Source organism: Cyrtonyx montezumae, unplaced genomic scaffold (assembly GCF_038088225.1).
Source record: "Cyrtonyx montezumae isolate F1298 unplaced genomic scaffold, pur_monq_1.0 scaffold_3, whole genome shotgun sequence".
NCBI classification, from domain to species: Eukaryota; Metazoa; Chordata; class Aves; order Galliformes; family Odontophoridae; genus Cyrtonyx; species Cyrtonyx montezumae.
In genome coordinates, this window is record NW_027072034.1 from 140,634,749 (window position 1) to 140,778,927 (window position 144,179).

General features: G+C 38.1%; 2 protein-coding genes across 4 annotated transcripts in view; both read right to left on the reverse strand.

The window, feature by feature from the left end:
* The window catches only part of GPR37 (G protein-coupled receptor 37), an 11,817-nt gene extending 3,452 nt beyond the window's left edge, over positions 1-8,365 (reverse strand). The window contains exon 1 of the mRNA XM_065741519.1: positions 7,745-8,365. Coding sequence (XP_065597591.1) covers positions 7,745-8,365 — 621 coding nt within the window. The remainder of the gene's footprint in view (positions 1-7,744) is intronic.
* Positions 8,366-46,413: 38,048 nt separating this feature from the next.
* On the reverse strand, positions 46,414-105,071 carry POT1 (protection of telomeres 1). 3 transcript variants are annotated; one of them, XM_065743522.1, is made up of 21 exons: positions 105,022-105,071; positions 99,365-99,496; positions 95,488-95,560; positions 93,813-93,898; positions 89,807-89,917; positions 89,057-89,101; positions 87,873-87,987; positions 80,795-80,925; positions 75,314-75,604; positions 72,208-72,363; positions 63,759-63,922; positions 63,132-63,220; positions 62,070-62,114; positions 61,489-61,645; positions 57,210-57,415; positions 54,228-54,363; positions 51,932-52,026; positions 51,400-51,491; positions 49,090-49,195; positions 47,968-48,105; positions 46,414-47,811 (listed from the first exon to the last, which is right to left on the reverse strand). In XM_065743522.1, the coding sequence occupies exons 2-20, from the start codon at positions 99,485-99,487 to the stop codon at positions 47,996-47,998; spliced, it is 2,331 nt and encodes a 776-aa protein (XP_065599594.1). In that variant the 5' UTR covers positions 99,488-99,496; positions 105,022-105,071; the 3' UTR covers positions 46,414-47,811; positions 47,968-47,995. The 3 variants fall into 3 exon arrangements, with proteins under 3 accessions (XP_065599594.1, XP_065599592.1, XP_065599591.1); XM_065743520.1 differs by lacking the exon at positions 105,022-105,071 and adding an exon at positions 100,035-100,099 and having other exon boundaries at positions 46,414-46,824; XM_065743519.1 differs by lacking the exon at positions 105,022-105,071 and adding an exon at positions 100,035-100,099.
* Between the last annotated feature and the right edge of the window lie 39,108 nt (positions 105,072-144,179).

Genomic DNA, 144,179 nt, shown 5'->3' on the forward strand with positions numbered 1-144,179 from the left:
CAACTTGGAGGCTTAAAACAGAGAAATAGAGCAAGAGAAAACATCTAGGAACAGTGGAAGTCAGCTTTGAAAATTCTCCTGTGGATTCACTGATCAAACAGGATTAAAACAAACAAACAAACAAAAAAACTAGTGCATCTGTGGAAAAGGCAATGCTTTCCTGTTTTCTGTAGACTAATGGAGTTAGAGATGACATAGGAAAGTCTATGAAAAACAGCCAAACAAAAAAGCACTCCCAAGCAGATGAACAGGCATTCGCTCCAGCTGACTTGTTGAAAGGCAGTGCAGCAACAGGGCTCTAATTACTTACCCCCCTTCATTCACTCTGTGTTGCAGAGTACAAATAATATCCAGCAAAATCAATGGCTGCTGCTTTCCACCTACGTGGACAAGAATCAGAGCACACACTCTACATGTTCATACAGTTTCAGTTTATGGGTGGTTATTCATAGCAGTCATACTAAAATTAGGTATAAGCTGAAAATATGAAAGAAGTCACAGAAGTCTCCCATTTTTATCAGAAACTTTGCCCTGAAATAATCGCAGAATAATGGTGATGAGGACAAACTAAAAAAACAAATTAACAGATCCTGAAATAGTGTAAAGCTGCATGGCATTTAATGGTGCTCGTCTTGTAACAGATGAGTGTCTGGTACACAGTTGCAGCCTTAATTCCAACAACTTGGCAGGAAATGAAGCAAGGCAAGGTTGAGTAGAGCTCAGCAGCTTTGGATGATTGCATAGTTGTGAGGTATTTCCATACAGTCCCTAACAAGATTTTCTTTCAACATTTGGGGTGACATCAGTTTTCATTCTTCTCTTACTAGGTGATATCAAAAAGGTACCCAGATATATAACCTTGTATCTGCTCTGAGGAAGTGGGTGGGAAATAAGCTCAACCAAGCCTGGCAAAGGACAGCTATGTAAGGAAATACCAGCCACAGCACACACAAAAAAGAAGGCACTGTTGTTACAAGAGAGTCTCTCAATATTGTGGCTCCTTTGAAAGCACTGACAGGGATGTTACTGGGCACAGCGGTGCTCCTTTGAGGCACTACATAGACCTTCAGTCATTAGCTCATCAGCTGTTAGTCAACTGTGTCAAAGCTCATTTGGGGAACTGAGGCCACATAGAGCAACAGTAAACTCATGAAATGCTCAGTGTAATTGCATCAGTTCTCTCTGTTCCTCCAATGATCCCCTTTCGTGAGCTTTAACAATTACCAAAATGTTCCCAGGCCTTCCCTGGCCTGTCCTACTTCTTCTCCTGGCTGTGGTCCCACAGCATTTGGCCCCAGCCTGCAGAAGCAGAGCCTCAGCTACCCAGGGGAGCAGCACAAGTTTTGTAGGGTGTGCAATGCCAGTGTGAACAAGACTCTGAATTTTCTCTCATTAATACCTGTTTGACAAAATAAAGGTAACAAAAACAAAAACAAGATCAGAAAAGGTAACTTGAGTGAAAAAGTTGAAGAATCAATTCTGTGAGTTAATAAATAAAAAAAAAGTCAGTCAGTCTAGCAAGATGAAGTCCAAGACATATTGCTGTTACGGACAAATAACTATGTGTAGAGATACAAAAGCTGCTTTAGCTGAAGGACAATTAACGGAATGGAAATCAACTAACCATGAGCAACTCAAGGAAACGAGAAAGACCATGAATCAACCAAAGCATGATGTTGTGGAGCGTGCCTTCTGATGGAGAACTGAGAGGAAACAGGTCTGAGTTTTATGGAGCTACACAGTTATAGCCAGAGAGTTATGAGAAATGGCTGCTTTTACCAGCTGAAAACAGATTTTCTTTGTTACAAGGTAGAATGAGTACCCAAACATTTCCCCAATGGAAATAGAAAAGTTAAACTGCAGAAAAGTTTGACAACCATGACTAGCTCAGCTGTTTCTCAACTCTCGGTGTCGCTACCTTAAACTTTCTACCCATTCCTGTCATATCACCTAAACAACTTTGTTCTTTTTATGGCTGGTTCTACATCCTAACCAAATGTCTTTGCTTTAGAGTACGTTAATGCAGTATACCATGATGACTGTTAGAAAGTTATCAGTTTTGCCTAAGATAAATAAACAAAGCACTGACAATATTTTTCTTGTACTACTCTACATTTGCATTAGAGAGTCCAGTACAAAGACTGGACTACCACAAAAAAAGCAAGAAACAGGAAACTGCTATCACGGAGGTGCTCCACACATAGAGAATGAGTATAATATGGCTGTTTCCTTTCCAGTACCTTTAGCATTCGTATCAGGAGGGTACAGAGCACTTACGCTTTGTGTGTTTCTTACCCTTCTAAGTATCCTAAGAGTAATATTCAGAATTAATTTCCATGAGCAATTCTTGAATTCTGTTGGAAATAAAAGCCAAGCAGATTGTCAGGGCACTGGAAATAGCTAATAGAATATACCATATGCTTATCCAGAGGGCTGGAAAAAAAAAAAATCGCAAAACATTTTTTGTCCATTTTCCTATTTGAAATCTATTCTGCTACCGTACAAGTAAATTAAATTTACTTTTTATATTATTATTTTAAGAAAGAAAAGAGCACTGTTCTCCACTGAGGATCACATTCTCATCTCTCTACACAAGGGACTCCTGTGCTAACTCCTAATATTAACAACACGAAGCTACTGATAAATATCTGCCTCTCCTGTGCAGTAAAAATCTGGTCATATGGAGAAATGACAGCCCTATGCTCATCCTACAGTCAATGGTGCTGGGATAGCAGATGCTGTTTTTTTTCCTCTCCACACATACTTAACTTAAATATTACTGACCTAATTTCAAACCTAGTCTGACACAAATTCATCTCCAAGCTGAAACACCACATGCAAAATTTAAGACAAAAGCAAAATTTTATGGACAATTTATGACTCCCTAAGGACAGGGTTTGTAGAGGAGAGAAAGGCTGACATAACAGCAGCTATCACCATGCTGCTAATGCCTAAGGGGCACAGACATGCTAGCACTTCTGTCTCAAAAAAATATTTATTGTGTGATAAGTGCTGAAGGTATTCTGCTCAGTAAAAGATATATGCATCCATTGCTCTGGAAAATCCTCAACATGAAGCTTCAAAACTGCAAATTTCTATGTGAATCTTCATCTGTGACCCAGAGGACTTTCTGGAGGTTCAGGAGGCTGTCTCCAAGTAAGTCAAAGAAGAGGAGACAAAAAGATACAGAACAACAAATGACTCAGACCAGACAGATTAATACATAGCTTTTAAAAACTTCCACTACAAATCAGAAACTTAAAATTGGGATCTCTTCTGACAGCTTTGGAACAGGCAACGAATGGCTTTTTCCTTGGTGCTGCTCATTCACCACTAGCAAATAAAAGAAAGAGGAAAAAACCTTACCTCAAAATTGCCCTCGAAGGATAGGTTCCAGGGAAGAAAAAAAAAAGACTAACTCATATTCCAGAGCAAATCAATGCTTACACTTTCAACTAAGAATACTAGTAGTGATAGCTTTTCTGGAATGGAAGTTACCCACTGGAAACCAGAGAAGCCACAAATTGATTGCCAGAACTTCACAAGGCTATAAAATGCTTTTGCAAACCCTTATTCCAGACTCTTCCCCTGTCCTAAATCCTTACACCTCTGTAAGTAGTTTGTCTCAGTCTGACAACACAGAGTGTGATGTCTGCTTCCAACTCCTGCCCTCCAACTCAAGTTCCTCACACAACCTCTGAGAGCAAAACACAAACAACTTGGGAAAGCTTCTTTTTAAAACTCAAAAGACAGTTTCTAGGCCTGGTTGACACAATCCATTTGTCATCTTGGCAAGCTGCTTTTGGCTTTAGGAAACTTACTTAACCTCTCCACTACTGGGTTCCAGAATTAAAATAAAAAATAAAAATGCTGCTTCGCAGGACTGATACACTGAATAGATGTGAAATGTACAGAAGCACAGTAAAACTATTTTGTCTACATTCACATTTCAGGCTTAATTCAGAGTCAAGAAAAATGTAAAGCATTAATCTGTATGTAGGTAAAAAGAAACTACATTCCAAACTCCTGGTTTTTTTTTCTACTTCTGTTGCTGAAATGACTGAATGTGCTAAAACAAGAAGCAGCAAAGGGTTGCAGATTGGCAGATCTTCTGGAAGGGGAATTAGCCAAAGTCACTGCTTTTGTACCATTGCTTACCCTCTATCTCCTGATCCTGAGTAATAGTGATCAAAGCATACAGAAGACAACTTCCACGTAAGCACTGTGCAGGCAAACACTTCAGACATGACTACACAAAGCTAGACTTCTAAATACCAGCAGAGAAGTCACAGCACGTGAAGAACAGCATAGAGAATTAAAATTGTAAAGGAAAAACACACCTCCACACATCCTTGTGAATAGAGTAGTTGCCACAATTTAGAATCATACAATCATTAAAATCGGAAAAAAACACTAAGACCAACTAGTCCAATTGTCAACCCATCACCACTGTGCCCACTAAACTGTGGGCATCAATGCCTTTTCTTGAACACCTCCAGGGACAGTGACTCCCTGGGCAGCCTGTGTTAATAACTCCACACTCTTTCAGAGAACAGTACTTTCCTAATATCCAACCTGAACCTCCCCTGGTGCAACTTAAGGCCATTACTTCTCATCCTACCCACAGTTAACTGAGAGGAGAGGCTGAACCCTACCTCACCGCAACTTTCTTTCGAGTACTTGTAGAGAGCAACAAGGTCTCCTCCAGGATAAACAATTCCACAATATTTGTGTTCCTGACCTTTCACCAGCTTCACTGCCCTTCTTTGGGCACCCATTTTTATAACTCCCTTCTCAGTTAGCACTTTCAAATTTACTCTACCAGAACAGCATCACCACCGGAACCTAGCAAAGTTCTTGGTGGAGATAAATTCATCTAATTCAACCATCTTCATTGACTAAAGACCCACTAAATCGCTCAAGTTCCTCCTTGGCCATGTTTACATTATTCCTTATGCAAGTAGATTCAGGACACAGTTTTAAAGAATAGTTACAAGTGACTAAATTATGATAAAATATGTGGCTTAAATGTATTTGCTCACAGCAATTCTTTATTAAGCATGGGAAAACTGCCTTTAAAAGTAAATGCTGGTTACATTTCCACTACTGGAAGCTCAACATTTACCTATTCAAATGTTCTTGAAGGTACTGTAAAACATTTTCCCTAGAGTTTGTGCATATGTGTTATCACTGGCAACAGATGTTTTGTTGAAATTCTGTACGATACCCATTTTACAGCACAAATAAAAGAACAATTGGCCACAGGAGGCTAAACACTCAAGAAGAACACTCAAGGTTCCTCATTTACTTGAAATTTCTGAGCACAATACAAAGGAGCCTTATGTTAAAGTGCAGTTATTACCACACTACTTCCTCTAGAAAATCAGCTGTCCCTCACCGCCCAGTTCTGCACAGTTGTGAGAGTATGGGTTCATACAAGAGAGTTCAGCTCAACGAGGCTCCTTGGTGCTTGAAAATGGAGATGTGATGTGTCTGAAGCTACAGCTCTGGGTGAGACTCGTAGGTCCCTGAGCATATGAGAGGTGACATACACAAAAAAAAAAAGGGTGCAGAGAATGAAACAGAGACACTAAAAAGAACAAAACAATGGGTTCGTTTACAAAAAAACACTGACAACAGCTTAAAATTTGTCCACATCCAGGACAACTCTAGGTCTTGAAAGCTCCCCTGAAGGCAACTGCCTACAGTTTTCTTCTCAAGAAGCTGAGAATTCATTCCCCTCTCATTTCACAAGAATGGGATGAGCCTGTCCAGGTGTGCTACACTGGGGAAGGCAGTGTCTGTCATCTGGCTGCACAATGGCACTGCGCATGGAGCTGTGGCCACTCAGGGAACAGATCTGCTCCACAACTGCAGTGTTCCCAGCAGTGTCAGCATTGATGGTAATGCCTGTGAGGTTGGAACTGCACTCAGAAAGTGGCAGATGTTGGCTCTATTTCCCACCTCTCTCTCTGCAAGGTCAAATCATAGAATCATAGAAATAGTTTAGTTGGAAGGGACCTTTAAAGGTCATCTAGTCCAACTCCCCTGTAACAAGAAAGGTTTTCTTCTACTTACTGTCAGGGTGATGGAAGTACTTTCAGAGGTGTATTATACTTAATGACTAATGAACAAAATATGTACAATCCTGGGAGTGATGAAGCACCTCAAGGCTCTCTCTGTTCAGTTGCGTTCCTCAGATACAAATTAATTAAATTTCTTCTGGAAAGAGGAGAATGCTGCACTTTTAGATCTCAATGATGACCAAGCCTCGGACAGGCACCATAGGGCTAGTCCATCATCAGTGGATGGCTGACAGTTCTTGAACAAAAGTTCAACTGTAGGCATCTAAGGAACTTGAAAGTGAAAACTAAGATGTAATTAGAGAATAAAGAGGGGTTAGCAGCTGTCGAATGCTTTCAGGATTACAGCTACATTTGACAGCTACATTTCAGCTCAGGTAATCCAGGGAGGAAGATGTAAAATCCAAAGCATGTCTATATCAGCCAGCCCTAATGCTATTCTTTATGCAGACAGTAGCAACATGAAAATAAAACATTTGTTTGAGCAATTTGAGAAAATTACATTTCGTTCTTATCCATTTCAGTTACCAATAACTTCATTATAATACAAAGCTTTGTGCATTTTTCTTTTAAACATGAAGTGGCAAACTCCGTTGCCCAAATCCAGGCAGCATAAGGAACTAACTTTGAAAAACAGCGTGGCCACACAAATCATCCAATTATGGACATATTTAAAAGTCTATGATAAAGAATCATTTGTATTTTGTATCTGAAGGCAGCAAAACAGGTGAAGAAGCGTGAAGGGTCAGGAGGGGCAAGTGCTGAAATACTGAACTTACACTGCTACTCCAAATAACATGGTTACACTTTAACTGAAGCAGTAACTACTCATCTACTGGATAATACAGCAGCCCAAGAAGTGATATCTGAACACTCAGAAGCTCCTTCTCAAAGCTCCTATCAACATTCTCAAGAAATACACATTTCTTCCTTCACTTTCTCCCAAACACAGGTCAGTGTAGAGTACTCTGAGCTTTCCAGACCACGGCAGCAGTACAATACTGGCCTCAGTTCCTCCGAGTACAGTACAGCTCCACCCTTTGCCCAGTACCACAAGTAGTAGAGTGCATCACACAGAGCAGAAGTGATGGCTGTGTAGCGGCTGCAGACTGAATACTTAAAAATATCAGAAGGCAGCTGTACTGACATACTGTGGAAACTAATATTCTACGTATTAATAACAAGGCTATTCTTTTTCTCCTTTTTTTCACACCCTTATCATCGCATTCTTATTACAAGTGAATCAACAGTTACTTCCTCAGCTTCCAGTTAGAATAACGCTGAGCAGAAGGATTTGGGGAAGGAGCAAAGGCAGCATTCCGGGCTCCCACTCCACCTCTCCCCTCGGCTCCACACACGAATCCAACCTTCCTGCAACCTATCCCGAGTCACTCCCTGAATCATTTCACTCAACGTTTTCACTCTAAAAAGAAAAGAAAAGAAAAACAACTCGCAAGCAAACGCCGGGAGCACTCCTCGCCTTTTCAGCACCACGAGGAGCGATGAAAGTTTGTCAGAAGTCGCACGAGGGGATGCGCTCAGCCGGAGGTTCGGGGATCCCGGCGCTGCCGCCGGGGTGGACCGCGGGGCGTCCCCAGGAGCCCGGGACCCCGCGCCGCAACATGAGGGCTCCTCGGGCCCCCTCCCCCCCCCGCCGTTACCTCGATGTACGGGACGATTTTGCAGGAGAAGTCCTCTAGGAGCCACTTCTTGGTGAGCTCCTGAAAGATGACCAGCGGCAGGCAGAAGAAGACGATGAGGAAGTCCCAGAAGGCCAGGTTGGCCAGCAGGGAGTTGGAGATGCTCCGCATGTAGTAGTTGTGGCAAACGATGCACATCACTGCCATGTTGCCCATGATGCCGATGCCGAAGATCACCACGGAGAGGCACATGACGGCGTAGGCGCCGTACGATTCCTCTGTCAGCGGGTAGAAGGGGTTCCGGAGCCGGGCTCGTCGCCCCGTGCCGTTGCCGCGGCCCCCGGCGGAGCTCTCGCCGCGGGCAGAGCCGTTCAGCGGCAGCCACCGGGGGCCGCTCCCCGCCGCCGCCCCGGCTCCGCGCTCGCTGCTCCGCGCCCGCCGCCGCCCGGGCTCCGCGCCGGCCCCGCGCTCGGGCACAGCGGCGGCGTCGCGGCGGTCCGTGGGGGCGAGCGGGGTCGGCGCCGGGCGGGAGCGCCGCGGAGGCTCCGGCAGCGCGGAGCCGGCGGCGGGGAGCAGAGCGCAGGCGGCCCAGGCGCCCAGCACCGGGCAAAGCAGGGCGAAGGGAGCGCGGAGAAGCCGCATGACCGAGAGGCGGCGGGGCTCAGCCGCTGCCCTCCGGCTCGGCGGGGTTGGCGGCGGGGGGCATGCCCGCGCGCGGAGCTGAACGGAGCGGAGCTTCTCGCCGCCTGCCGGGGCAGAGCCCGAAAGTTATCCCGCCGCCTCCGCCGCGCAGAGTTAATGTAGCGCGTGCGGAGTCGGGAGGACCCCTCACTCCCCCCGGCGCTCCGCCCTTCCGCGTGCCGCCTATTTACATCCTCCTGCGGACAGCACGGCTCGGTCCCGCGGGATCGCTACCCCCTACCCGGGTGACCGCGGACACCGGCTCCTCCCGGTGTAGAACAGGTTGCCGCGCGGCGTGTTTGCAGCGCTTTGCCAAACTCCGGCCGGCGGCGAACACCGCGCCCGGGGTGGGCGGGACCGAGCGCTGCGGGATGCTCCGCAACCCCCCGGCTTCAGCGAGAGCGCGGCCGGGCGGGAGCTGCGGGATGTTGGGCTGCGGTCCGCTCCCTGCTCGGTCCGCTCCGTGCTCGGTCCGGCTCTGCCCAGCCCGGCTCGGTGCAGTGGCGGCCGGGGGCGCGCCGGGGAGGCGGGCGAGCAGCGCGGCGGCCCCGCAGTGCGCAAGCGCCGCCCGGCGGTGCGGAGGGACCGCTCCAGCTCCGGCCGTGGTCGGGCTGGGTGCTGGCAATGTGGTACCGAAAGCATCGCTCTTACGGCTACACAGCGCCAGAGGCATCCCCCGATGATGCCGGCGCCCGCGGAGGCTGTTCCGTGTTTCTTTCTTTTTCTTTTTTTTTTCCCCTTTCTGTGCATTTTTTTTAACGTTTTTGTTTATTGCCTTCGTTCGGCGTGATAAACTTTATAGCTCTTCTTTCTTGCTTCTCTCATTTTTATGTAATTCAAGCGATTTTTTAGCCTGACAATGTTGGATACACCACTCATTTCCCTGTAAGTAGCCTGAAAGGTTTCCAACCCTAGCTCCCATCCGTAAGAGTCTCTGTGCAGCTTCTTCTTACCACCTTTAAAAGTTTTACAGTCTTCCTACGAAGTACTTTGAGAGGTATTCTTGTTCTTGAGATGAAGCCATTGCGTGCAGAGAAAGGTAAGTAGCTAGAGCTCTGCTTCATGGCTGTGCATCTAACAGAGCTGTGGGCTCGTCTTGTGGGCAAGTGTAGCAACCCCAAGCACAAGAAGTGTGCTTGCCGGTGGTGGCTTTTTGTCTTAATGGCCAACAAAGGAAAAATGTCAGTGATAGAAAATACGTGCTGCACACACAGAGCCAACCTGCCAGATGCAATCAGGGACATAGTGCTGCTGCTTTGTCTCGGCAGGGCAAGGGCAAGCTCTAGTGTGCAAAGGCTTCTTTGTATGGATTGCTTCTTATAGTTTGTTTCACAGAATCATTAGAGCTGGAAGAGATCCTTAAAGGTCATCTAGTCCAACTCCCCTGCAACGAACAGGGATACCTACAGCTAGATCAATTTGCTCAGAGTATCCTCCAGCCTGACCTTGAGTGTCTCCAAGTATGGAGTTTCCACTACATCTCTGGGCAATGTGCTCCAGTGCCTGACCACCCTTATTAAAAAACTCTATCCTTATATCTAGTCTAAATCTCCCCTGTTTTAGTTTGAAACCATTCCCCCTGTCCTATCATAACAGACCCTGCTGAAGAGTCCGTCCCCTTCTTTCTTACAGCCCCTCTATAAGTACGGAAGCTTACCTTGTCCTCCAAGGTGATGCTCCAGGTGGTGTCTTACCAGCACAGAGCGGAGGGACAGGATCACCTCCCTTGACCAGCTGGCTACTCTGCTTTTGATGCACCCCAGGATCCAGTTGGTTTTCTATGCTGGACAAACACAAGCACACCCAACTGACAGAAGGGAAGCATTGTGTCAAGGCACCCACTGGGCTAACTTTGCCTTCAACAGAGGGTGAAGTGCCTGGGATCAGGTATTGCACAGAACGTCCAACAAATACGGTGCAAATGAGTGCTGAAGGTGCACCAGAACACTGCCTACCCCAAAAGGATGAAAAAATTGACCTCTGAGTGGCTGAAAGGAGTGAATCCTGTCCTACTCAAGCCAAGGAGTGGAGTAGTGCCTTTCCATGGCAGTCAAACAGAAAACTCTTAGGACCCAGGTGCCATGCTGCTCCTGACACCATTCTCACACGTGGAGTTGGAAGAATGTAACTGTGAGCAGCCTGAAATGCTTCTAAGCGTGCAGAAACAGGTGTAATAAATTTGGCACTGCTGCACTGAATGCTCCTTAATATAAGTTATGTTTATTCCTCCTTAGCAATGTGTCATCTCATGGAGTTAAATGGCCAAGCTAATAAGTAATATTTTTTATCTAACATAAGTGTCTTTAAGTAGAAAAATAGCAGGAAAAAAAATGAGAGAATGGTAAATACATTTTACCTTTTTTTTTTTTTCCCATTTGATTCTTTGGAGCTCAGCTGGCTTATAAAAGGAGTTAATGATGCTAATGAGCTTACATTTACTGCGTCTTTCTTCCTGAAGAGCCCCAAAGGGCATTACAAACAGATATGATAAATTCACTGCTAGTTCTTAAAGGATATTGAGGAGTATTGCTTCTGGCTTTGTATGGAGGAGCAGACAGCAGTCAGCACATGCAGTGCCCTTCTGCGTACTGCTGTGCATCCTGAAGAAGAAGGTTAAGCAGAGCTCGGTTTATGTCAGTGATCCTTTAATGGTGAGATAAGAAGTGAGACCTGCATCCATTTTCCAGTGTCAGCAGTCTGCCTCCTTATAACAGAGACAATTGATTTCTGAACACAAAAAGGTCCCATAAATTATTGTTCTCTGCCTACAGTTTTGTCACATTTTTCTTATTCCAGTAACTATTTGGATTGTTACAAAGGACAGCATTGGCCAAAAACAAAACAAAATAAATAAACAAACTGTGTTTTGTAGCTTGTGGCCATACAGCCCTGCTTGGAGAGGCTTGTCTTATTTTTATGGAGTGATGAAAGAGCTCTTCTGTGCTTCTGCCTTGCTGAAACCTTTATGTAAAGGGGCATCAGAGGAATGATATTCCCCAGAGGTTTCCTATCTCATTGGGTCACAGTTCTGTGTGGATTTAGGACTGGCAGACGGCCTCTACACCTCACTATGATGACTTAATTCTGCTGTCTGCGAAGGGTCCCCCTTGGCTGCCCTTACAGAGTTACTTTGCTGTTAGGATGGTCCCCTGTTTACTGCTGTTGCCCTGTTGGGTGCTGAAAGTCAGCATCCGAAGGTTTGGCTTTCCCAGCTTCTTTCATCTCAAGCATTTGATTACAAATTTGCCACAATCTGCGTAATTTCTGTTGGCTTGTTTTCTTATCTTTGTTTTCGTTTGTTTGTTTTGCATATGTCTTCAGTCCTTCAGATCAGTTAGCAATTTCCTACAGTGAGATATTCCTTCAGGACAAAGCTCTGCTCTGTCATGTTGCGATGCTGCCTCTGGTTCTGTCAGCTCTCACAGCTCAGTGTGCAGTGCTGCTGAAGGAGCTGTGGTGCTGCGACAGCCTTCCCACCAATCCATGCATCAGTCTGGAAACAGCCTTGTGAGCCAGCAGCAGACAATTAGATTCATAACACGTTGAAGAAAACAGCAACATTTTATCTTATTTTATTTTCTGTTAGATGGAGAACTGAAAACTACGATTTGAGATGTTATTGCTTCCAAAGTTTGTTATAGGGAAACCAATAAATGTGTTCCTACATTAAAAGGAAAAAAAAAAAAGCGAGATTTCAGAAGTTTCCAACTATATATTCTTCTTGTTGGTTTTCTATGACATTTAAACTACGATAAAGAAATATATGCTTTCAGTGCTTCAATGTGAATTCTTGTTTGACATCTCCAATACTCATTAACACAGTATGTGATACTTGTGGCACTCCCAGCCTGAGCATGCTGTGGTACAGCACAGGAAGGGGTGAGTGCTGCCTTTTTTTAGCTCTCCTCAGGGCTGCTATGCAACAGTTCATCAATGAAGAAGGAAAAGAGCAAATAATTCCTGTTCTTGTTTGGTTTTAAACTACAGTGTGCTTGGCTGCCTCACACTACGCTCTTTCAATATTTAGGCAAATTCAAAATTTAGGACAAATTTTCTCCTTGCATTCAATAAACTGATCCGTTGACACCATACTCTTACAGCTTACTGAGTTTTCATGTGTATCACCTGATCAGAAAAAAAACTGAGTTCAGAGAGAATGTTATTTCTGCAATCCAGTATTATTTCAGACAGACTCAAATCCTCCGGTCAATGGAAAACATTTATTGTTGAACATGGTTGCTTATATGGCTGCACCAGACTTGGTAAATAAATGTTAGAAAGACTGAAGTTGAAATTCGAAAAGGAAATCAAAGTTTGATGATAAAAGTGGGATTTTTCTTGTAATTACTGTTGTGATTCTGCATTTATTGAGGTCCATTAGGAAAGCTTATGATGGCTCTTGAGTATAGATTGCTATTTCTGTCTAGCTTCACATTTAAAATTATAATACTCTCCCTTTTAACCTTTCTCTTCCTCTAAAGCTTGAGTTCTGCCTTAAAAGGTAAGCATTGGATGCTCACATAGACCTAAGTGATTCGCTTTTAAGCTTATCCATTTTTTGAAACATAATTACCAGCAAACCTTCTGTTATTATTAGCAATAAAAAGACAAGAGATCTATATCACATGGAAAACTAAAATGTGATTGATACTTGCATTACTGCTTTTCTGTCCTGTTTTATTCAAAAGGCAGAACAATATATAGAATATCTAGCAACATTGATTGTTGGAGGCAGAAGAAGTCAATAGTTTTTTAAAGGTGAATTACTAGGAGAATAGGTTACATTTATATAGCATGAGTCTGGGAGAAAGGAGTATTTATTATTAGTGAGCATCTTTGAGAGACCATGGACAAAGCCAGAGAGGGCAAAACCACAGTTCGTGCCCATCCACATAAAATCTTTCTATTTCAGAGTCTCATATTTGGCATCATCCCTGTTATCTGTTATAGTCTTCACAAATTTCTGTGTAGAAAGTATTCAAAGAGATAAAAGGTCTCAGTAATCGACTTGCTGGAGGTAAAATATAAAGACTTTTTTTTATTATTATTATTTGCCTGAAGTTCAAATTCAGGAAAGGAATAAAAACTTTCTCATTTAAGAGTTTATTCAAGATTTTAATTACTGTCATCAAGAAATGCAAAGGGCAATGAATGTCTTACGAATGCATGTTAAATCTTTGCAGACTTTTCAAATGCTAGCTGACATCAGCTTGCAATGTCACCGGTTTTCTACTACAATATTCACCATAATGAAATTCTTTTTATCATTGCCATTTCAGAAAATTCTTAGATGTTTTATGCTTGTTTTGCTGCATGATTTATACAAAATATTTTTTTTTCCTATTCTTTCTGATCTTTTTACTTTCCTCTTATAGAAAAATAGCCATGATGCTCCTCACACTCTTTGTTTCCACGTTTGAATATTTCACCTCATTTTTATTGGCCCATAAACCCTGAAAACCACAAACTGGTGTTCAGGGCTCCAAGTTGCTCTGCATTTGTGATGCAGATAATTGTCAGGAACTTTGCTCCAGTCACTGCTTGCTCTATTTTATTATTTAATTGAAATCTAAAGTTCAAAGGAAATTAAAAGTCCTGAACAATATGGACTTCTATGAATTGAAATGAATTAAGAATGAATTTGCTATGTGGGAAGCCCTAGCAAATGTTTCAGAGCTTATATGGGGAATTCAGTGGAAGAATGAAAGCTCCATCACTTCCAGTGCTGGGAAACTCCAAGTAATGGCAGTAGTTCATGGGTCCAAAAGGTTTTGGAGGCACTGTTATACTTGGGGTGGTCCTGAGTGCCTAGTTTCTCTTCCTCACCACATGAATCCCAGCCCAGATGGAAACAGCAGTGGTAACCTTTTGCAGTTCCCCATGAGGTAAAGAAGAGATGGCATGTTGTTATCAAGAGTTGGGTATCATTTTCTACATTTGATTCTCAGTCTTTTTTCTTGTCTCAGCTTGGTAGAGGCAGTTGAATGACATCTCAGTTGTTGGCTTTTAACAGCCAGTACAGCTCTAAAGCAAAATGAAGACAATGAGGGAAAGATGGAGTCAAGGCAGCTTTCAGAAAAAAAAAGAAAAAGAAAAAAAAGGTCATCAGTGGGGAAGCAGTAATTCTCTGGAAAGAATATGAGAAAAGAAGGACAGCCTAAGGAACAGAACGATGTGAGAGAACCTCCAGAGGAGGTGTAAGTGCAGCCTCTCACCTTTAGGGTAGAGAGGAGAAAATCTGTTGCTAGTCTGTTATCTTCCAGTGTTATGGCCTCCTTCACCTCACACCATGTGTGACCCTTGGGCTTATTCTCTAGTTTGAAATGCCAAAATGTATTTGCTTGTAAACACTTAAAACCTTGTGTTGGCTCCATGTGCTGAGGATTTTCTTCCTCCCTGATCTGCATGAAACTCCTGAACGTGTTGCCCGAACATACATTCACTTTTGTGTCTAATGAAGTGCACTCCAAACCCTCATACATATGCTGCTCTTCATTCCTATTGCTAACTCTGGGTCACTGCTTTGGCCATATGAGATATTTGTTTTTCTGCAGTGGTCTGTTCTTTCACAAATGAAGTAGCCTTATTCTCACTCTATTTATTTATTTATTTAAGTTAAACCCTTGTTTGTTATTTTCTGTCTGGCTTTCCATTCAGTTTAGAGTTTCTCCAACTGTAATTTCATCTGCAGAGCTCGTTTACATGCTATTTACCTTTCCTTCCAGCTTATTAATGAAGTTGTTACAACACGAAACAACTTTATACATTGCAGTAGATCCACTGCACACCTCCCAGCAGCACAGTGCAACCCACTGCCCTTTGTCATAAGCCTGACTTTGTGATCCTTCAACCTGTTTTCAATTTACATGACAGTGCTTATGTCCAAAGCAATTTGAATTCATTTTGGGAGATTTAGTGAGACTGTATTAAATCCTTTATTAAAATCATGCTGTGTATCCTTCATCCAGGATTTCTGCAGTTCTATCAAAAAAGCAATCACGTTTCCTTGGCACGATATGTTCCTTATGAACCCATGCTGTTTACTGTTTATAGTTCCATTTTCCTTAGAATGTTTAGTAAAGTATTTTGCTGGCTTTTTTCTCCTTATTTTCCCCTCAGCACTTGTTCCGTTCTTTCTCACTACGGTGTATGCTTGGAATTAGATTCCTTGTTTAATAAGACACTCTTCTTTCCTTTGTTGATGTTTGAGGCTATACTTGCTATGCTATGTAACTCTTCAGAAATAATTTTCAAGAGCTTTGTATTTTCAGTGTGCACTCAGGGATGCTTTTAATTTGGACTATTTGGCTGGATGCTGCTGTTTTCTTTATTTCTGCACTATGAATAGCAAATTTCTACTATTTACTTTCTATCAACCTTCTGTTTTCAGTAAGGACAAATAAGTAAATGTATGTGGAAATTATGAGTTTTGCTTGCCTCTCCCATACCAAAGTAGCCCTACTTTCAGACAATGTTTACATTTGTTTTATGTGTTTTACACTATCCCCTTAGGTATCATAAACTTCTTCTAGGCTTTATTCTGGAAGCTGTTGAGCATTTTGACCTCAGTCTAACAAAACATACAAGAATGTATTTACTTTTAATCACCAAAGTCATCAGCTTTCTTTGGAAATCTTCATAGATGCAGGTTAAGCACAAGATTTTATGCTTTGCTCTTGCTCATACAAATCCTCTTCTACAGTTCATCTTCTCCCTGAATACTAGACCACTCTGAATATTTTGTTTGCTTTCTTCTTTATAAGTAAATATATTGCCTTGGGGAGAAGAGTAATTTAGAAATCTATGATATTTCAGACACGTTCTCCCTTTCATATCCTCTTTCTTCTAAGTTACCCTCAGATCCAGATTGTATTAAACTTGGTGAGAATACTCCCAATCAGTGCAATTAATTTAGATTGGTCCCTTAGCTGTCAAATTTCATATCTTAAATCATGGTCCTCCTTTCTATTCCTTTCTCTTTCTCTCTCTCTCACTTTTCCTCCTCTCTCTCTTGTTTTATATCCCACAGTAGATTGATAGCTTCTGAAGTTTTCCAATTATTCCTACTACAGAGCTACTAACTGCATCTCAGCAGCTGGAGTGTTACTTGCAGTGCATTTTCATGTTACACCCTTATGAGGGACATACTATTACCTCTTTTAGAGGTAGCTTGATTTTCTTGATTTTCTATATTTGCACAATTTTCTGCATTAGTATCACAGGCTAGAATTTTTTTCTTCCTTAGCACTGATGGAATTTGTCACCATTTCTTGATAAGGACACAGTATGATGTCTCTGGTAGTGTCAGAAGGTCACTGAGGAGCAGAGGTAGTCAGGGATGCCAGCTCTTCTGTCATTGCTTTTATGATTCATAGATGTCCTGGGCCACACAAGGCTTCTGAGAGTGCTGGCAAGTGCTGCTTGTGGTTATGTTACATTAGGCTACGCTTTTTTTCCTACCTAAATTGCATCAGCACTACTTCTACACCTGAGCCTGCTGCATGAGCTGGTATATTCTTTCCTTAAAATTGTCTGTGAATACCCTACATTAAGCACATGCCATCATTATCAGGATTTCTCTGTCAAATGATGTATGATCAGAAGGTACTTGTTAGCTGTATCCATTAATAGCTAGCAGATACTTTTTACAAGACACATATCACATGTATCTTCACACTCAGAGTGCTGTTGTTCCCTGCATCACAAAAGCCTTCTCTGGAGCTGTGGTAAATGACCACTACAGTGTCCAGATCTTTGGCTGCAGCTGTTCTTTGCTAATTAGGCCAGAGGAGACACAGGGGTGGAGTAAAAGCAAATTATCTTTTAACTACCTTTATTCTAAAGCTTTTAAACACAGCTTTTTGGGTCAGGGCTGCTTACAGAAGCATGCTGTGAAGTGAGGTCTGCAGCCTTTTCCTCCCGAGGGACTCACAGAGCCTTCCTCCATGGCATTTGTCAAGCAACAGTTTTCTTAATACAGGAAAATCTCACTTGTTTTATCTGCCTTTTAATATGTGCTTCATAGCACAAAAAGGATCAGGAGGAGAAAAAGACCAAGAATCTGGTTTGGTGGCTATAAAGAGCTATTTAAACGCATTATTGACCTCCCAAAGAACTTAATTCCGTGGAACTATGAAGAACAGAGGAAGCTATTCCTTGCAGAAGGAGCATATATTACCGGGTTGTTTAAAATTGCTTTAAAAATAATAAACCGAAGTCCATCAGATAACCTAGAATCCCTTTTTATATGACTATGAATGGAAAGAAAGCTAATGACATTTTTTCTTCTCTCTGGTTTTACTTACAGGATGTAAGTTGAGAATTATTTTAATTTAATTTATGAAACAAATGTGATCTGTTTTGATAGGCTCATTTTTTGCTCCTAGCAGCCACTGTCAAACTGTATTTCATGCGGGTGTTGTCAATAAGGGTGAGGGAGAGCTGGCTGGCTGCAGAGGGAAACGTGTGTGTGCATACGTGCATCATATAGCTTCACTGTGAGCAAAGATTTCTGCCATGTCCCCTCCAATGCCTCAACAGCAATGGTTTCTGTGAAGAGCTTTAAGATCAAACGTAATGAATGTTTTAGCCAGGAAAAGGCTGAGCGGTGATGTTTGTGAGGATCCTGATGTTATGCTGGCAGGGAAGGCGCCAGCTTGTTAGCGGTGGGGTTCCTGCCTTCGTTGAGGGCTTTGGATTAATGACTTCAGACAGACAGATGTGAGTCTCAGGCCGTGCGTGGGGGAAGGGCTTTCTCCTCAGAGGGCCCCGCAGTGCTCCTGGTGATGGAGCAGTGCAAAGGAAGGCTGGCATGGCAAAACGAAGGGCAGAAAATAAATACTGCAGATACTTGGTGTGGGGAAGTAATGCATGGCAGCTAGTTTGAGTCCATCCAACACTGTACTTTCTTTACATTCGCTGTGTAAATCTTAAGCTAAAATAAGTCCAACGCATGGCTGTTAATGGAGATGAGTTTCCCATGAGTCAGTGCTTCAGGAGAACTGATTTCTTTGGGGTAGAACATTTTATCACAAAACACCAGATCTGTCATAGCAGATCTGTCAAGATTATCCCCTGCACACCAGCTTTCCTGCTATGCTATCAAAAATAAATAATATCAAGTATAATCTAAACATCTTCATCAAGCACTTACAAATTAGGGGATTCCCTTCAGGGGACAAGTCGCAGTATGTGCATTTTATCATAAAATATTCACATATTCTGTGGCATCTGCATAGTACAAGGGAGTATAATATTAAACAACATTTGGAATGCAACCGTGCACATAGAAGAGCAAACAGAAATGTTACACAGTATTTCATACTGTGGTTATAAAATTATTATGGGAATATAAAAACTCATAATACTAATCCTGAAATATAGTTATAGACTTTTTGGGGGGTACGGATTGCGTATTCCAATTTAAGATCCATTACATTTGTATAATAATGCATATTGTAAATACACATATGCAAATGTGCTGTTTCACACAAGCACATGCTATGCCATAGATGATTTGCTAAGGTGCATTTATCACACTATTTTGAGTTGTGTATTGGTATTAAAACTGAGAAAGCAGAGGTATATTTTCACTCTAAATTCATAACTCTTTGAATGGATAAACTGGAACAACGTGATGGAGAAGGAATTTTATTCTGGAAGACTGTCAGAATTAAGCTCTCTGGGTGACTTCATATTCAAAGGCGAACTTTGAACAGTGGGTGGTGTATGAGCACAGAGGCACACCGACATAGAGCTCAGTGAGTAGTTCTTAAATATAGCCCAAGTAAAGCCCGGTGAAAGATTTAGAAATAATAAGCAGCAGAAGCAAAAAAAAAAAAAAAAAAAAATTGCTGGGTGGACATAATGTGTCACAATAGCCCATCACATTGAGATAATGTACAGCTGCAATGACGTCAGCTGCCCTACCATGAGTCCTGTGACAGGGCCTTAGAATAATGCAACTGAACAAAAATAATAAAAAAGACTCCATTAGCACACACAGCATGATGACTGGGGACTTTTGAGCATCCCCTTGAGGCAGATGACCTCTGTTGAGAGCAAGGACCTTCTCAGGTTTTGGGGACAGATGGCTGCTGATTCATTCAGATAGTAATATCTTTCAAAATTTCCCTAAAAGCAAGCCCCTCATCTACAAGTCCATAAAAGCACAGCTCTCTGCATCAGTGTAATGGTGGTATTCTGTGCCGTGTTTAGTAATCATAGAATCATAGAATCATAGGGGTTGGAAGGGATCTCTAGGGATCATGGAGTCCAACCCCCTGCCAAAGCAGCTCCCTAGCCCAGGTTGCACAGGTAGGCGTCCAGGTGGGTCTGGAACGTCTCCAGAGAAGGAGACTCCACCACCTCTCTGTGCAGCTGTGCCACTGCTCCGGCACTGCACTGTGAAGAAGTTCCCACACACATTTTTATGGAACTTGCTATGCATCAGTTTGTGGCCAATTCCCCTCATCCTATCTCCACACACTGCTGAGAAGAGTTCAGCCTCATCCCTTTGCCTCCCACTCCTTAGATATTTATAGATGTGGATAAGACGCCCCCTGAGTTCTCTTTTCTCAAGGCAGAACAGACTCAGGTCTCTCAGCCTTTTCTCACAAGTGAGGTGATCCATGTCCTTTATCATCTTTGTAGCCCTCTGCTGGACTCTTTCCAGGAGATCTCTGTCTTTTTTGTACCAAGGAGCCCAGAACTGGACACAATAATCCAGGTGAGGCCTCACCAGGGCAGAGTAGAGGGGAAGGATCACTTCCCGTGACCTCCTGGCCATGATCTTTTTATTGCACCCCAGGATCCCATTGGCCTTCTTGGCCACGAGGGCACACTGCTGGCTCATGGCCAATCTGTCATCCACCAGGACACCCAGGTCTGTCTCCTCAGAGCTCCTCTCCAGCAGGTCACCTCCCAACCAGTACCAGTGCATGCAGTTATTCCTTCCTAAAAGAAACTCTGCCCTTGCTCTTGTTAAACCTCATCTGGTTCATTTCTGCCCAGCTCTTCAGCCTTTCCAGGTCTAGCTGAATGGCAGCAAAGCATTCTGGTGTGTCAGCCATTCCTCTCAGCTTTGTATCATCAGCAAGCTTGCTGAGGGTGGACTCTATCCCCTCATCAAAGTCACTGATGAAGATGTTGAACAGATCACACTCAATGATCTCAACAGATCTCACTAATGATCTCACTAAGAGACTTTGTATTTACAGCATGGGAAATGGGAAAGGAAGAAAGCCCTAAAAGTACCAAATTTCAAATACTTTTACTCTGACACACAATAACCCAGCAAAGCCAGTTATCCTCCCCTGTTCCTACACAGCTAGAAGTAGAAGAATGTTCTTCTGGGTAAGGCCTCGAGAGATACAGGCTCTGAGAGACCTCTTTGAATGCAGCCTAAAGGAAATGCTTTAGCTGGCCATTCTTTAGCACCCATTATTGACAAAAGAGGATCACTCTTTCTGGTTTTATTGACTTGGTATTTCTAAGCTCTTAGGGCTGTGACTGATTTGCAGCAAAGCACCTATAAAGTGTCAAACACACTATGTCCACATGCTGGACAGGCCTGTGTGCACTGCCAAAATGCGAGTTAGACTACTGGAGAACAGCTTTAGGAACATCAGCAATTTCCTTCAGTTGCTAAAACAAAATATTACTGGTTAGAAATACTGTTTATTTTGAAAATAAAATGAAAGCAAAATTAAACATTTATAGGGACAGCACAGGTTGAAGCATCTATAATCAATGCTGCCTTTAACTGTCATTTTGTAGTTTTTCATTTTCCTAGAAATTGACCAACTGGGATTAATTGCAGCAGGCTGAATTTTTAGGCTGTTTTCTTAGAAAATGTCTGGGCAGAGTATTAAGCAAACAATCTCTTGCTTTGATCATTTTGAAGTGCTGACACCTGTTTCCTTTGGAAGCTTTCTTGCAGAAGCTTGAAATTCATTGAAGAAAAGCAAAGAAAGAGACCCTTTCTGTTGTTTCCCTGCAATTCTATTTCGCCTACTCTGTGTTTTATCTCTGCAGGATGCCTGGCGAACATCCTGTTTTCACTGCAGATGCTCCAGCACTCTCACCAAGCCATACATACGCCAGCATCACTGTTTGTGCTTTGAACCTTGAGTGAACATCACCAGGAGAGTACAAGAGTTCAGCAGGGAAAGAAGAAGACATGGTACTGAACAGAAGAAGACAGGAGAGAGGATGAAATTGAGGGAATGATGACTAATGAGTCAGGAGCAGAGGGACACTGGGTGGAAGAGTGGTATCTGACAGAAGAAAGAAGAGGTGGAGAAGGCATGGATGGGTAACTGGAGGCAGGGATGAGACTGCGCAAAATCTCTAGAATCAGGAGCAGGGCTCAGGAATCCTGAATCTTGGCAGCCTTTTGCTGTCCAAAAAGTTGATCTTAAACATCCTGAAAGCACTGCAGAAAATAATGGCTTTCTACCACTGCCCACCCTTCAAGGCCAGAGAACTGTGTCAGGGGTGCTGCTGTTTCCAGTCAACGCTCTTTCAGGGGAACTCACCCTCTAAGCATTTTAGTCTCAGAAATAAGTGAAGTTACAAGTTACATGCTCAGAAGATATCTGAATGAAGGCTACTTGCCCACTCAACCACCTACAGCCTATGCATTATCGAGCTCCTTAATGCACTTAGAGAGCAGGGAGCAAAGCTAGCCTGGTTGCCGTGTCAGCAGTATTCCACATTTCATGAACTTTCCAACTTTGGACACTGTACGAAGTTGTTGCATGCTTAAATGTGCATTTCCAGAATTAACTACCAACCTAAATGATGACTGCCCATCCCTGGTTTTATCCAGCCATATGTTGCACCAATCCATGTCTGTAGGTTGTTTCTGGAGCTCTGAGGAAGCATCTTGACCTTTCTAAAAAAGGTCTCACTTAGGACATGAGGCTAATTTATAGCACTCACGCAGATTTGCTTTTGTGAAAATTCTGATCAGGAAACGCTGGGATCGTATGTTTTCAGGATTGCTCAAATCAGACTTGCTCAACTCATTTTTCTTCTGCTTTCCAGACTTTCTCTGTGAGACAGAGCATGCAGAACAGGAATCCCAAGGGAGCTGGAGAGAGAGAGTTTCGAGCAATGAAGGCGACAAGACTGAACAAAAGCCACCTGTCACAGTGAACAAGAAAAATTGTTACAACATGCACAGTATGGCACTGCACAAATGCGGAGTGCTGAATGGCCACATATTCAGGAGGAAGTTGGGGTGGTGTAATTCGTCGCTTGTACTCTCAGACAGGCAAATTACCAGATAATGGCAAAGAGGTGGGGTCAGTTTGTCATTTCTCAGTCCACAGTCATGCAGTTAAAGGAGCTGGGACACCAAGCACAGAGTCCTATGTAAAACTTACACTGAGCTACAGAGGACAAAGAGGAACTCCTAAGCCTTATCCCATCCCTGTGCCTCATGGTACTGCATCCTCCTTCCCCGGTCAGGCCTCAGAAAAAAGGCCCAGTTATTTACATTTAAAATGTTCACACAGAATATGCTGCATTCAGAAATGTTTCAGCCAAAAATACCAGTTGCAGCACTGTACAGACAGAATTTTTTCAGCTGTGAATGCTGTCTTATCACAAAATCATCGCAGAATCACAGAACTGGGGGGGATTGGAAGGGACCTCTAGAGATCATCAAGTCCAACTCCTAATCATAGAATGGTTTGGATCAGAAGAGACCTTAAAGACCATCTAGTTCCAGCTTTGGTGTTGGACCCATCAGCGTGTCAGTGGCAGAAGCCTGTTCCAGGCTTTTACTGCACAACAGGGATGAGAGGAGTGGGAAAGGTTCTTGTCTGAGCACTTCTGGCCATGAGTACCTGCTGCAAGCCAATCCCAAAAGACCCCAACAGTGCTGAGGGCCCAAACATGTTCTGAACAGGCACAAGGGTGTCTATAACTAGTGACAGAACTAGAGGGAATGGCTTCAAGTTATGTCAGGGGAGGTTCAGGTTGGTTGTTAGGAAAAATTTTTTCTCTGATAGTGGTCAGGCACTGAATGGGCTGCCCAGGGTGGTGATGGAGACTGTCCCTGGATGTGTTCAAGAAATGTTTAGATGTCGTACTGAGGGACATGGTTTAGTGGGAAATATTGGAAGTAGGTATACAGTTGGTCTAGATGATCTTGGAGATCTTTTCCAATCTTGGTTATTCCATGATTTGATGATTCTATGGACCTTGAGGAACTGTGATCTCCCAGCAGGACTGTGTTTGGAGTCCACCCCTCACTCATACGCACACATTCAGGTACAGGCATGGCTGTCATGAATATTCTGCCCTCATGGGAAATTATGCTGTATGTCTGCTGGCAGCAACAGCTGAAATGTCCATCACTGAATTTAGGACAGGACTGCAAATGCATGGACTGGTAGCTCCCTAACTGTGTGCCTGCTGGACAAAGAGAATACACACCAAACACTGTGAAATATAAAATCTTGTCCCTTTTAAGTAAAATGCTTTCCTATCTTCTCCCGCTTTGCTTCTAAAGATCTTTTTCTTCTATCCCCATGATTGGCACTCATGGGAAGAGAGGCAGGAGTGTCGGCATCAAGAAGCAGCAGGGTCCTGGCAGCAGTGAGAGCTGTTTAAAAATCCTTATGCTGACATCCCCTACAGCCCTTCTCTAGAATGATTTGCAGGATAACATAATGAGGGCCTGCTGTTATTTTAGAGACTAGCTTGCTAAATGAGTGACCACCCTATCAATCTAATTCATTAGGGTGTCTGAGTGCTGCTTTTTGATATATTTCTATCCACATGTTCTAGAGTGCCCTTTATATCAGACTGACATAGACTAATAGCTTGGTAGATTATCAGAGCAAGCAGACAACAACTGAGAAAATTATTGGGCCCTATTAATATGAGCATGCTAACTATTACACTAATTGTATATTCACAAAAGAGCCAGGGGGCAGTAACACAGTACCTGCACTTCACAAAGCATTTCAGCTGATGTTATTACTGATTCAACTTGAATTCACACTTTTCAATGCACTTTTGATTTTTTACCTCTGTGATTGACAGCAAATTTCTGGAAAAAAAAACCACAAACATTTGATGATGCATCTTGGTGCCTTCTGTGCAGGGTCTGCAGTAATTTGTTATCCTAGAGAGTAATTGTTGAATTGGATGACCCGGCTCAGTCTGTCATTTCATTAACACATGCCCCCATGTTTTAAAATTTAAAGGCAATGCTGACCACACACGAATATGAATGCTGCATTGGCCCTGTGGAAATATGTCTTCTATGTTTCTGCAACTGGGACATTTTGTGTCACTCATGGTTAGCTCAGTGTGACTGAGACCCCAGGTTTTTTTTTTTTCTTGCTGGTTTCCCCTGCTGCATATTATATAATATAAAAAAGAAGTGTAGGAATGGCAGATTTTATCCTGTTACCCAAACATTTCTCATATCTTCCCATCTAGATGTTGTAAGGGAGGATTTCACAAAGCACTCTTGTCCTAAGCTGCTGTGGTGGGATACCAGTATAACATCTCTAGAGCTGAGGACTGGAGAAAGACTTTCAGAAAACCTCTAATTTATTCTCCAACAATGAAGCAGAATAAAAAACGGCTATCTCCACTAGACATTTGTGTATTTCATTTCTAAAAGTGTCCAGCAAACATCTTCCAGTCTGTCTGTTAGCAACCTCAGAAAGCACAGGATTTTTGCTTTACATTAAGATCTCCAAGGAACCTGCACTGGATAGCTTGAAGACAATGACCAAGCAAGGACCCCAGTCCTGAACCGATATAATATACCTGTAGAAAACTCTCCACCTCACTCACATCTTTTTTATGAGGCTACTGTAAGATGGAAGGAGATAACCTCTCTCTTAACAAGCAACCAAGGGTGTTCAAAGGCTGCTGGAACATGCTCCCACTTGCCCATACTCCTGCTGAAATTTTTACTTGACAGGATTGAGTATGGTTGAAAAGAGAAGTAAATTAGAAGTCTGATGTAAAATTAATATTGAAATGTGAAAGAGGGATAACATGTTCTTTTCTCTCCCTGGGATCACTGCAACGAATTCACGTGGGTTTTATAAATCTCACAACAGCTTAGTCAGGATAAAAGTGAGAGTTTTTAGCCATTTCTGCTGAGATGTACTTTTAAAAGACAAATTATGTTTCATGTGATACTTTTTCAGTTCTAAAAAAATATATTCACCTCATTTCAAGATTGATGAAGTTTGAGTACCATTAGCATAGCCATCTCTGAATATCCTCTGAGGATGCTACTGCTATTACCATTGAAAACTCAGCAATCCTAGTGTAGCAAGAATAAAAATTAAACTGATGAGCTGCAACTTAAGTATTTAACAATAAGATATCAACTGAAATCATCAAATATGCTGCAGTCTAGCAATCCATAGCTGTAACTAACGGAGAATGCAACAACAAGTATTAGAGAGATTAGCGAGAAGCACACAGTGTGAATGCTGGGGAGGGCATAATGAGCAGCAGAAGAACTGAAGCAGCAAAGATAGATAATTACTGAAGGAGCAAGAGATTTTAGTGGCTGCAGCTGACAGGTAGTAAAGCATTAGATGTCTGATCCAAACCCATTGAAGTTGATGACACTGTAGCAGTCGCAGCCAAATTTTTGGTTATGTTTTAACATATATTCTATATTCTAAGATGCTTGCCCAGAAAGATGACTGTCCTCACCCCAGAGCAGCTTCTTCCTTCTTGCAGGCAAGAATGTAGTAGTTACAGGAACAAAGAGGAACAAGGGGCTCCGGAACGGAGGGCACAGACATTCTTTATGTAATAGATTAGGGAAACAGGAAATTGAGGAAACCATGAAACAGACACCCACCTTCAGCTTCTGGCACTGAGTTGCTCAGACACCTCTCCCCTTCCTGCCTCTCCTCCTAGGGTAATGGTTCACCTGGAAGTAAACAGCCACTGACACACTCTCTGCTCCCCAGGGAAGTTTTTCACATTGGATTATCTAATCACTGAAAAGTAATCCTGAGCAGCCATGTGAAACCCTGACCTGCAGGAGACTGCTGGGAACAAGCAGCGTTTGAGCAGTCTGCTGCCTATCACCTCAGTAGCAGGAGGAAGTGCCTTTTGGGCTTTATTTGCAATAGGAATCTTAGTGTGGGTCAGAATGGAAATTTATTTGCAACAGAGCATATGAAATGCTTTAGAAGCTGAACCCAAAATGGAGTACTGCAATTCTGGCAGTACAGGAACCCCTGGAACTACTAAGCTCTGCTGAGCTCCTAGTGGAGCCCATAGCCCTGAAGGCTCCATTCTAAGAATAAAGTACTTGGTTTTGGTTTGAAGTTAGTCCAGTACTTCTTCATTCTAAATGGGCCTTTCAGAGAGCCAGAAAAACAAACAGAAAAAGGAAAAGCATCTGGCTGATCAGACACTTGGTCTGACACTTGTTGATATAATTCTTCATTGCCTCCAGGCTATGTTCCTTATTTTCACCCAGGCAGATAACTCTAAGTGAAATCCGATTCCAGCTGTTCAAATTTAGCCAACATGATTTTTTTTTTTTTAACATGGTATTTAATTATTTTTCCATCTTCTGGAATCCCCAAACTGATGTATTATTATAATTATTTATCAGAATTGCTGATACTGATTTTACTGACAAGAAGGAATAAACAAAACTTCATATCACAATGAAACACCAAGGGCCCAGATAACTGCATTGAATAGGTTGAAGCTCCTGAAGCTCCAGTTCCCCAACACCAAAGTAAAACAGGTTGTTCAAGTACATTTGTTGTAAAACTGAGTGTACTGATGCAAAATTGAAGAATAAATACTCTGCCAAGGATGGCACATAAATATAAATTTTAAAATGCAGATATTGATCATGAATCTGTCTTATAAGAATATAATAACCTCATAAGACTATAAAGCCCTTAAAATGTAAGGCTATATAAAAATTAGTTGTATATAAATAATAAATAGTATGAAAGGATGATTAACATTAGGTTCCAATAAAGAAGCAAAGGACAGCTATTTCTCAGGCCAGAAAATTCTCTCTGTGTAATAATGAGCAGAATTCTTATATTTTTCTTCAACACCAATGCGTTCACTATAGACATAAATTGATCTTAAAGAGGATTTTACAGACAATTTATACTGTAGCTGTTTTTGCAGAAAAGGAATTTGAACAGAAATAAAAAGTCTATTAACATCCATAAGTACAATTGCTCAAGAGTGAAAAAGGATAAAAAAGAGGAAGATGCCATTCAAAATGATGACATTCACTGTAAAAATTGTTCTCTCTCTGTTTTTCCATAACAACCATCAGCTGATATGAAAGAGAATTGTATTCTTTCTTACAATTATTTTGATCCACTTTGTGCCCACGTTGGCTTGTTGAGATAAATTGGTGAGATTCAGGCACTTAGATCTCTCATTTGGAAGAAAGGAGAAAGAAAAAAGAGAAAAGGTTAATTCAAAAATAAGAATTAAAACTAAGAATTTGTAAATGACATGAGCAATGCAGAGGGAAAAAAAAAAAAGAGAGAACAGGGGAGGTTACCCTCTAGCCCTGCCAGTTTCAGCAATGTCTTCCTAACCTGAAATTGCTGAGGTTTGATAAACTTGAGTTATGCTTAATTTTTTGCTTGACCTTTTGTATGAACAGGCAGGTAGGAGTCATCTACCAACATGTTACACTAATGAATACAATCTTGAGAAGGGAAGGATGGGATGGATGCTGTAAATCCTAAGTATTTAATTTATATTCCCTTGCCTCCCATCCTGAGAGTGTTCAGAGTGCTCTCATAGTGGTCAGCCAATACAACCTATCCTATTGTGATTTTCAATTTAAGGTGCAAGTGATAGACTGATGTATGTAGTTAGTGTACGGATATGTTTCTGCATGTTTTATCTGTGTGATTTAGGCTGCATATCACATCAGCTTGCAATGTTAACTGTTACGCAGCATAAACAGAACTCACATAGAAATTTGAATTGGAAACCAAATAAGAGGAGGCAGAGATAATTTCAGCTGCCAGCATCAATAATTCCATTTATTTATTTATTCTCTCTATTTATCTGTCTCCCTCTTTATTTTTAAATATAATTCTCCCATGTTATGTGCTAGTTTAAGGCCACATTTGGACAAAACAGGAAGCTATTCTTGACTCATATTCTTTTTCCCAAGGTACAACAGAGGTGGATGGACTGATGGACACATTGCTCAGCCAGCATTACCCACTTTCAGATGTGATCAGAAGGCACACCCTCTCTGCCCTGCAAGAAAGAACTGTAATTTTCCCATTCGTGCTACTGGTACTGCAGATAAAGACTATACCAACATATGGATAACTCCTTCACCACTTTGTGACTGGACCTCACCTTTTAAGGGTCTTTAGCACAAGCACCCTGTGGGGAATTCACCTTCTGACAGACCACAAGCCTGGGATGAAAATCTTTCACCCGATGCCAACGAATTTGTAGAATTTATTTTGTAGGATTTGGTAGAATTTATTCTAACGTTGGATTTCATTTGTATTGGTAGAAGAAGATCGTGGCATTATCACCATCAAATGTATGCAGATGCATTTATCTAAAAACAGACTGGAAGGCTCAGCTATATACTCCTGAAGATGAAGTAGGGATGTACAGATAGAAAGAGTGGTTGGAACATGTTGTTCAGCTGAAAATCTGCCGGAAAGAGCACTTCTGGTCATCTCAATCTGTGTTAATCTTGAAGGCAGAACAATACAGAATGTGTCTCATAGGTATCCCTAGCTTATCTGGCATGGCTGCACTTGCTGTGTAATTCTCTTTAGCACACTAAATGATTTTACACATCACATCCTAAAATATGTAGGGAATAGCTCCCTCCCCTGCAGAACAGAAGGCATTGCTGCAAGCCAGAGAGGAGCAGTCTTACACCTATTCCTTAAGTGTTTAAAGGAATAATCAGAGACCCTTTTAATTGAGCTGTAGTAACAAACAGCACCTGCTGATCTATTTGTACAGTATTTCCTCTATTTAGAGTGTGTAATTACACTCAGACATAAGGTTGTAACTTCATTTACAAATATAATAGAGCATTTAAGACGTTCAACAGAAACAGCTCATTAAGGAAATTCTCCCCTTAAGAATAAAAAATACTTTGCATCTCTTAGACTAATCTTTTCTGGTTGGAGGGCTGAGATGTTCTCCTAGTAAAAAGGAGATAAAAGAAGCATCTGTTTCACAGTCAGCATGCAGAGAGCGTAAAGGTATAAGAGTACAAAAGCTGCAAGAACTGCAGGTGCTCTGTCAGTCCACCTATCACGATATCTTGTCTCAAAATGTATTTGATGTCCAGTGCTTCAAGAATAACACAGGATTGGCATATACAGAGAAAATCTTTTCCTAAAAGTCCCACATTCTTCAAGATCAGGCCTTGATGCCTCAGAACTCATTTTGAGCAACTCGAACAGTACTTGTTTACAAGAATGAAGCACGGATTATGGACCCTCTGTTAAGAGGTATGTCCTGCAGGATTTTGTAAGGAGCAACAAAACTAATGGGCTTGCCAAAGATGAGAAAAAGTGTTTTAGAAACTATTTTCTGCTTGCATTTGCTCAACTGGTGTTTGGAAATTTCCAAGCTTCCCAGGTCCCGTGGGTGCAACAGCAATGCAAATAATAGAAATGATGTGAGAATTAATCGAAGTCCTCCTGCTCCCCTAGTGCTAAGCTTATGATATGAAGCTACAAGACACACCGTGGTGCATTTCAAATTCAAATAACATCTACAATAATAAACTTTTCTGTTTTTATCCAGTGAATTTATAAATGCATGTTAATGCACAGCTAAAGGTGCCAAGATAAACTCAGGCCAGCAGCTCAGAGGAGGTTTTTATCGAAGGTTTGATTTGTGTCATCCAGCAGATATTATTTTCTGTCCTACAAATCAAAAACATATTTCCACATTTATTTTTTCAAAGAACATCTGAAAAGGGACTGCAGCAGTTGTTATTAAGCACAGCATTAAGAGCCCATTTCTCTTCCCATGTGCACTGATTACACTTCAGTAGCCCATAGCTACATTCTGGTTCTCAGCGTGCTGCCTGGGGTTGCCAAGAACCAGCTTGTAAGCCCTTACCTAAAACCATTCTGTCTCAGCTATATTCTTCATCCAGGCTTAACCCTTCATATCAAAGCCCTTACAAGAATTAGAATTTAAATGAGAAAACTATAATCTTAAGTGTACTCCAATGATATCTATGGAAGCTTTGCCATTAGCTTCAAATAACAGCAGAATTAAGATCTGAGCAGCCAGAGCATGAAAATCTACTCACAAGAGAACCTGAGAATCAAAATGCTTCCCTTCAGGTAAAGTGAGGGTGGCAGGAGTGAGACTCTCAGATTTTAAAACTGAACCAAAAGATCACCTATGAACTGCAGTTAAAAATTAGTACGACACTATAAATTTGCCTGATCCTATCATCTTGTCAGCCCGTAGTTGTAGAAGAGATTGTTAACCTTGCTATATAATACTTACTGAAGAGTGCATTATTTCTATTTCCTCTAACATGTTTCTTTTGATAATGGAAGGGTGATGGCAAAGGAACATTTCTTAACCTTTATAAATTTTAATGCATATCCTCAAAACATCCTCCTCAGTTACACAAATGGGAATTGCATCTCCTTTATTGAAAAAAACTCCTGAGAGGCAGGATACCATCCAGAGGGAGCTAGACAGGCTTGAACAGTGGGCCCAAGAGAAGAACCTCATGGGGTTCAACAGAACAAAGTGCAAGGTCTTGCACCTGGGTCACATTAACCCCCTGACTACCAATACAAACTGGGGAATGTAGGGTTGGAGCACAGCCCTGCTGGAAATGATCTGTAAGTACTGGTGGATGGCGAGGAGGACACGAACCAGCAATGTACCCTCACAGCCCAGAAAGCCAACAGTATCCTGGGCTGCATCAAAAGAAGCGTGGCCAGCAGGGCAAGGGAGGTGATCCTGCCCCTCTACTCTGCATTGATGAGGTCTCACCTGGAGCACTGTGTCCAGATGTGGAGTCCTGAGTACAGGAGAGACACAGAGCAGAGGAGGGCCACAAAAATGATTGAGGGGGTGGAACATCTCTCCTACGAAGAGAGGATGTGAGAGCTGGGGATGTTCAGCCTGGAGAAGAGAAGGCTCTGGGGAGAGCTCAGAGCGGCCTTTCAATATCTAAAGGGGGGCTGTAAGAAGAAAGTGCACAGACTCTTTGGCATGGTCTGTTGCAGTAGAACAAGGGGAAATGGTTTCAAACTTAAAGATGGGAGATTTAGGTTGAATATAAGGAAAATGTCTTTTACAGTGAGAGTGGTGAGGCACTGGAACAGTTTACCCAGAGATGTGTTGGGCACTCCATACTTGGAATCATTCAAGGGCTGGAGGGGGCTCTGAGCAACCTGATCTGGCTGTAGGTGTCCCTGTTCATTGCAGGGTGGTTGGACTAGATGTCATTTAAAGGATGCTTCCAACTCTGAGAATTCTATGATTCTAGAACAGTTAATAAATGTCAATTTCAGATCCTCTTTCTTCATTTTCTGAAGAGAATTTTCAGAGTTTAAACACATCGTTCTCAACATATGCTTAATATAAATAACGAGTAATCCATTAGTATTAAAAAAGTAAATCCAGACATATGTTGTTTTAATAATAAGGTATTAAATAAGTCTGTCAAAAGTGAATCTTGATCATTTTCAGCAGCTGATAAATACCGTATTAAAATTATATTACAGTATTTAAATACTGTAAAATACCGAGGCTTGTTTATGTATAAAGCATACTGAGAGGCTTCTTTTTTTGCCACGTTATATGGCCCAAGAGGGCAGGAAATAGGAAATTTTTACTTTATGAAGAAATTGTCAAGACTAAATGAGCCTTCCAAAAGAATCTATAAAAAGATGGTGACAAGCTAACGGGTTTCATCTCTGTTGTTGTTTCCCTGAGTACTGGGCCCTAGGCTGAGCACAGAGCATAAAGCACTTAGGTCTCCATCTGTCACTGCTGTTATGTAACCTTTGCCAATACATTTCTTTGCTCCTTGAAGAACCTCTCCAGATGACAAAGGTAACACCAGGACTTATGATCTGGCCACAAATTATGACTGCAATAAGAGAAGTACATCTGGCAGAATTACTAACACTGAAATGTTGATACACTTTTCATTCTTCCCTTTTCTGCTTTCATCCAGCAAATATTTTAAAACACAATTACTTTTTGATGTCGGTGACACTGTATTGATGGGTTTCACAATATGTTTGTGACTGATTATGCTGTCTCAGTTTCTTACAAATGATGGACTGCCCCTTAGCTGAGGACACTATGTAAATATATATATAGCTTCCAGTGCTGCATATCTGATCTTTCAAATACACTCCTTTATCAAAGACAAAATAATGAAGATAGTTATTAACACAAGAAGCCAAATCCATCTTATAAGACAAAGGCAGGATTTATTAGGAAGATTGAAAAATGGGGAGCCATTCTAGATATTAACTGCTGAATAAGTACACTACCATCCTGTAAAACAAAAAGAATAATTATATACTTTTGCATTACAAGACCCAATAGTAAGGCATAATGGAATATGAGACATTCTAATCAACATGAGCTAAAGGAATGGTTTCTTCAGTCACCATAAATTTGTGGTGAGAATTGTGAATCTTAAACTTTTTCAGTTTTCCTCCAGATGTAACTGCAAGAGAATTTCAAGACATTTAACTGTAAAGGTCTTATAAGATATAGCCCTACTACTTCTTTCACCTTACGAAAGCTGAGGAGGAGTATAAGCAAAAGAGGAGAAGAAAAACCTCCCTTAATGCACCTCAGTGGTTTAGGGATGCCCTGTGCCAGAGTGTTCATATTTACAATTAATTAAATAGAGTCTGGAAGTAGGAACTGCTAAGCAATTAACTCTGGTCATAAATGCTACCAAGAATCAGGCACAGGCAAACTTTTGGTAAAATCCAACTTTTTGCAGAATAAATAGCAGTACACATCTGCTGATTTCAGCTACACCAGGAACGTATTGGCTACATCATTCACCAGCTGATCAGCTGTTTTGTCCCTGATCTGTTGGTTTTTTTCATTCTTAATGTCTCCACTGTGAAATCCACCTCTTACTTCATCCTGGAAAGGTGGTGTGACTAGTGGATTTTTCAGAGGAGTGAAATGCTAAGAGTTTAGCCAACATCCTAAAGGCATGATTTTGTCCACCCAGTGCCTGTGGTCTTTGGAAGAAAAAAAAAAAAGCCAAAACCAAATGGGACAGGTGCATTCCCTGGTAAATCCTGGTGGGTGACATTGCAAAAACTGAGGACCCTGTTCTGGGAACGGAAGGACCGGTGGGCTTGTATCATGACCACATACAACTAACATTCGCTGTGTTCTTAGTTGTTTTGCTGATGGCAACAACCAGAAAATCTCTAAATGTTTAAAGGAAAATGTGGTATAGATTTGCAGTCTTTACACTGGAAAGAGTTATGTGCAACATTAAGCTTAAATTGATTTTCAGTATTTGAGCACTGGCTTGGACAGTGGGCCTAATTAGTATCTGTAGTTATTTAAACAACATTTGTATTGAATGCCTGGGTTGTAAAAGCTCCTACATTTGTTTAGAATTATGTTTTGTTATGGAAATTCTTCTTTTGAGAGATGAAATTACAGAGGAACATCAAAAATCCAACAAAATTCATGTTTGTTATTTAAGCTGCAGAAGTTTTGCTATAAATCCATATACATAAAACCTTATACATAAAGGGCTTAATGTTGTCATCATCCCCTGTTAATAAACCTGGTCTCTAGTTGTCTCTTCCACTAACTTTGCCCAAAGAAGCCTATTCTATAGCCTGAGCAATATCCATCAGGAAATGCAACCCCACTCCAGTTTAAACCACTACACCTTTCTCCATTCTTTGTACAGAAGGTATTTTGGGACAGAAAAACTGCTAAGGTGGATCCTGGTAGGGTTTGGATCTCTGCTCTGTGTTCACCCAAGAAACTGGACCCCCACTATTTGGCACATATTAAAAGAATTAGTCTAATCTGGAGTGTTTGTTACCCAGCCTCGCACTCCACAGTCATGAGAAAAAAGGAAGAAGTGCATGACTGTTATATGCTCACATCCTTTCAGAGTGAAGGAACAAAATGGACATAACTAAGAGTGCATGACAGACTTCTCACCTAATTCCTATACATCTGAGTACCTCTACTTCCCATGGAGAACACACAAAACACAGGAGTGAAAGCTCCTCACAGGTATGTCACTCATTTTTGTATGTTGTTGTGGTTATATTTATTTTCACAGAGTGTCATACTTTTATATTTTTTCTCTCCACTGAACATTATGGACTTATAATAGCAAAAAAAGGGTGTAATTTCATATTCTGTGCTTTGAGTGATGTTCCTCTAATTTATAATTACTTAATTAAGGCCTGACACTGCTCGGCTATTCTTTACACTTATAGTATTTGGCCATCTGGGCTTCACTAATAAATATGCACTTTAATGGCTGTACCACTTAATAAACTTTCTGTGAGAGAAGAGGGAAATTATTCAATTCTCTCATTATGAAAATATGCTGTACCATCTAATTATTCAGAAGCAGATGCCACTCAAGTTCAGTGAAACTGTTTAATGACCTGCGTGCTTATTACTACAGGTTTGACACAATTAGAGTAAATACAGGTGGGTTTTTTTTGTAAGATTTTAGCACTCATGTTTCTCATTTTTGACACTTCCCAAAATATCCACTTCAATCTGCACGGCATTTTTTATACAACAAATATGCACTCTCTTGTCTGAAGTCAAGGTTTATGCAGGTTATTAGCAAACATATTTTTCTTATTTTGACTTCCAAATGTGCAGTTTTAATCTCACAAAGAATGCATCAAATGATTCAAATGTGAGGCAATCACCAGTGTTGTTGGTTAGAGAGAATTTCCCCAAGCAAGATCTTTGTTCAGTGATTTAGTGCTTCTCACTAGAGACAGACTGGAAGAGATATTAAGGGTACTTTTGTTTCTCAACAATTTCTTGTAATAGGCCAAGTTTTAGAATATGTGAATGAAACCATCTTCATATTCTCCCGATAAAGGACAAGCAAGACATGCAATATGCTATGCACTGATTACTAAAGTACTATTCAGCACTTCAATTTTTATAATGTGCTTCCTTCTTTCTTGTTTCTCTCATCCTCCTGACTTCTTTAATTAGCTAATTATTACTTAGCACTTATTGCTTACATAAAATTCATCATGGATTATCTCCATTATAAACTTTTGCAGTTTTTCTGCACATACTGCAGTTTGCAGTTTTCATGCACATACGTGTGAGGTGACTCTGATCCAGTGTTCTCCAACAGAAATATGAAGGTATATTGATTAGCTGTAGGTGATCCTGGCTGTGCATTTCTACAAACTTAAAACGTTAACTAAAAAACTCATTTTTTTTTCCTCCGGGGAAGATTTAGATTAGACCTGAGGAAACATTTTTCCTCTGAAAGAGTGGTCAGGCACTGGAATGGCCTGCCTAGGGAGGTGGTTGAGGCACCGTCCCTAGCGCTGTTCAAGAAGCGTTTAGATGAGGTGCTAAGGGATTTGATTTAGTAGTTGGGTAGGGATAGTGATAGGAGGATGGTTGGACTAGATGATCTTGTAGGTCCTTTCCAACCTTATGAACCTATGAACCTATAAAGAAACTTCGTGAATGCTGAGCCTGCCACAACAACGAGTATGTGGTAAGTGCTGCCATTCTGCATAACTTGACCTCCTGGAATTCACTGTCCTAGTTCTTAACCTCGGTTATAGCTGGTTAAAACAAACATTTGTAGGAATGGCCTAGGCATAGCTGGGCCTGCACGGGGGAAGGAGGGCTAGATGGCCTTTCAAAATCCTGCTCTCCACTGGATTCAAAGCAACCATCTATTTCTTATTAGCAAATAAAAAAATTTCAGATGCACAGAAAATTCCAAAATAGCTATATAAAATTAAAAAGACACGAAATGCTGTGCATGGGGGGCTTCCTGCTAAGGAGTGGGAAGCTGACACCTGAGACACCCACCTTTGGTAAAGACTCTTGTTTTCCAGACTCCATGACAGGAAGCAGATAATCTGGGAGCCCTGGAGGCCCAGAGGCTTCCACCGTTGTTATGCAGCCCTGGAGAACAGACCCTGAAAGCAGAGGCTCTTCAGCATCCACTATTTCAGCCAACTGGCAACCGTCCAGCTAGCATTGTCTGCGTCCTGGCAGAAAGGCTTGAATGGGATGAGTTTCTGCAAAATATTTGTGTTTAAATATAATTGGCATTTTCCGTTTCATTGAGCATTTTTAGCCTGCTCTTGGCACATTGTAGTCCGACTGTTTGCACTGGTTTCAACAGCCCACAACAGCACTTCTGTGAGTTTCTCTATCCCAGTGGGAATGTGGGGCTACCTGGTAGGCACTGCGCCAGCCTCTAATTGTTAGATTTATCTGGGTGCACTGGAAAACAGCCAAAGCTGCTATTTGAGCAAGGGCTTTGCCACATGGATTTTGAGGCCACAGCAATTGTTTTCAGAACTGGTGGTGAACAGTCTGAACTGGAACACCTCATCTGTACTTTCCTATATACAGAAGTCATCAACCGATGTTAGGATTCAGGCAATTTTATTTGCCTGTCCATCAGTGAAACAGCAAGCACAGTGCAAGAAGAATATTTTCCTGTGTACTACCCTTCAAAATTTAAATTCTTCCTGCTACAACCCCAATAAATTATTAAATAAATCAGTAATAAAGAAAAGCAGTTGGTAAGCAAAAGCCAAGTGAATATAAACAAGCACAGGAACTGTTCCTTCAGTCTGCAGGGAGAAAATCTGAAATAACAGTTCCGAGACATAAAAGCTATACTCATCTTAGCTATGACAAGTTAATAAGAGTAATTTATGGTCATACTCCTAATGACTTTACTGTTGATCAAATCATTCTAAAATGACAAATCATGTTGCCAAAATCTACGCAGACCACTGTGAATGGCAAGTCTTTGTGGCAGGAAGAGGAGACAAATTTGAACTCTTTCTAGGAGCTCTGGAGAGAAAATCAAAAGTATTTTTTCTCCTGTAATGACCTCTGGCTGGCTACAGATTTAATTGTCTTAATTGCTTACGACCTTAAAATAGTGCTGCTGCTAAAACAGATGGCTTTTCCCTACAACAACTCAGATCGTTCCATGCCTTCTCTCTTTTTTCCTCTCTCTGCTAAGCTTAGTTTGGAGCTACATCAGGGAGCTGATCAGCCAGATCAGGCATCCTTTTTACAACTAAAATGAAGGGGGGCTTGGGAGCTTATGATCAGGATTGACCTTTTTGGTGGCAGTATAGACTGCCTTGGGCTTAAACGATTTATGAAGTTGCATCTTTAGAAATAATTGTACCTATGCATTGCACGATAATGCCAACAGCCTTCACTGTAGAAGTTAGAGAGGGCACCAACTATTCTTAGGATCCAATGGTGACAATTCAAGGTATCAGCAGTGATGTGTGAGAACTGAGTCTTCTGCCAATTAAATAAACTTCAAAGTTACTTTCCCTTTACTTGTATAATAACCTTTATTGTTTTCCCATGATAGTTTGGTAGCTGTCACTCTACAAAGATTAACATCATATTAATTAAAGCTTTTCTCTGTGTTCACATGAAATTCTGTTGCTAAGGCCAAATGTCTAATCAGCTGGAATACTTTGAAGAAAACAGAAAACCATTACAATGAAAAACAATAGTTTTAAGTCTTCATTCATTATCTAGAAAGGGCCGTATATAGTGCATCTGATTCATGTGAGTTGTCCAACCTATTTGTAGGGTAACTGCCTTGAAATAATCACAATTATAGAAAGGATAATAATAAGGCCTGTTGAGTTTTAGGAAGCAACAAGAAGACATGTCACTATATTTCCAAAGATAAAGATGGCTATTATTCGTTAGCATTCAAAGAAGGGCTGTGTCAATCTGAACTCAAACTCCACGATTGTTGGCATAAAAATATCTTCGACTTGCTTGAAAATGAAGACCAGCACCAGATACACTGGGTAAACTTTCAAAAATTGATTCCTGCCTGATCAGAATGCACAAAAAGCACAATCAAAAAGTTGTAAAGATTCATGTTCTTAGCTTCTTTTCATACCCACACAGCATTATCCACAATACCAAGGCTATCAAGACTATGATATTGTAGACTACAATCCCAGAAGGTCCAGGATTGCCTTCAGATTATAAGGGAATCAAGATTTTTCAGGTGGTGAGTTTATAACACATTTCTCTGAGATCAGGTTAAAGTCTCAGACAAAGGTGTTCATATTATCATATTGATTTTAAAGAAGATCACAAATAGCAATGACCACCAAACCACTATTCATGATAGTCCAAGTAAGTACTGAAATTCTTGAAAACAGTAGTTGCTTGCATGAATTTGAACCAATTCTGACAGTGGCTCACTACACTATCCATGTTCAGAAATCTGGATCTTGGTCTTAAGTGCAAATGTACAATTAACTGAATCAATGAATTACGTAAACACTCAAGATTTAAATAGACATACAAACCCATCTCTTTTAGAAGACTAGCAGAAAGACCTGCCAGCGATTTATCTTTAGAAGGTGAAGTGCTGAGGTTAAATAGTGTGAACACTATTACACTACCTGACATCTGAATAGATTTAGCTCATAATAAGTTGCAAGACTAGTATAAATTCTTGTTACACCTGATCCCATACAAGAAGAAGGAATAATGCTATGAGCCCTGAATGACAGGTTCTAACAAAGTCATAGTGCAAGAACCTAGGCAGCTTTCTGGAAGACAAGCTGAACAACTCTTCAAGAAGTGCCTTTCAAAACACATTCACTTTCTCAAGTGGGAGATGAGCAGTATTTGAAACCTTGACTATGTTTCTTTAACAAAGCTAAGAAAAGAAACCAAAATCTCTTCTGTTCTGTAGACTTGAAACTGAATGATGCCCCTTCAGGGGATACGAGCATGGTGAGCTGATCTGTAGTTGCAATGTAAGTTTGTTAATTACATTATTAACTTAATAATCCTTCTTTCACATTCCTTGCTTTCGTATGCTTTATATATGTTTCATCTGATCATAAACATACACAATCTATGATAAGAACTACCTCTATATAGCTGTCTGTGAGAAGTATAGCACAAAGGATTCACAATGGGCTGTGGTCCTTGTCCTGGCTATCTCAAAAGTAATGTTTGTTAGATATTTTATATCCACATAGATGAAATAGAAAATACTTCAGATACATTTCTAACAAGAAAACATGACTATTTAGTCTGATAAGTAAATTATGAAATAAATAATTGTGTAAAGGCAATTTTTATAACTAATACTTGTTCCCCTTCAGTTCCTTTCTGTTCTGTGTCTGAAACTTACTTGATCTTCTCAGCTAATTTTGAATTACGACCATAGTGAATAAAAGTGAGTGTTTAGTTCAGATATTAGTAATTTCTTCAGGTACTGAGGGACAGTGCCTGACCACTTGTTTCTTTCATCTGTCCCACCTGAATATCAGAATTTATTGGTAAACTTCAAACTTACGTTTTTTCTCTGAAAGAGTGGTCAGGCACTGGAATGGCCTGCCTAGGGAGGTGGTTGAGGCACCGTCCCTAGCGCTGTTCAAGAAGCGTTTAGATGAGGTGCTGAGGGATTTGATTTAGTAGCTTAGTTGGTAGGGATGGTGATAGGAGGATGGTTGGACTAGATGATCTTGTAGGTCCTTTCCAACCTTATGAACCTATGAACCAAAGCATAGGCTGCAACTTTGGATTTTACATAGATGCTAAATGAAGGAGCCTATGGCAAAAGATAAAATAAATACTGTAGTTTTGCTGGATGATCATGAAGAAGAACTTCAGAAAATGTAATTGGGATTTTGTGTCTCTTTTCGCTTGATCCAACTTTCAGTCATCTCCCTTAACCAGAACACCTGTCTTTAAATTGGGTTTCCCTTTGAAAACATCTTACTACAACCTGAACAATTAGGGTAAACAAGAAAAGATTAAATATCTTTCAGATACTTGACAAAGAGATTCTCATCACAGAATGAAAGGAAGAGTCAAAGGCTTGTGCTAGGGGGTTTGTCATGAAGATCTTACTTAAACAAAAAGCACTTAGGACACAATATCTGCAAATAATGATAAATGTTAAGAGAAAGCTGTGGAAAAATTCCTAATGTCTTGCTTTACACACTTATAAGCTAAACAACATTCAGTGAATATCACTCTGGGGCCGCTATAGTACCACGAAGAGAAGAAATGTGACAATCATTTAGAGTCATAGAACCACCAAGGTTGGAAGAGATCATCCAGTCCAACTACCACCAATACTTGCTCAGTTGTTTGAAGCCCTTCCACTCACATGTTGCTTAGTAGTAGTTGGGTTAGTGGATAACAGTGACACCACTTGAAGTACAGCTGGGTGGAAGTGGCAACAGATTGTCTAATTTCTAAGGGCTTGATTTAGCTTTGAAAATATCACTTCGGTTCGGCACTGCTCAAACCAGATGGGTTATTTGCACAATTAGGACTTAAGTGTGAAGTTCTTCTCTAGATTAAAATGTCCAAGTCCTTTACTGCCAACTACAAGTTGACTTGTATGCATCTTACATATTACAGGAGAGAATGTACCTGTAAGTATTTAATACTGTTTTTCAAATAGCTGAAAAAAATGTAGAACACTGCAAATTTCTGTCCCACATAATTTCTGCTTTCAATTTGAGACATAAAGCCATCTATGGATCATGACCAAATGCAATTCTGTTTACCGAAACCATACTTCTCATTAACAGCCTGGCTCAGCTCCATCACTGAACAGACTTAAGATTTTCGAATTAACAGCTTTCTAACATTATTTATTACACTGTCAATTTTCATGCTGTTCTCTTTAAATCAGAATAACTGTGCCAGCAATAGCAAGATGTCAGTATCTTATCAGCCTAAGAGCCTGAATACTGCCAGAGGTACAGAAAGAAAATTACGTCCATCAGCCTGTTGTACTCCTGGTCACCCTAAGGACAAGTAAATAAGCTTCATAGAGTGACTGTGAGCTTGCTTCTCTGCCCACAGAGCTTAGGCAGAGTGCTGTGCCCGTGCCCAAGTGCTGGCAGAGGCTGAAGGGGCATCTGTGAGGATGGGCTGGGGCTGCCCTGTGCCAATAACAGCTGGATCCAGCCAGCTCCAATGGCCTTGTGACAGGGCATGGCTGCGCCCCACAGCCAACATGGCAGCACCCTGGAAGAAGTGTATTTAAGAAAAAGCAAAATGCCTCAGAGAGTGATAAGTGAGGTAAAAAGTGTGAGATACAGCCCTGCGAACATCAAGGCCAGAGAAGGAAAGGGAGGAGGTGCTTTGGGTTCCCCAGCAAGATGGAGTCCATGGAAATTTCCCAAAAGCACCATGGCCAGCTGAGAACCCATGCTGGATTAGACTTCTGGCAGGCACTGCAACCTGTGGGAAGGAGCCAACCCGGAGCAGGGGAAATGTATGAGGAGGAAGGAGCAGCAGGGACACCATGGTAGATATCTGCCAGCCAGCAAGGCTAACCCCCCCACAGCCAGACACAGAAACGGGCTTTATATTGTCTTTCCACTATGGCATCAGCACAGATAAAAAGATGTAGAAGTTTGGACAGATGTAGACATTGGTACTCTCAGCAAAGTTGAATAAACTTCTTTATTCCTCATGTGGTCTAAAAAAAGTCTCAGGTCCTCAATGCAGTGAGGCTGGACCATCATGAAGTTCATGCCGAGAAAATCTCACTCTCTTAATCAGATATTTAAATCTGTCATTTTCACCCACGTCTCCCCTTTCCATTAAGCAACAGCATCAGTCAAGACTTAGTACTGTTTTGAGGCGCCTTTGCATTTGCTATCAATCCTGTATCTCTATGACTTAAGCATATTTTAGATCCACCACTCCAACTACAAAAAGCTTGGCAAGTTTTGATGCTTTCTCTTTAACTGAAAAAGCAGTTATAGTATGATGAGAGGATAAAGCACTTGTTCTTTCAGGTAGGACTTTCCTTTGCTGTGGAAGACTGGAGGCACTACTCAATTCCTTGTTTGAGAGTAATTGTAAAGACAGTATGACTAAATCATAACTTTGCTGAGCTTGTCTATAGCGACAATGCTGCAAATGCATATACCCCATCCCCCTACTGTAGCCTGCCATGAAATACGGTGTCATACTGTATAGGCTTATTGAAAATATAAACACTGATTCCTTCTGTTAAAGCTCCTACTTCTCTACTGCCCTCTAAAAAAAAACAAAAAACAACAGTGACAACTGGCAACTGCTTTCCTCTACTCCTAGGCAAAGATCAGAAATCATTTTTTAACTAAGAAAACTGTTTGGTTTTTTGTTTTGTTTTGTTTTTTTAACTGAGGACAAATGTGTTTTATTACAGTACAAAACCTGAAAGTAAGCACAAATCGAAAAGGAGGAATTAAGGCTCTGTACCACCTGGCATTACACGTTACTCAAATTCATGTTTTGCAACTCTGCAGACACAGCTATTGTAAAATAGATTTTAATATACTTCTGTTATTTTGATCTTGACAACTGTTCTTCATTAGATCATGACCAACTGTTCCACTTTTTTAATATTCAACCTTCCTGAATGGATCTGAGGAAAAACAGTTGAGTTCTGTGAGTGTTCTAATTGGATTACTCCGTTGGTAAGCACTCAAAGGCTGTTCAGAGTGCACCTGTAGATGTGGGAAGGCAGCAAGCTTGCACATCAAATCATTGTACAACAGCCTTCCAGCTGCATCAATACAATAGGAAAAACTGCACGGAGGAGCTGTTAATGAACACTGGTGGCATTTCTTATCACCTGAAGTGATCAGGATGGCTTCTTAGATCCCAAAGCAGTCAGTCTCCAGGCAGTGGAGCTTCTGTGCTGACACAGTTAAGACTTCAATTCCCATAAAACACATAGCTGACATTCCAGTTGGATAGGCTAAACTGGAAAACCTATGAGGCTGGCTGCATTGGGAACCTAAAAAAACCCGACTGTCAGAAAAATGCCAAAAGAATGAAATATTTAAGGAAGACAAGTTAATTTTCAAAAACACTTTCAGTATACTGTCTCTAGTGACCTCTCTAATCTTGAGTATTTTCATTCAGCTTTATGTCATAGTGAATTTTTATTTATTTGGTTTAAGTTTCAGAACAGAATTCCCTACCAAAAACTGAATTACAAAAAGAACATATCATTGTCACATTTCCCTCTGCTTTAGTTTTCCTTGTGTCAGTTTCAGTTGGAATTGATTTCCAATTCTGATTTGCTCTCCTGCATGTGTTCTTGACAGTATCTGGTACAGCTCTATGCTTTTCTGACACATATTAGCCAATGACCTCAATACGTAAAACGAGGCTGTGAGTACCTTCACTACAGACACTAAGAAATGAGTTAAGAATTCCCTGCCCCATCACATCAGATCAGCCATCTCCTTATCCAGATTGAAAAGTAGGCCAAAGACATTCCCATTTTTTCCAGGCCTTAGAGAGAAGCTAAATGAGCTTTGAAAACTATTGCTATTTTTACAATGCTTCGGTAAGATCGCTGTGAAAAGATATATTTGCAAGGTATCATTTTGTAATGGAAAAAAAAATGACTTGATATGAACTGTTCATTTGGCTAAGTACATAAATGTATCTAGTCAGTAAAGGACGTGGTATTTTTGCAAGACTTTTTTTTTTTCTCCCATTCAATTTATAATAGAAAAACAAACAGACTTCTTTCAGGTCAAATAGAAGCAATTTCCAGGAAATGGATCCAGAGGAATCGAACTGATTTGCAAACAAGTTAGTGAATTAGTAGTCTAGCTGTTTGCATACAGGTTGGAATGAGCACTCCTCATTCTTAACTGTCCTTCAAGGTTTCAGGTGAAGCTACTGACCTTTCCCATGCTTTTTGTTTTTGCTGCTTTTTCCTGAAAGAAGAACCCAAACAGCAGCACACTGCTAATAAATGAATTCACTGACCTTTACATGAAGATCACTGCACACCTTTCTCCTTTATTTTACCACTACTTGCTCTGCTTCTGTTGTCCACCTTGACAAAACAGCATATAGTGGAAAGGCAATCAAAGCCAGTAATCTCTCCTTAAGAAAACTGTAGCATTATGAGCAGTGAGATCTTACAGACAACAGTAAATATACAAGCATGTCCGAAGGGTGACATGTCAGTATGATCTTTGACCTCTCTTTAAACTGTGGATTTATGTCAAACTCAATCACTGCTCTAACTTCCTATGGGATTTTGCACCTTTAACACGGAAATGTGACAGAAAAGTATTTTTCAAGATGAAGTATCACACTAAAGCAAGATTATGTCAGAATAATAGCATTTAACACTGCTGACTGGCACAAGCCCTCCAGTCCCCTCCCCAATTAAAAGCAATACCCCCCTAGTAATACACATCCCGAGTGGGGGACTGATCATATCTGGCATCTGAGACATTGCTTCAGAGGAACTTTGAGTTGCTTAAGGAATCATTTGTGGGCAGAAGGAAGCAAAAGACCCTACTCAAATCTGTTTGGTCAGCAGATTTCATTGTTCAGTTTTGCTGTTCTTTTAGTTAAAAATTCAAGCAGCATTTCTGATCTGTCATCATCAAAATCATATCAGAAAAAAGGAACACGTGTTATGGCACTGCTCTGAGATGACAGAAATTCTGTGGCCCATCCACACATTTGCTGCCAAACAAACAAAACCTCATTAATCATAACATAATTATGCTCTACATTTTTAAAGCAACTCGGACCTAGTGATCCTTCATCAGGTGGACATTCCACAAACCACAATACCTCCTGTGTATTTACAATGGAGGGAATTACCTGAACAGGATGTGCAGAAAACAATCTCATTAAGCCTCTCTATTATCACTACATCTTGACTTTGCTGCTGTCCTCTGAAGCCACTTTCTTCTCTCCTCCATCTTCTGTTGAATTTCCTTGGTTTTCTATCTTTACTTCTCACTGTTCAGTACACTTAGAATAATGCTTTTTTGAAACTAATGCTTGATTTCTCTTTCTCCTCCCCCGAAGAAAGTTTTCTGCAGTTGCTGTGTCCCAGTTCATGACAGTTGCACATACTTTAACAGGAATAAACTCACGGTGATGTAAAACTTCGTGGCATGAAGAGATAAGAACTCATCCCTACTAAAACAAATTCTTTTCCTTCTGTTGCGAACCTCAGCTTGTTAGCCCCAGTTCCACTGTGTTTTCAATCTCACTTCCTGCTGATCAGTAGTCAAAGGATTAGTATTAAGCAAAGCATTTCAAAGTCTTGTCTGTAAATCTCTGGATCCCATAACAGCTAAAGCTGATGAGAAAGTTCAATCACCACTGAACAGTAGGTCACCCATCAGAAATGCCTTCTTGTATCTGCAATGCATGTTATTATTGTACATGCACTGCACATTTTCTTTTGAAACTTCAAGAGGGTTTTAGACATCCAAGAGCTTATATTCAACTGACTTTTGAAAGACTTCCAATTTTAATTGTTTAAACCACCTTAAAACAAAGACTTCAGGAGCCCAATCATACCAGAATTCCTGAAAACATTATTCCCAAATACATATTGGCTTTTTTTGGCTTGCTTTTTCCTGAAAACACAAATCCTTATTTTAATTGCATTTTCACCACTTCTGTGCACTCACCTGTGTAATTGGTAGGGTGGGGGAGAAGCAGGAGTCATGTTCATTTTCGACTCTGCACTAACTCTTTTCTATACAAAGATCTTTAGTATTGTAAAAAATCTATATTTTTTTCATTACTAACTACAATTATTTCTACAAATTATATTTGGAAAGAGAATTAAATAAGTATGTTCCAATCCAACAAACTGTATAAGCATTCATTTGAAGCAAGACTACTGATAGCAGTTTTCACCATCTTATGAACTAGAAACAGAAAGTCAAATACAGAACACCTCAGTTTATGGAAAAGATTTTATCAAACATTTTAATAGCTTCAATATTCAACAGCATAGAAGTGTCAGTTTTCAGGCAGAGATCTCATACACGAGACCTAATGAAAAGACTTACTTACAAAAAACATACACTATCCATTACTGGTGTCAGTTGGTAACAAAAATTTAAAAACCAACAAAATATCTCCTTCCAATATATATCTTCACGCACTATATACAAGAAATGCTAAAAAAGATTGTCTTCAGTTTAAATCTTCACTTCTGATGTCATTTGGATCCTGACAGTGCCTAAGGTTTTATAACACACATTCAGTAACATTATAATTATTTTTTTGCTTATGCAGTTATTCACAGATTCAGGCAATGTTTCATGACCCAGTACTGCTCTTCAGTAAACAGCTAGCTCCATTTTGAAGTTCAGATTTTCCTTCAAAGGAAATACAGACTCATCACCTTTAGTGGTGGTTTCCCTTACACACTGATCAATAAAGTGCATATTCTCTGGGGTTATGGCATATAAATTCACTACAAACTTTTAGAGTATCAGAAAATTATTGGAAGACATTTGGGGAAATTTTAAATTGACCAATTGCAAAATCCACTATAACAAGCTCTGAAAAGATTAGAAAAGAAAGTGTCATCCATTATTAAAATAATTATCTGCTTAAAAGTATTGTATCTTGCTTCTGAATTCCTTTAAAAACAGCTGTCGTAGATATTATTAGATTTTTCTCTGATGGGGACGCATTTGATTTGACAGTGATTTCTACATTATCAGTGGAGAAACATGTCCTGAATTTCTCCTATGTACTTCTGAATGCAAAATAAAACCATCAAGTAATTTCTCCAGCAGTATTTTCAAGCCATGATATCACTAGATTAGTTTGGTATCTCTAAATTTAGTCATACAATCTGATTATGTAAGATAGAAAAGGCAGATCTTGGCAGTATAATCTGACAGTAAATTTATCCACATATGAGAGCCTCTGAAAACACAGACCCAGGTAATAAACTCTAGTCCCCAACTGGGTCATTTTAAGTTACTACAATTTACTGAATTTCAATATTCATTTTACAACTTTAAACTATCTTACTTTCATGACTTGACTCCAATTTTAGTGATAAGCATCATATGGCCAGATTTATAACACCATCAAAATACTTGCAGAAAACAGTTTCAAAGTTTATTGTAGAGCTTATTTTTCTCTATCACTACTGACATCATTTATTTTAATACAGAAATGAACAAAGCAGCCTAACTCTGATTGTACTTCCTGAGTAAAATTCACCAGTTTAAGGTAACCCCATTGCTGCCTTTTTGAAGGCTAGCTGGGTATTAGCTTGCTTCCTTCAGCCTGAGCTGAGCAGCCTCCAGTGAAGCTTAGCCTTCTCCAGTTGCACTCATATCACAAGGCTGTATGCAGAAATGTAGTAAATACACAAAAAAAATGATTTCCATTCACCTTAACAGAAACAAAAATGTCATACATATAGGCTGAACTAGAAAGAATGGAACATGGACTTTTTCTTACATAGTCTCTGATACAAAAAAAAAAAATTGAATTCTTACAGGATTAATTTCTGCTATTAACACATTTCTATACAACATCTTCAGCAACTGTAGTGTCAAATATTTGGTAATAAACTTGATGTTTCATTCCTGTGACATTATAGGACTTGATGAAGCATTCCAACCATGGCAAGTCATCTACAAATCAAAACCAAATTACAATTTAAAGCTCATTTCTAACTTTAATAGGAGAGAAGTAGAACTAGAGCAGGATAACTAAGATACTTAAACATATAAAATATTTAAAGGGAAGAAAAATTAATTACTCATTTGAAATTAAATTTCATAACTAGCATTCCAGTTTGTATCTCAAAATTTCATGCACCATCAGAAGTGCTGCTCAGTGACAGTCTCCCAGAAAACCTCTCAATACCACTAGTTGTACAGTACTATGGCATTTATAAAGACTTTCTAATAATCTCAATGATACTAAGACTGATGAAACTGGTCACAAAGGGAATCCCCTACACCCTTTACAATACGACCACTTTTCTAAAAGAATGACTTTGGTGTGATTGTCCTTGATACCTGTGTACTTTGTGGGAGCATGCTCCCGAGGCTGAAGCTGTGGCAGAGACAAGATACCTTGCATGGATGTGCTCTGGACACAGCTAGTTTCTGTCACAAGAAAAACACTATTTAAAAACCTGGCTGGATCTAGACTCAAGCTTTCTGCTTAATCTCTATGGGAGTTTCCTGTAGCAAGGGATGGCTTAAATTAGAACATGCCCATGCAAATGTAGAATCTCACTCCCTGCATTTGCCAGGCACCGAATTCTCTTTCAGTTTTCCCTAACGTGCTGTGACATTCAGTACGGGAATGTTCTGGTTCGCTTCCATATGAATCAAAATGACATGTTAGTGTCTACCTCTGCATGACTGTATTCACACCCCACTGCATTCCAGATGACAATTTACTGAATCAGTACTCTTTTCTTCTCCAAAGGGACTTCTACTATTAGAGAAACGTATCAAAACAAATTGATTGGAACTCCCCTCATAGATATCTGCATTTCTGACTTTTACCCATGCAAAAGTTGAATTCTAAAACTTTGCATGTATAATAACAGACCAAAAGACTCTTTCCCTTTTCATCTCCCTCTAAAACAACAGTAAGCTGACCTAATTTTCTTCCTGGAGGAGAAAGTGTATTCATGGTCATCTCCATCTTTTCCTGAAGAAAACTATTAGTTAAGATTTCGGAGGCAGGAATTTGGAAAAACTTTTCCTGGAAGAGAACAGAAGAGAGCGAGGTGTTGGAAGAAGGGTATGAAATCATTAGCAAGGATAGTTAATGAAACATATGTTAATGAATATATTTTTACTGTTCAGAAATAGGAAGAAAGTAAGCTGCTTGAAAATCTAGTGACGTGTTTTTTCAGTACTCCTTAGTATTCAGAGACTTCAGCCACCCAGAAAGCAGTGTATACTACTAGCACAACAACAATGTGGGTATGTACATATAACTAGCAAATATTTTTCATAAATCTCCATCATCAGACAATTTTAGAGTGGGAGAGGATATCCAGCCTTCCATGACATTCCTTCAACCGAAGAGAACACTTTAAGGTGCTAAAAGTCAGTTGAAAACAACAAGGCACCACTACTTGGCTTTCACACAAATTAAACTCTCTTCCTGCGAGTTTCTTTTTTTTTTTTTCTGATGGTTTTAGAAACTATGGCAAAGGGCTGATACTTCAGGATGCATTTCTGCGTGGAAGAGTAAAGTAAAAATGAAATGTAACATCACTGTCAAAACTCCTGTTTTATTATTTCCATTTCCATGTTTGTTACCTAATTTTGTGTTCCATGGGGCTAATCACTTTATAGCTTCCCAAAGTAAACTCAAATTTTTGATGGCAATTTATCATTTTTTAAAAATATAAAAATACTCAATAACCTACCCTTTGAGTAATTTTTCTATGAGATGCTTAAGTGATTGTAAGTCAGCAGATAATCCAGTGGCAAAACCGACACAGGTAACCACTTCTTCCCCTTGAGTTCCTCCGACTATACAACTTTGCACTGTTTTTCTTCAAAAATCAAATAATGAGAACAGAACTGACAACATTCCTATAAAGGTGTGACTGGAAGGTAGTGTAAAGTTGCACTTCAAAGTAGCCCAGTTTCCTCTGAGGCGATGCTGAAGTACCAAAGTTAAGGCTAGGAAGGTACTGTTTGTCCTTGAAGTTACCACCAGCAGAGACTCTAGCAGCTGTTACTTCAGAAGAAACTGTTGTTTCTTTTTCCTGCAGCTGAGCTCTAAACAGTATGTGATGAGACTCTTGCCTACTGCAAACTACAAATCTCTGGAGCTGTAAATCCAGAGATGGTTTAAAATGTTTTTCCCCACTTCCCTTCTGCATTTTAGTTTCTCCATATAAAAGGTAAAAGAACAACAGAAGGAAAAGACGACTCTTCACTAGATATAGGTACAAACACTGTGTTTAAGCAAGCCAAACAAAATGCACAAAGAATGAGAAAATGTTTTAAAGCTGAGTTCTGCTCAGAAATGAGGGGAATGTACCAAAGAAGAATTGGTAAGCAAGAAATTTATTCATCCCCATTATAATTACAGAAATAGAAGCACTGTGTTGAAATTACTCATGCTAGGGTACTCATGGAAGATGTGAGCCAGCTGAGAACAACACAGAAGGACAAGAGTGAGCTTACAAAAAGTCTGATATGGAAGTGAAAAAAACACCTTTGATACTAATAGAAACTCTTACATGGAAGAAGACTAAATTAACTGTGTTTTTACATTCTTCAGAAGGGAAACTTGTGCAGTGTGTAGTATCAGGCAAAGTATGTATTCTTCAGTGTCTCAGTGGTCTTAAGTTGCTTCAGAGGAGATTGGAGGTAGATTAATTCTAAGGTTAGCAAAGTAATTGAATTAAACTGCTTCTGGAATCAAAGACGTAATTGCATAACTATAGCTACCACCTAGAATGAGGGAAAAAAAGGTCTCCTCTAGTTCATGGTCATAGGAAACAAAAAAATAGGGAATTGCTGAATGGTCAACTTAGATTTGATTCTATCTGGAGTTAAAAAAAAGAAGTAATCACATTTTGAACTGAGAAATCACTTGCATAAATCTGAATTTCATTCACTTAGGCTGTCAATAAAAGCAAAATTTAGCTACAGGAAAGTATAAAAGTCTATGGAGAAACAAAATTATCAACAAGCTTCAGCTTTATCTGTATGCTTTGATATTCTATACTCTGATATTTCATTGAAAAATAACTAAATCTGCATCCTGAGTATCTTCAATGATGAGCAGTATCAATAACATTATAGCACTTGTGAATGGACACAATAAAATGCTGTAGGTAACAGAATTAATACTTCAATGCATACATTTGCCATTCTAGTAAGAAATAAAATTCAAATCCACATAATCTGTATAGCTTACCTTTACCTGGGGTTACTTACATAATCAAAAAGGTATGCATTTAGTGCTCCTGTTGCATCAACCAGTGTGAACTTCATAACAAAAACATACTGGAGTGGTTCGATACCTAAAACTGAAAAAAAAGATGGATCTGCTTTATACAGTGAATATGCAAGATAAATTGTAGCAACCCAAGCTGACACAATGTCTCTTTCAGTGGTAACTTACATTGAATAATTTAATTATAAACTCTTAGGTTAAAAAATAAAGGCTCTCAATGTCAAAGAGTGGCTCATATTTTGAGAGTGCACTGCAGCTTGCCTAGAAACACTTTAACAGGTGAGACTGTAAAAATGCAGGAAGATTTTAAGATCCTTGTATGTTATCCTACTAATAAACAGCTAATCTTGGCTTAAATGTTAGATTCTACCTTTTGGTAGGATCCTCCTATCCCTCTAATTCATAGAAGATGAAAGAGATCTGGTCTTAATTCAGTGATAACCAAGGCATTTTGTATACACACTTAAGAATCAAGGCACAAAATTATTTCAGGACCCTATCATGTCAGCTGACCTTGTGCTATTTCAGTTGGTTCCCACGATGGCTCTCTTTTTTCTGCTAGGGAACTTAGATTCTTGATGGTTTTTGGAGTTGAACACTGCTTGCATCTAGCATTTAAAACAAGAATAGTGAGACTAACCAAATACTGAAACATTTACACCAGAGACATTCTGCCCTGAAGGAAATAATTTAAACTTCCTTAATCAGTGGCAGCCTAAGCCTTCTACTACTTAAACAACTATTCTACTGGAAACACAAGATTTAGGCCATATCTAAACCTTTAATGTTGCTTTTGAATCATTCTTGAGAAGAAATAAATTTGGTCTGTACAACTCTACATAGCTAAGCATATATTTCACAGATCACCACTTTGTTGTTTAGCAAGGCAGACAAGATCTTATAATATAAAAGCTGGAATGAATCTGAACTAGAAGCATGCTCTAAAAGCACTACAGGGTTAGAAGAGAAATTTGGCTTTACTTATGTGCAAACATTATTAAAATTATGTTTCTTTTTTGCTGACATTTACACATTATTATAAGTTTTAAACAACGTGACATAGTAAATGCTACATGTGGAGGAAAATATTGTAGACGTTTTCAAAGATTTTTTCATTTTCCTAATGCAAAAGAAAGAACAGCTATTTTTTCCAGTTAAGCTTCTGCACTAGTATACTACAGTTAGTTAAAATAAACTACTATCTTATATTATCTTTTAGGATTACACAGAAAAACATGACATAAAAATCAATAGCCCTAATTCATTCCAAGTGATACGAAGCCAAGCTCAGTGAAGTTAATCCTCTTTATTTCAAAGTTTTGAACATTCATATATGGAAAGGTCAGAACAGTGTATGACAAATAGTTAACTGCATTCATTAGGCCCCTGTAGGAGACATTAGGGTTCATGTGTAATATGCAAGAGCTTTGCACACAGTCTTTTTTACTGCCTATAGGACTGGATCAGTGCAACACAGAGCTCTTCTTGAACTTCTGCCAAGAGGGAGGACTCAATATCTTCCACAAAGTATATTGATATAAAGGTTTTTCCAAAAACAATGCCTCATATTTTATTATGTTGGCCCCCAACATTAGAGGTGGATGTTGGTGGTATGGCTGTAGAGGTTGTACCTTCCCACCAATATTCAGATACATTTTGTTGCCAGGGGACAGATGGCAGCAGAGAGGCAGTCTGACAAATGGCATCTGACAAAGTACCACAAATGTATGAAATGAAGGTTGCATTGAATTCTTCCACGCCGAAAAAACTGCACCCATTGACATTCACTAATGCTTGCTGAAAGTTCTATGGGGACCAAACAGAGAATGTAAGCACAGTGAGGGGTTGGTGGTGACTTTCAGCAGCTGTGATGGTGGGTCACCTTCACTGCTGCAGATTTTTATGAGTGTGGCTCTTGTTCGTTGCCAGCAAAATGTATAGCTAATGGTGGTGACTATGCTGAAAAGTAGAGTCTTGTATCTGAGAATTTCTGGTATCAAATAGAGTTTGTTGTGCTCTTCATATCTGTTGTCACTGCCATGGAAACAAACAGGAGGTACCACTTTCGGAGTGACAGTTTCTCAGTTTTCTGAACTATATCCCTGCTGCATGGTACTGGGAAAACGTACTAGCTTGCACTCACTGAAAAGGAACAGAGAACTGCAAGACAGAGCAGATACCACACATAGATTCCACATCTCCGTGAACTGTGGAATTCAGACACCACTTTAAGCTTTTCCTGAAGAGATCAGTATCCACAACTTAAATGAGCAACTTAATTTGCACTGTAGTGAATCACAATAAATGGCAATAGCAAAGAAAGCTTTCCAAATACTGGGAATTAGACAGACAGTAAGACTTGGACTGAAATTTTCCTGTGGGACCTCTATTCTTATTTGTATGCAAAAAAAAAAAAAAAAACCAACATCACAAGGCTTACTATTTTAAAGCAACATATGTGTTTATGTTTTGATTTTTGTCTACCAAGACAGACCAGAAAATGTATAGAAAGCGGAGGATCAGGACATTCTGCAGCCAGAAGAGACCCATACACACATTTCTGTCTCTGAAGTTACTACCTTAACCAAAGACTACAGGCAAGACTGAAGCTGGGGTGCTGTGCACTTACAGATAACAAGATTTCTAGTGTTATTTAGCAAGATGAAATCCAAATGCAATTTATGCAATAGGATGCTTTGATATATATTCTGTATCAAAGATTCTTTGGATAAGTTATCCCTTGAGCACAGCAGTTTTACATACTGATCTCTATTACTGCAATTCTTATCAACAAATACTTTTAACCTACCCATAATATTTTACGTTTCCTTGTAAAAGAAAAGGAGCTGAAAGATCTAATAATTCAAGATCATCTTCCGTGGATTTCACAGGAATAACACATTTAAATCTTCTTGTAAGCTTCCAGATCTCTTTTAAGGTTCCACCTATTAAAAATGGAAAGTGTTTTCTTAAACCGTAATAAAAACTAAATAGAAGAACTTGAATTTCTTGGCTGATTAGATGTTCTTTTGAGGACCTCCACTAAAAAAACTGAGACATATAATAGAAAACTGACAAAAAGAAAAGATTCATTATCTTCTCCATAACACAACAAGTTCAATGAAGAATCAAAGATGGACAGGGTGGGTCAAAACAATATATGACAAGCATTTATCTGAATCTACTTTATCAAATCCTTATTGGAGACATAAGGGCTCATGTGACATACACAATATTTCTGCACAGAAATCGTTTTTTTAACCATTGGAACAATGAAGTTTTATCTAATTGGAATCATTTCCATATCACTTCTACTATGATTTTACCAGGAATTTTCTCAAACAAACAAACAAACAAAAAAGGCAATGCAAGTTATACTTTGTAGCTGCTTCTAATGGTCAAAAATCTACTAATTTTAAAACACCAGTTTATGAAGAAGCACCTATTCAACTACATCACAAATGCCACGAGGCCAGAAATGCAGAAGTAGTACATGATATGAATTTGAGTGCTACTAACTTGGGGCCAGGTTAGTAACAGCAGAAATGTAAATATATTATGACTGACGCTCTGAGATTTTTTGAATCCTGGTGACAGAAAGAGGTTATTTCAAAGTTATAAATCCTGGGATATCCTTTCTTCAATCTCAGCAGTATGGACTGTGGAACGGATTATGAAATCTTTACTCATCAAGTGGAAATGTGGTAAATGTATTAATATACAGACAAGAATATTCCAAAGGAAAGGACCAACAAAAATCACTCAGTCCAACACCTGATTGTCCTGCTTCCAACCACTCTCTGGCAATGAACCTTTTCCTAACATTCCCTTGACCCTCTGCTGACATAGCTCCATGCCATCCCCTCGGGCCCTGCCGATGTCAGAGGGCTCCCTGTGAAGAGCTGCAGCCACTGAGTTTGTACATGGATCTACGGCTGCCCCATACCAGGTGTAGAATCAGGCACGTGCTCATTAAATTTTACCCAATGACTGCTCAGCCCTCTAGTCTGTAAAAATCTCTCTTGAAGGCCTTCCTAGCCCTAAAGTCAATAGCTCCTCCTAATTTATTTGGAAATACTACTTCACTCAATAAAAATATACAACTAACTAGATGATCTAGATGAACTAGAATATCTAGATGAAGATGACCTCAACGGTCCCTTCCAACCCAAACCATTCTATGATTCTCTAATTCAATTTAATCAGTTATTTAACAACATAATAAAAAAGTGAGCTAACAAATATTTTCTACAACTAATGTTTATCACTAAATATAATCAAGACTTTATGACAAGCAATTATGGCACCAAGTTGTAAAATATTTATGGTAATTAAACAGTTAACAGTGATTTGAATCACACTGATTTCATGTAAAAATACTGAGAATATGCAAGGAATGTTAAACTGTTAACTGGAACATTTCACTCTTCAATTAATCTGCAGCAGTGGTAATTGATTTCCCTCACTCCCTTTAGAGGCCTACCTAAAAATTCTGTCCACTATCCAATTGTTTCCTCAATTCCAGTCAAATAAGTGCCAAGCTCTAGGTGAGAAGTTCTTGCTCCAACATAAAGGTTATGGGTAGGAATAGTCTTGTGTTGGACAAGATCAATTTGCTTGTGTTTAAAAAACACACAGAATCTTGGTTATATCTGCTCAGAAAATGACCATGTATTTATCCTTTAAGCATGGTCAGTATCCAGAAAAGTGTCAAGAAGATTTCTAGGGAGACTTCAAAATCTTAACCTCCAAAAACTTCAAAAATTAAAACATGTGGCTTGGAAGAAGTTCATAATCACTGTGTTTGGAAAAAAAAAAAAAAAAGAGTCCTAACACTCATTAAGCTCTAACATGAAGTACTTAAATTTACAGAGATACTTGGCTACTGGCATTTTAATATCTGAAAAAGACCACGTTGTATTATTCCGCTATTTTGTTTTCATAAAGATAAGGCTGTATTACATACAGAAAAAATGCCAGTTTCATACATGTCAGAGATGTAAATCTTCCATACGAACTAGACAAACATAAAGCAGCAGGAAATAAAAGTACATTTATTTTTAACCCTTGTGTAAAGGACCCCCTGACTCACATTTACTTACTCATTTCTATACTTGAGAACAATTAAGGACTTTATTCTGGGATCAGAATGGTACTATATGCATACATCTATTGTTCTTCTACTCAAAACATTCCTTATTTGTACTGCCAAATTGCTTTGTCTAAAGATCAGTGGCTATTTCTCTTCCCTGAGGCAAATCTGATTTAAAAACAAACAAAGAAAAACCATAACTACAGAAACATGCTATAAGATGCCTTATTTGTCTGAAACAACACTGACATCCAGAGGCTGACAAAGTTAATTGTAGGCTTCTAGGCATTCCAAACCTTTTCCTCGCAGCAGAAGCCTTCCAAATTTTTTCCATACAATAGAAGTCTTCCAAACCTTTTCCATATCAGGACAAAAACTGTTTTTAGACAACTCAACCAGAGCTGAAAAATCAGTAAGCACAGAGGGAACATAACATATTCACATTTTAATTTCAGGAATAGCTTGGAACAGACAGAAGCAAATGATCAACCTTATCAGCATCCACAAATTACCTTCTCTGGTGAGTGCACAACAGTAACAAATTTCCAGTTGAGCTTTCCTTTTTTTATACAATGCCTTAATGATCATAGTTACTTATACTGAATACAACTTCAGCATATCTTAACCCTGTTTGGTTATTTATAAACTCTGAGTGGACATTATGTCATAAGAAGTGATATATTTACATTTTAATCTTACCTTCTATCATAAGCAAGGTATTTTCAGGACGTTGAAGCATTTCATAATGCTTTACAAAATGAATAGTTATTTTCCTTTGCTTCTCATCTTGTGTAGTCCACATTACAGACTCATACCAGGACATACTCTGTAATTCTGGGTTTGGAGCAGTAGCTGCACAGCCTTGCAAAATGAAGTCAAAGGCATCTACATCTGGAACTTCTTGCCTAAAACCATTTCCAGAATTAATGAGTAAATACTAACAACAATCTACTAAAAAGAAATGCAGAACTCTAAATAAATGTTACAATGTAGTCACAAAACTTATAAGTACATAAAGGAAAAGTACCTTTGTCGTTGTATCAGTCTATGCATTCAGAGTTCTACAGCAAATTATATTATTTAAAGCCAATTCAATTCCATTTTAACAAACACTAAGTAACATAAGCACACTTATAAGCCGAGGCAGCAAAACAGCACTGCTCACACATACGCAAATCCATGGAAAAACAAATAAGAAATATAAGGGATTTAAGTTAGGCTTAAAAAAACCCACAAAAATTCATAACACTGTAGTATAACTGAAAGACCATGTAAGCTCATATAACATCCAGTTATATGAACATCCATATTCTATTCTATTTTACTTCGTGTAGCTTGAAGAAAGAATGAAAAACTGCAGTTAACTCCACATATGCACTGTAAATGGAAAATCTGTAACTGCATCAGTTTCTTTCCTGTCAAGTTAGGAGGCATCACTCATAAATTCTGTTTCACCCACAGAGATATGAGAAATTCAAAATTTATCACTATTGCCAAAAACAGGCAAAGCGACAGCAGTTGCCATAGACAGAAAAAAAATACATTAGAATGTTTTCTCCTCAGATCTGACTGAGCTGTCTTAACCGTGGCATGGACAATGACAGAAAAAGTAAAAGCTATTTCATAGAACACTGAGGGAAAGTAGATAGCAAGCTTCAGAGTAGAGTTAAAAAGAGTGTCTAACAGCAACTGCTGAAGCTTACACTGACTATTTCTCTTTCAAATCCAAGAGCATCTGCTTTCATCACTGAGTAGAGCAATTCTTGTGCATGAAACCCAAACTTTGATAATTTTCTGCTATAACTAAAATTAGCAAACAAGAAGTCTTGATGAACCTCAACTTTTACTTCAAGAAAACAGTACTGTTCACATGAAGTCTTTCGATCTCTGTTTCTGGATTACTATTTTAAATGGGAAAACAATGTACCTAATGTAATAGGTCATTACCCCTGATATACCCATTAAACTCTCCTAGTTTCTATAGTCTGTAGATTTTCTGCACAGGTAGGAATAAATGAATTTGGTTTTGAATTAAATGAAAGACAGACGTCATAATCCAATTAGTGTGGATATAAGAATATAACTAGTCCCATTTTTATCAGTAACAGAGGAAAGGAATGCAATTCCTATAAATAAAGGGCAAACCAGTGAACTGAAAGGTTGTCAATCTCACCTCAATTCCTCATAAGGTGATTGAGCAGCTAAATCTGGAAATCATTTCCAGGCATATGAAGGACAACAAAATCATTAGAGCTTGTCAGCACAGATTTACCAAGGAAAAGTCATGCTTTATGAACACAATAGGCTTGTATGATGAAATGACCAGTCTAGTAGATGAAGGGAGAACAGCAGATATTGCCTCCCTGGACTTTGGTAAGGCTTTTGATACTCTTATGCATAAAGATCCTCAGAGACAAGTCATTAATTGAGAACTGATTGTACAGCTAAGCCCAGAGGATGGTGATAAGTGGTGCAAAGGGTGCAAAATCTATCTAGAGGCCAGAAATTAGCAAAGTATGCCAGGGGTCAATATGGATTACAGTCCTGTTAACATCTTCATTAATGATCTGGATGATGGGGTACAGTGCACCCTTTGCAAAGTTGCTGATGGCTCAGAAAAGTGGCAGATATATCACAGGGTCATGCTGCCACCCAAAAGGATTTTAACAGGCTGGAAAAATGGTTTAACAGGAACATCATGATATTCAAGAAGTGCAAAGTCCTGCACTTACTCAGAAAACAACTCCATACAATGATCCAGTCTGGGGTCTAGCCAGCTGGAAAGCAGCTCTGCAGAAAAGGACTAGGGGGTCCTGGCTGAACACCAACTTGAACATGAGTCAGCATTGTGCCCTTGCCACAAAGAAGGCTAATGGTATCCCAGGCTGCATTAAGAAAAATTATCACCTGCAGGCTGAGGGAGGTGATCCCTCCCCCTCTACTCTGCACTGATGAAGCCACACCTAGAGTGCTCTGTGTACTTCTCAGCTCCCCAGTACAGGAGAGACATGGACATATTGGAGAGAGCCCAACAAAGGGACAAAAAAAAAAAAATTAAAGGATTGAAGCATCTCTCCTATAAGCATCTCTCCTCTCCTATATGAGTTGAACCTGTTTACCCTGGAGAAGGTTCAGGTGGCATCTCAACAACATACATGTATACTCAAAAAGTTGTAAATAGGACAGAGCCAGGCTCTTTACAATTGTAAAGACAGGATAAGAAGTGATGAGCATGAACTGAAACACAGGAGATTCTGTCTGAGCATCAAGAAACACTTTACTGTGTAGGTAACTGAGTAATTGAACGGGCTGCCTAGAAAGACTGTGGAATATCCTTCCTTGGATATGCTCAAAATCCACATGCACATAATCTGCATGGTCCCTTGAGCAAGGGGCTTGGAACAGATGACCTCAAAAAGTCCTTTCCTGTATCAACTATTCTGTGATTGTGTGAACATTTTGCTATTCGGAGGGAAGTCTTCAGTAAAAGTCTGAAAAACAAAAATACATCTCTCCGAAGGACTTTTCAATAGTTGTATGCACCTTACTGCATAAAACGTTAAAGGTTCAAACTCTCATTAAATTTTGTTCAGCCAAGCTCCTGCTACATATGTTAAGTATACTAAAACAGGCAAACACATTCTTTGCCACAGCAGAACACGTAAGAGGGAAGAGACATGAGCCTAAATCATATTTTCTTCCCTGACCTGTTAACTTACATATTCTTGCATATTTTCACCTAATGGATAGAGTTGAGAAAGAGAAACTAAATTTCTGGAAAATAATTGCAAGCAGTCCAATTATTGCAGCAGGATGGTAGTATGAACAAGAAATACGGTATGTGAAGTCTTGGTTTGAAGTCTGTCCTAATTCTGTGGCAAAGAGAAGGCAGTAATTTGTAGGAGTGGAAATTCAAATGGAGAATGTGAGTCAAGAATACATAAAGAGTCAAGGAAAATTGCAAGATAAGTACATAGTTCATGAGGAACAAATTCCTGTCAATTCTATAGGCTTATACAGAGTTGGCAAATACAACCAAAAAGCGACAGAAATGGTGGAGCAATGGTTAACTGTTTCCTTTTTATACTTGCTAATAAAGATCAGGTACTTGCATGCTGTGAAGATGTTGAAGCACTTTTCACATTAGCAACCAAGATAATGCAATAACATCTGACAAGGAGAAATACTGTTAAAGCAGCAAACATGGTACTTTGCACCCAGAGCACTAAGAGAAAGCCAGCAGGGACATTTTATCATCTCAGTAATTTCCATCTAATAAAACCTGATTACACAAAAAATTCCAAATGGATAGGAGAATGCTAAAATGTTGTCACCTGAAGAAGAAAATAGTTTACAGCAGTAGCTATAAAACTGTTTCCTTAAGGCTCACGCGAAGCTAAGCCAAACAAAAAAAGTGATTCAGGTGATCATGCATAACACCAAAAAGCATATTATTCAATGTTTTAATCAAAATTAGGCTACGTCAAACAAATATCCCTCATTGTTAACAGAAACTTTTAGGCGAGATTATTTAAGAAATTTGTAGCAATGAGAAACCACATCACCCAATAAAATGGGTAAAGTGAACTGATTCAAGTCAGAAAAAAGACAAAAAAGCTAAAGTGAATGGTATTGTTCTCATATTTCTGGACCAGGATAAGATATCTTCTCTGGAAGATTCACTTACTCAAAGATATTTTATTCATTAATGCAGACCACAATTTGGAGACTATCACACCTTTTTGCATATCTTATTTTAAAACTGTGTGACAGATACAAGTACTTAATGCAGTACAAAAAATGCAAAAGCACCTCACCTGACTATTTCAAAATTTCCTATTACCAGTATGTTTCAAATCTTTGCTTGGCATGAAATACATTTAAACACAGATTGTTTTACACAAAGAGGATGAAAATTCACTGAAAATACAACCTAAAACATATAGAACAATTTCTAAATTACTTTTACTACACTTACAAAGTATTGCACTTGGAACAATGAAGTTTCACAGACTGATAAAGCTTCTGGGGTTTAAAAGATCTCAGCTTTGCTCTAATGCGATACTGTTGAGGAGCTCTGCTGTTCAGAACAGTTTTCAGTACTGTGTTACTCATATCCTGATGATCTGTCAATACTGCAAAATAACAAAAAAAATATACATACCTATTAAATAACACAATTTTTGGAACATGGGGAATCATCAGCATGGGTAAGCATTTTCCCTTAATTCCCTGCTTCTTTCTCCTCAGCTAGAGCCTCAGTTTTATTAACACAACATGCTACTGCAGCCTTCAAGTAAAACTATAACAAGCTGTGGGATCATGGTGTACTTCAGGGTGTAGAAATTCAACTTACAGAAAGAACCAAATGTAAAGAAAAAATAAAAATATGCTTTATTCCTTCATAAATAAAAACAATTCATAAACTTTTAAGATTCTAATCTCATAATAGTTCTTACTGTATTAAGTAATGGACATTACTTCAACCTTTGAGATGATGTCTTAAGTCATTTTTTTTTAGCGAAAATAAAATTCACTTTGACAAAAAACTGTTCCTACCTGTAGCAGATAACTGCTGACATCTCTGTAATGGTGATTCAAGATCTGAAATAAAAAAGAAATTATTTTCTTCCTTTACCTCTTTATCATGTAGACACAAGAACAGATAGATACAAACACAAAACAAAAAGCTAAACAAAGGAGAATGGCAATCCTAAATAACATATGGAAATCATATATTAAAAAAACAAAGCATTCAGGAAACAAATATTAGATGGTAAGAGCTGTTATATTCAGGGAAAAACTAGTGCACATATTAAATAGCAACATCCATCAAAATAAACATTTTTGGACTGTATACAGTGAGTAACTGCTAACAGAAATTGTACTTATACCTCTGCAATCTTTCTGGACAAAAATATAAATATTACTCAAAAAAAAACAAAAAAGGATTGCCTAGTTCCTTCTTTGAACAGCCTCTACTATACAAATATACAGAGCAGCAAATCTGCAGACATCTCTAAATATTTTACTGATGGCTAAGTAATGCAGGATTTTAAAAGCTAGAAGTAAAAACACAGACAATATCCAACTAGCCTTCAAGTTTAATTAATGTTTAGTTATTTTACAACAAAAATATCATTTAAAAGGTAAGATTGAATCTTGAGAACTGTCCCTGTGATATTACTCTTTCATGGTGTTTCACCTTGAAACTCTGCCCTTAACACTACTTTTTCATCCGATGGCTTTAGAAAGGATCCTCAACTGCTAGCAGCTGTTTAGTGGTGCTTTCAGCATCTGTCTCTGAGGAATACTCCTTTAGAGTAAGGAAGTTATGACACTCCACTTTTCGAGCTGGTACAGTACATTTAAGGACACTGCTTGTGTTTAATAATTTATACACTCCCTCTCAGGAAAGTATATTTTGCTATATGTGAAAGGCTTCTGCTGCGAGATGGATACAGCAATGTCAGTGTCCAGTTTAATAATCCCAAAGAATCCTCTAAGCTTTGTCAAAGTAACATCACACACTTATTTTGATTAAATGCATATCTTGTCTATTTTATTCCAATATATACATAAGTAAGAAGAAAGAGCAAGTGAATTTTTAATTACTTTTACCTGTATCATTGTCAAAAGTGTCTCCTAATTCCAACGAAGACATGCTTTCCACATTCTGACTGTCTGTCAGTTCAACACACTCTAAGAATCTAAAAATAAATGGCAATGCATTTTCATAGTCTAGTGAAGACTTCCATACACAGATATAGATACGAAACTACACATATATGAAACCTGTGAATTACCAACACACAGGTAAAATGTCCTTACAAATTCTTCAGCAGAGACAAAAAATAAATAAAAAAAAAAATACAACAGCCAAATTAAGCAACAGTCTCCCTCCTGGATGTCAGTTACTTAGATTTTCTTTATGTCTCAATTCACCTCAATAATGCACACGCTCAAAATGTTCTTAAATTATTTATCTGACCACAGCTTTTATCTTCTAAAAATTGTCACTATGAAACAGTGTACTATTGTGCCCTGGATTTATTATTATAGCACTACAAAATCTTAAAAATTAGCTTTCATTTACTTATCCTCCCAAATACCTGCTCTTCATCTTAACAGTGCTAAAGGCATATTCTGTTCCAGAGTTTCCAGTTCTTACAACCATTCATAATTCTGAACTGCACAGTCATAATTCTGTTTTCCAGAATCATCAAGGAAAAAATATATAGAACTTACGTTTTTAGTTCCTCAACATCTGGGTTATTTTCTGGTAAGATTCCAATTCCTCGACCATAACAAGTGCCACCATGAAGATGAAATTCTATGTGTGATGATGCATCTTCATTTTTAGCACTTGCTTGTTTTGTATGAATACTGTAAATTCTCAGAAAACTTCCAATCTAAAACGGAAAACAAAGATTTGATAACACAAAGTTAGCTACTTTAAAAATTCATTAAAGCTCTCTCTGTTTCTGAATCACAGAATAGCTGAGGTCGATAGGGATCTCTGGACACTGTCCTGACCAACCTCACTGCTCAAAGCAGAGTTAACTTGAGCAGGTCACATGGGGCCCCATCCAACTGGATTTTGAATACTTTTAAAGATGGAGACTCCAAAAACTGTCAAGATGACCTGTGTATTTTGCTTTATCAGATAATATTAATGGTAGCAAAGGTTGCATTCAGAACCAGTGTTAAGTCCTCTTATCTGATTCTCAAACAATCTTAAGACAGATGACAGGAGGATGTATTCCTTTTCTAACAGCATGATTTGTCTCCTGTACTCACTATTCAACCTTCAAAGGACAGATGTGCTTCAATTTTCCCAGGTATGATGAACAGTCAGCAATTTACCTAGTGTCCATCATCATGCATGGCATACTGCTTAGGTATACGTACACATTTGGTTACACAGATTTATCAACCGTATCTCACTTTTACACTACAGGTAACATTTTTTGATGTCAGAACAAAATGATATGATAGAAATTCAGCAATTATGACACTGTTCCAAACTCTCTCAGATGTACTCCTCAGGTACATGAAGTGTATGCTTCCTGTTTCGCTTAGTCACTGTGTGCCCTCTGAAAGAGTTTTATCAAGTTACACAAGGGGACTAAGGCTAACTTGCACCTGTTCAGAAAGAAATTAAGGAATGACCACTGAATGCAACATTGGAACTTTGCTTTTATTTCAAAATTTCACTCCCTTTATCCCTCCCACCACCAACTCCCCCCCAAAAATCTCCAACCAATGTTCTAGAGGTAGATAATTGAGAGATCAAACTATATTGCTAATTTACCCCTGGATGTGGTATCAAGGCCTTTGAAATAAATTTTCTAGCATCCAAATAAATTTTTTAAAGCGTAACCTAAGATTCAGCCAATAGATGGCAAGTTACATTCAACAATCTGGATTTATATTCCCTGAAAGTATCTTCTAAATAGCACTATATAAATGATCAATTATTTTAAATTGACTTCCATTAGCATTAATATTACAGCAGCCAGCCTGTTAAGTCTTATTTCAGCTTCAGCTCTCACTTTAGATACACTAACAGCCAGTGACAGAGTAACTTTAACCTGCAGAAACTAAAGAAGTGTGCTTATTAGACTAGATTGGCCAGGTCTTAAAGACTACACGTAGACATACATGTGGATGGATAAAATCAGATAAGGAAGTATCTTGATTCTGGAATCCTCCTTCATATCACAGAACAGCCTATGATTACATACTGTTGGTATCAAACTGCTTGTTTAAACAATAATTACATATGAATAAGGCAGCATATTTTGAAATTCAGGCACTTGAGATCTAAAAAGTGCACCTTGCTTTAGCATGGAGTTTTAATTAAGTAGTAAGGAGCTGCTCATTTTGTTCACTCAAAGCATCATGCTCATTTCGCACAACTCATTCTTTGTATTTTCACAGCACTTAAATTACTGGTGATGGGACTGGTTCATCATCAGAGTTCCACTAACAGGCTAGAAATGATGTGCTCATGTTGTCTCCCACTCAACAGAACAAAAAAGCTTATGGTCACATAATAAAGCATGCAGCATAACATCACATCACTGACCTTTTATCAAATATTTCCTCTAAATAGATGCTTAAAAACACCACACCAAAGTAGTTTTTTTCTTCTTATCTTATGAAATAATTCACTTTTCAGTTCTCCTCCCTACTACATTACACAGAACTACATGTCTACTCTAACCTCAGTCTAGAAACTTACACATACAAGCTTTATACAGGAAAAACAGCAGTGGACATTTGAAGACATAACTGAATTGAAAGCATTTTGCAGCAACTGAATCCATATCTAGCATTATGTTCTAATAACAAAAGGGCTTTTGAGGATGACTCAGTGATGCTACTGAATATCATTTACGTCATTTTTAATTCATCCCAAAACAGAAACACTCCTTAAAGTTGTATCAATACAGCAATGTACAACAACTTAGGCAATATGCCAGAAAAATTCCCTGCATTGTTTAAGTCCCCCTTTCCTTTTTATTGTTAGTCTCAAACAGATAAAACCATGCACGCAAGAAGGCCTGCTGATATCAACACAAGTTCAACATTTAGGTGGTGGTTAGGAGACTTGCTGGGAGTGGTTTTTATTTTCTTAAGACGCTGAATTTCATTTAAGGAAGTTGAATAAACAAAAATGTAAGGGACAGACAACATAAAACTAAAACAATGACTATGACAAATGCTTTTGGATAAAGAACCTCTGGTCCTAACAGTTCTGCTTACAAAATAACCCTATGTCAGGTATTTTTTATTTCAAAAAGCAATCTAAGGGCTTCTTAAAAAATAATGCCTCCTATTTTATTATATTGGCTCACGACATCAGAGGCAGATAGTAGTGCTATGGCAGCAGAGGACAAACCTTCCTGCTAATATTCAGATACGTTTTGTTGCTATGTGACTGATGCAGCAGAGAGACAGTCTGATAAATAATGTCTGACATGGAAGTATGTGTGAAGCAAAGGTGTGTTACTGAATTCCTCCATGTGGAAGAAACTGCACACAATGCCATCCATTGATGCTTGCTGAGTACTTACAGAGACCAAAGAGTGGATGTGAGCACAGTGAGGGGTGGATGGTGAATTTCAGCAGTGGTGACAGTGGGTCACCTCTGCTGGTGCAGAGTTTATGAGCATGGTATGCAGGCTCATGATCACCACTGGTGAAAATGCACAGCTACTGGTGGTAGCTACGTTGAAAAATAGTGTTTTGAAGCTAAGTACCAGCTCTATCAAAACAGCGTTATTGTGCACTCTGTATCCTTTGTAGTTTTCATGCAAATAAATAGGAGGCAGTACTTTTGGAGTGACATACATATATATATATATATATATATATATATATATATATATATATATATATATACAAGCAGAAAAAAAGCTGTTATAATTGAAGATCTTTTTCTTTCAGAAGCGTCTTATGAAAAAAATAAGTATTTAATATTGGTAATTACATGCACAAACCTAAAACATTACTTGTGGTTAAGGAGAGACAAGAAATCAAAAACATAAAATGCTGGGATTGCCTTCTAAAATGGCATGCTGCAATTAATTCAAAAAGTAATGTTTTAGTGTAACATTTAACGTCCCCAAGATGCGTGATCGCTACAGAAATATCACTTTCTCCATACACATGTTATTAAATCACTTCTGATAGCACTGTAATTGTTATATATATTTAATATCACTCACAACTGTATTACAAAGATACATTATAATCAGCATCATCAAATACTGAAAAAGTCAGGAAGGTATAAATGCAAACACAACAGATCTGACTGTGCAAAACAGACCTGTGATTTCCATAAGTTCCATCGGGGGGCAGCATTGCTTACTCTTGACAGCAGTGAGAAACTGCTGAGTATTAGAGCTCAAACAACACTGCATTTCTGTTGTTTACTGAACGCCTGCAGATCAAGTATGCACTGTGTACTTGTCTGAGACCAAATTATAATCTAAATTAAAGCAAAATCCATGATTTACAGAGACATCACTAAAATCTAGTACAAAAGGAACTCAAATTATTTGACTTGAGAGCAGTTCTATTTATGAACTATCTGCCTACTTCATAGAAAATCTATTTCAAATGAAATTAAAACAGTAAGAAAAAAATCTGGCACCAACATAAAACACAGCAGTAGTGATACCTTATTTGCAGGACAATTCAAATATGACTACTTTAAAAATGGATATCAAAGCTAAAGAAAATTAAAAAAATAAGTCCCATGCACAGTTTCCTGTAATTACTAAACTTGAAAAAAAATCTTTTTAGCATAGCAAATTCTCAAAATTTCTTCAAAAACAAAGGGTTTCACTGACATTTAGCACTGGTGAATTCTGGAAAGGGATTTGCCATGGCAGATAAATGTTAATGTTTTGTCACAAGTGTCTAGGTCCAGATTTTGTCTTTATGCACAGGAGTCACTTAAATTAACTGTGCTAACTTTTATGGCAGATATTAAAAATGATTTCTTTGTGACCATTTTAACCTATCAGCAGTTCAATTTTAATAATTGTACACAGCTTCTTGCATTGAAAAGGAAGAACAAAGTAATTGGGTGTGGTCCTTCATATCCAAGAAATAAAAACAACCAACTTAAATCCATGAAAAGGACTGTGAAATTTCTGGAGAATATGGGTTGTTTTTTTTTTTTTTGTTATTTTCAAGTACAAAGACAGAGGGTAAAGAAAATACCTCAGACAAGTCAAAGGAATGCCACCCAGGCCTGAAAAATATGAAGCTAGATATCACAGCTAAGCACCTTTAAGTCACAGGTTAGAAATGTGACTCACTCACTAGAAAAGCAAGTTAAACTTTTTAGTCCAAAGCATCATCAAAAAAGACTTGAGATTCTATACAGCTGGAAGAGCAGCAGAAAATATTCACACTGCATCTGAACATACAGAACATCAAATAACATTATGAAACTCTGAAGATCAGAAGCTTTAGGCATGCCCATTTTTATTATGCTAACTAGAAAATATATAGTAAAACAAAATTGGCAATAGTAACCCATGAGAGGAATGCTAAGTACTATATACTACTGAATGATTGTACATGAAGGAAATCTCTTATCAGCTGTGGACGTCCAGATTGCTGTGCACTGATGGATCTCTGATGTTCGTTGTGACAGTACCACAGAATCACAGAATGGTTTGGGTTGAAGGGACCTTAGATCAGGTAGTTCCAACTCAGCTGCCATGGGCAGGGTTGCCACCCACTAGGTATCTAGTATCTAGCCAATACCACCAATGGAGAAATGCGTATCACAGATCTGATTTTTGAGTAGTATGGTAAAGTTTGCATGAATCCTGAGAACCTCTGGAAATGCAGGAATAAAAAAGACAGAACAAAGTAAGATCTACAGGGAGAAAGGGTACTCTGCAAAGCTAGCTGCAGGCTGGGGTTCCTAGAAAAATGGGAAAGACACATGCACCCAAGGTGCGCAGGAGAAATTATGGAAAAAGCAGTGAACACCATTATCTCTGCTTGGCTGTAGCTCTATTTATGTCTTTCCGTCCCAGGAAATAATCTACTTCAGAGAGATGAGATTTCTGAAAACTCTGTTTTGCTAGGGCAGCAAATGCTGAAGTCACAACTTCTATTAGCGTGAAGGGAGGCCAGCAGCAGGTGACAGAAAGTCCACTTACAGTACCAACTTTAGCATACCTTTAAAGAGACTTTAACAAATGATCGCTTTCTGACACTGTGCTCTAGGATTTACTGTCAATTGACTTAAGATATAAACCAGTTTCTCTACACTGTACACTGGTTATTTACAGCGTTCTTGTCTGAGCATGCAACTTACACATACAATTTTAATGTAGGAACAAATAATTCAGATTGATTGTGGTTTTTTTCTGCCCTTCTGCAGACTGGAAAACTACATAAAGTGTATTGTTCCTACATAAAACTTCATTTCAGAGGTGCAACTGTCACTGCAAATGGTACAACATGGGAGTGTAACCTAACAGCTCCTCAACAGTACGCAATAAAAAGGCAATTCTAAGTTACATTCAAATGCAGAAGAGATGGCTCAAAAACAGAGCACTTTTATTGTTTCTGAAACAATAAACTGGTAAAACTTAGTATGCAGTTTCTATCCAATTATTCTCGTGGTCACACTCAGAAGGTGGATGTGAATATAGTAAATTTCCACCAATAGCGTACAAAAATGATTTTAAGATCTTTGCATAACAAGACTCTGGATGAAATAAAATATTATACAGGTTAATTAAGAGTACTTTAGTTATACTTTCTTACAACATTATATTATTTTCACTAGTATTTAAAAAAACCCTTTTATTAAATTTAATTTTCTGAGGCATCTCAGCAATTCATCTTTAGATCTTTTCTGTGAAATAAAATTAACTGCGTAAATTGTAACCTGAACTCAGTAAATCTTTCTCAAGTGCAATCACTAGGGTATTATTTTTTTTTCTTCAATAATCCTACTAGGACAATCCACTAAAAAGTGGAAACAAACAAAAAAAACTCACAAAACTGGAATATCATTTAACCTCTATAATTTACCACAAGTAAAGTACCACAATGGTAGAGAAAAACAGAGACTGTGCTTCTCGGTAGGTCAAGTCAGGTTCCTGAATAGGTTTCCTTTCACATTAGGGCTACAGCTACACTACGCAATATCCAAAAGCACAGATACTTCACAGTTAAGTAAGAAACAACACATAAGACTGAAAAGAAAATTAATTGATGAAGAACTCCCATGTAGCACATAATCAATAGAAATTCCCAAATATACACAACATTCATTAAATGTGAATTAAATGTATAAAACTAAAAATTATCATTTTCCTCCTTCATTTTCATGGAATGATTTAGGTTGGAAGAGACCTTAAGGATCATCAGGCTCCAACCCCCCCTGCTGTGAGCAGAGTTGCCACCCATTAGATCAAGGCTGCTCAATGTCCCATCCAACCTGACCACGAACACCTCCAGAGATGGGGCACCCACAGCTTTTCTGGGCAGCCTGTGCCAGTGCCTCTCTTTTAGCTGAAAACCGTTCCTCCTTGTCCTGTCATGTGTAAAAAGTTGGTTTCCCTCCTGTTTATAAGCTTTCAAGTACTGAAAGGTTACAATGAGGTGACCCCACAGCCTTCTCTAAGTTAAGCAAGCCCAGCTCCTCAGTCTGTCTTCATAGGAGAGACACTCCAGCCCCCTGATCACCACTCCAGCCCTCTTCCAGACCTGCTCCAACAGCTCCATAATGTTCCTGCATAGGGAGCCCCAAGCCTAGATACAGTACTCCAGGTGAGACCCCACAAGGACACAGTGGAGGAATACACTCTCCTTTTCCTGTCTTTTTGGATCAGTGTTACCTATAGAACCCCTTATTTCTCTTGAAAATTTTCCTGGATCTGGAAAGCTTGGCTTTGCATGTCCAGATTGCATCCCTGTATTCTCTCCAGGCCACACGTCCCTAATTCTGCTGTCTGTACTTTTCCTTCTAATCTCAGGCCCCTGCTCAGTCATTTCCTACCTAGACTGCTTGATTTCTCACACTGGGGGATGGAGAACTCCTGTGCTCTCAGAAAGGTGTTGTTGAAGAGCTGCCAGCTCTGTTCTGTTCCTATATCCCTACGGACAGTTTTACAGAGGATCCCATTCAATAATTCCTTCAACAGTCACTAAATCACTCTCCTTAAGTTCAGTGTCCTGACTCAGATCTTCGCCAGGCCCATATTCCTCAAAATCATAAACTCACCCATGGCATGGTAACTGCAGCTCAGACTGCCTCCAATCATAAACTTTTAAATTATCTCTTTTGTAAAACATAATTAACATCTTTTGCTTCACTGAAAAATCAGCATTTATATATTAAGTAAATGAAAACAGTTACCAAAAGAAACTCTGGAAGATGCTCTGTAGGTAATGAATTACCTCTATAAATTTTTGTTATGAATTTTTACACAAAGGCAAGTTACTTTGCTCTGTCATTTACTTATGACTGGGCTTTATAAATCAGATTGATTTCACGTCCGCTGGTAAGTCCAGCCTAAGAAATGTCTACCATTTACTTTATTTTTTTATGGCAAACACTATCTTAAAAACTATGCTTGGGTGCAGAAGACAAGGCATACAATTAAAGATGTGTTTTTTGGCTAATTTCCTGTATTTAGAAGCAAGATGGCAGTATTGCTGAAGATCAAATGCTTAACTATGTTGTTTTCTCTACCCAAACATAATCAACATTACTGACCCACTAAATGAAGACAGCACTGCAAATTGCAGAAGTTTATAGAACAGACAAAATCTTTTATTCAGAATTACAGGCCCTTAATGGAACTGTAAGTTCAACCCTTCTTTATATCATTTATAATTAATTCTGAACCACAGAATTCATCTTCAGAATGCACTACATACAGAGTACATATGATATTACAATGTCTGAAGAGAACTGCTTAATTGGAAGAACTTATTTCAGGGCAATTTTAGGGTAATGAGGCTGTTTTACACATGTCGAAGGAGTTCTGTATTCAAATGAAAGGTATGAGAAATACAGTGAACAATAAAGAGCAACATTTGAGACAAATTAAGAGCAGAACTGCATGGATTCATTCTCTTAAGTGAGTTCTAGGAAGAAAATAGACCACAAATTGAGAATCGGAAACAATGAACTGTGCATTACCTTCAGTGATTTTGCCAGCTGTACATGGTTGTCGTAGACTAAAACGTCCACTGTTAGACTTCGCAGTTGATGAAGAAGAACTTTGTCACCTTCCAGTTCTTTTGCTTCCACAGGTACCTTCCATGTTGGGTAGGGGCATTTTGTGCCATCCCATACCTGCAATCAAAACTATTTTAATATGCTCAAAATATTAATGCATAGGAATTCATGCATATTGGTCCAACAGAAGATAAGACTGCTCATGATACCAATGAGTTATGCTCTTCAGGTGGGGTGGGAAAAGGGACAAGGAAGGGTGAATATATCAAAGGTCAATTTTTAAAGTGTTTTTACCCCTTTCTTAATGTTTAACTGCTATGAATCAAAGGACACAAAGGAAAAGATCTAAGAAGCAGCAAAGCCATGTGTACTCGCACGGAGAACAACTAATGGCTGAAATGTTCATGCCAAATCAAGAGATAAAAGGGAAAATTATTTACAGTTAAAATGACCCATAACATCAAATTAATGTTCCCAAATAAGAATGTAGTATATTCTGAAGGACTCAGATAATGAGCTTGCTCCCACAGACTGACACAAACAAACAAACAAAAAAAGCCTGTTATGAAACATTTAAAACCACCTTTGAATGAGATGCCCTTTGCTGGAATTAGCCAAGCTTTTCCAGAACTGAGCTAGAGAAACACAGACTTAGTGCTATAGGCATAAGTTATGAAATTAGATGCTTAGTTTCCTACTGTTTTTCAAATTGGCTTTACTTGGGATACATTGCTAGTTCCACACTTGTAAGATGGATCTTAAAAACTGACTGAAATAATGTGAATGTGCCCTGTCAGGTCAATGCTTAAAATGTCCTTTGCAACAGGAACTAATGGGACTGATATCAGGCCAGATTTTGGAAGAACTTCTAAGCCAGTAAGCTCTGAAAAGAACGTTCTTTGGAAAATCATGTGTTTGAGTGTGTTTTTATTTCTTTACTATTATAGACCTGCACAAGTAAGAGCACAGCTACTTCAGGAGCTTTCCAGCTTTACTCTACTGAAATTGTAGATGAAAATACAGGAGCAATGATTTTCTATTAATTTCTCTATACCTGCCAGTGCCACAGTTATGAACAGCTATCCTCATGCCTTCATTCTTTCCAACAATAATCAAACTCTGGATAAGAAACAACAAATAGTTCCATCACTAGCCATGAACAGATAGGAAATATGCAATAGTTAGTGATGATGTCTGATCACCATATTGCAAGAGGCTGAAACAGGTGAGGCACCGTGAACCCTGCTTCACTAAGTCCCTTCAGCAGAATATACTAACAGTATGACAGACCCATACATAGATAACTGATAGGTAGAAGAATAAAATAAAATAAAACTTTTAAGAAATGGATAAATGACAGCAGCACTTGTAGTGTGGAGTGTGCACTGACTTGAAAATAAAACTCTCAGAAACAGATTAAGTGCCTCTTAAAAATTCAAGCTTACCTTCATAAGACAAGCAACACAGTTTTTATGCTATGTCAGCTTAAGGAGCCATGCTTATACAGAATAATTTATTGAGTGTAATATTAAAGGATGAACAGTGCACAAAAATCACCAAAATTCATGTAAGTTACCTTAGAAGCAATTACACTAGTTACTTGAGCTCAGTGCTTAAAATTGTCATTATACTTCACTGTATTATCAACCATGAAAATAACTGTGTCATGCAAATTTACATCATTTATGTTGTTACAAAACCTCAGAAACTTACTAATACATGATATTTAATGATCAACTGATTTGAGCTTGTTATGCTTTGTTTCTTTGTTTAGTGAATAATCAACAAAATAATCAGACTTCTGTTTACAATATTTATAAAGGGCTTCTCTTGACAGCATTACCAACATTTTGTATGTAAAGAAAAGTCTTCAGCCTGTTGGAAATTAGCAAGAGAACATCAATGTTAATCTATCATTTTTTATCTTTTGGTGTATTTTAATACAAATTTAAGTACTTAATATTTTAAAGTGCTTAAAAAAAGGATATTGATAGAGGAATCAGTATGAGAGAAACCGATATAGTGCTAGGGGATTTCATTTAGACTTTACTATCCTGAGTCAACAAAGCTCTGCCCTGCCAAGTTCATCTCCTTACTATACATAATTAACAAAATGGACTTCAAAACTTAAGACACAGAAAAGAAAGTAAATAAATAATAGTTACTTAAGAGAAAGTGCTTGTGCTTCTCCTTTGAAAAGGGCCTGTGAATACTGAGCACAAACTAATGAACTACAATTAGGCCAGAAAGTTCCCAAATTTTACTGCATGTCATTTGACATTTCATAAGACATAGTTAAATGGAAATAAATAAAATGTAAGAGTTCAAAAGCATGTTATTTGATGACACTCAAGTTTTGTTTCTGCATAGCACATGAGAAAAATATTTCCTGCTTTAATAAGAGAGAAATGCAACCTGTTTCTAAAAAGATTGTATCAGCATGGCTTAATACCAAGGAATATTTTTGTTTTCAATTTTTATAACTTTGTGGCATGCTCTTCCATGCTCACAGTTTAACAATCAACTTAAAAAACTGAAAATAAACGCAGAGCTGCTTCAGAATAACATCAAACTGATGCAGAGGGAGCTAAACCAGGAAAAACAGGGAGAGCTGGTTTATATTTAGCTGTTAAACATCACTCCTTGGAAAGTATTCTCCTGCTGTGTGGCACTTTACATTCTGTACTTTCATTAAGCAATGATCCCCCAAAGTGCTTATGTGTAACTAAAAGAAGCGACACAGAACTCCAGAGTACTACATACTGAATTAGTTATATACTGTAGATCTAGAAAAATGAGTAATATTTGCTACTGAGTAGAAAACAAGGTTAAAATTCAAAACTAACACTATTTCTCAACTTTAAGAAATCTTACAACATTTAACTAGAAAAGTCTGTAGTACATACCATCCATACCAATTACACCTTAAAAAATTCTCAAAAGAAATAAAGAATTGAGATTTTTGTTTTTATTCCAATTAAGATAGTATATAATCATACATTTCCTCAATCTATATATATTAATTCACATAATAATGTAACAAATTACTTAAAGAAAATAAGTCTACCTTTAGAAGAAAAGAGGATCCATCCACTTTTGCCTTCCCTACCAGTTGACAAGTGAGATCGAAGAACAACATTGGCTTAACATTAGATAATTTTGCTTCTGGTCCAGAGACAGAAAGATTACTGGCTCCCCAAATACGTAATTCTTCTACTATTTTCTGTTCTTCATCTATGAAGGTGTACACTTTGCTAGAGGCTCGAGGAACTACTGGTGCTCCTACAGTTCCATCAAATGTCAGGGATGCAAATCCTGCACTGGTAATTCCCTGCATTTGTCCATTGTATTTCCTAATCTATAAGAAAACATGGAAAAAAATGGTTTTACTTCAGTGTAAAGAATACTTTGCTTCTGTTTTATCACGTGCAATAATAATGGATCATCAATCATTTTCATTCCCAGTGCCAGAGGAAGTCAAAAGAAAGAGAAAAAAGCATATTAATACTAACAAGTAAGCAAAGTATATAAGAAGGAAGTTCTAACATCAAAAATTATTTAAGAGGAGAGTAAAATCAGCATCAGTGCAGACTATTTTACTCATCAGTCTCAATATCTTTTTAGCAGCCAGAAATCTCAAACCTTGACTTTCAACCAGCTATTTTGAACCATTCTCTTAAAATTAAAATCAGCTAATTGAAAAAGCAGCAAGGTTTTTGAATATGTCATCTGTGAGACAAGCTAGCTTAGGATACCTAGAGACAAACAGATAAGTACTCCAGCACAAAGAAAACCCCATGATATTTTAAAATTATTACCAATTTAATAATTTATTGCTCAGAAATATGCTAGAAATATGCTGCACCTCAACTTTCTATCAGATCCACAGATTAATTTCTTTATAAAAGGCTGAAAGTTGTCAGTAATTATGTTTATATGAAAAGACGTGTCCTGAGAGTCAAACAAATTTTCAGTATTTCCTTATATTTTTTAAACAGTTTTCTCACATCAGATAAAACCATCAGTCTAAGCAAGTCTGGATAACATGGTATGTTGAGTACATTTTCTTATAATTTGATAGCGTACTCCTAGTGTACGTGTACTTTCAGATGTACTGAGAAAGAGGCAGCAATTAACTAAAGAAGCAATTCAAAGTAACATAAATAATTTACGTGCTAATATAGATTAAGCCAGTTTGAACATGCTTAAATACAACAAGAAAATGAGTTACAGAAACTGTAGACATCTTCCTGTGAAAAGTTTTCTTTTTCAAAAATGTCATATGGAAGCAGAATAAATCTTAATGAAAGTATAAATAACACAGATACCAAGATCATTAATTATAACTGACCTTCTACTATTTCTGTGAACTGCTGCACTCAAAATATGATATTTATATACTACTAATTCTGCAGTAATTGAACACAAAGGAAACAATCAACAATATATTACATATTTCATTTACCAGTTCAAAAACCATGCTGTGCACAAAAACCATATGTATCAAGAATATACAGTTAAACCAGATTAAATAATGTCTGCCTTGGTTATCATTTAAACACCAGTAAGCATTATGATGCTGTTTTAGAAGTATTCTTCAGAGAAAGTGGCACAGTGCATCTAAGAAGATTTGGATAAAATAATAAATTATTGTATTTTGGAAAAATCCCAATATATTTAAGACAGGATCAGTAATTTGATCCAGAACAACTCAAATCTGTTCAATCTGTTCAAGAAGCGTTTAGATGAGGTGCTAAAGGATTTGATTTAGTAGTTGGGTAGGGATAGTGATAGGAGGATGGTTGGACTAGATGATCTTGTAGGTCCTTTCCAACCTTATGAACCTATGAAATCAAATTTCAGAAAACGTGCAAATTTTAAGAACTCCTAATTACGGAAGAAGACTATCATTGTCTTGAGTTAATACTTCTTGATGTCATTTACTATAGGACATACATTTTTCAATGTAAAGTTCATTAAAACCTTCAAGGTATATGTTTTACAGAATTTTTGAAGGGAAAACAAAAGCAACCACAATACTGGTATTTCCAAGAAAAGTGTTGGTTTCTGGTATTAAAACAATCTCACAATCAGTTAGTAAAATTTTCAATTACTTCCATTCACAGTAAGAATTTGAAAAATAGGATACACCATCTCAGGCAACGTATTTTTAGATATCCTTTTTATCAAGAAGGATAACACCTAACTTTGCCTGAATATTTATATTTTGTCATATTTGTTCAGAACACATTAGGAGTCTGGCATCTACGTTTTCTCAAAGTTTAATCTTCACTTAGCATATTCCGTACCTAAGTTCCAGAGTTTCCTCTCTCATTATGCTTATCAACTTGAACTGGTCAGAGCTGCCTAGGAATGAAGACTGAGCATATAATTCTGCACCAGACTATCAAGTACTTTCCACAGTGCACCAGGTAGTAAGAGAAGGAACCAATGTTAATGGGACAAACTGGACTAAACTGGATGAGAGAACACACTGAGACAAGGAAATCACTAGCAAAGCACAGAGGGGAGTGCTCCTGGAAATAATGGCAGACTGGTCTAAAGACCAGGCTAGTAATATAATAGTATGTGTTCCATCTTGAAAGAGTGGTCAGGCACTGGAATGGCCTGCCTAGGGAGGTGGTTGAGGCACCATCCCTAGTGCTGTTCAAGAAGTGTTTAGATGAGGTGCTAAGGGATTTGATTTAGTAGTTCAGTGGGTAGGGATGGTGATAGGAGAATGCTTGGACAAGATGGACTTGTAGGTCCTTTCCAACCTAATTATCTATGAATCTTAAGTATTACTGGGTTTAAAGAAAGTGATGCTCAAGAACACAGATAGGACAGAACTAGGAGACGTTAAAAATGGAGTGTGATTGACTGATCCTGTTGTATTTATGAAGACAAGCTTCTTATGTTTGATATTCAGATTGCCAAGTATTACTCTACTCTTGACAAGCAGCCTTGAAACTCAATAGCAAAACACATTTTATTCTGTTGAACTGACACTGACCTACACAAATGGTATAGTCACAAGTATCATGGCTATAAAGTACTTTTACTCAAAGCAGCAACGTGTTTAGATTGTAAACCAGAACAGTCTGAAAGAGCTGATATGCATTTGACAGAATATATTTTTTTAAATTGCTGTTTCCCTCCATCTAAGTTAGAACATTAAAACTGTAAACCATAACGATTCCTAAGTGCTGGAATGACACAGTTGTTGCCTATGTAAACACAATTCAGCTCATGATGTAATTATTTTATGATACCCCACTGCTCATATTTCTACAGAATGTTTTCCTACGCTGTGCATGATATGATAAGCCAGTGATAACAAATGAGTGATGTGTAATTTAGAAGTTGTCAACTTTAAGAAGCCCATTTCATTTGTTGCACTAACTGCAACCTAGGTACAGAAGTCAAACCGTGAAAAGATAATAGTGACAATATTATGAAATAAGTCAGAGAATGAAGATTTTGATTTTTTTAATTGCAATTATTACAGGTTGTGTTGTGCTGAGGAAGTCAAGTAAGTATAGTTTATAATGAGAGGTCACTTGTTTGGTGCTCACCTTCCAAGAGTTCAACTCGAGTTACAATTACACAGGATCTGAGTAGAAGTGTGCACCCAGCACTGTATTAGACGCCAATGAATACAGTGTTTTGAAAATATGAAGTATATATACAATAATGCTGTGCATCCTGGGAAAAAAAAGTCAACAGAAAATGTCCAGTGACTCTACTAGATGTCTGAAGGAGAATGAGCTGAACAAAGATGAACGCTTTAAGTGCATTCTTGTTTATTTCAATCTCATTGCTCTCCAACCCCCAAACACTGAAACAGAAATAAAATAGCAATTCAACTTACTAGGAGCCTGGAAATAAATTCTTGTTCAAGAATCATTCAGACATAATAAGGAATATGAGAGAAAAGTCGATGAGGAAATGAACAACTCTATCATCATGGCAGGGTTTGTCTACTACTAAAAATGCAGAACACAAGCCAAAACTCAAAGTCAAGTGAAGATAAAATCATACAGATGTAGTCAGTAGCAGCTGGACGACCACTCCCTCCATTTAGCAACTTAAATAGTAAACATTAAGTCTAATATATTAAGAGCATCCACAGTGAAGAAGAAAAAAAAAGAAACAGACTTGAAATAATTCTTTCACTGACAAAAGATCAAGTGGAAATAGAAAGACCACAGGCCTAGCTTTTATGGTAGGAAGCAATAAAGATCGACACGCTGTTAGAGCACTGATTATGGCTGAAGGTCCAAATATGGTACTGGTAATTCACTAAACATAATTCATGAAACATCATCATAAGTAATCATAAAAAATGTATTTCAAGAAATATTAATAGAAATGTAATTAAAACTGGACAGTCATTCAACCCAGTTACAATTAAGGTTTTTGTTCTCTTAAACAAATAGTGAACAACTAAAATTATTCTCAACCCAGAGTAACATCTGACCAGAAAAAAATGTAACTATTTAAACTGACTCTCGATCATTTTAAGTTAGAAAGTAATTAGACAAGCTGTTAAGCTTATGCATCTGAGGGGACATGGACTGTGGACAGCTGGTAGCACTGGAGCTAGAAGCTACCTAAATCAGCTCAGATGTGATGAAAAAAGTTGTGTGAGGGGAACTTTAACTGACTTTGGAACATAACCGAAATACTGACACAGTCCTGAAGAATGATCAACCACTCGTGAAACATTTCAGATCAACCCTTAAAAATCTGTTCCTAAATCAGGTGAACAGTGAGGTTTTACCAACAGTTGAGTTGAAACACTGTTAAATTTGCATAACAGAGATGCATACATAACTTCCCTGAAAGTGGGCTTCTTAACGTGTACTTCTGATGTCTCAAAAATAATCTATTATTAACCTACTGTCCATGCAATTTTTCAGTTCTTTTAAGCACTCCCTTTTTACTTTCCCCTTTTTTGTATACACACACCAAACACGTATTTTTACTTCAAAAGCAAGAAATATGTTTTTACATCCACTGAATTTCAGAAACCAGTATGTCTGTAACACTCATCCTACAGGATTCAGAGAGAATTTAAAATTAAGCATTCGACTTTCCTATCTGAAAAAATCAATAAACTTCCAAAAGTGAAAACACATCAGGTACTGATAAGCAACACAAGCAACAAAACCTAATTATAGCTTAATTTCAGTTTAAATATACGTGAAGAAGCCCTTAAAGAAGCTTCATACTAACCAGGAACAAGTTAGCTAGCTTCTCCCTCTATTCAGATATTTCGAATATGCATGAACAAATGAGTCTCAAACTGATGATGTTATTTAGGAATTGACATAACCACCTGTAGAACATTGTTTTTTTGGTGTGCTAAGAATTTGATTTTGTTTTGGTCCACACCACAACCACAGCTCATTTTCATCTACTGACTGTTTTATCCTCTAACTCCATATGTGAATTTCAAGATATGAAGAATTAAATTCTGCCTACAGTTCTTTCACTGCAAAGAAAAGAAAACTCAAGCACGTTAAGAACAGAACAAAACACCTACCTTTACTCTATGAAATCTAACAATATCTCCGTTTTTGTAAATTTTTGGTAGAGAATCCAGATTTCCATTAAAAAGAGTGCATGTTAACTTCACATTTGATTGGTCCACAAGTGTAACAACTGAGCAATAATCTGTAAAATAGGAAAGCATTTGAAAGAATAACAGACATCATTCAAGCTATTATAGTAGACAGATGTTATAGTTGGAATGAACGATCGTATGGACAAATCATCATCTCTGTAATTTTCCCAAAGTCATTTAGATAAAGAAGCAGTACAACTGCTGTGTGGCCCACTCTGCAAATAATTAACACAAGTAACTGAAAACAAAATGTGTGATTAAGCACAGGTCTGGGAGTCAGTAATACACAAAACATTTTCCCCAGTACCTTACAGTCATGCTATTTTTTAAGCTTTCAGCAAGTTTCCTCATCAAATGAGGATGACGTGTATATACCCACATACCCAATTTTTCTTCAAAGATGTATGCTTGCACTATTGTCTGAAGATGCAATGAGTTTTATAAGTTCTAAAAGCAAATTAAAGTATGTTACTTAGCTTTAACTTTGCTCAGAATATGCAAACAAGGTATTTTCAGCAATAACAAACCATTTCCTCAATAACAAATCATTTAACAGTTTAAAAGTTTTGAAGTTGGAACCCTAAAGTCTGAACTGAAAGGAGACTGGAGATTACAAGGAGAGATGTCTAGAGTGAAGGTAAGCTTGGGAAAGGTGAAGAAAACTTTCTCCCTAAGCATTTAAATGTCTGTCTTCTTTGTTTCTCAGTATCTGAAACAGTAAGCGTTTATGTTAACTTGTAATGAATTAAACTTCCCCAGCTCTCAAAAAGTAAAAAACTCCCTATTTCCTCTGAGCTGTAATACTGTGTGGTAGTCAGCAATGATACTAAACCAGTTTGCTTGTCTGAGAACTGAACAAAGATGCTGTAAGCATCAAAACAAAGCTGACAAAAGCCCTATCATTCATTTTTTTAAGATACAAACATAAATCATTGCTAGACAGCTTTGAAAAAGAGAAAACTATCAGTCTGACAGATTAGTATAATGTAAAAACTACAGGATTGCAGTCAAAAGGGGATGACTGTCATGTAAACTCATACTGAAAAATTCCCCAAACTTGAAGACAACAGATATGTTAGACTTTAGAATATGTGCTTTTTTGTACACTTACTGTGCCTTCAAAAGGAGTACTCTAGTGTATCCAGCAAATACATCCTTAAATCTTACTATCATTTACAAGTTTAAATTCTCTAACGATCTGAATGACTGTTCAAAGAACAAAAAACAGTGAAGACTTACTACGATAAAAAATAAAACTTATTTTCCAATAAAACAAAAAGTGCAGTATTTCTATAAAATGGATACTTCGCTTCCTCTCACATATTTTCTCACACTGATCAATTCTGATTTGTTGCACTTGAAGGTTGCTAAGTATCATTCTTCTTCACACTCCCGCAAAAGACACGATGTCAAGTATTATGAATCACCTAATCCAACATTCTGTGCAAGGATAAGCAGATATGAATAAAATATAGTCAGTGGCGGATATGAAAATGCAACTATTTACTACTGCAAACCAAATCCTGATTCTTTTATTTCTTTGGGTTAAGTTTAAAAGGTCAGATGTACAGAGACAAGAGCAAAATCAGCAATAAAGAAAAAAACTTATGGTTCACTGATTTACAATTCTATGAAGATACACGATAACACATTACAGTGCACTGACTTAATTCAACAGAGAAATACAAAGTGAAATATCAAGCCCACGCCACACTAAAATTGTGGTTATTGTTTGAGGCTGTGATTATACGCCCTAGCCAGTTTCATACACATGCACCTGCCCATTTAAGGGGGGAGGGGGGAAGATAACACTTCCTCCATTTTCTGTGCAACTAGCACACCCCAAAGATCAGTATCCTTCCTATTCACAATAGTATAAAATATTGCACTTCAAACAATATGGAAAGACCTTCTACATAATACAGGCTCTCTGCTTTCATGATTATAGTCTTCCTTTCTTATGAAAGACCTCTAAACATCAATTCTGCAAAAAGCCTAATTAAATTTCTTACAGAACAAAGCATAAAAACTGATTTTCTTTTAAAGAAACCCTCAGCCAGCAAGTTCTTTCTGAAGGTGAACAAATAAAAACTCATCTGTCTTTCCTTTTTCATATGGAATGCGAAAATCACTTTCTGCTTTCCAAAGCAATAGGAGAGTTCAGTGATTGAATTCACTTTTCTGTACAAATGTTAAGTCAAGCTTTAAATAGAACTGATGAATGTAATAATTAGTGTTCAGCCAGAAGGGTGTACTGACCAGCCCTGCATCACATGCAAACACCCCTTTTACACCCTTTTCTACTTCATCTCCTCCATGTTCCGCCTACTTTGGCTTCTCCTTGCATTCCCCTCCCATGGTTTTATGGAGCTCAGCAGTTTCTGCATCCTCCCAGTCTGGGGTCCCTGATTCACAATATGATCAGCAGCAAGTATTCCTGGAAGTAGTAACTGTAGCTCGTTAGTCTGCCAATTAGTGACTGACATTTGTTTCTTGAGATTGTCTCCCAGCTAAGAAGACCTCCATCAGATAACCTTGCTGGCATAAACATTTACACATTCTCATATTCTCTCATAAATTAGTGTGACTGACCACACTTGGTTCACTGCCTCTCTTATTATCCTTACTGCTTCTCAAAAAGCCCCTGGACCAGACACCTTTCAAAAAGTAGGCTCAATAAATATAAAGCTCAGTACATTCTTATATTTTAAACTAAAGCTTTAACCTTTTAAAATGCTTTAACTTGCTTGATATACACCTCCTTATTTGGAGATACTCAAAAGTCATCCAGACACGGTCCTGGACAAGCAGCTTTAGGTGGCCCTGGTTGGGAAGACATGTTAGACAAGATAATCTTTACAGGTCCCTTCCCAACATCTGTTACAAGACGGCTGAAGATTTCTGTTAAGCATTAAAGGGAATCTTTAACAATTCAGTTAATTTCTCCAATGTAATTAAGTGCTAATTGGCTTGGAGTTTCATTACGCACAAAAAAACAAACCAAAACAACTTATAGTGTTTCTGACTGAAATCCTTAATGAAAAAAGAAGTCACAGATGTGTAAAATCTAAGCTGTTAAAAAACTTACAGATTATTACTTGCATAAAAGCCAGTTTTTTATGAACAAAATGGTTATGGAATGAGCCTCCTGGCTATTAAAAGTATAACTGAATTTTTAAGGAAGTCTGAAATAAAAGCCAGTCACCTATGGCATAACAGAATTACTTTTCCAGGAACTGAAATTGTCCTAATGTGTAAAATCATGAGAATTATACGAGGGGCAAGCTTATCATTTTATAGATCTGTAGTCTTACAGAATCAAAAAATAACAAGTGAACAGAGAAAAGGAAAGTGGGAAGAATCATTATGGCAGCAGTGTGAACGTTGCTGCAATTAAAATTGTTGCTTTCAGGCTTAACTGCTACGTTCTATGATATCTGCTTTTGGTGAAAGACAAGGACTTTAGAATTGCATTGTGTCTGCAAACACCCAAAGTTTAAACTCCGCATGTTTATGCTATTCAGTTCACAGAAGTGGTCAGCTGAAGCAACACCTCAGCACAAGCGATATAAAAATGGGCATAGTACAGTCGACTAAATGATAGAAATTTATCAGATTTATTAAGTTAGAACACTAGATTGGTTCAGCAAAGGGATTGGTCTTATAACACCAATCCATACTGATTTTTTTTTTTTTTTAAATATACTTATCCTGAGGAGGTTAACATGATATGATGGACAACAAGGAATGGACAGTTAACCTGAAAGGATGCTTGTAACATGTCAGAATTGGCATATATTAAAATAACAAAGAGAGAAGCAATGTTTGATTTAAATTGGAAATACAGAGTGAATTGTCTGCCTTATGTGTTCCCTCTACTCTTTTAGACTAGTCCTTAAAAGCTCTTCCAAAACACAATTACTTTGACCTGTTAAAGTAATTTTACAAGATGGAAGTCTTTCATTTATCTTGTTTGAAAAAGAAAACACACAATTGTGGAGTGAAACAGCTTTTATAAAAAACTTAGGAAACCAAAGACATTCATTATTATTACAAGGACCATCTAGAAGTCGGTAAAATTCCAAGTCAACATCAGTAGGCAGTTGCATTAATGATATGGAGGGTGTTAATTTCCAAGCTTTTAAGTCCAAACTTAAAATAGTCTGACATGTGAATGTACTGTCCCTGTAATTTTAACAGTCCTTGAAAAGTCAAAATTTCCACAACTGTTATAACAACTCAAGTTTGCTCTCCAGATTATAGTTTTCATTTTATAGAATGTCTTAGCCTTTGTATTCCTCCTTTGACCATTACGGAAGTCATTAGCACACTCAGAAAGACAGCATCTCTCCTGAGTACCAATATCAGAATAAAAGTACAGTTTTACTTACAGTCATGATAAAAAAAAAAACCTGCAGAAAAGCTTTCTACAACAGAATTCAGTACTTATTGATTAAATGCACTTATTTTGGTTTTATTTTGGACTTCAGCAGTTCATAACAAATATTCTTGTAAAATCAATTTTGAAGGTAGAAAGCGTTGATCAAATTATGAATCCCCTCTTGGCCAATTGCATATACATTCACAAACTTCTAAGTTTACAAAATTGACTATCCTGGATCAATAACTTCTTCCCACAAAAATGACAGAAAGGCTCCTGGTAAGGAAGTGCTTCAGAGACTTCAGTATCTTCTACTTCTTATATTGCAATACTAAAAACAGATTTTTTTTGTAGCAAACTACGACTCTCTTCCAAACTATACCAATCATGAATACTGTTAAGTGTTACTGAGAACAGTCTAAAACTAAACAGCTGAACCTGCTGAGTTACTAAATATGTATAACAAAGCAGGGGAAGCAAAACAATACATATAAACATATGAAGTGTTTGTGAACATACACATAGTACGTACATACCTATTTCCACCAGACACACAGAATCACACTGATACTGTGTATGGGAACTGCTGACTCATGACCTGAACCACTGATTGGTCACCTGAGGTGAGCACCAAGTCAGCCATGGGCCCACAGGTGAAGGTGATATACCTGTGTGATTGGAAGGGGTGGAGCCTGGCTCCACCTCTCCCAGACCCCATTTAAGGGCTGACCACTACCAGGGAAGGATCTCTTCTCGGAGATCCCTCCCATGTGGAGTCCCCTGTGAGCCTTGTCATCCTGAAGGCGAGCCATCTTCTCTTTTGTATTATTTGTATCCTATCTATATTGAACTACTTAAAATATACCATTATCTATACTATTTCGTTGTGACGTACCATCCTTGGGAGTTATTTACCCCACATACTGCCAAACTCCAAGCTAAATAATCAAACTGAAGATGTTTTAATGCAGCTTATTTGAAACATGGCAATGCATTTAAGAGGTACTCAAACATTTAGTAACAATGAGATGCATCTGGCTAAACAGATGCTTTAATGCTGGCATTTGCAAATTGTGCATCAAAGTAAATAGCTTGAGATTCCTTTCTTTCTACTTAACTTATTTTTTCATTTCTTCTCAACAACTTAAAATTAGATGATAGGAAACATTATTAAAAAAGAAATGCATATAAATTACTGTGAACATAAGAAAAAAGTATTACTCAGCTCTGGCTTCAAAAATTGTATTTTATATATATCCATTTATATCTATAACAGTTTTCATTCTGTTCTGAAAAAGAATTAAACACCTTCTCAAAACTATAGAGCTTGAAAAAAGAAATCCATGACATTTAAGAGTATTTAATCTACAAAACGATGGTAGATTTAACTCTGAATCTCCTTCCTTATAAATAGACAATCAGACAACAGATTTGTCTGAATCATTTGCAGTAACAGTGATCTATATGGTGAATATCTAATTATAGTCTCATAAAATTACAAGACTAAATTGGGTACCACTTGTTTTCAGTGGGAACTGAAAGCAAAGCTTTATCTTTAAGCTCTCATACACGTAAGGAGAAATGTATCTAAGGGAATATCCATGTAGTGAATAAAGATCCAGATGGATAAAGCACAGTGGCTCCACCATGCACTCTTCCAGCACAGACCAGCTAAAAGCTATATGATTCCATTAACACTGTCAGAGACAGAAGGTATTAGTGCAAGACTGTGACAGATCTAATGCGACTGTAGAATTTTCTGACAAGAACCATTTAATGCCCTGGCAACTCAGAGCAATCATCAAAGCATTCTGCACTTTTTCAAGCAGATACAACCCTGGATAGTGTAAAAACTGAATTATTTTTTGGGGGGGTGTAAAAATATCCAGTGAAATCAATTAGAACTGTCTTAGAGATTTTCATGACGAAGTAGGAAATGAATCACAACTGCAGCAGTAAGAAAATTCGTAGTAAGAAAAATAGTTTACAAAACACTACAGAAGAACCTTCTCAAGTCATCGTAACCCATTCTTTTTTGTTCAATTAGAAATACTTAGAAGAAAAATCATCTTCAAAATGCAAAGCAGAATTAGAATAAGCAGAAAATACTTTCCTCAGTTCTCAAATACATTCTGCTGTTTAATCAAATTCAGTGGAAATATGATCTAGCTCTGTATTTACTGAGCACCTCACAAAATGTTATCCTATTGCACAATCAGCAAGTGTCAACCTCACAAAAAGAAATAATGGTTCAGTTGTTGCATAGCTTCTACAAATAACAAAGATGGTCTTATCACCATGGTGTAACACCTACTGCCGAAATCTGGAGGAAGAACCATACACAAGAATCTTTTCCCATAAGACTTCTGTACTTTCAGGTCTTTTTCCATGCTTTGTAGTGCTGGGGTAAGCCTGATAAATATTTACTTCATTTGCTATCTGCAGCAGTCTGCCCCATCTGGCTCATGTATCCATCACTTATTTTTTTTATTCTATTGTCTTGATGTTAACTGGGTACCACAGTCAAAAGATCACCAGACTGTCATCAATTTTAGCAGAAATAATTGTTTTCTATGAAGACAGTTTTGAACTAAGAAATTTTAGAGTAGTACGTACCTGTTCCTTTGCTTATGTAAGGTGGCTTGAAGAATTTCACAATGCCATACAAATTCACTACAGTTCCATCTTTAAGACATTTCAAAGGCGTATACACATATTTTGGTGCAACAGACTAGAAAGGTATGATAAAATTAGGAGACAGAACAAAAAAATTATGCAAACTTTCACCAAGAATTGTCTTTTAATGCCATTCAGACTTAAACATGATTTTAATTTGTCTTAATAACTAAAAGTTCCCTATTCTTTTCCTAGCCTATTCAAGATTTTCTAAATTTTATTCACTCTCTCACAGGCAAAAGAGCACACGTCTTTCCATTTCTTTGGTGAAGTCTTTCTTACAACAAAATAGTCTGCCAGTAGGTGGCAAGTAAGATACAAAAGTGGAGACAGATGAATAAGAAAGTCATCACAATAATGTGATTTTTTTTTTACTGGTTGGTATTAACACATCAATCCAAACGGCCTTTCAAAATGATTTGTGGCTTTAAAATTATTACTGGTGGCATCACTGCACAGAGTAACTACTCCAGGCATCTTACTTCTCACAGTCATTGTATAAGTTTATACTGTAATAGCACACTTGTCAGAGCATTAAAAGAAATCAAGGACTATTTTCTACTATCTAAGCACAACTCTCACCTTAAGATTACAGAACACGACTCTTAAAGAACACGAGTTCTCCCAAAATGACTGAAAACTGTATTTTGCTGACTGCGTTGTTGAAAAAAATAAAAACTCTAAGACAATTAATACAGTCAAGCTGTGTTATCTTCAGTACTGAATCTTTAACCTTTTGATATATTAAATTTAATTGTTCTTTTTCTTTATCATATTTTATGCCTTTAATATACTACTTCCTGCAGAATTTTAATTTAGATAAGTAAAGGCTCGTTCCTAGCAGAAAAAGGTTAAATCACAAAGTCTGATTTTAATCAATCTCCTTCAGTAAGAAAGGTCTTAGGAAGTATGAATTAATAAAGTACAACATGCAGCCTATTTTGATATACCATGGAAATATTACTTTCTCATATTTCAATCTGTTTTCTAGGCATACTAATTGCAATAATAAAAGCTAGAAGGGGTGCATGGATGTAAAATAGGAAAGAAAAAGAATTCTATGTATTCTTATTTACATGCAGTTCATCTCATATGGTTAAAAAACATCATGAATATAAACTCACTGCAGATGTAGTTTCTGAAAAATTTGTGCTTGGCTGAGTACAAATCTAAAGAGAAAAAGTAAACATAACTGATTACAAAAATAAAGGCATTACAAATCTTCAAACAACATTTGACAGAGCTGCAGCAAGAAACACTTTTGCTACTGGAATAACCTCAAGCACCTTTGAATCAAATAAAACTTTTTTCTACTGCATTCCATTATGTGTAAGAACAGTTTAAAAAGTTCTAAGGAGCTCTCTAAAACTAACTAATGCCAAATTCCTGTACTCAACAAGTAGAAATCTTCAGAGACTGAGATAATTTGTGTCTGGCAATACCCTGGATCACTTCTATACCATATACTTTGACACAGAGTACTTCAATGACACTGTGGTCTCATTTCATCATTGACTACAAAATATTATTCCCTGCTGTGGTCTGTTCTGCACGGAGCATTATCATGAGGGATTTTCAAGCACACAACCCCCATCCAGGACTTTCAGAAACTTGGGCAGAAAGAATAACACTCATTCTTGTCCATCAGAGATAAACATAGATGTTTCTTCCAGCTACACTAATTTGACAAAATGGATGGAAACAGACATTGCATAATTGTACGTATACATAAAAATGTGCCCTGACCATTTCTACATGGTCATGCTGTAATAATCTGCATACTTCAAATTCTAATAATTTTTCTCTGCACAGTAAAATAAAATTTTAATAATGGCATTTGGAAAAAAGGTTAAAATATTTAGACACCCACTTACATAAATGGCTGATCCATTTTCTTCAGACACCTCCAGGTGGCAAGCATGTCTACCATCTTCTTTTGCTGTTGCTGATTCTGCCACCTTAAATCCAGCAACCACAAAGGTGTCCTATGGAAACAGGTGATAAACAGATGTTGTAAATAGCATTATGTTTAAAAGAGGAATTAATGTAAAATATCACTTTCAAGCCTCAATACATTCAATTAAAAAATTAATAATTACAAACATTGCCTGCAAGTTCCTCTACTCAGCAATTATACCCTTTACATTCATATTTCTAACCGATCTCACAAAACTTTTTTTTGTAATAATTGTACTAAAATTTTTGAACCATTCACTCTACTGTTACTTGGCGCCAACTTTGGCAAAGGCTAAAGGTTAAGTATCACACTGAATAAACAATAAGAATCATTACCCTTTGAATATACTCAAAACTGACTCCTGCATGAAATTAAGCTAAAAAGGTAGTCACACATCTGATTAATATGGCGAAAACATTCCCATCTTGGTAGTTGTTACTGTATTACAGTCACACTTTGAAGAGAGTTTTCTTGTAGATATTTGCAACTTAGTTGGATCAATGTCCTCCAATTTATTTCTTAGGGATACAACAGTTCAGTAAATGACTAGATTTCATGCAGCAAGAAAGATACTACAAAATTCTGCAGTGTCCGTTATGCTTCTGGCACAAGAAGCAAACCCATTTGCTGCTGCATGTTGACTTTGGTATAAAATTCCTCACGTATCACAAAGTGAAGAAGAATTATTTAAGCAGTAAAAGATTTAAGTTCCTGCAGAAGCTCACCTTTTAGTAGCAATCTTAAAAAAAAAAAAAATGAAGGAAAACACATAAACATGATAAAAAATTTATTTCTGACCAAAAGAAATACAATGCTAGGAGCTCCTTTAGTCAACTGCTTTTTTTATCAGGACAGCATAGCAGTCTTATTCCAACATGATCCACTCTTTCAAACCCACACTCATGCAAACACACTTCAGAACTCTCATATTAGACGTGGTGTCCTTTTTATCCAAGCTTCTACCAAAAGTACTTTCTGAAGTTTCTAATGGATGACTGTTGTTCATGCCTTTATTTGAATATAACATATATACATTGTAATGCTTTCTGATTAAAGCTGAGTTTTTGTCTAATATTGCATTACAAAATTTCTTTTTGCTATTTCACCAATCTGACAATGCTACTCTCAATGATATAGGGCCCAAAATCTTAAAAAAAAAAAAAAAGCTGTTAATTTAAGCAATAACAATATAATTAATTATTACAAGACATTAGAAAAAAAAAGAACCTTCAAAAAAAGCTTAGGTTTGATCAGAAAGTTTTATACACAAAAGAACTACTGCCACTATTATTTCCAACTAGTGTCATAAAATAGAATATGTATTTTGACTACAAGTTAACATGCAAGTCACCTGAGTGTAAGATGTACTTGGAGCTAAATAAACCGAGTGAAAAATAGATAGATTCATACTCTCTGCACCTGAAACACACTATTCTGCTAACATACATTAAAGTCGTTTCAATCTTTTCATACACAGACAGAAACAATATATAGAAAAACAAAGCATTAGGAAACTTAGGGTTTTTTTCAGCAAACAGACATAGCATGTATCTTTCCTTTCTCTGTTGCTGATGCTCTTCATGGTGTTCCTTCAACAGTGCAATTAACCTTCATGCATTATTCCAGTTTCAGCATTTTATTAGATTACAGGCTGCACTAGGTTCTGGGACTTGGCTGCTGAGTCAGGACTGGAGCTCTGCAGAGCTGACTTGTACTCATTTGTCAGGAGGAACTTTAGTATTACACAGACTCAAGCGTGTACATAGGTTGATAATAAACTGACAATTTTTTGTGAACAATGATAGACCACTGGTGGCTACTATCACTTGGAGGGTTGCTGTCTTAGAGTTGTTGTTTCCTATAGCATTCTCTGAGACCAATCTTTCTATCCTCTCATTGCTGCTCATGGCCTTTTATGTGTGTTTTAATCAGGACACCTTCCTCATATTTAAAAATACTGCATCCTGTTTAATTATTCAAATTAATTCAAAGCTTTCCCAGCCAGGAATTACAGCCAAAATTCTTGGAACCCAGGAATCTGTATAAAGAATGACAGATGGTTTTTTTAGACATATGTACGTAAGATTTGCAAAAGAAAGATCTTCTCCCAGAGTGACTGAACTGACTTTGCTGATCTTCAAGGCATGTTACCTCTCTTCAGCATGTGTATGGGAACTGTTAGGTCAGGGCCTGAACCTGGTGAAGGGGGGGGGGGGGGGGGGAAGGCTGGTCCAGGTAGCAGAGGCAGACTGTTTGCATCTGTGCTCCCCATGTAACCAGAAGGCACGTGCACATGGTCAAGCCACCCTGGGCTCACGTGACATCCAGCCACTGAAGGGAAAGAACCTTTTGGATCTAGGTTGCTTCCCAGGAAGAAGCACTGCATGTGTGGCCAGAGACCCCCCTTCACCAATTGGGTGAGTTCAGCTCCTCTCTATATTACTACTGGCCTACCTGCAAATACTTTGCCTTGATATTGCCAAGAACCTGACAGAAACAATTCTGCTCCTACACGAGCAGAACAGCACGGCATGAGACAAACATCAAAACAAGACTTTGATTCACAACAGAATTTCCTGTAAAACTGCATACATTGTAAAACCTCTGACCTACACACATTACTATCCAGACAAAAGCCAAGTATTGTTTCTCCAAGTTTACACATATGGCTAAAACTAGTTGTGCATCAATTTCAAGGTCAAACTAAATCTCTGCTGAAAAGGCAGAAATTTCAGATCAACAGAATTCAAAGTGTACTAAACTGCACTGGAAAGAAGGAAAATACTCTTCATCAAAAGAGAAGCTAGGCACTGGCACAGTGATCACAACACCAAGCCTACTGCAGTTCCAGATGCGTTTGGAAAACCATCTCAGGAAATATGGTTTAAGTTCTGGGTGATACTGTATGGAGACAAGAGTTGGATTTGATGATCCTTGAGGATCCTTCCAACTCAGGATACTCTGTGATTCTATTATCAGAGCTGAAAAGCTTTGACAAAATACTAACTTAACTGTTCCCATTTCCATTGTTGAGAAAGCCTTAAATTTTTGCTCATGAAAATATTTCTAAAACCTGAAAACAAAGACCAGTTTTCTTCACTAAACTTTCCATCTTCAGTGTGAATTTCTATCACATATAACATTAATATGAACTCATAATGTACAGTATACTTTAATTTGATATCTGCTTATCTGCCAGCAAACTGACAGGCAATTTTATCAAAATTAAGTTGAGGTAATTGTTTTCAGCTTGCAACAATCTCTCATCAAACTCACAGACTGATTTGCCAACATCCTTTACTCTGCAGCTATCTTTCCAAGCTCTCTTCTCTAATGAAGCAAGATGCCAGCACACAGACAAAAAAAAACAACTGTGCATGAGTTTTATATTATGAAAAAGAAATGCCGAAAAGCCCAGAGAGGTGGTGGAGTCTCCTTCTCTGGAGACATTCATATCTGCCTGGACGCCTACCTGTGCAACCTGGGCTAGGGAGCTGCTTTGGCAGGGGTTGGACTTGATGATTTCTAGAGGTCCCTTCCAAACCCTACAATTCTGTGATTCTGTGAAAGTTTTAGTGTAATTTAAATCTAAATCAAATGATTTTAAAACCTACCTTATCAAAGGTATGGCAGGACATTTGACTAACAAATATAAATGTATGGCTTCTCTTTCATCCATGTCCTTGATCCTTTACTTGCTAAATAAAGGAAACAGCACTGGCAAACAAGAAGAACTGATCTATTTCAGTATTACTGTCAAAAAATTTACATAAGCAAATACTTTTTTCGAGTTCATAATTACAGATTTGAACAGACTGAACAGGCTATTTCTAATGTTGGTAATAGCTATACGTAGACAGAATAAAAAGGTAAAAGTTCTGTGGAAAACAGTCCATAAAATAAGAAAAAGTGATGCATTTTACCCCATTGCGTATAAGTTTTGCACAATCGTCTGCCAGTTTTCCATATATTAGAATATTGATACTGTTAATCCTTGTACATGTGTCATCTAGGAAAAAAAACAAAAATGTATCCAATTATCATTCATTCTTCAAAACAGCAATTGGAACTGGTTTCCAAAATAAATCCAGAGCTTAACACTTCTCATTCCAATTAATTTACAAGCAGAAGATTATATAAATAGCTGCGTGATTGGCTTTGTGTGCTAACTATAGGTAAATCAAGTAGAATATTCCTCATGATACTAGACACATTGTGCATCACTGTCCATTAAACAAATCAAATCACACCGATTTCTACTTGAACAATTGAGTGTAGAAAGTTAGAGAATATTATTCAGTCACATTGATTTTTTTTTTTTACATTAACACAAGGCATACTGTAGAACTATATGAAATTGAGATAACCCAGGAATATATATATCAAGTAGAAAACAAAGATATAGGAAACTATAGGCAGCTGAGTCTCACATCTGTCCCTAGGAAAACCATGTAACAGATCCTTCTGGAAGTTGTACTGAGGCACATGTAGAATGAGGAGGTGATGCATGAGCATGGATTCACCAAGGGCAGATTGCACCTGTCCAATTTGGTGGCCTTCTACAATGGAGTAAAAGCATTCAGTGGACAAAGGAAGGGCAACTGTTATCATCTACCTGGACTCGTGCACAGTCTTTGACATGGTTTCACACCACATCTTCATCTAAACTGTAGAAATGTGGACTTGAAGATAGAACTATTCAGTGGTTGAAGAGTTGACTGGCTGCAGCAAGTGGCTTCATATACAAGGTGAAGGCTGGTCATGAACAGTGACCCCCAGGGGTCAGTCCCAGGACCGGTGCTCTTCAGCATCTCTATCAATGATCTGGAACTGAGTGCACTCTTAACAATACTGCTTATGACACCAAGCTGAGTGGTGCAGTTGACACAAAAGAAGGAAGCAGTGCCATCCAGAGGGACCTGGCTAAGTCTGAAAAAGGGCCAACAAGCCAGGAGAGAAACGACTTTGGACTCATCAACTTCACTCACCCCTGGTAATACTAATCACAAGCAGCACTTCCAGGTGGGATGTGGACTCCATAGCATATAGTTGGGTCACAGACCAGAATTTGTACAATCAAAAAGGCTCAGAAGGAGCAAGTGATGATTTCCTAACCAAAAGAACAAGCTGAGAAAGAAGCTGAAAGAAATGGCAAGTTCCTCAAAACCATCTGAAAATCCCTTTCTCAACTGCTTAGTTTAAAACAATGTAATACATGTACTGCTAATTAGCATTTTATCCTGTATGAAATGTGTACTGACAGAGCATATACTGGACAATTGTTAACTGTATTTTTTTAGACCTTCTCTACAATAAGAAATTTAAAAATATACTGTACTCATAATAATGAATTTTCAGAAAAGTATTTTTAAAAGATTCCGTAATAAGAAGCCAACGGAAAACACAAAGACCATATAGCTTCCAGTAACTCATATGTAATAGTTTAAAATAATTTTTTAAGGGGAATGAACTTGTCTAGAGAACGTTCCAAGTATAAAACTTTTATCAAATGAATAAGTGTAACGGAACAGTGTAACGTCAGAAAGAGGTTGAGAAGTCCAGCAAAAAAAAAAAAAAAAGTGTATTTAGGTGGAGTACCTTGAAGAACAATCTTGAAAAAGTCTGTACCATCTCCGAGTTTTGTTAGTGGGTAGGAAAGAATAACTATTCCCTAAAAAGTAAAAACAAAATTAAATTATATATATATAAATATATGAACTAGGACCACACAACCTATAGGCTACTGAAAACACTGATAACAGCTGAAATGCTTATAAGGTGTTTTTTTTAAAAAAAAAAGAACATATCTTTTTTTTCTTTCAATTGGTGAGACATGCACAAGCCAGCATAAATGAGATTCTAGGCATATAAAGAAAGCTCTATGAATGACATAGTACAACATAGTACAAGTCTAAATTAGACACTACAGACTAGTGGTAAACAAATTGTAATTATGGAAATACCTTTTTAGTGCTTACATCAATAATACAACAGTAATACTTTTTGCACAAAGGCTAAAATAAATAGGACATTCAAAACCTTAATAGATATAGCAATTCCTCAAATTACTGATAGAGGTTTACAACATAAATATACAAATGAAATTATAGTGAAGAGATAAAAGACACACAGATAAACAGTATTCTGTAGTATTAAAGAAAGTTACAGTTGGGATGACAAAGAAATCACAAAACTTGGAAACTCAGCAATATATTGATTTGTCAATAACACAAATGCTCTAAAAGATGCAAATATATATGTGTGTACAAATATATATAAATATATATGTAATTATTACAGTGAAGTTCCAAGTTGCAATGAAACAAAATTGCAGCAATTTTTGTTACATTAACTTTTAAGTGGAACAAATGTGTTGTTTTTTTTCTTTTTAGAAACATGGCATCCTCAGCAGAAACAGAGATGTTAGCCAAACGTACTTCTACACAATATGGTAGATAAAGCACTGTATCTGTCTCAAAGATAAAAGCCTAGAGATTGGTTCAATCCAGAAAAATACAGAAATTTGAAAACTGAGTCTATGAACATTTAAGAGAACTATAAAGTAACAGCAAATAAAATAAGAAGGCTCTGGTAAAGAGACAGCAGAGACTATCATCTATAAATGAACAAAAGCAACATTAAGACAACTGTCAGGTAAACCATTGTGATCTGGTAATGCACATATTCTGTGGGAAACTTGATATAAACGTTAGTAAACACCTCTTAAACCATATTAAGGTAAAATATACAGCAGCAAATTGCTATTGTAGAGGCTTTTCAGAGTAACATTAATACTACAGTAACAAATGAACTGAGGAAGAACCCAAATAAAATTCAGCATGACTTATTTTAACATGTTTTATAAAGATTAAAGTTCACAAATTCTGTTTCCAACCCAAAGCCTATCTTAAATTTATCACACTAAAACAAAAAGCCCTATGTTGAATTGAATTTTATATTTACCATATTGCTTTATTGCTTCTCAGACAGTAGGAATAACTTAGATGTTTTACCTTTATTTTGGTCTATGACCACACGTCTTGGGCAGTTAAGTTCCTACTTTTCATAGGCAACACAGTTGCATTTTGTAGAAGGACTGAAGTATCAAATATTTGTTTTAACAACCAGCACCCATAGAATAATGTTTTGAGATCTGTGTATGAATACTTAAATACAGGTTTTTCACTCATTCTCAAAATCACAACTTTAGAATTGCAATTACAAGGTACAATTGTTCTTGCTGCTCTTTTTGTCTTTAAACTGTAATCAGTAAAGAAATTCTACAGATTTTTTCTTATAATGAAGTCTGCAACAAAACCAAATAATTTCAGGAACGCTGTTCTTTTAGTAAAGAACACTCAGCCCACCAAAGAACAGTATACATTTGTAAGAAAAGGACTCTTTTTGACCATTTTTACTTTCCATTTTTTCCTCCTACATCCCAGTATCTTCAAATTATTTCTCAGATTCAGAGACCCCATTCTTCTGTAAAACTGCCTGCCCCCACCACTTTTCTTTGTATTCTGAACACCTACTCTCTAATCCTTTCCCTCAGCAAAAATACTACCCACTGCTTTCTTAATTCACCTAAAACTCTTGGGCTCCAAACTTACGTAAAATTTCCCCTGAAAAAACTTGCTGAAATTCACTCCTCCCCCACAAACCTTGCCCTGTGTATCAAAACTCAACAAACTTCTTCCAAAACCCTCCTCATTCCATATGCCACTAGACTCACCCTCACACTGCCTATGTGCCTCTAGTGAATCTGTCTCCCTCCTTGCCACAACCTAGTTTCTCAGTCTGGTCCAACAGCTGACTTGGCAGCTGCAGCAGTGCTCAAGGGACATGACAGCACATTCTCAAGTTTTGGTTCAGCTACCAGGGCAAAGTCCAGAGGATAATAAATTAACAAGAGGTGGCATCAGGTTCAGGCAGGGCACAGCTTGATTGAGGAGGTAAGAACTTTGCTTGTGCTGCTTTCCCATTAATTAAAATTAAACTCTATATTCTTCAGAAGGATATTAGAAACCATAAATTTTCAGAGGAATTAAAGTACTGAGATACAGATGTCAGAGAGAAGCACTGTGGGTGATTTCTGTCATATTTTTGCAAGAACTCTCTTCACAAAATCCTCCCTTACTCTTCATTCCTCCTCAAAGCAGGACTTGATTTTTTGAAGCTCTGGAGTAACAGCATGCTGTGCCATCACTAAGATAACCTGCCATCAGTACATTTTCACACTTCCTTCAAGCTTGGCTTGTGGAACTGGAATCTCCAACACATTTAATGGTGTATTAGCACAAGGTTTATCAGCCCTCCAGTTGTTCTGTTTTTATGCGAAGCTGTTTCAGTCACCTACTATTCCATGCAGCACACAGTTTTCTTAACTTAAAGCAAAATTCTGAGAAAGATTCTACACAATTTTAAGCTACAACATCACATGTATGCTTAGTCTGTTAATAATCATTCTGTTTACCTATTGAAAACATTCATTTTGGCAGAATCGTTTTCTAATTTAGCATCTATTTCAGTCTACTTCAGTATTTCCTTTGCAAACAATAATCCCTGTGGGTGTCAAATGGTGCTTGCAGAAACAGCTTTTAAAAGTAGGAAACTCTGTATTTCCTACAGGTGAATGAGGTCAGAAAACGACATCCCAAGGAATAAAAAGCCTGCTTATAAGCAGCATTCCTCATTGACAATTTCATTAGTTCCTTTACAAGACCTAGGGGACACTGGGTCACTCTTACTCACTTATGTCATCAAATCACCTATCATATTCTGTTGCCATGCTTCAAAAACAGGCAGTTTTGCTCCTTTCCAAGTTATCTAATTGCAGTACTCCTGGCATCTCTTTGACACCATAATGAATCAGTCTAGAGAAAAAGAAGAGGTGAAAACTGTCCTCTCTCAGTTAATATGATTAGTCTTGTGCCACTTATTTCCCTGAACTAACTCATCACAGGGTCAAAAAAGCACTAGGGTTGGAACTGAGTGGGAAAGCAAGATGTTCCTTCTGCATACAAATAAAACAAACCATTAAATCAATTCCATTCATATTTAAAAAAAAATGGAGTTTTTTTTTTTCTTTTTTTTTTTTTTAAAGTGCAAGCCTCCTAAGGTTTTCTCCCGAATTTGTTCACATTTTGGTCAGAAGTTAAGCTTGGGATGATGCTGACTTTCTGCCTCTTAAGTACCAAAGACAATAAACTGGATTTTCAGTACCATACATGCAAAAAATTAAACGGGTTGAAAAAGAAAACCCAGCATTTTACAGAGTAAATTAATTTTCTTTAGCTATAAACCGATGAAGTCAACAGCAACAATGTAATAAATTCAATAGTACAAAAAACAAAACAAAAAAAACAACAAAAGATATGCAACAGATGCACAGAAACACAGACTGCCAGTAAGTCACCACAGAGCTGAAAGAGTTATTTCAAAGCAAATCAAAATTTGTTTGTTAGTACGTTACCTGGAAGTATTTGTTGGTATGATCAATTCCTGTCAGCATATACTTTAAATCCTCCCTCTGCAAGTGGCTGGGTAGTTGAGTCTCCAGTTTTCCTTTAATGATCTTCAGCAATTGAACAGGCATAGTTGCTACCTAAACAAAAAAGAGAAGCAGACTCCTGTAGTTACTGAAATACATCAAATTAAGAGTAACTAGAAGTTCCAACATACTCAGAAGGGGAAATCTATTTTGTAACATGAGAGTTCTATTACATGACTAAGGATCTTCTGAAGGATCAGTCTCATTGTTCAGTGCCATGAACAAAAGGAAGAGACAGTAACATTTGCTACCATTATGTTGAAAATGGCAAAAAATACTACTTTATTCATGATTAAAAGCAGCCAGTTAATATCAAGGATAAAGAGTGTGAATACTTTACATATGAAAACACATGCAGAGACTTTGAATGGAAAAGCCAAAAGCAGAATCATGTTGCCAATTGAAAAGCAGAAGTACAACTAGAGCTCAATCAGTACGGTTATTTCAGCAATTTAGAGAAGAGGGTGCACAGGTGACAAATTATGCTTGTAGTGTTCTGTATTTCAAAACAGTTCATGCTCTAGTCAAGATCTCTTCAACTCTCCAAAACTAAAAACAGCTAACCTACTGCATGTTAACTGAAAACACTTACCACACACTTCATAGGAAGCAAAGACCACCAGAAGGCTGCAAAAGGTTAGCAAGAATCAATCACAGAGCAAATCCCTGTGCTGATGACTTTCCATTCATGATGCTGTCCAGATCACAGACAGGCTGCCCAGCCTGGCAGCACTCACACCAACCCCAAGTTGCAACGCAGTAATCCCTAGAATTAATTGCACCAGCCTTCTCAGGAATCCAGAACCATAAAAGCAATTAAAAAAAACTAAGCAGCCACAGGAGAATCAGTAACACGGTCACAGTGCTATGGATCCTACCTGCTCACAACATACACTTCCCTACTCTGTAGGTCAGCAAGCAGTCTTCTGTCTACTTCCTCCCCAGAATGCACAAGACAAGGAAGCTCCACAAGTTACCCTTAGAAACCATTTTATTTGGAAGTATCTACTTCAGACTAAATCCTAGCAGGCTGACAAGCTGACCTATTTCATCTAGAATCAGTGAACTTCAGAGTTAATCAGCAACATTACTTTTCATTCAGCAGCATTAAAATAAGCTGGGAATGTGTACAACGTAATGAATTAACACTTCTTACATTTCTCGCAGTTACAGTACTTGAGCAATTAGGGAGACGTTCGTTTTTCCCAGAGACGTGTAAGAGCAAGATGCATTTTTTACAGTTCAAAGACAGCTGTTAAATCAAAACAAAGAAAGGAATTCAGGTTTAAAAAATACCTTCAAATTCTTCAGCCCCTTTGCTTTCATTAAAAAAAAAGATTTTGCTGTTTACGTCAGTTGGACAAATATTCTGCATGCATCTCCATGGTTGGAAAGGGAAATTTATGAAAAAGAGCCACATGTCAGTTGATGCAGTGGGACGTAGCCATATTATTTCCACTACTTACTTCGTGTTTACTCCTGCAATTTAGGTAATTTATGTAAATAACATACAAGTTGAAAACAAGGGTGGTTTGTGGTACATATTTTTTTTTCCAAATCTTAAATTTCTGTACATATCACGCATTTTAACTGATAATCACTGACACTTCCAGATTTTTGTTCTCTGCAATTAAAACACAAAGACATTAGTGTGGGTGTCTGTGCACATATGTATACCCTGTATTTCTAAGAGCCACAGGAATACATTACAATATATACTATACAATACAATACACAGGAATACAAAACCAAACTGATACAACCCAGACCTCCCAAATCTAGATGCAGATATCTGTAGTGCTGTCCTTGGTGTTAATAGCACCTCAGTGAAAATAAGTCTGCCAGGTGTCTCTTGTTCTCAAAAGGCTAACTGCATGGTACTCACAAGTATCCCTTCAAATCCCTTCAAATCTGAGTTTGCTGCTTTAGAATTCTCTAAGTGGCATGAGCAGAGCTACTCATCAGGCTGTGATAGGCAGAAAGCATCATGGGGTACTCCTTGAACAGCAGTAGAAAGGGATGGGTTCAAGACACACACAGCAAGAAGAACAAGGTGGTGAACTAAAAACTTCTATTGCCTTCCAAAAGCTAAAAGTGACAAAAATACTGAGCAACCAAAAAGCTTAACTATTTTAACAATCAAAGAATTATGTAAATGATTTCACCTTTCATGTGAATTCACAAGAGAGTGAAAAAGAGATCATCACTTGCTTACTACGTGAAACATAACTTAAGATAGCTATGGGCTGAACTTTTACATGCTGTTCTACACTTCAATTGACTTTCTACCTAATGATTTTCTAGCTGTTATATTTCTACCAGTGGAACAATCTACTATAACCCGATAGTCCTATCTTAATAGTTATCTAGGGAATATTAACGTATGTTCCAAAAGCATATAAAACATCTTAAACCACAGTACACCAGAAAACAATTCCCTAGTAGAAAAAGCATTAAACAAAGGTTAACCTTCAACAAAAATAATTATTTAAGAATTTGTTCTCCTGCATACATTGAGATATATTACACCAAAACAATGCAATCCTAGAATGTCCCTATCTCCAGCTTCATAAAGTAAACAGTATACTACAAAAAATAAGTTTCAATAAAAACAACTCTTCACCTTATTCCTTTCTCCTGCAGCTTAACTTTAACGATCTCAGACCTCAATTAGGGAGCTAAGAAACTGTGGTGCAAGCACAAGAAAAGCTGTCAGGCTTACAGTCTTTTCATCAGTTCAGACAGAAAGAAAAATAACTAGCTTTTCCTTTTACTTGCAACACACCTCAGATGCAAGCTTTGAGAGACTGGTAACTTCAGTGTTAAAGGTATATAACGAAAAGCTTACACAAATAGAATCAAACAGCAGCTTACATGTGTTTTATAGACTGTAATTTTTGAAATGAACACTGCAATATAGGGTGTAAGGCACAGCCCGGACATTTAAGTCCTTTTGTGAATGTCATTATTTATTTATTTCGCCCTGCAGGCTTTTTAAACTTTTGTTACAATTTAAAAGAAAATGATCTTAAATGTGTTTGGAAAAAGAACACAACCAAACTTGAACTCTCAGATCAGCACTTTAATCCTTCAATGCACACTGCAAATCATTAAGAGACCACAAGCTGCAGTTGCAAGTGTAGTTCACACAGTCACAAGCAACACAAAACTGTTGATCTGAACAGTACCACAACATGAGCGAGAGGCAATATTTTCCTCAATAAGAAAAACGCTAAGAAGAAACATAAATTTGTTCTTGTCGTTAAAAGAATTTATCACTACTTCCAATCTTCCTCGACATTTCTGAGAAACATGAAACAGCAGATTTTAGACTTCAACCAGCATAGTAAAGGGTAATCTTGTAGAAAATTTTTCAACACAGAAAACTGTAGGCTGGTAAGCTTGGTACAGAAAAATGTTCTCTTATACTGCTGATGTTAAATTAAATATACCAACATATCCTAATAGTCTAAAGACAACTTTGCAGCTGAAAACACATTAGCCATGACTGACAGGTCAAGTCAACCTCCTGTCAGAATCAGGAATCGTGCTGAATTCTTTTGGAAAATGCTTTTTGAGAATCTATAGGGTGCAATGAAAACCAACTGAATTTTTACAATCCTAGCTCATATCTCTGAGTAAATATGAGGAATCAGTAATATAAATAAAATAACGTGAAGACAATCACAGTTAATGTCCTACTTTTTTCCCCACTCCGGACCAAGGGAAACAAGCATTTACTGCAAAAGACAACAAAGAGATTACAAAGCAAGACTACATACTGCATTTGTTTGCTGAATGGGTCTATCATGTTTGTCTTCTAACGTCTAGTTCTCCAAAACATACAATTATGTTATTATCTTCAAAACAGGAGACAAAAGACATATATTAACAAACAAAAAGCTCATAATGCAACCCTAAAAGATGTAAGATAACCTTTACCACTCACTGCCCATACCAAAGAAAGTTAGAACATGACTTAAACGCTAGACAGCGTTAACTGCGTTGCAAACACTGAAAGTGTGAATAATTCAAATGCTCTTAATCATGAAAAGAACAACACTGAGAAATAAACTCATTATTACTCTCCATCTTCACTCCAGAACTAAGTTAATGTGGGAGGAAACCAAAGTTGTATGCACTTCATCCTAACAGTACACTAATTTAGTGCACAGGATAGAAAGTGACTAACCTTCTGCCTGGATTACATAGACCCATCCAACATTTCAGCCTTTGTTCAAGCCAAAGGTACAGATACACTACTGGATCCTATTTCTACGCACTACTACAACTAATGGATTGTTCCTCTCTACTTTCCCCTCAGAAGTGAGATTAGCTCTGGAGTAGAAAAATAAAGAAATCTGAAGAAGCAATAGATAATCTTGAAAGATAACACTTTTCTCTATAACCAATACATATTTTACTGAAAATACCATAAAGAGGATTATTGTCATTTGGGGACAAGGAAGCAGTAGCAGTTTAAGGATCAAGGAAATTCCTTATCTATCAAAGCAGATGCTACATGCAGAGAGGTGCTTAAAGTCATTCTCCAAATCAGAGAATAAATGCATGACTTTGTGAATCCGGAGGAAATCTCGCCAAAATGACACTAAGAATGAAGAAACAGCCAAGAACATCAGCATCTAATTGATGGAGTGAACAAAATGATAGACTTCTGAAGCCCCCGTAAACACATAAAGGAGTCAGCACAATATTTGGGAATCTCCTTGCAAGAGATAAAACTACTCTGAAGAAACCAATGGTTCACTTTTAGCACAAACATACTCCTAGAGAGACAGGAATATAGTCTTCTTACACTACTCTTCCAGTCTTGTTCAGTCTTTTCATAAAAGCCATTGAACAAAGCAGACAGTACAGAACTCCTACAATACAAATTGATCCTCCCATCATTCACAGGAGCAATCTTTTGTCAAAACTGCAGTTTTAATAAAAGCAAGAGAACCACTCATGAAGAAAGATGTAGTCTGGAACTGTTTTTCTCTTCCCTCACACTGTAACCTGAGTTGAAAACACAGCATGAGCTAACTAAGAGAAGGAAAAGCCATGAGAGCAGCGTGTCACCTTATTCCCTTGGCTGCTGAGCTTTAGCACACACCGGCACGAGCCTGGCTGTAAGCTCCAGCCCATTTTTACTCTAACAAAGCATACAATTAGAATTCTTAAAAAGAAATACAAACTCATTTATTCATTTCAGGTTGTAATCTACCGGTCGTACAACTGAACAAAACTTTTTTCTCCAGCGTACGCAGGGCCAAACTGGCTTAAAGAGGATTAGGGGAGAAGAAATAAGAGCATATATATTAACACTTCTAACCCTTATAACACTGTACCCATCACAGCGGGGACTCAGCCTCCATAGAGAACAGCGGTGGAGCAGCTGAGGTAGAAAAGGGGTACAAGGGCTCACGCTGCAAACAGATCTAGCCCGGGCAGCACAGAGCAGCTGCGCGGGCAGGGGATCTCCGCATTACAGAAGACCCTTACTCCACTGCCGGGCCGTCCGCTGCAATCCTCCCCTCAACCCTCAACGGAGCCGGAGCCCTGCGTCCCACCGCTACCTGCTCACGAGGGCGGCGAGGAACGGCCCTCCGCTTCACCGCCAACCCGCTTCCGCACGGCCCGCAGCGAGCGCCGCGCATGCGTACTGGCAGAGTCTGTGGGTAGTGAGAGCATGCGCTGTGCGGAGGCGGGAAGGCGCTGCACTCAGCCGCGGCTCTAGAGGGGGCGGGCAGCGCGGGAAGGTCGATGGGGCGGGGCGAGTTGGATGGGGCTTTCCCGTGCCAGTCGCGGCCTTTCGGATCATCGCTCGTTTGTCACCAGTGCAGTCCTGCGTGCGTCGCGCTGCTTTCCTTTGCTTCTCCTCACCAGAAATCACACAGGAGACCATTTTTCTCCTTTTCCTACCCGTGGTTTTCTTCCACTACAATTCCCTCTCCACCCTCACGCTCTTTTGGAGTTGGTATTGTGAAGTCGCTGATCACTTTAAAAGATGGTTCAAAAATCAGAGACAGGAGTTAAGGCACCGTGGTCCTTACAGTCCCTTCTAACTCAGGATATTCTATGATTTTATGATTAATCCTTTAGCTTCCACTAGACAATAACGTAATGTGCTTGTTTAGAAGCAAAAACGCTATTCAGACCTTGCTATCACAGGAGAAGTAAAAATAGCCCACTGTATTTAATAACAAAACAATTTTTTGGTCATTGCTTATTTTTATAGCTTTTTAAAAATAGCGTTTAATAGCACTAAGCCTTTCTTGGGTACTTACAGAACACATAATGGTTGGAAAAGACCTTTGGCAATCATCAGTATAGTTCTGTGATTATATCATGTGAAAATACTTTCTGCTAACTGCATACAACAAATCAGAGCTGAGCGGATAAATAATTGCCATGCAACTTTTTGTGTCCCAACTCAGATATGGAAGGCCAAAAATTCCAACTTTTTAATAAAAACTGTGGTAGAACCCAAAGTAGATTCTCAATTTCTTTGCTTTCGTGAGCTGAAGTTGAGGTAACTGGTATCTTACAAATAATGGGGAATTTAAGCACATCTGATTGCCAGTAGGACAAATGATCTGGCCACCTGAAAATCTAGCCACAGCAGAGTAAATAGGCTGAGATTGGCATCACTTACCCACATCCTTTGTTTCTCTTAAAACTGTGGATAAATCAACCATATATGTAGAGTATGAAATGCTGTGGAATCCTAGAGTACTTTCCAGCCTCTCTTAGGACCTCTGTTTTGAAATCTACAACATCCTTCAATTTGGAAAGATACAGATTTGATGGGCAGGCTGTTTGATAGATGAGGAACTGATTGCAAGATTGTATGCAGAGGGCAGTGTTCAATGCCTCAGTGTCCAGATAGAGATCAGTACTGCCCCTTATAGTTTAGTTCTGTTGTGATAGGACGGGGAAGTGATTACAAACTAAAAGAAGGGAGATTTGGACTGGATTAAGGAAAGAATTTTTTAATAAAATAAAGGATGGTGTGGCAGTGGGACAGGCTGCCCAGAGAGGTAGTGGATGCTCTGTCCTTGGAGACATTCAAGGTCAGGCTGGAGGGGGCTCTAAGCAACCTGATCTAGCTGCATCCAGGTGTCCCTGTTCATTGCATGAGAGTTGGACCAGATAAACTTTGAAAATCACTTCCAACTCGGATGATTCTGTTATTCTGTGATTTTCAAATGTATTTTGAAAAACACATGCTGCAGTGATAGTCAAGTCCATAAGCAATATTGAAGATACTATTTTACTCCAATATCTTGTTAATAGTAGCAGAATTGTCCTATAGCAATACAGGCTTTTCCTATTATAGCAGCTCTCTCTGTATAGTGCTTTCTACACTGAACATGAGACATTTCATAGTCTGCTGATACAATGTTAGATGTGAAATATATCAATGAGAAATAACAGCTCTCAAAAAGGGTCAGCTTTCATTTCATTTTAGAGCTACTGTAAAATAATCAAAACTATTTCTAACTGCTTCCATAGCTAAACACAGCCCATTTCAGCTCCTTTAATGCTTGCTTTTGATGGCAGCATTTGATTTTTTAGATTTTTATGGACACAAGCCAGATTCAGTCAGATAGTGGGCAAAGATCATTTGCAGTACATCTGAATTTATATATTAAAAGAGCTGATAGACTAATAGACATTAGCCTAAATTTATATAACCAACACCTAAGTCATTTTAATAAGTATTTAGATAATTTTAGTGATTTCCCAGAAAAAATTCTGACTACGTACATCTTCACAACCATGGTTCACATGCAGTAAATCAATAACAAATCATATGACTATATACTTCTGACTACAAAGTATTGTGCTTAATGGTTTTCTTTCTCTAAAAGATAGTCACAACTGTAAGTTTTTGTTATCACCACCAGCAAGCCTGAAATGCAAAGACTAGGATAAGAGAGTCTTTTGAAATAAGTGTGCAAGAAGTACAGATAAGTGATTCTTCACTGTTTGTTTTATATTACTGTTCTGTGTAATTTAAACTCACTTACATTGTGCTTTATGTGGATGAGAAAAAAAGCATACATTTAATGAGTATTTAATGGTTTCATTACAGCAATTTAAGAAACAAGATTTGCAAAGAAGGATAATGACTCTTATTAGACCAAATTGTGTATTGTAGGGATTGTATGTCCTATGTGATAGCAATGAAACACTTTCACAGACTACTGCTGGTATTTCAGTAGCTGTCTCCCATTGCAGAATCCGAACTGGCCCCCTGGTGAAATCAGCTTCAGATAAGTCACAAATGAAGCAGTGGGTGAAGAAAGATTGAGGGCAGGAAACAACTTCCTCCTATTACTACAAGATAAGGAAGCTAAACAGGAGATGACTGAAGAAAAAGCAAGAGGCTGAACGTTGGCAGAGGTGTGAAGAAGGAAGGCCTCCATTGTTGTGATTCTGGAGATATCTCTCTACTTGCAGAAATTCTGAAGCTCAGCATCACAAAAAAAAAGTCTGAAAAACCCCAAATTTTCCTGTTAGGAGGGTGTTATATGATATGTGGAGTCTCTTGCAGTCCTTGTGCCTGCTGCCTACTTCAAAATTTACAGCAGTTTTGATCATTAAGAAAATAAATATTAATAGCATATGAAGTTACTGTAGCTTAGGTGTAAAGTTTCAAACCTGACCCAAAGCTGCTGAAAGTCAACGTTAGTTTTTTCCATTGTTTTCAAAGCATTCCTATCCATTAAATCATTAGAGATATTACAGATTATACTTTCATTTGCCATTATTAAATCTGATCTCTCTTTTCTCAGTTCTACACAATCATTAAATATGCTTGCTTAGCAATTGTGTTCCTATGTAATTTGCTTAGCAATAGGGTTTTATTTTCTAGTGAGTCATTTCTGTAGAAATGAGAAATAATGAATATTTATAGCTGTTTTTCAATTAATTTCATTTCATGAAATACTCTTTAGCTTTAAGAACGTGAAGAGATTGCATTTTACCTTAACACCTCATCTGTCGGACCAGCTGCAGAGGTTGGTACTTCACTGATGCATAAAGGTTTATGGCTAAGAAGGCTACTGAAAAAAATATATATAGATAACCAATTTATATATGCACTTTATCTCTACATTGATGTGTTAGCATGATGCATGTCTTAGGAATACAATACCAAAAAGAAACCCCAACATTAACATACTGATCTTTCATTTCAAATGAAGGAATAAAAATAGGAATATCTGTGCAACAGAATAAAACAACTCCAAAAAAAACCAATGCTCATACATAGAAATTAAAATGAATATGGTATCACTGAAGTTTTTTTTAAGTGCTTGTGCTTCGTAGCACTGGAGTTTATGTCATTTATTGTGTGTGAATTTTGATAAGTGTGTTGATAAGTGTGGTTCAGGTGTATATAATAGCAGACAGGAAGCTAGGCTTATATTTTCAAGGAAGTCATTAAAAGAGCTTATTAAAGGTGCAATTGTGTGAGCACAAATAAATAAAATTATTGCTACAAGAACCATTCAAGTACTACCTGCAAAATTATTAATTTTTTCTTGCTCTGTTACTTCCATTAACTGATGCAGTTTTCCTATTATATGTACTAAAGCCTAAGAATTATTGTTTTTATGATCCAGTTTGTTTGGAAAGTACAAATTCTTCACTTCCAGAAAGGAATGATAATAGCTTTGATTATCACAGGCATCATTGTCTTCACTGTGGAATTATATGAAGTAGAATCCTTTTGTGTTTAACAATCTAATAGAGAACAAAAAGAACCAGTCTCCACCCCACTGGGTTTACAGTTAAAGCACACTAAGACCATTAGAACTGGAGTTAATCTATAATGCAGTGATGTACTTATGTTGAAATAAAAAAAATGCATCAGAAAACACGAGGACGCATAGGAGGAGATGTTGCTGGATAGCCTATTAAGTTAGCTAGTTGTTTTTCATTTCTGTGCTGATGGTACCGATTTTAAAGGCAATACTGCAGTCTCCAAGATAGAGAAAACTTAAACACGTGAAATAAATAGTAATTTAAGAAAACTCAGATTTTCTGGAACTTGTATGTATCAAATACTCCTTAAAATATTTGTTCCTTCTCTCCCAAAATCTTCAGCTCTTAGAGCTCAATTCTGAATTTTCTAACTTCATGGACTTTACTGAGATTACTCATTAGATATATTCCTATTTTTTAATTCTTCAATTTTTCTTCTTTTGTATAACGCTCAGGCATCGCATTTATGTAATTTGAAAATGCATTTTTTTAAGATAAAAATGAAAAAGAAAATTAAAAGTAAGTAAGTAAAAGAGGGAGAAGATTTACAGCTTAAACAAAATTTTATTGTTAGCCATGTTTGCCTCCTATGACAAGGCATACTGAATGCTTCCTAAAAATATCCATAATTCAAGTTGTAACTCCTTAAGTGGTTATAGGCATCTTGAAGCTATACCATCAGGTCTTCAGTGCTTTTAACCCCTTTAGCTTTGGTGTTCTAAGAAAAACTGAATAGAAGTTGTTTTACAATGACTGCCTGACCCTCTTAGTTTAAGATATATAACAGTTTTATAAATATGCTAGTCCTTAATTTTCAAATTATTTAATCATTGTATTTTGTTAGGCTAAGAGAAACAGCATTTTCCAAAACATGGTTGAAACACTATAGCATGATGGGAAGTACAGCAACAATAGCAGGGTAGCAAAGTTCTAGGCTATAGTAAGGAAGAATAAGCCCAAACAGAACATCTGTGGGCATAGAAATAAAGGAAACACACAACAAAAAAAAACAACCAACCAAAAAACCCACAAACCTGCTTAACCTTGGAAAGCCCTAGGTAGGCTGTAATCTCCAAAGAAAAAACCTTGCCTCTGCTGCCAACCCTTAAATAAGATCTGGGAAGAGGTGGCTCCTGGCTCCACCCCTTTCAGGCGCTCAGGTGCCTGCAATGCGGCTGAGCTCCCCAATCTTGGCCCTGCCTTCCCACCAGGTGCTCAGTCACTGCTTCAAGCCATAACTTAGCATTTTTGCTACAGTGGTAAGCGCTAATTTTTTCTGAACATCCAAAATATCAAAGTATACTTTTGGGGGTGTGACTAGTTGAAATGACTGAGTGTCTGTCAACAACTGAATTAAGAGGATCTTTAAGATACTATCAGTTAAAACAAGCTAGTAATGATGCACTCATCTTGTGATTTCATCCAGTACCGGCCACAGTTTTTTAAAGTGAACCTGTGTAGTCCTCATTGTCTAATATGGACTCAGTGGGACTTAAATCCACCTAAATTTTGCAAGAATGAGTACTGTATTAATAGCTCATATAATAAACTAATCAGCTTTAGCTGAGAGCTAATGGGCTAGATTTCCATAATGATGTCAAAACAGATATTCAGGGCCTCCATTATTATGAGAAAATACTCATATGTTCTGATGTCTTTGGCAACAGAATTGTTGCTGGGATCTCCAAAATACAGCACACCAAAGAAGAATGAAAAATCTCAAGACTCGCAAAAAATGTCATATACTGAGTGTGTTGATTCCTTGTAATATAGAAGCATTTTGACAAATCAAAAAAAAGAAAGAAAAACATAAAAAAAATTAATATGCAGTCAGCAAAGACAAGCAAAACAGACTGCTTAAACAAAAATAATCAACTGCATAAACATGTAAACAGCCATCTAAATGGCAGCCCATTTAGAGAAAAAAAAAAAGGAATGAATCACAAGCTGAATGTGAGTCAGCCGTGTCATTCTGTTCTGAAGAAGAACAAATGACATAAACAACCTGTAAGAGACATAAAGTAACCTTCCTGTCCAAGGCCTCTCATAAGCTGAAATAATGTGTTCAATTTCTGTCATAAAACTTCAAGAAGAACATAGGTCAGTTGGAGAAAGTTGAAAGGAGAATTCTCCCAGTGAGAATGATGAGAGGCTTAGAAAACATGACCTCCGAAGATGGATGGAGAGACCTGAGGTTATTTAGTTTGAAGTCAAGGGTATTTTTTCTCATGTGAAGTTATGTAGGATACAAAAAAAGAGGAACCAAAGAAGAAATAATTGTTACTCTGTGTCCACAGTATATAGGAAAGGAAGTTAATGAGCTTAAATTCCAAAATGAATGATTCACCATTGATAGACATTCTGACAGAAAAGAAGTGTTGAGGCATGGAATAATTTTCCCCAAATTTTAATTAATACGTGGATTTTTAGGATCAGGTTAATAAAAGATTTAGTTTAACTAGCAGATCTGTCTCAGAGCACATGGATGGATAAGGTATCCTCTTAAGGTCACTTCCACTCTATTTTTCAATGATTCTCTAAGATTTTATATAAAAATTATATTTATTTCAAGTTTATTCACTTGGTAAAGCTGTTTTTTTCTCAGATAGTGTTATTCAAAGCTGTTTGCCTGAGCCCAAAGAAGCCACTAGGCAGAAACTAGTCGGGAAGTCTTTTTCTGTGCAGACCATGAAATAAATATTTAGAATGTTTAGCTTTTTGTGGCTTAGTATTTGTTCATTGAATGTGGTTAATAAATGGTTAGAAACCATCATTTAGTTTAATTTTACACAATCTTGAATGGTTGTTCATTGTCGCATTTTCATGCCACGTCAGTTCTTTGTTCTTTCTTTCTTTTTGTCTACTGATGTTGCCATTCAGTTTTGTGCCTTGTATGTTTTAATGTTATTGGCTTAATTGTCATCTTTTAGATATCCCGGGAATAAATGCTAAGTGGCTTTAAAATAGTTTTTATTAATATATTTGATAATTTGATTAGTAGCATAAAGAAATAAACTTTATAAGCAGTGTTTTCTGATATTTCATAATTTCACCAGTATTGACTAAAATTAAGTGTTCAACCAAGCATCTCATTATTTTTGAAAAATTGCAGTTGGATGCTGAATTTGCACTGAATTTGGACAAGGCTTCCTGGTTCTGATTTCAGTGTCTTTAAGAAAGCCTGAAGGAGTGAAAAAGAACACCAGATTTGGAGCTTGCAGCCATCACCAACAGCATCTTTTCTTAGAGGAGAAGATAAAATTTGTTTACATATCATTATTAATGTTGATATCTCATAGCTGTTCAGAAGGATTTAGGCAGGACATTTCTTCAGGAACACTCATGTAGGTCACATTTTTCTAAACCTAAATGAATGTGGGGATTTGTTTGCAGTTTTAATATGACTATTTTTCTGTGATTTTGTTCACAGGACAACGTCATAACTTGTCAAACACACACTATGTCTAAATATGTGTTATCAAATGACAAGCTATTTCTAAAATACAACAGTGTGCATTGTGTGAGTTTTATCTACTCTGTGACTTACACAGGTGGATGCTTCAATGAAAGTTAATTCCATTTTAGGGGTAGGAACTGGTGAAGAGGTCAGCAACATTAGAAAAAAATAGTTACTGAAAAGACTGTGGTGGGATGGCCCTGGCTGGCAGCGGAGCATCCACCTAGCCTCATTCATTCTCCTCACCTTCAGCTAGCTGGGGAGCAAACAGAAATAATGGGAGTGAGATCTGAGTGGGTTGAGATAAAGATGAGAAGACAGATCACATAGCAGTTACTGTGCAGGGCAAAACATACTCAACTTGCAGAAATTTATTTTATTATTAATTGCACTTTTATTTTATTGTCAATTAATATAAAAATTAATGTTTCGGGTATTGTAAAACAAAAAACAATTCAAGACATGAGCATTTAAACATTTAGGAAAAACACAGCCGTCCTTTTCCCAGGGTTGGCTTCACAGCAGAACTTGTTCTTGCTGCAGCATATACTCAGTATATGCACTGACACCATGAAGGCTTCAGAGAGGGTGTCAGTCATGGCATAGACGTTTCTGTTTGTTGCCCTTTTGTTTTTGCTCTTTTCTTCTGCTTTGTTGTGGGCCTCCCAGTCCTTCAGCAACATCTGTACCACCCTTGCCTCTCTGACCTTGTTGTTTTCTTGCTATTTCCATCTTTTTTCCCTAATTCTCCCTCGTTCTCTCTTCCTCCAGCCAGCATTTTCTGTTCTTTCTTCAATATGTATTCACAGGGGCACTAACACTTCACTAACAGGCTCAGCTTTGGCCTGTGGATTTTAATTTAAATAATATATAAGGTATGTATTTTATTGAGCTGATTTACCTTATATTCAACTGACATTGCTGTGTACTAGAAAAGATAATTTATCATTTCTTTTGATGTCCAGCTCTAAATCTCTCTCTGAGTGGACAAATTTGATTATTATCTTTATTACAGTAGAAAATGAGAACTAAAACTACATTGTACTGAAGAGATTACCTTGATATTCAACAGACATTGCTATGAACTAGAAAAAAAATAATTTATCATTTCTTTTGACATTCAGCTCTAAATCTCTTTCTGAGTGGCCAAATTTGATTATTATCTTTATTACAGTAGAAAATAAGAAATGAAACTACATTATATTGAAGGGAGCAACACCTAATGATAGTGAGTTCTTTCAGCCAGAAGAAAAGAGAAGAATATCAGCAAAGGAAGAGGGGCAGTGAGGTAATGTGGTCAGCCTGATGAGACATAACTTTAAAACAGCAGCAAACTGAGCAATGGCAGCGTTGTCAGTCCAATTTCTTAGTGAGTTAGAAAAATCTATCAATTTTTCTGGTAGTCTGACACAAGCTAGTATCTGCATATGAGAAAAAGTTAGGAGGGAAAAAAGCCAAAGGCATGAACTATGGTGGACAAGATTAAGAAGAAAAAGTGGAGGTCATTAACATCATTGGAGAAATATCCAATAACCATTTAAGGGAATTCAAATACCCTGCAGCTAGTGTATTTGGCTAAATGATATCAGACATCACACAATGAGATCATTTCAGGAAAAGAATGCATTAGTGATTAAAGATAATTACTTTGTTAATGTCTTTAAACACTGAAAATACCATCCCTGCCTATTGGTTCTGCCTTTTAACTCACCTAGCCTTCTTCAGAGAAATTTCATGAAACTCTTGGTATCTGAGGAGGAACACAAAGCGAACATTTCTGTATTCTGAGGGTCAGTGCTGTGACCTCTATGGAGAGGGTTTTCTGCAGAGTTTTCTTAAGACGTGGGTACTGCAGCAGATGCAGAGATAGCAATCGTGAAGGTCACAGGCAAGACAGTAGTCAATACTATCTATGTATTTGTAGGGTTAGGTTAGACATTGATGAATCGGTAGTCTGTTTACAACTATAATTTTACTCTAAACATAACAATCACTGAAATATAGAGTGTATAACAAAATATCACACACTTCTTGGAATATTAAAAGTCTTCATTACTTGTACTGGTGACAGAAAGCAGGTTGTTTTGGAAATGTTTAATTTAACAGCACCACTTAAGATGATAACCTACAGTAGAGCACAGCTTCCACCAACGTCAATAGGTGTTGCTTGTTACTGCCTGAGAACTGATTCAGGACCTCTCTACAAAGCGAGATATCAGAAATTAATGAATACTTATGGAAAGTCATAAACAGTCCTGTTATGAATTATTTAACTGTCATAGGCATGTCTATGTAGAAATCCAGACAAAAGCAATGTGAAAAAATGAAATGGAAAGAGAGGTAGAAAGCGAATAGGAGAAGGAAAAAAAGACTATGAGAAGCAGTAAAGGAGACATTTAACATTTTCCTCACAGTCAAGATGTATAAAAAATCAAAATACAGTATTCCTTATGGCATTAACTAAGATGATTAAGAACTTCAACAAAGAAAAGACTAACAATTAGTTCTTAGGTTTATTGATTATTTAAACAGAAGTGTTCCCCCCATTGAATTTATTATTTTATAAGGCTCTCATAAAAACACAAAGGATGTTAAGTAAGCGTGGGCCTTGTGAGACATCAGAGCTTATCAGGTGAGGCTATGAGTCTGATTAACATAATGCCTTTCCTTTAAATCAGTGGAAGAATAATTATACTCTTTAATACTGCTGAAAATTGTGATTTTTCATCAGGATTTTAAAGTGCAGAGATGTAATATGCACAATAGAGCTTGCCATGCATCTGCATGTTTGTCTGAGTCCTAACTTCCTTTTTTTTTTTTTTTTTTCTCTCAGGCATGGAAAGGAAAGAAAAATATTTGACTCTGAAATAGTAAACTATTCATTCTCAGGGAGATTTCTAATTAAGGATGGTAATAACTGTTCTTATTTGTTTAATGACATATTGAATGTTGAATTTGAACTCAGAAACTTGAGTTATGAATTTAGATGTTGCCCTCAGTTTTGTACAACTTTTACTCCTGCCATGGCAGAAAGTTGGCTAAAGTATTTCCTGAGAGATTTCCTGGAAAAGGAAGCCCTGTTGACATACGGCTGTCATGGTTTGATGTTTCTTTTTGACAGTTCTATTCCTCTGAATAAAAATAGTCACTGAAAAGGAGGCCCAACTAGGACAGTAAAGCTCACTTGGAATTGAACCTGGCAAGGGACTTGAGAGGTAACAAGAAGGACTTCTCTGGATGTATCAGCAGCAAAAGGAAGACTAAGGAAAATGCATGTCCCATTCAGCAACAAAGTGACAAAAGGGTTGGTGACGAAAGACATGGTGACAATAAACACAGAGCTGGCTGAAGTAGTCAATGCCTCCTTTGCCTGTCTTGATCGGGAAAAGATCCCTTTAAGAATTCCAGGTGCTGAGACCAGAGGGAAAATCTGGAGGATATAAGACTTGCCTTTAGTGAAAGAGAACTGCTGGACACTTGCTCCCTGGGCTCTGGTAGACGAACATGTGAATGCTCAAGTAGGATGAAGATGGAGCAAATCCTCCTGGCTACCTTTTCCAAACATACAAAGGAGAAAAAGGCTGTAGAGAACAGTCAGCATGCATTTCTGAAGTGAGAAATCATGCTTAACCAATGTGATAACCCTCTAGGATGGGGTGATGACCTTGCTTGTGTAGAGTAGTTTATAGTGACTTTAGTAGGGCTATCAGCTCTATTTCTTATATATTCAGAGACAATTGACAATGGGAATAAAGACTGGCTGAGTAGCTGGTCTAAAAGGATTGTAATATGCAAGACAAATTCCTGTTGGAGGACAGTTGATAGAGATGTAGGAGTTAATCATGGGTCCAATGCAATATAACATCTTCCTTAATGGCTGACATTACAGCACAAAATGTACCCTCAAACAGTTTGAATATAATACAAAACTGGGAGGACTGGTTGTGTGTTGTCTCTCCTTCAGAGAGACCTCAACAGATTAGAGAAATGGACCAACAAGAACCCAAGAGATGAGTGAACTCATGAAAGTAATCACCCATGTGATCAACTATGTGTCTCATCATTGGTCTTGAAAGGAATCTACATACTTGAGGCACACAATTACACTTTGTGAATGTGCATCTTTGAAATGGTCAGCTTGTAGAGTTCTAGTACATTAAATCAATCTGACAGGAAGAATGATTTCTCTCCAATGACATCTGGTTCTCAAGAAATAGAATACAGAGCTGAAATGACATGTTTCCTCAATGTTGTCACTCTCACTCCTGTGTAGAGCTACCAATGCTTGTCCAGTCAACTTCTTGACAGCTTGTCAAATGCCTCCTTGGAAATGGATTTCACATGATTTATTTCATTAAGAAATCTGTCGTTATGTTCCAATTCAAGCCTGAAAAAATTGTCAGTTTCTTCCATCTTTTCACAGTTCATGAAGTCAACATTTCTGTGCAGCAAACAATTCTGAGCGACCTGCAAGGAAACCTCTAGTGTTTACTTCAAATGTGACTCATTCAGAAATACTGCAAGCTATTTTTAAATTTCAACAAAATAAAAGAATCTGGAAGGTTCTAGGAAGGCTTCATTAAAAATTGTCTAACAACAGTTGCCATGCACCAGACTCATCTCAGAAAATCTCACTAATCTAGGGAAAAAAAAACTGCTTCAACAAACTTGCTGTGAGGAAGTATTTGATCCATATCTGTAAGTTCTTGGCATGTGCATTCAAAAAATGAGAATACAGCCTTTAAGTTCATTGACTTCAACAGGCAGTAAAAACAAAACCACTTATTTTGCCTACTGGATAAACAATTTGAGTCTTACATTACTCAAATATTGTTATCCTTTTGAAGCTGTGTTTGCAAAGAAGTTTTCAACTTAATAGTTTTCATTATTTTTATTTCCCTCTTGCAGAGAAGAACAGGGTATTAAAACAATTGGAATATATACAGCAGTAAATCAGGAAAAGGTAGGTTCTCTCCCCCGCTTTCTATTTATATATGATTTGTGTTATTTTTATCAAATTGATTTTTTCAATGTTATAACAGTTACCAAAAGCCGTAAGAAGCAAAACTATGTAAAAAGATAACACATAACATATAACAAGTCTGATTGTATGGAGTTCCAAGCTAGAATTAAATTTCATTGAGATCATTAAACTTCATCTAATGCTGTAACCTATTGACAGTGCATTGTGTTGCATGGTATGATGTAGAAATTTGGAGGGATGCCTACTTTTTTTACTGCTTTCTCTATTGATTTGGTCTCTTGCATGAAGTGGAGAGATTAGGTCCATTTTTTGAAAACTGCATTGGCTTTTTTTGACTAATAGTAGTGGGTTCTGTAGAGAGACAAAGCAAACTTGTTTAGCAGAGCAACACAATACGGTGTTGCTTCAGAGGACAGTAAGCAGTATTTCAGTGCTGACCAAATCAGCAGGACTCTTTTCAGTTGTAAGCAGAAGCATGAGTTTGAGATTACTTGGATGTGTGGGCAGAGATGTGTAATTGATATTCACAAAGTCACAAAAGTCCTTGAAGGATTTATGGCACAAATGGGACTAGAAATGTGACTTTTCAATCTTTTATAGAATTGCTTTTGCCTCGCAGCCTTGGCACTAACCAGCATGCTTGGCTCTGCTGTGCCTGTTATGTGTCAGAGAGCCCAGGGTAATAACAAAATCCTTTTGTTCTTGCTACATGCATGCAAACATTACTGGAGGTGGTTTGATTTATGCTACTACACCTGACATTTCTCTGTCAGTAAAGAGAACTACCAGATTTGACAAATTGAACCACTCTTCTCAAAACACTTTTCTGGAAATCAATTTGACTGTTTCACCTGGCAGGCTTGTAAATTCCCAAAGCCTGATATTGTTTGAGATGAAAAATGCTGCATAATATACGGATGATTTTTTTTTTTACTTTCTTTGTGTCCCAGATACTTGTTACAGCTTACAATTTGTGAAGCAGTTTGTTCACAAAGCATTCAGTGATTTCCTGTACCTCAAGACAGTGTTCACTCTGCTCATCAGCTGAAAACAGCTAGAGAAAATAATCATTGCTAGTTTTAGCCAACAAGAGCTATAGCATTCCCCTTTCTATTTTCTATTACTAAGAAGGAGAAGTATGAAAAATCCAATTTATTTCGTCTGAACACGCTATTAGTAATTCTGGTAGGAGATCAGAGGGAGTTTTACAAAGATAAGGTGTATGGGAACTGCTGAATCACAGCCTGAACCACTGATTGGTCACCTGAGGTGAGCACCAAGTCAGCCATGGGCCCACAGGTGAAGGTGATATACCTGTGTGATTGGAAGGGGTGGAGCCTGGCTCCACCTCTCCCAGACCCCATTTAAGGGCTGACCACCACCAGGGAAGGATCTTTTCTTGGAGATCCCTTCTATGTGGAGTCCCCTATGAGCCTTGTCATCCTGCAGGTGAGCCATCCTCTCTTTTGTATTATTTGTATCCTATCTATATAGAACTACTTAAAATATACCATCATCTATACTATTTCGTTGTGACGTACCATCCTTGGGAGTTATTCACCCCACATAAGGCAAAAACTAAGGGATGATGAGATACTTGACAACAATGCTAGTAAATTAAATCTACTGAGAATATTCCTGGATCATGCCACCAGCTGACACAGAAGGGCAGTCTGACAAAATGACATCTGACATGGAAGTGTGTATGAAGCAAAGTTGTGTCACTGAATTCTTCCATGCAGGAAAAAATTGCACCCTCAGCAAGTTTGTGATGACACCAAGCTGTGTGGTGCAGTTGACATGCCAGACCAGTGGGTTGCCATGCAGAGGGACCTAGGCAGGCTTGAGAAGTGGGCTGAGGAGAATCACATGAGGTTCAACCTTGCCAAGAGCAAGGTCTTGCACCTGGGTTTTGGCAAACCTCACTACCAATGCAAGCTGGGAATGTTAGGATGGAGGACAGCTCTGTCAAAAGGACCTGGGCATACTAGCGGATGCCAAGTTGAACATGAGCTAGCAATGTGCCCTCACAGCCCAGAAAGCCAACTGGATCTTGGAATGCATCAGAAGAAGCATGGTCAGTAGGTTGAGGGAGGTGATCCTGAAATGCTGAGACGCCATCTGGAGTACAATGCCCAGATGTGGAATCCTCAGTACAGGAGAGACATGGACCAGTTGGAGCGTGTCCAGAGGAGGAGGGCCACAAAAAAGATCCAGTGGGAGAATACCACTGTTATGAGGACAGACTGAGGGAGATGGAGCTGTTCAGCCTGGAGATGAGAAGGCTTCAGGGGGATGTGAGAGCAATTTTTCAGTATCAAATAGGAGGATATAATAAAGTAGGGGATGCACTCTTTAGCAGGGTGTAAGAGACTGATATTTTATATCATTGCCTCAAAGTTTGCTGATGAACATGTCTGAACATGTCCAAGCAAGTCCTGGGCAAGGGTTGTGAAATCCTTTGTCTAAGTCTAAGGGACGGGCAGATGGGCATGTCCTGGGGCAACAAAAGAGAGAGAAGCTGCAGCTCAGAGGCTGCTGAACATTCTTTTGTGTGGTGCTCATCTCTGTGGGGAGATAGCCATCTCAGGTGAAGCTTGCCTGGCAGGCTAGCACGGGATTTGCCACGTAGGCAAGAGAAATGAAGGATAAAAGAGGGATCGACCACCATGAGTTTGGTGTGGTTTTGTTGGTGTTGCTGTGGTGGTGTTCTTCCATCGGAAACCTCAAGAGCTGATCCCTGCTGTTGAACTCCCTCCTGGGCCTGCTGCCTGAGACATGCTGCTTTCTCCTGGACCTCACCGCTCCTTCGAGGTGTTCTACCATCTGAACCCTCACGAGCTGATCACTGTTTGCTGCTTCTACCGTGCTGACCCCTCACTGCTTCTCTGATGCTGACTGATGCTGCTCCTGTACTTTCCCTGCACTGCTTCTCCTGTGCTGACCCGGTGCCGCTTCTCCAGGACAGCTGCTTGCTGCTCAGGGCTGCCCGTCGCTGCTGCTGTTCTCCCCGCTTCTGCCACCCCTGCTCTTCTGCCTTGGACCGTCGGAGCCGCTTTCAACCGGACTGCCCCTGGGATCCTGGCTGGTGACTATCTCTGCTTTGTACAAGCCCTTGCTTCCTTCCTATCTTTCCTATCGCTCGCCTTCCCTTCCCCATCACCCTAACAGTGTTCGCTTTCCTCATCTCCCTGGTTTATAGTGGTAATAAACTGGTCGGACCAACATCTGAACCGTTGTTTCTTAATCTCACGCTGGGTGTATACATAATCAAAGAACCTTTGTTGCCCTCCTTTATATTGGAGCATGACATTTTTAATGGCGTAGTCGGCAGGATACCCGACAGTGAGAGTGTTGCCCTTCCAGGTATAGTTGATGTGTATACCTTCTGGAGTTGCCTGGAGTGATATTTTTGATAATCTAGATGTGAGTGCCTCTCCAGGAAGAATCACTCCGCATATTAAGTGTGAAATTTGAACGTTTTTCCTGTGTGCCTCCTGGAGTTGTAAGGAGTGATAATTGTGATAATTTAGACGTGAGCACCTCTCCAGGAAGAATCACTCTGCATATTGAAACTGAACTGTGTCTTTGGAACTGTTTGTGTGTATGCCTCTCGGGAACCTATTAAGGAATTTTGAGTCCCGTGAAGATTACTGTGCATTCTCGAAATGATGAACCTCACTGGATCCACGGTGGCGATTATCTCTCTCTTGCTTTCTGCCAAGTCTTCATGCTTTTCATCTCTTTTCTATCGCTCACCTTCCCTTCCCCATATCCCTAAGCAACTAGTATTTGTAATAAACTGGTTGGGCTAACATTTGACCCGTTGTCTTAATCTCACCATCGGGTATACATATAAAGAACTTCGTCTCCCTCCTTTATATTGGAGCGTGACACAGGGTCTGTTGTGATAGTGCAAGTTAGATTTCAAACTAAGCCAGTCCAAATCTCCTCGTTATAAGGAAATAATTTTTTAGTAAGTGTGGTGTGGCAGTGGGAATGGTTGTGGCAGTGAGGTGGTGGATACTCTGTCCTTGGAGTCATTCAGGGTCAGGCTGGGCAGAACTCTGAGCAACATGATCTAGCTGTAGGTGTCCCTATTCACTGCAGGTGAGTTGGACTAGATGAACTTTAATGGTCCCTTCCAATTCAAACATTTCTATGATTCTATATATAATATAATGTGTGTATATATACATAAATTGTACATGCAATGTGCATATTGCACATACAATTTTGCTTTCCTCTTCCAGTGAAAGTTCATCTAGGAAATAAAAGAATTATCCCCTCACCTGTCAATGAGTAGTTGTATTAGCCAAAACTACTTCCCTTGAACAATGCTGAAAGGTAAATTTATGTCTATTTCTATACCCTAGAAAGCCAGAGGGCAGTTTAGTTACTCTTCTGAGTAAGACTAGCTTGAGGGTATCCAAATTTGCACAGAAAATCTATTACTCCAGCTCTCAAACTGTTTTGCCAACACTAATGCAGCTTCTAGTGCCCTTTCACTGTTGGTGGTGGTCATGTAGCCACGTGTGAAGGACAGAAACTGTTTTTACTTTTGTTGTCTCAAAGCTTGCTTCACAAATCCTATCTGATTATAAGACTCTAATTGACAACTGCAAATCATCTAGATGGCTGTTGTGGCGCCTCAATGTCTCTGTTTATGGTTGTAAAGATAAGCAGAAATAGGAGCAAGTAGTCTTTTTTGGGGTACAGCTTGGAGAAGCTGATCACCGCAAAGGACAATAATACTTGTACAGGGCAACAAAGATGCTACTCCCTGCTGATTTATCTGTTGAGCCAGATGTGTTACACAGAGAACAAAACTTAGAAATGGGGGTGGGCATAAATCAAACTAATAGAAGAACATGGAGGCAGCTAAACTTGTTGATAAGAAAGCAGGACAGACATCCTGTTGTCCCAACAAGATAACCAAACAGATGTCTCTCTTAAACAAAACACCCACAGGAATGGTGAGGAGCTCTCCCCCTTCAAGGTTAGAAAATTTACAGTAAAACTGAGCCTTAGGTTTAATCCCCTCTATAACCAGAGTTTGGAATGTGATGAATATGCATGTGCTATACTTTTAAATATGTATTCGTTTCTCTCTTTGGTGTGCATGTTCGGTGGAGCGATCCCCCATGTACCCAGAGCTGTATGGGGGGAATAGCTGCTTGACATAACTCATTGGTGTGTCGAGTTGCTCGGTTGGTTTTCTTGGCACTACTAAACTAAAGACTTTTAAGAAGAGACTTTCCTGAGGGGAAAAACCTCTTTGGAAGAACCCCCTGCACAGTGCCTGCTTGCTGCGAAGCTTCCCAGCTTTATCCCATCCCCCGCTGTGACCAGACAAGTTCCTGAGATCAACAGACTACGGACCTTGCTGGATCCATGGTGGTGATTCTCTCTCTCTCTTGCTTTCTGTCAAGTCTCCTTGTTTTTCATCTCTTTTCTATCACCCACCTTCCCTTCCCCATATCCCTAAGCAACTGTATTTGTAGTAAACTGGTTGGGATAAGATTTGACCCATTGTCTTAATCTCATGCCGGGTATGCACATAATCAAAGAACCTCGTCTCCCTCCTTTATATCGGAGCGTGACACCATGGTAATTTCAATATAAAATAAATATAAACACAGAATAGTTATATAGTTGACATAACTGATAGAATTGGAGGAAAGCAAACGCTTAAATGTTAATCCGTTATGGGGCAGCTGTTACCATATCTCTGCCACCAACTGGGGAGAAGTTGGGGGAGAACAGAGTGAAGCAAAACTGATAAACAAAATAATCTCACTTCATAGCTTGTACTGTCTTGAATTCTTGTTGACTTCTACCACAGCTATTTGCAACACACTTCAGTGCTATTTGGTTATCAAATGAAGCTGTTAATCCTGGTCAGAACATTTATTTAACTTATTTGATAAACACCATTAAGAGTGGTTCACTGATACTTCTGAGGGCACTGCACTGTTCTACCCCTGCCCCCACTGGATGTGATGCTGTTTACTTATCAACTGTGTAATGTCCTTTTTTTTTTTTGCTTTCATGGATCACTTATTTGTTTATTTTTCATAACTTGTTACTTCCAGTCATATAATTATTTCTTTTTAAAATCCATTAGGAAAGTTATCACTAGTGGATCTAAGAATCAAACAATTGCATATCCTGACTACAGGGTATGCACAGTAGCCTGGAGTACCCTTTCAACATTAAAAACAAACAAACTGATGGCAAAAACACCAATACTTCAAATGCCAAGTTTATTCAATTGTGAATTGAATTATAGAATCGAAAGCAAGATTCTAGAATCAGTGAACAAGAATAGCTCTTTTGATCTGTATTTCTAGGCTCTTATTCTTTCTAAATTTAACCCTAATCATGGATGAAATGACCAGGATGGTATGTATTTGTGTACTTTATATCTTTCCAGGAACCAGCTGGCATTGTAATCCAAGCACTATTTTTTACAATAGCAGGATCAATACTGAAAATGGGAGAAGTAATAAGCACTCTCCCATAAAGTCAGAACACCATCTACCAAATAATAAATAGGCTGAACCATTGCTGTGTTTTCTGGAATGCTACTTATCCACAAGGACCTATTTAATTATTTCTTTGGTTTTATGGGTCTATCTACAGACATTTACTTTTCCTTCACAGTCTGTTACCCAGGGTAATTCTAACTTTAATGAGACTGGGATGTTTTGCTACAGAAGTAGGGGTACAACTTAGAGGCCCTGCTGAGAGTATTTTCCTCTTGCTAGCAGTGAAAATATCTTCTGCTCAGGCTCCTGAACTCCTGTGTGAAATAGCTGACAGGACCCTGACAGCAATGGGAGACACTAGTGCCTCATCTGGGTCTCCCATCTACCCATCCTGTCTACAGCCATGAGCCCAATTTCACCTAAATCCTCTTTGTCACCGCTACACTGTGCATCTGCCAATTTCCAGTCCTGTCCACTGCCATTCCTGAGCTGTTGATTTGATTTTCTGGTTGGCTGCTATGCCTGATTTGTTTTCTAAGGTTTGTCTGGTTCATTGGACTCTGAATAGATATCTCTACTATGCTCACCCTGCTCAGATACTGTGGGCCTGTGCACTGATGGAGACGGTGTTACCTTTGCTTAGCTAACCTCAGCTGTGGCTTCCCCTCCTTGTGGAGCAGATTACCCCTTTCTGCTCCACAGCAGTAGATATAAGGAATGGGGCTTAATCTTGGGACCTTTTGTCAATCCAGGTGTTGTTTCCATCTTGTAAATCTAAATTCAACAGGTCCCATGGTGTGCAGCATCATGGGAGATCTGCTTCTATCCCCATAGTAGTCTATCCCCATAGTAGCTGAGCCTCTGGTGCATGGTTCAACCACATTGTCAAGGCTGGTTTGGACTGGAATGCCTCCCAGTTCCCCTTCTGTCATTTCATTTTAAGATGAAAGCTTAAAAAAAAAAAGCTGTGTGCTATTCTAATTGCCTGCTTTTCCTGTGATTTATCATTACAAAATTATTTATTCTAATAATAAAATGCCTCAAAAAAAAAAGGCATAAATATGAAGTTAGCACCTACTAATTTCAGTAGTAAATTCCTGTTGTTCCACTGAAAGGCTTTTAAAGACTTCATCTGCACTAGCAGTTGTGTAATCTCTTAGCTTAAATGAACGACCAGATGGCAGTGGAAGCAGAGAAGGTTTAAACAGAGCTTTCTGAATAATCTGCCCTGGGTCTGAAGGAGAACTTTAATTTGTTTGGAATAAGTGTGAGTGTGAATGAGTACATGTATTTTTTAACCAAGCTGTCTATGTGCCACAATTTATCTAGCATGAGAAAAGAAAAAGGAGCTCAGCATGAAGGCAAAGCATGGAGTCATTCTTCAACAGAGCTATTTTTAAAAGACAAGGAGGCAACGATAATGAAAAGGAGCAAACAGACTTTAAGACAGGTGTTTTATTGCATTTCTTTGTTGAAAAGCAAGAACAAAGATGTAAATTTTGCACGTTGTCCTTTTGGTTTGATTCTATTTTTGTTTCTGCCCTTTCTGTTTAAACACTTCAGCATCAGTTCCATCACAGCATCAATCTTGTTTGCTATTAGCTTAAATGTACTCCTTTCAGATAATAAGCTGAAAAGTTCTATGGAAAATCAGTAGTCCTATCCAGATTGTATGGGAGAATAATTAATCATAAATAATAAATTTGAGAGTAGTAGCTCTCCTCAAACTATGGGCTGGAAATTTTGCATGATGCTAATATTGTTTGACTGCTGTTTTATTTCTTAACTACCTCTGAAAAAATAGGCAAATCTTTCTTACTGTCAGGAAACTCTCATCCCAAGCATATTGCTCATACAGGCCCACTTCACACAAAGCATGAGGATACACAATTTGCAATTTAAACTACCTGCTTTAACTGTTTTATTATAGACTGTCTATTAAACCTTAAAATGTTTATTTTTGGAAATACAAAAATAGCATGTACGAAGAAAATATGTAAGACCTTCCAGCATCTGGCTTATGAGGGCTAGCTAACGCTTTGTGTTTATTAAATATATATTTTTCTGACTTCATTTGATTTTATTATATTTTAGAACATTTTCAATAATATCAGTTATTTTAATAAAAGTAAATGCTATAAATTTTGTTTTACTTATTATTATTTTTTAATTTGTTCCTGGTCTGTTTGGTTTTTTTCTCAAGAGTGATAAAAGCTCTGACTCAGAGTCCTGTGATATTGACTGAAAGCATCTTGAGAAATCCATATAATTGAGGGCCTTTTTTTCTTTTGTTGATGGAAAGTAAAGAATAAAAAAAAGCAAATGCAAAAGAATTTCAGTACCTGAGGAGACAGAAAGTATATTCACAAAAGCAGCACATCTCAGTTTTGCCTTACTCTAACTGAATTTTCTCTGTTTCTGTTGTTCCTTGGATGTCATCATTCCACTTCATAGCTTTCATTAGCTTCTTCTAACAGAGAAACCCATGTTATGGATTTGAAAAAATCCAGTGAGGTAGATAATTTATATTATTTTTGTGATACGTCTTATTATCCAAGTATAGTATCATAGACTCACCAAGCTTGGAAGAGACCTGAAAGATCATCCAGTCCAACTGTCCACCTATCACCAATATTTCCCAGTAAACCATGTCCCTCAGTACAACATCTAAATGTTTCTTGAACATTGGGGTGGAGTCACCATCCCCTCTAGGGATGGTGACTCCACCCCTGGGCAGCCTGTTCCAATGCCTGACCACTCTTTCAGAGAAGGTATTTTCCTAACGTCCAGCCTGAATTTCCCCTGATGCAACTTGAGGCCATTCTCTCTAGTCTCATTGCTAGTTACATGGGAGAAGAGGACAACTCTCCACCTCACCACAACTTCTCTTCAGGTAGTTGTAGAGAGTAATAAAGTACTTTACCCAGCAAAGAGTGTACCTGTCCAATTCAAAGGCTGCCACTTTCTCCAGGAGAATACTGTGGGAGACGGTGTCAAAGCTGAAGTTTTGCTGAAGTCTAGGTAGACTGCATCAACAACTATTCCCTCATCCACAGGGATAAATCAGCCTATTTGGCTACCCGAGTAGAAGAGAAATATCAGTGAACTGGAAAGAATCCAGTGGAGGCCCACTGAAGTGTTTATGGGACTTAAGCATATATGCAGATACAGAGGCAGCAAAGCTGAATTTGTTCAGGTTAAGGCTGAAATGAGGAAGACTGAGCTAGACTCTTCTCAGAGATGCACAATGAAAGGAAAAATCGTAATAGTCAGAAATTAACATATATTCTGCTGAATTTGAAACATCTTTACAGTAAGAGCAGTTAAGGATAGGAACCAGTTGCCCAGAGAGACTTCAGTATCTCAACTGGACAAGTCCTTAAGAAACCTAATTTAGCCTTGCAGGTTAGCTCTGTGCTAGGGAGCAGCAGGCTGCCCTGCAAGAAGAGTTACTGCATGATTATGCAAAGATGGCGTAAAGGATGCCAAGGATGACTTGGGATTGAGTCTGGCAAGTGATATGAAGGGCAAAAAAAAAAAAAAAAAGAAAAAAAGAAAGTATTATAGAAGTATATAAACAGACAAAGAAAAACTAGGGAAAATGTGGGCCCAATTTTGACAAAGGAAGGAGAACAGCTGACAAAAGACCCAGAAAAGACTGAGGTCTTTTCTGAAGACACAATGCCTTCTGTGATTCAGTCTTTACTGGTAAGACCAGCCTTCAGGAATTCCAAGATCCTGAGACAAGGGAAAAGCCCAGAACAAGGAAGACTTACCCTTGGCAGAGGAAGACCATGTTAGGGAGAACTTAAACAAGATAGACATAAATAAATACATGGGACTGAATGTATTGCACTCACAAGTTCTGAGGTACAAGAAGTAGAAAATGGTGAAGTATATAAAGGTGATCAGGAGCAATCAGCCTGGGTGTACAAAAGGGAAATCACCATCTTGATATTCTTTCACAGTACTTTAACATTAGTAAGGCTTTTGGCAGTCTTCCATAACATCTTCATATATTTGATGCCGAAATATAGGTTAGAGAAGCTGACAATGAGCTGGATTGAAGACTAGCTAAGAATCTGGACCAAAGAGTTGTTATCACTGGCATAAAAATCACTTCTGAAGTATCTCATGATTCGATCCTGGGAATAATACAAGTTAACTTCTTCATTAGTAACCTGTCCACACACAATGAACCAAGTATACTGTCAGCAAGTTTAATATGTTACAAAAGTGGGAGAAATGGTTGATATGCCAGAAAGTTATATTGCCAGTCAGAGGGACTTTCCAATCTATTAACCACTAGTAAAGCCAGTGCTGAAGTATACTCTCCAGTTCTGGACTCCCCAGTACAAGAGAAGGAAATATTAGTCTACGTTCATTATAGGGCCAAGAGGTGACTAGAGGATCACTTACATGGGAAGAGGCTGAGAGAGCTAGGATTGTTCAGATTGGAGAAATCCTGGGGGAATCTTAGCAATGTTTGTAAATAGCTGATGGGAAAGATTGAAAAGATGGAGCCACACTGTTTTATGTTGTGCCCACTGATAAGACAAAAAGCAACAGGCACAAACTGCTTTTTTCAGACAAATTGTTCCCTTGCAGATGGGGGACAGTCCTACAGTACCCTAAAGAGAATAGGAGAGCAGACCTTGTGTTGGCAGGTTTATCCAACAATCCATTGATCATCGGAGAGCTCTGTGGTGACAAGGCATGCTTGAGGTCAAGCGAAATGGATGGATAAGAAAATATCCGCAGATCCTTTTGAACTTGAATTATGATTACATTATTGGTGAGTCAAGTCCTCTTTCTTCAAATAGATGTATTCATTTTTGTTTGCATTCACAGTCCACCTTTGCTGAGGACAGTTAAATTGCTGTGAGATCAGAAGGTAGAGAAGAATTAGCCTTTTCTGAATGGGAAATTCATCTAGATTCTGGGAAGAATACTTTCAAGTCTAGCAAATATGACTTATAGGTGGTACACCTGAAAGGAACAAGGCCATGTAATCCATTTGCTACAATCTTCAATGCAAGATAAACTAGATTTAAATAATTTCTGATGGGGACTTTATTGACCATTTAAAAACCTGTAGTAACAAAGGCAACCTAGCTTACACTGGCAATATTTAATAATTTTATTTCATGAAATATTTCCCTACTATATACTGTCTAAATGTGTCTTGCCAAAACTGAAATGTTATTCCTATCCACTAAAGAAGCTAAGAACAATTTAATTTCTTTCTCAACAGTTTTATATCTTTAACGACTACAAGCATGTTTATTCTACTTTTCTTTTTTCTTTTCTTTTCTTTTCTTTTCTTTTCTTTTCTTTTCTTTTCTTTTCTTTTCTTTTCTTTTCTTTTCTTTTCTTTTCTTTTCTTTTCTTTTCTTTTCTTTTCTTTTCTTTTCTTTTCTTTTCTTTTCTTTTCTTTTCTTTTCTTTTCTTTTCTTTTCTTTTCTTTTCTTTTCTTTTCTTTTCTTCTCTTCTCTTCTCTTCTCTTCTCTTCTCTTCTCTTCTCTTCTCTTCTCTTCTCTTCTCTTCTCTTCTCTTCTCTTCTCTTCTCTTCTCTTCTCTTCTCTTCTCTTCTCTTCTCTTCTCTTCTCTTCTCTTCTCTTCTCTTCTCTTCTCTTCTCTTCTCTTCTCTTCTCTTCTCTTCTCTTCTCTTCTCTTCTCTTCTCTTCTCTTCCTTCCCTTCCCTTCCCTTCCCTTCCCTTCCCTTCCCTTCCTTCCCTTCCCTTCCCTTCCCTTCCCTTCCCTTCCCTTCCCTTCCCTTCCCTTCCCTTCCCTTCCCTTCCCTTCCCTTCCCTTCCCTTCCCTTCCCTTCCCTTCCCTTCCCTTCCCTTCCCTTCCCTTCCCTTCCCTTCCCTTCCCTTCCCTTCCCTTCCCTTCCCTTCCCTTCCCTTCCCTTCCCTTCCCTTCCCTTCCCTTCCCTTCCCTTCCCTTCCCTTCCCTTCCCTTCCCTTCCCTTCCCTTCCCTTCCCTTCCCTTCCCTTCCCTTTCTTCCTTTCTTCCTTTCTTCCTTTCTTCCTTTCTTCCTTTCTTAAGGCTTAGCAATCCTATTACTTCAGAATTTACCTTACCTCTCATATATTCTTAGTACTCTCCTCTCACCTTTTCATTTGGTCAGCACCTTGAAGAACAATACTCAGACTGTAACATCTCACTATGGCTGAATTCTTACTATAGCTGAATAAACTTCTCTGGTTTGATTTGCATATTTTCAAAGCCATACTTCTGTGTGCTTGAAAAAAGAGATATTAGAACTTGTCAGTGAGGTAGAAGAATCTTTTTAAAAATACATTCCTACTAAAGGAACTGCAGAAAGCTGTTCTCAAGCTGAAGTGTGTATGTGGTGAAACTGTGTGCTTTGTAAGATAGGTATGTTTTCCATTTCTTGCTTTCTCATACATGAATATGTACATAGGCCACTCAGTTCTATTTTATTTGGAGTTGGAATTCATCATGTTCTCTTTTTGTACATTTATGATTGAGACATTTGCAGCATATATCCCCTACTATCAAACAGAAAAGCTATTCTAAGTTTCTATGAAACTTCCTCAAATTGCACCAAAGGGTTTAGAGTAGACATGAGGAAGAATTTCTTTACAGAGGTGAAGTAAGCATTGGAATGGTCTGCCCAGGGAAATGATTTAGTAGTTGGGTAGGGATAGTGATAGGAGGATGGTTGGACTAGATGATCTTGTAGGTCCTTTCCAACCTTATGAACCCATGAACCTATGATGGAGTCTTCCTCCACTGAGGTATTTAAGAGCTGTGAACATGGGGCTAAGCAATATAGTTTAGTGATGGAAATTGATGGATAAGGTCGATGGTTGCATATGTTGATCTTTCATAGAATCAGGGAATCATAGAAGGGTTTGGGTTGAAAGGGACCTTTAAGATCATTTAGTTCCACCCTAAATGGTTCTATGACTCATGGGCCATTTAGAAGCAGTTTTTCTGTGCTGTTACTATATGCCGTTTAGTTTGAAGAATGTATTATTGGTGTTCTCACAAGCCTCTCTATCATATCTACATTCAGAAGATGTTTATAAGTGTTGATTTGTTTCCTATGGACTAATATTTTTTATGCATCCAAAAACCAGTCAAGTTCCCTTTAAATTCATACATATCACATTATTTAGTAGCCTTAAATCTTTTCCATACAATGTAAATAAGCAGTCCTAGAAAGATGAAACAGCATTCTGATATAAATCCTTTTCTCCTGATGTTAGAAACATCTAGATAATTAATGAAACCTGACTTTTTATTGGGCAAGAAGACATGGTCTGAAATGATAGACAGTTATTCTGTTCAGACTTCTATATCTGTCATTGAAATTCCTAAATGAAGAGGTTTATCATCAATAGCTTGCAGAATAGATGCTGATGGTTTGCCAGCTTTTCACCCTTCTTATTAGTTTTGTCAATACCTTTCCTACCAACTCAGTTAACAATTATCTCCAAATAGCACAAAGACAGAGGAGTTAATTTTCTCCATTGCATTCAGCAACATGTACTTTATCATCCAGTACAACAGGAAGACACACAAACTTAAGTATAAAGCATGGACTGTCAATAAAATACTATCCCCTTATACTAGCTACAGTTCATAAGATACCAAGTTTCTGAAAACTCACTTTGCATGGAGATCTTTTTTCAAATATAATATCATTTCTATCTTTTTAATTTAGTCCTCTTCAGTAACTACTGTATTTCATCACTTACCTCAGAAATTGGATGCCTTAAGGCTTGATTTTATCATGCACTAATAAAATGAAGAGAAACAGACCTTTAAAAATAATTGCCAAAATAGTCTGTCAGCAAGCATTAGACTCAGCTGCAGCACTGGTTTGAAAAGGTTATTTTTCTTTGGAATGCATTAAACATTTATTAAATTCACCTCAGGTAAACATGCAGTTGTTTACATATTGGCAAATTTGTATAGACACACTTGTAAATAAATTTAGAAGTGAACACCACATTCATAAATGTATACCTTCCTTATCTCTGGTTTGAAAAATAAATAATCAAAGAATTGCATAAGCAACTGGCCAGGGGTAAAAAGCTGCATTTTTTGAGAGCATGGCCCATTTTCTTAATCTATTTGGCTTTTCAAATAAAATGTGCTACTACTTGTTTGGTTTGTTTTGTCTTGCTTCTGCCTCAAACACTTCTCCTCCACGAGCAGTGCTGATCAGCTTAGGGGAAGAAGGAAGATTAGATATCTAAACCCAAAAGAAATGTTGGTGCTTTGACAGAAACAGTTTTGTGAAAGTAAGGGTCTTAACAAACTCTGTTTTTAAAATCTTGCTGAGGATGGATGAGATTCAGATGGCTTTCTTTGGCAGCCAAGAACTGTATTATTTGGTGGAATATAGACACGTTGCTGGAACATACAACATAAGTTTTTAGAAAGCTTATTCCCCGTGACTAGGCACTTAATTTGAAGCCATCATTTTGAACTCAGTCTCGTGTTTATGCATAGATGCAGTCCAGTCTGGGGGAAACAAGTGCCTAGCTCACAGCTGGAATCACAGGATTAACAGCGAGCAGAGAGGCTCACAGCAAAACAAATCCACAAAAAAAAAAAAAAAAAGTGAATGAGACAGAACTGAACACCAAAATGCTGCATAAATGCACTGTCTCCAGTCTGAGTTCTCAGGATTATTTCAATCTTCTGCATAATGAAAATGAATGAATAGTCATAGGATTTCAGACATTCTATGTTTAAAGCTGATTCTGGATCTTAATACAGATTCCTCATTTCTATTTTCCAGTGCTTGACTCAGTTTTATTTGCTCTATCACTTCTCCCTGTAGCATTATTTACTTAGTGTTTCTTCGGCGCTTTTATTTCTAGCTATCTTTAATAATAGATATCTTTCAGAAACTATGTTTTATTATTCTTGCCTGTCCACCGCTTGTAAAATATGTTTTTTATGTTCTACAGATGTAATTCAGACCCTTCTGTTTTGTTCCTCTCAACACTGTACAAGTTTTCTTAACTTTTTACTGCCCACACCAAATTTTCCAAATACATTAGGATTCCTTCTGTCAATGACTGTGTTTCTACACTACTCCTTTTATTCCTGTAGCTCTACCAGTTTTCCTCTTCTTGTAGTCTTTCTCTTCACTATGTCTTTGACTGCCTAGTTTTCCATATCCTTTGTACTGAAATCAGGATGTGACATTACATGATTTTTTATGAATTTATTCAGTAATTTAGTAATTGAAACCTTCCTTATCTGTGTGTTTTCCTAAATCATAGAATCACAGTATAGGAATTTAAGTCAAAAATGTTAAACTGATTTACTCTACACAGATAATTTTGGCTAATTAATATTTTGGGATGTACTCAAAGAAAAAACATAATACAAGTATTCACACATGCACTCCTTAGTGTGGTGTGTCTGCTCCTTACATATGGAGCAGGAAATAAAAGAGAACTAGCTGACTGAAGAAATTGCTTTCAGCTTCAACTGTGCATGATGTTGTCTGTCTGTATGCCATCTAGTATGCTCCCATTATCCCAAGACAACACATAAACATTTACTGTGTGTTCTTTTTCTATGAGAAGGAAGAACAAATGAAAATGGTGCTTTCCAGTTTTGCAGTATATGGTATTATATTGCTTTGACATGCCTCAGATGAACTAAATGAAAATTGCACTTCTGTAGCTCAAGGGAAATGCAATTTCAGAAGATAGGAAGCACCTCTTGACAGCACTGGGCTTGAAATATGCATGACCATTCTTTTGAGAGTCTTCAAGCTTCTCAAATGAACATAATGACTATTTCAGCAGCTACATCAGGTTAAAAGAGTAAGAAATGTTTTCCAGCTCTTGGTGTAGTCTCTAACAGTAGTAGGTCTTTTACAGATAGAGTGCAAGTAGGCACAGAAGGGGCAATAACACTCTAACCAGTGTTTTTTGCAGCTTCAAAACATGAGGAAGGGGGTAGGGGGTGGAGGGGTTGGGAAACCCTCTCCTTGCAAAATGCCATCCTAAGCCTTTCAAAGCCTCAGTTCTTGTTCTTCTTCCCCCATACTGGCAGAGCCAGGACTCGGTGATGCACTAAAAGTAAACTGGATTTCCAGATTTGTGATCATGAATCAGTAAACTGGATCTTAACTTCATCTTTAACAACTCCAATATTATGTAGATCAGGCAAGGAAAGCAATATGTAGCATACATAGCCCAGTGGGTAACAAGAAAACATAATAGAAAAAGAAATTATTCATAGCCTATGTCATCATCTTTGCAGATCTGTGTTGACTGGTGCATTTGTGCCAGTAACATGACAAACATTTCACATTTTGTAGGTAAGGAGCAGGTTTAGGACGTGGTTGTCACGTAGAAAATAAGTACTGTATTCTGCTGCCTTCCTTTCTGACAGCACCTCTCATTGTGACAGCACAAATGACTTGACAGAGGGACTGGCATAAAAATAGCATCATGATGTCTCTGGTTTTGAATGTCTGAGATAATTTCAAAAAATCTCTGGCTTACACATTCCATCATTAATCTTCCAGTGTAAATGTAAATAAATGTCTCAGATAGTATTAGTACCACTTAAGAGGATATTCTATATAAAGAAAATGTAAGAAGCTTGTTCTGTATTTGGCAGTAAGAACAAAGTACCTTTCACTACCACTGCATGCTGCTTGCATACAGAAATCCATAACACTCAAAGATGTCTGTAGGTTGTCTTAACAGAAATTACTGCATGTTACTTAGAGGACTTAGTGGCAGCATGAATAAGTTTAACGTACAGACTAGTGACTTGTGTTACACTTTGAACTTCTACAAATATTAAGGAGAACGAAAGGGAAAATTAGGAGTTTGATTTTGCCCTGCTTAACATTTCTAAAAGTGAGAATTTTAGCCTTTGTCCATAATTCCGACACAAAATGACTTTCAAGAAGTTAATGAGGTCTACTTTTAACAACAAAATATCTCACCCACTGAAGCGGGCTTACGTGTTGTTGGTAGCAGGGCTGCGGGGCGGCCTCTGTGAGCTGAGCCCTGCAGTGCCTTGTATCAGAGCAGAGCAGCTCCAGCTGCTCCAATGGGGCTCTGCTGCTGCCAGGGAGCAACTGCTGCACGGCAGCTGGGAAAGAGGGGGAGAAACGAGAGGCAAGCAGCACTGTGGGCACCGAGCTTAGGACAGCAGGAGCTGGTCCAGCAGCTCCCTGCAGCCCAGGAGAGACCCACGGTGGAGCAGATCATCCCCGCGTGTGGCCATGGAGGAGCCTGAAGGGGGTACGGCAGTGTTGGGGGATCTGCAGAAGCCTGGTGCTAGGAGGCCCGCGAAGGATCAGCTCGGCAAGGCAGGCATCCCATAGTAGGGACCTCACATGGAGCAAGGGAAGGAAGTGAGGATGAAGGAGCAGCAGAGACAAAGCTTTTGGGAGCTACTGCAGCCCCCATTCCTGGTTTTCAGTGGGAGGATGTAGAAGGTGGAAGGGATGAAGGTGTTTTTAGTTTGCTTTTAGCTATCCCTGCACTGATCTTTTAGTTATAAACAATCGATTACTTTAATCTACCTACACTGAGTCTGTTTTACCTGTGTCAGTGACTGGTGAGTGATATCCCTGTCCTTATATCAACCTTTGAGCCCTTTTTCATTCAATTTGCTCCCCCTCTTCCTTTGAGTAAGTGAGCAGGCAACCGCCCATTGGTGTAAAAACACCACTGGTAATCTCCTTCAAAGATTCAAATATTGTTCAGTAAAATTCCTGATGACACCTGTTACACTATAAGAATCCAGAATAACTTTTTTTATAAATTTTCTCTAACCACATGTCAGTGTAATTAGTGTTCATGGGTGACTCTGAACATCCAAAATAGCTGCTTGCATTAAACTTATAACTTTCTTGAAAAACAGCAAAAACATTGATTTAAAACATTATTCATTTCTAACATAGATTTGTGCATGTGAATTTTATGGATAACTATTTGCTATTCGAATGAAAAATACTATGAAGATGACTTCATTGACAGTTTAATAGGATGTAACTCATCTAACCTCAGTTACCTGAAAATTACATGTCTAGCCTAAGGTGCTTGTCTAGACGGCTCTGAGCTTGGGCCATAATAGCCAAAAATAGATCTCCAATACAGAATGGGATTTATTTCTCTCTGGCCATGCTCATTTCTCTCCATAAGTTAGAGAACAATGACAAGCCCAGACTAGTCACCTAGTTAAGTGAAATAAATTCTGCCATTAAATGAGTGAAACTCACTTTAGGTCACACTAAAGGGGAAGATGAAATTTGAACTTAGTCAGCTGACCTCCCCAAATTACTTTGGATATATATATTGTCCTGAGATATTCATTCACCATAACCACTTGCTGACATTATTTTAAGAATATGTATTTAATGACCACTGAAACTGAAATTCAGTTCTGTTGAACAGAAAGTGGGACCCACAACTGCTTTGAACTGAAACTGCTCAACAATGAAGAGTTACGTAACTTCTGCACTAGTGCATGTTGATTAGCTTGCTCCCTCTCAAAATCTAGTCCCATTAACTTAAAAGCAGATAACATTTTAGCCAAGCAGGCCATTCTGTTATCTCTACTTTCCATCACATACAAAAAAAGCCTGTCAAAATATACCTTAATAATGTCAAATTATACTCTGTCCTTTCTCAGTGAGAAGCAGCAGCTGAAAGAGCAGCAGTGCTTTGAAAGGTAAGAACTGAAAAGAAATCCTGAATAATGACTCTCAACTTGATTTCAAGTCTCTTGGTCCTTTGTCTCCCTTATACCCAGAAGATGAAGAGAGAAAGGAGAGAAAGTCAGGAAGGACCGGACTGCCTCTCCTTGATTCCTGAGCCTATACCAGAACTTGTACAGATGAATCTATGACTGATTTTAAATGTCTTTATAATACACACTTGCTATACAAAGAGTTCTTTTATTCAAAACAGCAACATGGAAAAGGATTGGCTAATCACCACCAATATACCACTGAATATTAGCAGTTGTTGAGATACTAAGACACTCTTGCCCTATTACAAATGTTCCACTCAGTCAGGCAGTGGCCTTTTCCATGAACTAAAAATACATATGCCTCGTCATGTGGAAAAGATAAATCAAAGAGATGGCAAGAAAGGAAGAGTGGCCCTGTTCTCCCATGGAGAAGCCATGCAAGTAATCTGTTGTCTTCCAAGGCTGTATTTTGGATTCATGACAAATATAAAATAATTCAGCATGTAGCAAAACTCTTAAAAAATTAATAAACCTGTGATATGACACCTAGAAACAGAGTTACAGCTTATGAAGCTGAGCTACTTGGAAACATTAATCCATCTGCATATGTAGAATCAGTTCTGTAGCATTGCTCTAATTCTCTTTGGTCGGTTGGTTGATTTTGTTTGTGTTCTTAGGTTATTTATTTATTATTTATTTATTTAAAGTGTTTGGTTTGTTTTTCTCTTTCTAGGCCACATATTTTTTTCAGCCTCTGCAGGGTGAATCAAAATCTGGATATTATGTAATAATTGCTCTGATAATAATATTAAAAATCAAACTGCTGACTCCTCAGCTTCAAAGGGGTCAACTCAGTAATCTCCAGTGATGAAGGGCACATAAAAGGTTTGAATATAGTGTCATATTTATTCCATAAGTGTCACAGTCTTTCCTCATAATTAAATCCATTGGGCATTCCTTTGTAAAAATTACCTACAGCTTATTTTTATTGTACAATTTTAGAACAAAAAGTAACATTAGTTGATTTCCTTCGACTGGCAGAGGAGGAACTTCAGAAGGAAAATGTGGTGCTAATACCTTCCCTTCCTTTCTCTTCCTGATCTTTTAAATGGAATATCTGCATCCTCATTACCACACTGTCCCACAGAGTTGTTGATGTTTGCACATAATAATGAGTTGCAAGCAGCACTGCAGACAAATGTCAGAATGGAAGGAAAATGGACCATAAATGTAAAGGAGGAAACACTAACAGAATTACAAGATAACGAAGTGGTTGGGTTTGTTGTTGTTTTAAATGAACATATTTAATTATAGAAACACATGCACATATATGGATACCCTATAAATGAGATTCATACTGAAGGGAGAGCTTCCATATTTATTTCTGTTTGAAGTAACACAAATATTTTTGAACAGAGGAAAGACTTTAATAGACTTCAGAGCTAAGAGCAGCATTGCTGGGACTGATCCGTACCCTGGCCTGCAGCTTTCTTCATTTGATCCACTTCCTTTTATTCAACAACTATACAATGACAGTGTTCATAAGAACACTGGAGAAACTATTTGTAAAATCAATCAGTCATTGAAATAATGAGTGTGTTCAGCATAAAAACATAGCAGGGAGCAGAGAGAATCTAACCTGATTTCTAGTAGTATTTGTCACAGCCTTCAGTAGGCACTGGAGCCAGCATAACTTGGCTGAAGATGAGAGCGTTTTCTCAGAAATTTTCATTAAGCTTGTGTCTACTAAAGATTGATAATCTGCTCAGTGATTATATTTTGTGCTACAAGATTCTGTAATTTTGTAGCGGTGCCTTTTCTTTTTGATGTCAAAGTAAATGGAGTCATGTTGAGTGTTCATCTTGGGCAGCAGAACAGTGTTTGAACTCTTACTGTGATTCCTGTGACCATCAGCACTCCCAGGAGCACATCTTGCACATTGAAGATGGAGTTTGGCTAATAACTGACCTAGAAACCTAAGCAATGGTTGGCAGTGTGGGAATCTGCTTTCCTCTGCCCTGTTTCTTATTCAAGCAGAGGAAGAAAAACACCAAATAAATGTCATGTACTGTTTGTATTACTGAAATGATAGGCATGGAATGGAATTGTGTAACCATTATTCTGTTATTTTCTTTTAGTTAACCTATTATATTTGAAATATATATATATGTCTGCATGTATACACATATTTCATACTGAGGAGAGTCAGAAAGGACACTGAGAAAGGTCAGCATAACTCAATTCCAAAAAGCTAATTTTAAGAGGAAAACAGAAGTGAACAAATACACACACTGCTGAATTTCATCCTTTTCTGGATACGATGATATGGTTGCATGGTGTAAGCTGACCTTTATGTTTCTGCTTCCTGTAGTAAATCTGCCTTGTACCCACACATGGAAATTTACAGATCAGCTTAATCTTCTGTTCTGTTTACACAAATCCACGATTTCACTGCCATCTAGGTTACCCTTATCAAGGGGTTATGCAGTAAAGAAAGAAAAAGAAAGAAAGATGTTGCGAAGGTGGGAAGATTCTGTGAATGTGCCACTGGCACTGTATGGCTGTATGGGCATGTGTGCACTGGGCTTTGCATCACTGTCTTAAGGCCCAGGATGTGACCACTTGTGTAAAACACTTTCAGAAAATGACTGTTGGTAGCTAATGAGCTAGATAGGTTTACTAAAGAGACTTCACCGAATGAAACGAATCTTGCCCTTAATATCTGAAAAAATTAGTTCACTAGATGAATTCTATCTATCAGTTGTAGAATGGCATACTGTATGGTGTATCCACAGCTGAATGAAAATGCTATAGCATGGATTTGATTATATATTTCTCTATCAGACAGAGAAATAATAAACTGAAGAACCACTCAGGATTAGAAATGAGAATAGGATTATTAAAGAGAAATGAATTTCACTTTGGTAGAATAAATGTAACTTAAATCATGTCCATGTTTGCAGATAGCGTCTACTGTGTAAAGAAAACACAGAGCTCAGAAGCATGCACACTTCTTGCTTAACTTTGTTATTACTTCCCTATGCTGATTTGCTTCTTTATAAGGATACTTTTTTTCTCAAATTGAGAAATTAACCAATTGAAATTGTTAGGGGCTTATTTCATAGTTACCCTATACTTTCTGTATCTTTTTCTAGTGGTCCATCACACCTAAATGGAACAATTTTTTTTTTTTTTGCCAGTTGAGTTGTTTTACCTTGGAAGGAGATAATTTGATAAAAGTGGAACTTTTGAAAAAAAAAAGAAAAGAAAAAAAAAGGATGTTTAATATTATCTGTACTATATTTTAATCTGATATTTCATTCCTTTTTGCAACACTTACATTAATATGTTGGAAATACTTCTTTTGGTTTGAGAGACTGAGATTTTCAGCTCAGCACAACTCAGTTTTATTTCTTACCCCAATTCTCTGCCTTGTTTCCACCAAGATTGAAAGATTCTTCAAAGGTTGACTCTGGCTGGGTAGGAAAGCCACTTAGATGCAAAAACAAATTGCAGAGTGACTTGGGTGTATCAATAGTTTAAAAATTGTATGAAATCTATGGCCAAAACTTATAAATGAGTTAATTCTAGGGCAAAAGAAGCACACATTTTTCAGGGCCCATCCCAGCCCCCAGGGAGATGGACAATGCTCAGGGGCTGTCCTTTTCTACCCTTCAGCCACTCTGCTCTTGGCTGGGAAGACTAAGGGCAGAACCCAGCATATAGACCCCATTCTACCGCCAAATGGGCCATAACTGCAAGGTCCTGCCTTGTCTTCCCTAGAGACAGCAAGTGAGAATAAAATCTAATATGAGTTAGTTAAATGCAAACCTTTTTTTTTTTTTTTTTTTTAATGAAGCAAGAAGCTCATCGTTATGGACCACAAGGATGTGAAGGAGATGGAAGGATGGAAGTGTCTGTGGGTCACTGGCTATTTCGCTTGAAAACTGCAGGCATCTCTGATACTGAAGAGTGGGAGTGAGAAAGTGCAATGAGATTCAAAATGAAAAATCTAATTCAAGGGTAAGTGTAGGGAAAAAATGACATTTTATAGTCTAGGAAAGAGAAGACTCAGAAGGAACATGATCACAGTCTGCAAATACCATCAAAGTAACAATAATATGAGTTAACTGAATTAACTGAATTACACTGCATCAGAAGGTGGCATGACAATAAGCAATAGCCTGAAGCTAAGAAAGAAAATGCTAAGTAAGATGATAAGAAAAAGGCCATAACAGAGTAATTGGACAGCGTGAGAAATTACTGAGGGTGGTAGTCCTCCAACACAAGGAGGTATCTTTGAGAAAGGGGGTTACCTGATACTTCTTACAAAGAAGTGCATCAGAAGGTAGTGACAGACCAGTTCACCAATTCAGTTTTTTGTAATTAAACTTGAGAGATTATGGCTTGGTATATATACAGATCTGGATAGTTAGAAGAACTGGTCATGGGCATTGATTTTGAGAAAACAATATCCTCTTTTTAGCCACTATTGACTGAAGTCAACTTTCACGCAGGGCAAAGAATTTGGGGTAGTTTTTTGAATGTTTTAGGGAAAAAAATGTCTTCATATTAAGATTTCTGGCTCATAATTTTTGGAAATGTGTAGTCAGTTTCTTTAATAAGTCAGGAATTTGGCTGTTAAATAGTGATACATGACAGTTGTACTAACAAATATCTATGTTCTGTTTCTGATTATGTGAGACATTTAGCTAAAGATCATAATTACATAATTATGATGCCACAGTATGACAAGTTACAGGAACAAACTGATTTTTTTAATACAGTCGATGACCATTCATGATTCTGGAGCTATATAAAAGACATCTGCTGCTGGTGGAGCTGGAAGGGCATGAAGTAAAACTGTGTATGCTTCTAAAAACTAGCAGCTGAAGACTTGATGCTTTTGGAAAAAATATATTGAAAAATCCATTTGCAGACCAGTGTTAAGATTTTCTACAATGTGAGGATGTCTGTAGTTTTTATAGTGCCAGTGTTGCCAAAATTACACCTCAGTGATTTAGCTTCTCCCCATTCAGAGTGTTTGAGAGATATAAAACAATATTTTGTTTGGATGATAATGTGTGAGGATGATAACCTCATTCAGACAATCCTCACTAAGTATAATTTTTCTTTAAGAAGTGAAAAGATACTCTTTTTTCTTTCTTTCCTTCTCTCTCCCCTCATTCTTTCTCTGTCAGCTCAGTAGAAATCATGCGATGCAGTCACCTCTGTGGCCTATGATATCTAAAGCTAGAGTCATGCTAAAGTTTTAGAACCGAAATCTAATCCTGGATTTCTTTGTAGTTCACTTGACTTAATTTATGGTTGTCTTTTGGGAGCCCCAGTTGCAGAGATGTTTCAGTACGCAAGACAACAGTTAGTAATACAAACACCTATCTGTAGTTACAGAGTTTCTGCATTTGGCATGTACACTCCATACAGGACTCAAAGTGTCTGTCAAAGGTCTGTTTTAATCTTGGTAGCAGATTGGTATGATGGGGAACTGAATTTCTGCTCTAAAGATGGCCAAATCTTCTATGTGGAAGATAGTGCTTCTGGAGTGTTAACCTGTGTTTTGAGTTGGTGTAATATATAGATATTTTGCTGTGATAGTTGAATTGACTGATCTAGATTAAAAAAAAAAAAGCTAGAATGATTAAAACTTATTTCTTTTGCAGTTTTTTTCAGAGAAAATGTATCTCAGACTTTCAAGTTGAAGACATTATTAGGAGTACTGCATTATGATTCTTGGGATGGCTGAAGGGCTTTTTTTTTCTTCAATCAATGATTTCAGAGAGTTTTTGAAGCAAAAATTAGGTGTCACAAATCCATGGAGATGTAGGTAAATAGGATTTATTCATCCACCGCAGGTATACAGCCATATTCAGACTGGCATAGAGCAGCTAAGGATTGACAGTAGAGTGATGTGTAGTTTTGCTCTAAATTAATTTCAAATAGCAGTCACCAGGGGAACTAGACAGTATGAAAACTGAAATCAGACTACTATGAAATGAATTAAGGCATTTATGTTTGAAAAGTGTAGGAAGACAGACTGGAAGCACCAGTAGCTTCCAACTAACTACAAATAACTATAGTCCCTTTCCCATTCTGGCTTCTTTTTTACCTCAAAAGGCTGGTTGTTTAGCAATAAATTTTAGCAATACATAACATTCACTGAATACAAGCAGTATTTCTCCACTACTTATACTTTCTAGAGTTCTGTCATTTAATGCGACCCTGTTTAACTTGTGACATTTTGAAGTGTCATCGTGCAATCTAATAAGTGTGCAGTATCAAACAACACAGTTAGCAGAAGGGTTTAGAACAGAAGCTGCTTAAAAACTACTCCTGAGACCAAAAAACATGATTAGTGTCCTAAATAAGCACTTTAATTGGACAAAAGTAGATCAGAGTAAGATTTGGCCGACCAGTGCATGAAGACTGGGAGCATTTTATATGAAGTTCAACAGTGGCTGGATGAATATAACAGACATGAACAGGCTGGAATACTGATGAATCACATAAGAAGAACAGGATACAGCAGAGACAAATGGAAGGGAAGTCTCTATGCTGTTTATTTGTGTTCTTGTGGATGAGAAGACCATAGAAAATACTTTAGGGCCAGAACCTGTTACCCTTCCATGTATAAGCATAGAAAATCAGAAGCCAGATTCACACCCTAGTGGGCTGGTGGCAGAAGAAGGCAGCCTGTGGATCCTAGAAGGATGAGAGGTGCTACAAAGAGGAACGCTACACATACTGGTAGTAAACAACTGGCCCAGAGCTTCTGAGGATATTTTATACCACTAGGGACGCCAGTGCAGCAGAGAATGAAAAATGTCCTTGTTTGAAACATCCCTCAATTAGCAACTTCGTTTCAGAACTAGAACTTGAAACTAATATTGCACCATAAGAATGCTGGAGTTTGCTTCTCCTAGAGTCTAAGTCTTGTTTCCATAGTTTGTATGGTGGGTAAGCTGCAGTGGCTTCACTGGGACAGATTACCTTATCTTGTTTTTATAGATAAAGACCATGTTCGAGTATTTCAGTCTCTCTTTGCATCTCAAGACATTCCTGTTGCTCGCAAACTCAAGAGAGGAGACTGGGAATGCTGGAAGGTTCTTAAAGAAGTATGCCAACACATCACACACAAACAACAGTGAAAATTATTTTTGTATGATTATTTCCAGTAGTATTTTCATTCAAAATGAAATAAATAAATAAATAAATAAAAGGAAAATTGGAACAGATAATAAAGACATAATAGTGGAGAGGAGGATCATCAATTTTTTTTCTACATCC

Excerpts from the sequence above, each read along its gene's own strand:
- POT1 (XM_065743520.1), bottom strand. Across the intron at positions 61,646-62,069 it reads TCAGCAGTTATCTGCTACAG|TATTGACAGATCATCAGGAT; the intron begins GTAGGAACAGTT and ends GTTATTTTGCAG. Across the intron at positions 51,492-51,931 it reads ACCAACTGAAATAGCACAAG|TTTTAGGTATCGAACCACTC; the intron begins GTCAGCTGACAT and ends CTTTTTTTTCAG.